Here is a 143,848-nt window from a genome sequence, read left to right on the forward strand (position 1 = left end):
TGGTTGTAGGTGTGGATTTGGGTGGTACAGATGGTCCTGAGTAATCCTGAGAAGAGACTGTGATTCTAGTAACCCTACCCATTCATCACACATGGGATAAAGGACCATTCTACAATTTCTGCATACTCTTCACCCAGATTCTCCACATTTTTACCATGTGCCAGTTATCCATTGCTGAAAAACAGATCACTAAATTGCTAAACAGATTTAGCAGTTTAAAACAACAACCGTTTCGTTATCTCTGTGTGGGGTGGGAATTCAGGAAGGGCTCAGCTGGGTGGTTCTGGCTCAGGGTTTCTCATGTGGTTACAGTCCAGATGGCAGCTGGAACTTAAACAACAGGGGACTGGCTAGACAACCGTCTCAGTACTGTCTTGGAGCTAGCTTTCTCGCTACATATTTGGTAGCTATAGATTTCGTGGGTGAATATTATAGTGAGAGAAAAGCTGCATCCCTTTTTATAACCTAGCCTCAGACATCATTTCTACCGTATCTATCTAATAATAAAGAAAGGGAACATAAACCCTACCTCTCAATGGAAGCAATGTTCAAGGCACATGATAAAAGCATGTGGATGAGAGATATTGTTGAATCATCTTTGGAAAATGCAATCTGCCACACCCTACCATCTGATGACAAGAATTAACACCCCGCTCAATGCAAAATACACTCATCGCTTGCCTCGTCTCATTCCATGACAGCACCAACTTGAAGTCCAGGATCTCATCATCTAACTCAGGGCTCAGTGTGGGTATGGCTCTTCAGGTCCAGTTCTTGGTATCACTCCTTGAGTACCAGTCCCCTTGATTTGAAAACCTGTGAGGTAAAGAGAAACATCATCTACCTTAACGTCCCCAGCATACACTAGTGGCACAGACATAGGATAATTGCTATGGACATTATCATTTCAAAAAGGAGAAAAACAGACTGCACACACAGCAGTTACTCGTTCCTAGCGATTCTGAAATCCAGTGGACACACGTTGCCAGTTTCTGGTTTAGGGCTCAGACCCACTCCCATTTATTTATTTATATCAGTGTTGACAGGGACTTTTTTCCCCTGGTGGATTACAATCCTTTCTTCTTATGTGTTTTGATGTTGAATTTGTCACAGATTTGTCTAATGGAAGAAACTGCAAGTTGGCTCCTGTATCTTTTGGATTTGTCCCCAGCATTCTTTGAACATTCCCTTGCTTTCGGGCACAAGATGTTCCAGGCTCATCTTGTACTTTCCCTCCCTCAGCCCTGGAATTGGCCATTCACCAGGGCGTCATGAGTCCTCTTGACTTTTTGACATTTCTTTTCTTTTTCCATTCTTCTTGCTCCCTAAATCTTCCCTTAACCATCCTTGGAATTCCCATCTCATTTCCTTTTCTCCTTCCTCTATACATACTTCCTGAGTGGCTTCAGCTATTCCCATGACTTCTGAATTTGGATCTCCATCCCCATCAGCCCTCCCTGCTGTGAGAACTGTATATGTAATTGCCTTCTAGACACCTCCAACCCTGTGTCCCACAGGCATCTCAAACTCAGTGGGCTTAAGTTACATTTATTTACCCTTCCTCCCTCAAAAACCCAACTTTTGTATATTCCCTATTATTGTTAATGATATCACTACCCAAGAAAAACCTCAGGGTAGTCTTAACCCACATCTTCTCCCTGACTCCCTACACCAGGACCATTTTCCAATACTATTAATTATATTACATATATGTATATATCAGTTCAGTTTAGTCACTCAGTTGTGTCTGACTCTTGCCACCTCATGAACCACAGCACGCCAGGCCTCCCTGTCCATCACCAACTCCCGGAGTTTACCCAAACTCATGTCCATTGAGTTGGTGATGCCATCCAACCATCTCATCCTCTGTCATCCCCTTCTCCTCCTGCCCTCAATCTTTCCCAGCAGCAGGGTCTTTTCAAATGAGTCAGCTCTTCCCATCAGGTGGCCAAAGGATTGGAGTTTCAGCTTCAACATCAGTCCTTCCAATGAATAACCAGGATGGACTAGTTGGATCTCCTTGCAGTCCAAGGAACTCTCAAGAGTCTTCTCCAACACCACAGTTCAAAAGCATCCATTCTTCAGCGCTCAGCTTTCTTTATAGTCCAACTCTCACATCCATACATGACTACTGGAAAAACCATAGCCTTGATTAGAGAGACCTTTGTTGGCCAAGTAATGTCTCTGGTTTTTAATATGCTGTCTAGGTTAGTAATAACTTTCCTTCCAAGGAGTAAGCGTCTTTTAATTTCATGGCTGCAGTCACCATCTGCAGTGATTTTGGAGCCCAGAAAAATAAAGTCTGACACTGTGTCCACTGTTTCACCATCTACTTGCCATGATGTGATGAGACCAGATGCCGTGATCTTAGTTTTCTGAATGTTGAGTTTTAAGCCAACTTTTTCACTCTCCTCTTTCACTTTCATCAAGAGGCTTTTTAGTTCTTCACTTTCTGCCATAAGGGTGGTGTCATCTGAATATCTGAGGTTATTGATATTTCTCCCAGCAATCTTGATTCCAGCTTGTGTTTCTTCCAGCCCAGTGTTTCTCATGATGTACTCTGCATATAAGTTAAATAAGCAGGGTGACAATATACAGCCCTGACGTACTCCTTTTCCTATTTGGAACCAGTCTGTTGTTCCATGTCCAATTCTAACTGTTGCTTCCTGACCTGCATGTAGGTTTTTCAAGAGGCAGGTCAGGTGGCCTGGTATTCCCATCTCTTTTAGAATTTTCCACAGTTTATTGTGGTCCACACAGTGAAAGGCTTTGGCATAGTCGATAAAGCAGAAATAGATGTTTTTCTGGAACTCTCTTGCTTTTTTGATGATCCAGCAGATGTTGGCAATTTGATCTCTGGTTCCTCTGCCTTTTCTAAAACCAGCTTGAACACCTGGAAGTTCACAGTTCACATACTGTTGAAGCCTGGCTTGGAGAATTTTGAGCATTACTTTACTAGTGTGTGAGATGAGTGCAATTGTGTGGTACTTTGAGCATTCTTTGGCATTGCCTTTCTTTGGGATTGGAATGAAAACTGACCTTTTCCAATCCTGTGGCCACGGCTGAGTTTTCTAAGTTTGCTGGCATATTGAGTGCAGCACTTTCACAGGTACATATATGTGTGTGTGTGTGTGTGTGTGTGTGTATTCTTTTTTAGCTGCACTGCACTGCATGTGGGATCTTAGCTTCTGACCAGGTATTGAACCTGCACCCCTGCAATGGAAGTATGAAGTCTTAACTTATGAACCACAAGGGCAGCCCTGATTTCATTTAAAAATGACTCATTTCTGTTCCCCTTATTAATCTCCATCACCTTTACCATCTCTTGCTTGGGTTACTGCAGAGCCTCCACCTGGTCTTTATGCCTCTAGTGTCTCCCACTTTGATCCATCCTCAACACCACTGCTAGAAGTCTCTTTCTAGAAGAGAAATCTTATCAACATAACTCCTCTGCTTAAATCCCTATGGCTGCCCTTCTCAAACTGGCTGAAGCAATTCCTGGGCATGGGGGAGTCTTGTAAAGAAACAGAATGAGGAGCTGTAGAATAGTTATGTCTTCCTCAAGCTTAAATTTTATTTACAGATTTGGGACAACATTTTAAAATATTTTAAGACATACAATGAAGTAGAATGCAAGAACCACATACTTTTAAAGATAAGACGTTTAAAGAGAGTTTGAACTCAAGACACCTCTAAGCCTGAACTCTCCAATCTGCCTTATGGGGTGGTACGTTAGTGGAAAGTTTGAGAAACACTGGCTTGAAGGATAAAAGTTCAGACTTTTTCACATGGTAGAGAAGCTCTATTATAATCTGGCCCCTACTTAACCATTTCCACTTCATTTTCCACACCTCTGGTGCCCTCAACCTCATTACTTCCCACCATATATGTCAGCCCCAAAGATCAAGGACTTGTAGTTGTTCAAGAAAGCAGTTCTGTTTCACAGCCAAGCCAGTGTTATGGGGGCCATCCTACTTGGAATCTCCCTTGCCCTTCTGTGAGGTCCCACTCATTCTCCAAGACCAGCTGTAGTGTCATCTCCTCTGTGACACTGTCAGGGACCTCATCCAGACAAATGATATGTTCTTTTTGCTACTAGGTACTTTCTTTGTCATGGCCCCTCATCACCTTATGTTATCAGGCTCATTCACAAATCTCCTTGCTGGAGGTCCTCACTCTCAGAGACCATATCTTATTTACTTTTGTATTCTCAACACTTCACATGGGGCTGAAAACAGCCAAGCAAGTGAAAAACAACTTGACCTTTTGTACTTTGACCGGGGTGACTGGGGAAGCCAGGTGGTAGAGGGAGTCTGAGAGAGTGGGTTGACTCTGGCTGGCGGGAGAGCTAGATTTTAGATTGGCACTTGCGGGCCTGCCCTGGTTGTGAAGTAGGGGCAGAGAGGAGCAGTGATGCTGGTCATGGTTACCAACAGTGTTCATTATTCTTCTGATACTTCCCAGGTATACTATACAGTCCATGGGGGTCACAAAGAGTATGACATGACTAAACCACTTTCACTTTCACTCCCCAGGCCGCTCTCGTGGTAAAGAGCCCACCTGCCAATGCAGGAGATGTTAAGAGATGTGGTTCTGATCTCTGGGTCAGGAAGATCCCCTGGAGAAGGAAATGGCAACCCACTCCAGCATTCTTGCCTGGAGAATCCCAGGGACAGAGGAGCCTGGTGGGCTACAGTCCATGGGGTCGCAAAGAGTCAGACATAACTGAAGCGACTTAGCACACAAAAGAGGAATAGGGCATTCAAATAGGACTGATGGCCAGATATAGGAAACCCTTGACATGCTTTAAAATGTACAAGGTGCTCATGGAAGCAATGTGTAATTTTGTTAAGGAATGCATTTTAATCTCGAGACTTGAAGCAGGTGACCTTGTGACCTTATCTAGAGAGCAAATCTAACCCTTCTCCCTGCTGGAGCTGCACAAGCCTTGGGTACAATAATTCCTTTTTGATGTGACCTTGGGCCGTGGTTTTTCTCATTTGTAGTTGTGTTGGTTAAATGAGATAACATATGAAAAATGCCCGGCAGTACTCAAAACATAGTAAATACCCAATAAACGGTAACTATCAATAGTAACCAAACTCTTATTCTGTTCAAGAGGTCATTTGATTCTCCCCCTCAATTATATCCTGTTACATCATATAAGGCCAAATATACAAATTTAGAATTTGCAAAGGTCTTAAGACAAACCTCTTGTGAACATTAATGACCCACTGTATCCAGAATAAACACCACCTTTAGACCAGTGGCTTAGATTGTAAGATGTCACCCTGCTTTGTGGAAAATGCCACCATGATGATCAGGTGGGTGATAAAGGCTTGGATTAACTCAGATGAGTTTGAGGTGGCCTCCAGGCCCCAACAGTTTTTTTTTCTTAATTTTTTTTATTGGAGTGTAGTTGATTCACGATGTTGTGTTATTTTCAAGTATACAGCAAAGTGAATCAGTTATACATATACGTATATCCACTCTTTTCCCATATAGACCATTCTTTTCCCATATAGACCATTACAGAATATTGAGTAGAGTACCCTAGGCTATACAGTAGATCCTTATTAGTTATCCGTTTTGTATATAGTAGTGTGTATATGTCAATCCCAATCTCCCAGTTTATCCCTTCCCTCACTTACCCCCGGTTACAATAAGTTTGTTGTCTATATCTGTAACTCTATTTCTGTGTTGTAGATAAGTTCATTTGTGTCATATTTTAGATTCCACGTATAACCAATATCATATGATATTTCTCTTTCTCTGTCCGACTTACTTCACTCAGTACGATAATCTCTAGGTCCATCCATGTTGCTGCAAATGGCATTACTTCATTCTTTTCTATGGCTGAGTAATATATTGTGTGTGTGTGTGTGTGTGCACGCGCAGTCAGTTGTGTCTGACTCTTTGCAATCCCTTGGACTATAACCCGCCAGTGTTCTCTGTCCGTGGAATTGTCCAGGCAAGAATAGTGGGGTGAATTGCCATTTCCTATTCAATATGTGTGTGTATATATATATATATATATATCAACAGAGGAATGGAAAAAGATGTAACACATATGTGTGTGTATATTGTAACACATATGTGTGTGTATATACACACACATATGTGTTACATCTTCTTTATCCATTCCTCTGTTGATGGACATTTATTAGTAGGTTGCTTCCATGTCCTGGCTATTATAAACAGTGCTGCAATGAACATAGAACTGCATGTGTCTCCCAGGACTCACTCTTTTGTCTGCCCCAGCATTTGTATCTGCATCCCCTGTTTCTGCAGCTCGATGGATACAAATCGGGCTTCTCCTTGTAGAGATCCCCTCCTCAAATGTCAAAGGCCCAGTTGTGGAAAGGAAGCATTAGACAGAGATTAGGGCACGCTTTGGAAGCTACAAGAACTTGAGTTGATGAAATACTAAATCTATTACTAACTCTACGGCAAGCTATTTAACTCAGTTTCTTCATCTGTAAAGTAGGGATAATAACAGTAAACACCTCAGAGACTTAACATAAGGATTAGATGGGATCTTGTTTATCAGGTGCTTGGTACAGTGCTTGCCATGTTGTGGGCATTCAATAAACAGTATCTGTTATTATTTTTATATAAAAAGTGAAGTGTGGACTTCCCTGGTAGTCCAGTGGTTGAAAATCTGCTTGCCAATACAGGGGACACCAGTTTGATCCCTGGTCTGGCAAGATTCCACATGCCTCTGAGCAACTAAGCCCGTGTGCCACATCTACTGAAGCCCGCACACCCTAGGCCTTGATCTGCAACAAAAGAAGCCACCGCAATGAGAAGTCCGTGCACCGTAACTAGAGAGTAGCCCCTGTTCACCGCAGCTAGAGAAAGCCTGCACGCAGCAACGAAGACTCAGTGCAGCCAAAAAAAAAAAGAAGTGTTATATTCTTTGTAAGTTCAGTTCAGTTCAGTTCAGTCGCTCAGTCATGTCCGACTCTTTGCGACCCCATGAATTGCAGCACGCCAGGCCTCCCTGTCCATCACCAACTCCTGGAGTTCACTCAAACTCACGTCCATCGAGTCGGTGATGCCACCCAGCCATCTCATCCTCTGTCATCCCCTTCTCCTCCTGCCCCCAATCCCCCCCAGCATCAGAGTCTTTTCCAGTGAGTTAACTCTTCACATGAGGTGGCCAAAGTACTGGAGTTTCAGCTTTAGCATCATTCTTTCCAAAGAACACACAGGACTGATCTCCTTTAGAATGGACTGGTTGGATCTCCTTGAAGTCCATGGGACTCTCAAGAGTCTTCTCCAACACCACAGTTCAAAAGCATCAATTCTTCAGCACTCAGCTTTCTTCACAGTCCAACTCTCACATCCATACATGACCACTGGAAAAACCATAGCCTTGACTAGACGGACCTTTGTTGGCAAAGTAATGTCTTTGTAAAGACCTTCCCAAAACAAGTAAAGCTCTTTGCTGGTACTTTTATTTGTCTCTCTCTCTCACACACAGCATTTATTTTTTATAAAGGGGAAATTAACATTTATTTAGCTGCTACTATAGCCAGGCATGAGATGTGTACCGTTTCCTATAACTGCCCTGGTCATCCCCTGAGGTTGGTATCATTTCCATTTTTACAATAAACAATAGAGACCCAGAGAAGTTATCTAACTTGCCTAAGATCACACAGCTAGTGAACATCAGAAGCAGAGCTTGAACTAAAGCCTGCACTAAAACCCAAATGTCTATTATCCCATGGTTCCTAAGCCTACTGTACTATAATTATTTATCAATATATATTTTCCTCAAATTAATCTCTAAATGCAGGAGCTGCACTTGATTCATTTTTGTATCTAACACATGCCTGGCAGATACCCCATAAGCCTGCATTACATAAAAAAATCTAAAACACATGAACGTAAACCTAGACTGGCCAGATGAATATAAGATGCCTAGTTAAATTGGAATTTCAGACAAACAAATAATTTTTCAGTATGCCACAGACACTATATGAGACATATCTGTATGAAAATTTTCTAAAAATGATTTGCTATCTGAAATTCAGATTTAACTGAGCATCCTGTATTTTTGTTTGTTAAAACTTGCAACTTTAACCTAAACCTTGAGATTGGTTTTGAAAGGGACAGCTTCCCCAGTGGTTCTCCTGATAGCAGAAGGGCTTCTGTGGCCCCTCACTCACACTCAAGGTTGACCTAGTCCTGGGCTGCTCTGGGGGCTGCGGTTGAGGCCACAGTGATGTGGACATATTGGCCTTTCTTAGGTCTCTTGTTCAGTTGCTAAGTCTTGTTCAACCCTTTGAGACCCCATAGACTGCAGCAATCCAGGCTCCCCTGTCTTTCATTATCTCCCAGAGCTCAAATTCATGTCCATTGAATTGGTAATGCTATCTAACCGTCTCATCCTCTTCTGCTCCTTTCTCCTTTCTCCTTCTGTCTTTCCCAACATCAGGGTCTTTTCCAATAAGTTGGCTCTTCGCATCAGGCGGCTTAAGTACTGGAGCTTCGGCTTCAGCATCAGTCCTTTCAATGAATATTCAGGGTTCATTTCCTTTAGGAATGATTGTCTTTTTTTTTTCTCCCTGCAGTCCAAGGGACTCTCAAGAGTCTTCTCCAGCACCACAATTCAAAAGCATCAATTCTTCAGTGTTCAGCCTTCTTTATAATCCAACTCTCACACCCATACTTGACTACTGGAAAAACCACAGCTTTGACTATACAGACCTTTGTCAGCAAAACGATATCTCTGTTTTTAAGACAGGGTCTAGTTTGTCATAGCTTTCCTTCCAAGGAGCAAACGTCTTTCAATTTCATAGCTGTCACCATCTGCAGTGATTTTGGAGCCCAAGAAAATAAAATCTGTCACTGCTTGTACTTTTCCCCCTTCTATTTGCCGTGAAGTGATGGGACGAAATGCCAGGATCTTAGCTTTTTTAATGTTGAGTTTTAAGCCAGCTTTTTCACTCTCCTCTTTCCCCCTCATCAAGAGTCTCTTTAGCTCCTCTTCACTTTCTGCCATTAGAGTGGTATCATCTGCATATCTGAGGTTGTTGATATTTTTCCTGGCAATCTTGATTCCAGTTTGTGATTCATCTAGCCCAGCATTTTGCATGATGTACAGACACTCTCTGCATATTAAGTTAGGTCAACCTTGGCACCGTAAACCAACGAAGCAGGCACTGATAAGCTTAAAGCACCACCTGGAGGCCTTTATGGGTAGTACTGTGGCCAGGGGCCATCTCTTGGATCCAGAACCTTGGGAAGCAAGGCAGAGACAGCGCAGAGGAGGAGGCTAGTACAGCAGGAAGGGGCAGGGTAAGGTGCAGGGTAAGAAATATCTTCCTGGCATTTTCAGTGGATGGCTGCTGCTCTGGCCCCCCAGGAACTGAAGGCACTCACTCTCCAAAGGAGATGACTTCTTAGGGCTGTACTTCTCCAGGGCCCTCTGCCTCCCAGGTTGTTCCTTGTAGTCACCAGGGAGTCTTTGTCTTATAAGACAAATTCTTTGTCCCCACAGCAGATCTACTGAGTCAGAAGCTGTGGGAGTGGGGTCCAGTGGCCTGCATTTAAAGAAGTCCTTCAGGTGATTCTTTCTTTTTTAAAAATTTTATTAGTTTTAAAAAAGTATTTATCTGTCTGTGGTGGGTCTTAATTGTGGCACATGGGATCTTAGACCTTTGTTTCAGCATGCGAACTCTTAGGTGCAGCATGAGGGATCTAATTTCCCCACCAAGAATCAAACCTGGGCCTCCTGCTTTGGAAACATGGAGTCTTAGCCTCTGAACCTCCAGGAAGTCCCCATTTAGGTGACTTTGATACAAAGCTGAAGTTGGAGAACTATTGGCTTAGAGGAAACATGAGTGGGTGAGCAGGGTGGAGCCCATGTTGAAGTGCACACAGAGAAAGAGCTGGTACATGAATGAGGTGGCTATTCGTTCTTTGTGACTCCAGAGTCAAGAGCTGGGATAAAAGGTGTGAGTTGCCAAGAGACAGAATTCAGTTTCAATTAAGGAAGTCATACTGAACAAACAGAGCTCTGGGGGACTAGGAGAGAATGCCTGGGGAAGGTAGGTCTCTGTCCCTGGACTAAATGTCCTGGTTCCTGGGCTAGACGATCTGTCATGGATGTGGTAGAAATTTCTGCAGAGGTTAAATTAGATGTGTGTAAAGAATCCCTAAACTCAGAGAATCCATAATTCATTCATTTTTGCAAATCATCTTTTCTTCTTCACTTCTCTTTTATCAAGAGTAAGGCAATATTTCTGGTTGTTTTGAGAACCTCTTTCAGCTAAGTATTTATAGCATATTATTACAAAAGAGCAAATAAAGGACTAACTGGCTTTTCTTTTTAAAAAAATATTTATTTTGTTGGGCTGCACTGGATCTTGGTTGTGGCATGTCAGATATAGTTCCCTGGCCAGTCATCAAACCCTGGGCTTCCTGCCCTGGAAGCATGTAGCCTTAGCCACTGGACCACCAGGGAAGTCTCCCCAATGGCTTTTCTAGCTTCCTGGTCAGGATTTATTCAGGACTGCATCCTCAGGTCCAACTGTCCTCCAGGCTGCTGCCCAGCTGTCTTCCAGAGGTTTCCCTCTACACCATTCCTGATCCTCTTATGCTGAATCTCCTATCCCCTTTATCCCATGTCTTTCTGTTTTTTTTTTTTTTAACTGCAATTTAGTATGTTGGGACGCACCCTCAAATAGATTCCCGAAAAAGGGGTACAAAGAAGGTCAAAATTTTCAATCTTGCATGTCTGAAAATGCCTAAGAAAGGCAATGCCAAAGAATGCTCAAACTACTGCACAATTGCGCTCATCTCACACACTAGCAAAGTAATGCTCAAAATTCTCCAAGCCAGGCTTCAGCAATACGTGAACCATGAACTTCCAGATGTTCAAGCTGGTTTTAGAAAAGGCAGAGGAACCAGAGATCAAATTGCCAACATCTGCTGGATCATCAAAAAAGCAAGAGAGTTCCAGAAAAACATCTATTTCTGCTTTATCAACTATGCCAAAGCCTTTGACTGTGTGGATCACAATAAACTGTGGAAAATTCTGAAAGAGATGGGAATACCAGACCACCTGACCTGCCTCTTGAGAAATCTGTATGCAGGTCAGGAAGCAACAGTTAGAACTGGAACAACAGATGGTTCCAAATAGGAAAAGGAGTACATCAAGGCTGTATATCGTCACCATCCTTATTTAACTTACATGCAGAGTACATCATGAGAAACGCTGGGCTGGATGAAGCACAATCTGGAATCAAGATTGCTGGGAGAAATATCAATAATCTCAGATATGAAGATGACACCACCCTTATGGCAGAAGGTGAAGAACTAAAGAGCCTCATGATGAAAGTGAAAGAGGAGAGTGAAAAAGTTGGCCTAAAGCTCAACATTCAGAAAACTAAGATCACGGCATCTGGTCCCATCACTTCATGGCAAATAGATGGAGAAACAGTGGAAACAGTGGCAGACTTTATTTTTCGGGGCTCCAAAATCACTGCAGATGGTGATTGCAGCCATGAAATAAGATGCTTATTCCTTGGAAGGAAGGTTATGACCAACCTAGACAGCATATTAAAAAGCAGAGACATTACTTTGCCAACAAAGGTCCATCTACTCAAGGCTATGGTTTTTCCAGTAGTCATGTATGGATGTGAGGGTTGGACTATAAAGAAAGCTGAGCGCCAAAGAATTGATGCTTTTGAACTGTGGTATTGAAGACTCCTGAGAGTCCCTTGGACTGCAAGGAGATTCAACCAGTCCATCCTAAAGGAGATCAGTCCTGAGTGTTCATTGGAAGGACTGATGTTGAAGCTGAAACTTCAATATTTTGGCCACCTGATGTGAAGAGCTGACTCATTTGAACAGACCCTGATGCTGGGAAAGATTGAAGGCAGGAGGAGAAGGGGATGACAGAGGATGAGATGGTTGGATGGTATCACCAACTCAATGGACATGAGTTTGAGTAAACTCCGGGAGTTGGTGATGGACAGGGAGGCCTGGCGTGCTACAATCCATGGGGTTGCAAAGAGTCAGACATGACTGAGCAACTGAACTGAAAATGACTTTTCACAGATACTTGGTTGACAGATTGACTGTGTGCAGAATTCTAGGTTGGAAATTATTTTCCCTCAAAAGTTAGAAAACATACTCCATGATTGTCCATCTTCTAGCATTTTGTTGACAAACAAGGTGACAGACATTTGATGTCCAATTCTTTGTGTGCAGCTAGTGCCTTTCTCCTGCTAGCTCCTCAAGCATTAGTTCCATTCATTAGAAATGTCTTGATGAGATCTGGACACTCACACATCACTGTGCTGTGCACCTGAAACTTAAACAGCATTGTAAATCAACTATACTTCAATTAAAATAAAAGAGGGGATCTGCACATATTTGGTAGTTTATGTACTTGTAAGAGAAATTTTGGCTTATTAGAGTGAGCGCCCCAGAACTAACTTGAAATGTGTAACTTAAGACTTAGGAGTTATGTTGAAATCTTACTATGTTTATGCTTGGCAGAGAAATATCTAATAAACCTCTAAGCTCACTATATTTATCAGTATATTAAATTGGTAATAATCATTTAATACTTGGGAAAGGTACTTAGAAAGGAAGTAGAATTTTAAATGTAGTTTGAAATATTGTAAAGTATTTAAGTTTATGAATTGAATCAAAGTCCCCTTAAAAGTAAATGATAAAATTTGGTAGGCTTACAGCCTTTAATAGAATAATAAAGTCTATAAGCTAAACTGAAAAGCTTAGGAAGTGCCCCCAAGGCTTCACCCTCTGCTATAGCCACAGCCACTGAGGTCTCATGAGGTCTCCAAGGCTGTGTGGAGCCTCAGGGCTTGTCATAGGAAACCCTGGTCCTCACTCATGAAAAAGGACCCATTTTCCTTGCCCTATCCCCCATCTTTCAGTGATGGAAAAACATTTGACTCATGACAAGCATTTTAATAGCCTAATGTATAGGTATATGTAAGGTGACCATACAATTTATTGTCCAAACCAAGACATATTTGAAAGTGAAAGAGGGCGCTGTTAAGAATTATTCTGGGGGCAACAGACTTAAAACAGGATTGTTTGGGCAAACCTGGACAAGATCCCTCTAGGTATAAATGTGTGATTTGTAAATATATGAAGGCAAGAAAGTGAAGAACTCAGCTTCCATCTTTGTAAGATGTATCAAGTATCAACACATGTTAGATCCTTTAATGTTTTACTGGAAAAACACTAAGAACCCTTTCAAACGTGTTATTAGCAGCTATCAAATAACCTTTTATTAACTTAGGACAATGAGGTCTACACTCCTGGTGTATTGTGAGATTTCTTCTTTGCCTCAGGTGTCATGAGACTTCCTCCTTCGCTAACTGCAAGGCAATTCTTAGTGTTAGGTTGTACCTGTATCTAAAAGTCAACCTGTAATTGGAGTTGAGAATTTGAGGGTGACTGTTGCTTGACTGCTGGCTGGCTCAGGTTTCAAGTGCAGATTCTTATAAAGGATCAAGCCTTATTTTAGTCTGAATCTGTGGTCTTTTGTTTTTCCACAACTGCATACAAAGGAGACCAGTGTCTTCCTGGTATCTTGTTTTATTTTTTTCCTCTATGAGCTACCTGATACATGCACATGGTCTGCCAAATGTGCGGCCATGCCATTTTTCATTCAGTTACACAAGGGATTTTTGGCATTTAATCACCTTCTGGTGTGCTCCCATGTTATGAGGAAACAGACGCTTTGGCTTAGTACCATCCCAGCAACTCAGCTTCCTTCACAAATCAGACAATGGTGTTTCCATCTGGCTCAGAAGCCCCAGTAGAACTTTTACACACAGATCACTTCATAATTAACTGTAGTGCTCTGGGTGTTTCTTTAGGTCATGGGCTACCTTATTTGCAGGAAAGCTGTGAAAGTTCCCCTGCAGACAACTGTTTCCCCATTCTACCTAAAATTCCCTCATTAAGGCTTTATTTTGGAGGCTAAGAAATAAGTACAAGCAACCCCATAGTGGGCTTCCCAGGTGGTGCTAGTGGTAAAGAACCCACCTGCCAATGCAGGAGATTAGAGACATGGGTTTGATCCCTGGGTTGGGAAGATCCCCTGGAGGAGGGTATGGCAACCCACTCCAGTATTCTTGCCTGGAGACTCCCATGGACAGAGGAGCCTGGAGGGCTACAGCCCATAGGGTCGCAATGAGTCAGGCATGACTGAAGAAGTGACTTAGCATGCACCCATGACCCCACGGTACTGGTAGCAATAATTTCACTCACTCTTTAGTGTGAAAGTGTTTGATCAGATAACCCCCCAATCTCTGCCCAAGTTAGCCTTGATGCAGATGGAAGGGTTTGAAGGCACAGTGGGCTCTCAGTGGAGCCAGAAAGCAGCCTGAGAACTCCTCAAAGATACATTGGCCTTGAATAGTCCTTTGAAATGTGATTTTGTGAGTCCATGGTTCCAACAGCCAAGGGTTCCAATGTGGAGAGTAGGCTATGGTGTTCCAAAATGGTAGCCAAGAAAATAAGCGACCAATGGTGGGTGGGGAAAGCCTAGTCCAACCCCCTCTCCCGCCCTCCTTTTGTATCTAATGTCTTCCTCTAACTATTTCTGTTTCAGATAACTCACCCCAACCTTGTCTTAGAAATTTGGCACCAAAAAACTTGGTTTTGTTCCCACCAGGAGAAAGGACTGACTATTAGCTGTTGGGTCACTGAGGCTCCTGTCTCTCAACACTTTTTTTTTTTGACCAGACCACAAGGCATGTGGAACTTCCCTGACCAGGGATCAAACCTGTAACTCTTGCAGTGGACGTGCACAGTCTTAACCACTGGACCACCAGGGAAGCATTCAGCAGTTTTTTAATCTTCAAACTCTGTTCAGGCCTCCCAGTGAACTGCCATCTGCCACGCAACACAAGTGAAGAACCAAAGCTGAGTTTTTTGGCCTTTTTTTTAGTGGCTAAAGCCTCACCCCAGCCACTATGGAAGAAAAGGTCCCCCCACCAAACTCCCTCTTCTTTGAAGAAACACAACTGAGACCAAGCGAGAAGTAGCTATAGTTTAATACAAACCTGCACCAGAACACAATGAGTCGGGCTGTTTTGTGTTTGCCTCAATCGGGTGGCCAAAGCACAAGACCATGTGCCGTCGGGGTTGACACAATCTTAGCACCATGACGTTTACAGAGGAGTGAGGAAGTCACTTGGGTGCTGGGGTGTTCGAGGCTCCATCCCGACCCCAGGCTGTGCCCGCCGCCTGGGTAGCTGGAAGGGGTTTGGGTTTCCGAGTGGTTTCTGTGGCTTCTGGGTCGGTATTGGAAAAGCCCTCATCTCGGCATTGGCTTGACCGAGACCTACTGTGGACTCCTAGCACTACACACACGCACACATACACACGCACACACGGTAGCACAATTTTCTGGTAACTTAACCCCACAAACCTAGAGAGCAGCTAAGGCAAGAACAACAGTATTTATTCAGCAAGTACAAGACCAAGTTTGAGAGCTGCATTCAGTGCAACCAGAGACCCTTTTCATTCCAACCAGGAGCCGCTGGGGCTGGTGATGGGGCTGGCTGGAGCTCAGCACAGGGGCAGGGAATGGGTGACAGGGCTGACCTTTCATTCAGTTCCTTGAACCTCCTTCTGATTCTCATCTAGATGCTCCTGGGCAAGGGTGGGTCTATGTAAGGGTCGGGGGTGAATGAAGTGGAAGGCCTTCGACGGACCACACCAACAGGTGGTCTCCCAGAGCCATCTCTCGGGCGGAGGCACTCAGAGAAGGTAAAGCTTTCCTGGCCCAAGCAGAGATGCTCTGCCCGCTGGCTACCACCACTGCTTGGCTCTTTGGCATCTGCCCAAGGCCCATGACCCAGCAAGGGCTGAAAGGGATAAAGATGATGTGCATTGTACCAAGGGATCAGTGTCACGGTTTCCCAGGCTTAGATCCCTACTGACTGTCCCCATAGCTACCACTCTCCATGAGTGCCTTTGCTGCCTCTGCTTCCTGGGTTACCGTCTGCATCCTCTCAGCCCCTAAGTGAGGAAGGGGAGCATGAAGGGAGGGGTGAGGATGAGGAGGCAGCTCAAACCACATGGCAAGCCTCCAGCATGTAACTAGTTCTGGCTCAAATAGTGAATATGCATTAGTTTGTTTACAAGAAAAATCTATCTACCTGTGCAAAACAAAGCAGAATGCCTACTGGGGAATAAGTCATCTAGCTGGTTAAACTCTCAGGGGGGGATCTGCAAGAGATGTCACTCCACTCCTTCCGTCCACAGCTGGGGTAGACAACCAAGTTCTAAAAAGGGCAGTCTGGACCTTTCTGGAGTCAGAGGGCCTGAGCTTTCTGGGCCACATCTGAGAAATGAGGAGAATAATTCACGCTTTGTGGTTGTGAGGAGCAATTGAGAGCTCATACGTGAAAGGGCTTTGAAAACATGAAAAGCACTGCAAAAATGTGCAGGGTATGACCACTGGCCCAAGAGTCCAGGAGCCGCGTGTCAGCCCAGGTGCGATGTGACGTCACTCCCCAAGGGGGAACAAGGCTTAGCAAGGGCAGCCTCTAGTGTTTCCATGGAAACCTCCTGGAGTTTTGGAGGCAGGGGAGGCCCAGCTGAGAGGAGATGGAGACCACAAGCAGGTGAGGGCGAGGTGCTGACCACAGGAGACTGCAGACCCTGTGTAGCACTGTTGGCTATAGCCAGGTTCTACTGGCCTGGCCTCCTACCTGGCATACAGCCAGCCTGCTCCCCCTATAATGCCCCCCCACCTCTTCCCCAGCAGGCATGAGGCCTCTTGCCAATCACACAGGAGGAGCAACTGGGCCTCTGTCCAGCAGGGAGATACCTACAGGCAATTGGGTGTGTGTGGGGGGGGGTGGTGGCTAGTGCTGGGAGTGACCAGGACCACACATGGGAAAGGCCACCTTGCTTCCTGAAGGTCTCTAGGGCCAGCATTCCGGGCACCCTCTCAGGATGCAGGAAATCAAGAGGGGAGGGGGCACCGGAAGACTCCAGATAGGGAGAAGAAGGGCCCCGAGAGTCCAGTATGCCCCTCTGGCCCCTGTTCTCAGTGCCCTAGGCTGTCTGGTTGGTGTCGATGCAGCATCTCTTAAGGTCCACATCTATTCCTGTTTCTATGCTATGCTAGTGACACAAAGCACCGTCAGTTTTCACAGGATGCACAAACAAGTCAAACCAAACCACTGCGCAAACCAAACGTGCAAAACGAAATCATATACACGCGCCTGGCACCAGCCTCATGCCCGCCCGGCCAGCCCTTCTGGGCCTGGGACTGCCAGGATTAGGGGACGAGGCAGCCAGCAAAGGGTGCAGCGTGTCCCAGCCACTCCCAAACAGGGGCAGGAGTTGAATTGGGAGAAACGGGAGGTCCTGGGGCACGGCTGGGATACGGACACCAGTCTGACTTCGGGAAAAAGACCACGGGGCGGAAGGGGATCAGGGAGGGGGTCCTTTTCTTTTAAAACACATCTGCTAAAGTGCTCTGGACAACTGGCGGGTTAGCCAGGGGCAGGGCACTAAGGGCGGGGGTTGCCCAAGGCCAGCAGGGGGCGGGTGCGAGGGAGGGGCAGGGCCAGGCTCTATGCAAGTGGGCTCTGTGCATAGTATGGGCTTCCTGGGCCCCAGGGAAGCCCGCTGGGGGCCGAGGCAGGAAAGGACTGCAGCAGGAGGAACACATCTCAAAGTGCCTGTTAGGGTTGGCTCGAAGCACAGTGAATCACGTGTCAGACATGGGGAGGGCCCCTGGGTCCCGGGGCCCCTCAGGTGGTGAGCTGCCCAGCGCGGCCTCTCCCGCCCCACCCCTGCAACTGCGGCCGGAGGGCGTGGGGCTGGTGGCGTCGGAGCATCTTCACTTGGGGGGCTGGGCAGTGTCTTTACCAAATGCCGCTTGACCTGCCTCCGGGGGGAGCGAGGATCCGAGCCGAGGCTCGCTTTGGAACATGGTCATCGATCTGAGAACCTGGAAGGAAGGAAGCAGAGGGTAAGTTCCCCTGGGTAATAAAACCGGGTCCTCCTGTGCTTAGATGTAATTTAATCCTCAACACAACACCATCCCATTTTACAGGTGGGAAGACTGAGGCTCAGGGAAGTTAATTTGCCCCCGTTCCATAGTCTATGAGTATGTAAAGCCTGGACTTGAACCCCGGTCTTCCTGATTCAGAGCCTCCACGGTTAACTAACTGCCTTGCTACACCTGCCTTCACCACTCCCAGCCCTGTAGGTACCCTCTCTTGTCAAGCACACAGACCATGGAGCCGCCTGTTAGCAAGTGGGCCTTTGTACATATGACTCAGCAAGAGAGGGAGGAGGGGGCGCCATTGTCTTGGAAAAACAGAACAGCACCCTCAAAGGCCCCCACGTCTTGAAATCTCGAGGCTTAGAAAAGAAGTCCTGGTGCTCCAGGGAGTGCCATGAAGCATTCTTCCGCCTGTCGCACAGCAGACAGGGTTTGAGGCGAGGGAAGGTAAGAGGCTGCCTGGTGTCTGCTGCACCTGAGAGCGGTTCTGTCCAGTCTTGGCTCTACCCAAACTTGGATGGGAGCAGAAGCCAGGGGCCCAAGGGGACTGGCACCTCTCGGGCCTGGACGCTTCTCCTGGGGCTGACCCCGGCGGAAGGGGCCAGGCCCAGGCAGCCGTGGGGAGCGACACCTCCTGGATTGGCCAGGCGGGGGCGCCCACGGACACCCGACACGGCGGACCTCTATCTGACTGCACTCGGTCCCCTCACTGGTGGGAGTTTTAACAGTGGCCCTCAGGGCGGGGGAGAAGTTATCTCTGTAGTGAGATTGGCTCTGAGATGATGGGGGAGGGGTGTGGAGAGGACCTCTCCCCACAAAGGCCAGTCAGCAACTCAGACAGGAGCCACTTGAGCTGCTCTCAGCGCACGGTTGGGCACAAAGGAAGCCCAGCAGCCAGCTGTGCCCCTTGGCAGCCCTGGGTATAGCTCTTTGCCTCTCAGATTAGGCTGGTTTGCAGCGGCGTCTCCCTGTCCCCAGGAGAATCCATGCTCTGTGTGGAGACATGTGGATCTAGGTCCTCTCACCCTCTGGCCCCAGCACAGAGCCTGCAGAGCAGAGGCTCAGTCTGCACCCGGGCTAGTCCTGGAGGCAGTTCAGCAAGACCCAGCCCTGACCCCTTTCACGTGGGGCTCACACTTTCCAGCAAAGCTGCTTGCAGGTCCAGGGCACCTTATGGGCCTCTACCTGTTCTCCAGGGAAGCTTGCGGTTTATGCCCGCAATGACCCCCACCTTTAACTACCACTGAGCACCTGGCAGGCATGCAGCTATCAACAGTAAAGTCTCTAAGCATAGACACACCCATATATTTCTGTTTTGTATATTCTATACAGTACAACTCCTGGCAAGAAAAGAAGGTGGCAGAGGAGCAAACAGGCTAAAGATGAGGGAGGAAAGGGTATAAGGGAAACACCATGTCTTTCAGAGAGGCTGGTGAGGACTGGGTGGGAAATGCGGGTGCAGACCCATGTGGCACAGAGTTAACCCTTCTGAGGTCTGATCATCTCTAGGGGCACCCTACGTGCCCGGCCCTCAAGATGTTTCAAGGGATGAAAACATTTGAACTTAGTAACCGTGGGGCAAGCCCCAGAACAGGCGTGGCCGGGTGGAGTGGCAGGGCCTGTGGACTGGGAGAGCCCTCCTTTCCCATCCCCAGTATTTGTGTCTCTAACAGGGGACCCCGGAGAAGGCAATGGCACCCCACTCCAGTACTCTTGCCTGGAAAATCCCATGGACAGTGGAGCCTGGTGGGCTGCAGTCCATGGGGTCACTAAGAGTCGGACATGACTGAGAGACTTCCCTTTCACTTTTCACTTTCATGCATTGGAGAAAGAAATGGCAACCCACTCCAGTATTCTTGCCTGGAGAATCCCAGGGACGGGGGAGCCTGGTGGGCTTCCGTCTATGGGGTCGCACAGAGTTGGACACGACTGAAGCCACTTAGCAGCAGCAGCAGCAATAGGGGGACCCAGGACTCATTACCGGGCAGGGGATGGGAGACGGAGGGAGGAGGTGGAGTAAGCCCCACTGCCTGAGTGGGACTCCTGACCCCTCTGCCTGTCTCCCTACACCCCACTGAGGTGGAGACACAAGTGCCAGGCCAAGTGGCCCTTGCTCTTACCAGAAAGGCTGAAACTGGATTCATGAAGGTCCCTCATGCCCCCGTGTCGGGTGACAGGCCGGGTTGGAGTGTCTGCCAGTGGCGTTCCCATCTCTTTTTTCCCAGGATGCACAATGACAGCTACATCCCCCAGGTAGGGCGTGCGGTCCACTCCCCTCACCTTTAAGGTCTAGTGATGGCAGAGAAAGAGAAAAAGGGAAAAGATGATACCATCAGAGCACGGACACCCTCAACCATCAGGGCCAAGACACCACCACTACCACCAGAGCTTCCCCGATGGCTGGTGAGAGTCTGCCATCTCTGTTCAGAACCCAAATTATTGCACGTGACAAAGCCTTCCTACATCTTGAGCCCAAGGGTAAAGAATCCTCTTGTACTTCCTAAACAGGGCATATGTGTGAGCATGTGCAGGTATGTGCATAAAGGAGATATCCACTGGCTCCCCCTTGACACTGGTGGAATGCTTTCCAAGGCAGCAGGTAGGCTTCGGAAATATTCAGCTTTAGAGAGCATCCCTCACGTGGAGCAGTGATCCCTTCACTGGCCAGGCTCTCAAGCTGTTGTTGTTTAATCACTAAATCATGTCTGACTATTTGCAACTCCATAGACTGCAGCACACCAGGCTTTCCTGTCCTCTGCTCTCTCCTGGAGTTTGCTCAGATTCATTTCCATTGAGTTGGTGGTGCTGTCTAACCATCTCATCCTCTGTCTCCCCCTTCTCCTTTTGCCTTCAGTCTTTCCCAGCATCAGGGTCTTTTCCAATGAGTCGGCTCTTCGCATCAGGTGGACAAAATACTGGAGCTTTTACTGGGATTGATCTGACAACTTTGTGGGAATAGAGGCTAAATACAGTTGATTTGAAGATTAGAATCCCTCACTAGCAATAGTAGTTAATTTTTTACTCACAAAGGCAGTGGAATTAAGAACCTATATTCTGCAACCAGACTGCCTATGTTTCACTCCCAGTTCTGTTACTTGGAAGCTGTGTGACCTTATGCAAGTTACATAAACTCTCTGTGCCTGTTTTCTCACTTGTAAGACTACAGAGTTGTTATGAGATCAAATGAAATAGAACACGTAAAGCTCTGGCACATGGTGAGGGACACAAAAGTACCAGCAGTTGTTATTATTGCAGAGGTCATTAATGGGGCTTTATCATTTTAAAGGGTGGTATTGTGAGAGGAAGTGTGTTGGGGTGTGTGCATAAGGTCTGAATGAGCAGCATATATAATCTACACCCCAGGCACTCATCAGAGACAGAACCTCAATCTCCTTGCTGCTCAATGCTTTTTGAAAACCTTGTTGAGAGAAACAATAGATATGGGTGATTTCCGGAATGCTCCTCAGCTTTTACATATTCCTTTGTATTCTCCAACAGATCTGTAGTTGAGCTCAGCCCTCAGAATGTCAAAGCTGGTCTAGAGTGTTTTAGCCTTTACCAGGCTGCACTTTGGGGTCCGGGTGGTATAGGTGGGAGTATGGACCTCGTGAACCCTGGGTGAGTGACTTTGGCAGGTCTTGGAAGCCCCTGGCTTCCTGGCTTTAGATACTAGTCCCAACCCCAGGGCTGGTTTCTCCCCAAGGACCCTGCTCTGTATGGACTGCTTATTTATAATTTGGGGGAATTTAGGTTTTCTGCATACCTATATTCTATTGTGTGGTCAGTCACTCACTTGTGTCTGACTCTTTGCGACCCCATAGACTGTAGCCTGCCAGCCTCCTCTGTCCATGAGGTTTCCCAGGCAAGAATACTGAAGTGGGTTGTCATTTCCTCCTCCAGGGGATCTTCTCCACCCAGAGATCGAACACGTGTCTCTTGTATCTCCTGCATTTTGGTGGATTCTTTACTGCTGAGCCATTGGGGAAGCCCTGCGTTCTGTTATGTAAGGGCTATACTGGAGAATAGGAAATAGAGATGGCTTTTTCTTGAGGACCTTACTTTGTCATTACAATAAGTGCTTTGGATAAAGGGATTCTGGGTTAAATTTATGTCAGCCCTAGAAGCTGGGCTCTTTCACTGTGGCTGGCCCTCAGAGCAGCACAAACTGGTATCTGTCTGACATTTTTGTGAGGTTGGCTTTTAGAAGGGCTTCGAACACTTTCTCTGCCCTCTTTTGACCCTATTTCCTGACTAAAATGTTCTTTTTTGGGAAAGTCCCAGAACTGTTGACAGATATTTTTTTTTGAATTGAGATATAATTCACATACCATAAAACTCACCATTTAAAAGTATAGTTGTGTTTAGTGTAATTCACAAGGTTGTGCCACCATCACCGCTGTGTAAATTCAAAATATCTTCATCACCCCTCAAAAATCCCCATACTCATGAGCAATCACTCCCATTCTCTCTGACCAACCCTAAGCAACCACTAGTCTATTTTCTGTCTGCGGATTTGCTTCTTTTGGACATTTCCAACAAATGGAATCATATAATATGTGGTCTTTTGTGACTGGATTCTTTCACTTAGCATAAGGTTTTTAAGGTTCGTGCATGTTGTATATAGCATATATTAGCATTCCATTCCATTTCATGGCCGAATAACATTCCATTGTATGGCTATATTAACACCACATTTTGTTTATTCAATAGTTGATAGGCATTTGAGTTGTTCTCACTTTTTGGCTATAAGGAAAAAATCCTGCTATCAACATTCATGGATAAGATTTTTTGCAGACATGTGTTTTCATTTCTCTTGAGTATGTCCATACCAAGAAAGGAATTGCTGAGTCATTTTGGCAACTCTATAACTTTTTGGGAATTGCCAAACTGTTTTCCAAAGTGGCTGCACCATTTTACATTGATTTTACAGTGAATGAGTGTCCCGATTTCTCTACATCATCACTGATATTTTTTTCCATTTTCTTATTTTAAATCATTGACACCCTCTGTCAGATAATCTTGTGTGTGAATGGATCGCTTTTCCATCTCTTTCTGGCATGTCTTCCAGAGGTGGGGCTGAGGCCTCCTGCCATTGTCCCTATCTGAGAAGCATAGTGGAGATGGGACCCTTCACCTACCTGAGAGATCCTGAGTCTGTTTTCAGATTGAATACTGGGATAACTACAGTCATGCTTTGTTTACGTAGTCCAAGTCTGCTCCCCAACAGAAGACCTGATTGGGGCTAGGGCTCCTAGGCCATTGGTCATGGTGTTTCTAAGAACACCCACCATTTCTGGACAGAATCTGGAAATAGTTAGGCAGCAGCATTTTGAATCATGATGATAGTACTTTCTGCCAGAGGGGAAACCGCATGATGCTTCCACCTCTCAGTTTGTCAGACTTGTTATTTTCTGGTGATTTGGGTCCTCCACCACGAGGCTGGGGCTGCTACTGGTTCCCAGCACCTGGAGTTGTCAGGAAGGTCAGTCAGTCAGTCAGTCAGTCAGTTCAGTCTCAGTCGTGTCTGACTTGTTGTGAGCCCATGAACTGTAGCACGCCATGCCTCCCTGTCCATCACCAACTCCTGTCCACCCAAACCCATGTCCATCCAGTCGGTGATGCCATCCAACCATCTCATCCTCTGTCGTCCCCTTCTCCTCCTGCCTTCAATCTTTCCCAGCATCAGGGTCTTTCCCAGTGAGTCAGCTCTCTGCATCAGGTGGCCAAAGGATTGGAATTTCAGCTTCAACATCAGTCCTTCCAATGAACACCCAGGACTGATCTCCTTTAGGATGGACTGGTTGGATCTCCTTGCAGTCCACGGGACTCTCAAGAGTCTTCTCCAGCACCACAGTTCAAAAGCATCCATTCTTCTGTGCTCAGCTTTCTTTATAGTCCAACTCTCACATCCATACATGACTACTGGAAAAACCATAGCCTTGAGTAGATGGACCTTTGTTGACAAAGTATTGTCTCTGCTTTTTAATATGCTGTCTAGGTTGGTCATAACTTTCCTTCCAAGGAGTAAGCATCTTTTAATTTCATGGCTGCAATCACCATCTGCAGTGATTTTGGAGCCCAGAAAAATAAAGTCAGCCACTGTTTCCCCATCTATTTGCCATGAAGTGATGGGACCGGATGCCATAATCTTAGTTTTCTGAATGTTGAGCTTTAAGCCAACTTTTTCACTCTCCTCTTCCACTTTCATCAAGAGGCTCTTTAGTTCTTCCCTTTCTGCCACGCCGCACGAGCGCAGCAGCTGCGATGGCACACAGGAAGGCCAGGGCAGTCCTCAAAGGTAAGTCTGGACAGTCAATCCCAGAGCAGTGAGGGAAGAGCCAGTTCCTTTGGGTGAAACTCTCCCGAGCGTTCGGTATCCCTGGAGATGAGGAAGGAGCCTCAAGCTTCACTGAACACCTAGAGTGCTAATGGAATCCAAGGACTGGGTGAAATTCTCAAAATAAGACCTCAGGCTACCCCCACACGGCAGTGAACTATTTCATACCTGCCCTGATCCCTTCAGTGTTGGAGACTCAGCAAAGCCCACCCACTCCACAGCAGGCACAGGGCAATTGTGGGGAGTTTTGGGAAAGAGGATCTCCAGTGCAAATATGATAACCCTGACTAAGCCAGGAGCCCCCTGCCCTGAGGGACCACAAGAAACCTGGGTGTCAGGAGTAGCTGTGAGCACCTCATAGTGTCCCTAGCTCCAAGGGACTTGGGGACCCCTCCCAGTAAATTTTACTCTGTTACAGGTGCTCCTTTTCTACTATTTTGATTGTTCCCAAAGTGACTATTCAGGCAATAGGATTCTGGTGGAAAAAACAGTGAGAACATCTTTGAGATTTACAATAGTCATATAAGAAGTCCCCAGCAGGGGTCTTCAACCCCTTCCCACATATATTCTCCCCTCTCCCTCACCATACCTTTTCTCTCTGGACCAGTTTCTTGTAGACAGTGTCTGGGAAGGATCGCAGGGGACAGAACTTGCCGGTGCCCTCAGCACACATGAAGACGCCGTTCTCGTACACGACCCGGCCTCGGCTGATGGTGACCAGCGGGACGCCGTGGCAACGCATGTTCTCGTACAGGTTGAAGTCTCCTCCCTGCACCTGGGTGCTGGCGGAGATGGTCCTGGTGGGAACGCAGTGGCGGGAGAGAACGCTATGAGAGGAGGTAAAACTGTCACAGCTCAAAGGAAGGGAAGGTGCTCAGGGGAAGAGGTGATGACGCTCAGTGGAAAGGAAGGACTCCCAAAGGCTAGAATGAATTACGTCACCACAAAGTTATCTGTTGAAGTCCCAGTCCCCAGTACCTCAGAACGTGACTATATTCGGAGATAAGGCCTTTAAAGAACTAATTAAAGTAAAATGAGGTCATACAGGTGGGCCCTAATTCAATTAAATGGGTGTCTTTATAAGAGGAAATCGAGACGCCAGAAGTGCACACACAGAGGCAATGCCATGTAGAGACACAGGGAAGAGATGACCTCTACAAACCAAGGGTCTCAGAATGAAATCAGCCCTGCTGACACCTTGATCTTGGACTTCTAGCCTCCAGGACTGTGAGAAAATGAATTTCTATTGTTCAAGCGTCCTCCTCTTTTGTTAGGGGAGCACCCTAGCTGACTAACATACTGGCCCCCACTCTGGGGGGCTTTCTGCCAATGCAATCACTAACAGCCACACCCACAGGAGCAACAGGGACCAGCCCCAGGCTGGATGCAGAATCTGACTTCTCAAGTGCCCTAATGGAGAAGCAGGCAGGGATCTGGGCAAGGGGCTGTGCGGTGGTGCACAGGGAGAACTTTTTCTGCAGTTCAACTTTTTACCTTCAAAATCCCAGCACATTTTTGTCTTGTTCACTGTTAGCTTGTGCGTCTAGAAAAGTGCTTGGCAAATGGTAGCACTTAACAGATATTTGTTGAGTGACTGAATGAAGTTTAGTATTAGAAAACAATTCCCATCGCCCCTGGTCAAACCTCTGAGTAAAGATTATGCCCTGTATCCTGCAGCTTGATAATTCCTGATGCATTTCATTTATTCACTCAAGTTGTATTCATAAATGCTGTGGGTGTCAAGTGCTGCGTGCTCGAGAGAATGCACACTCTCAACGAGGGAAGCAGAGGCGTGATGGAAGAGTCTGGAACTGAGTGTCAGGACATCTGTCTGGTTCAGCCTCTTATTAGCTATGTGATATGGGGAGTCCCTCTACTCTCTGCTCTTAGTTTCTTCAGTGATACTCAATTGTGTCTGACTCTTTGTGATCCCATGGACTGTCGCCCACCAGGCTCCTCTGTTTATGGAATTCTCCAGGTGAGAATACTAGAGTGGGTTGCCATTTCCTTTTCCAAGTTTTTTCAATAGTAAAATGGAAGTAAGAACTCCAGCCTTGAGTGCTTCTCAGGGCTGTGAGATAAGCACATGAGATCACTGATGTGATGCAGCTGTGAAAAACTGTAAAGTGCTGTGCACATGGAGCTTGCCCTGCGGCAAGTCTTCAGACCTCGTTCACTGTTGCATCCCTAGTGCTTGGACCATGGCAAACCCTCAAGTATTTGTTGAACTGAACACATCTCAGGGACATCCTGCTCTATGCTAGAAGTAGGGCAAAGATGATGCTTTGGAGTTCTGTAACCCAAGGTCCTTAAAAACCCCATCCCCCAGCCCTGGAGACACCCAGCAGGCTTTACTTGGTGGCTTCGGGGTCCCACACCACCACGTCGGCATCAGCTCCAGGGATGATGCGGCCCTTTCGGGGATACAGGTTGAGAATCTTGGCTGCGTTGGAACTGGTAACGGCCACAAAACGGTTCTCATCCATCTTTCCTCCAACCTGAAACATGGCCAAAGGCTCAGGTCAACCAAGGTCCTGTGTGTGTGCCTCACACCCCATCACTGTTGTGAGCTTTTAGTTGGTCCGAATAATGGTGCTGAGAAGGACAATGCCATGGGCATCATCTCAGATGAGACAATCTGCATGGCTTGGTTCCCATGTGCTCATTTCCTCCTCTCTCCTTCTAGTAACAGTGGTGGGTGGGCCCTTCTTCCAAATGGTGGCTTTCTTGGGGCAAATCTACCTCCTGTTTGTAAAACCAGGTCTACTCATGTGCTCACTATGGATAAATTGGGAGCTTTCCTAGATCCATGAAAGGACATATATTCTGTGCTGGAAAGGCATCTTATAGCCCCACCCATGAGTGCATCATGGACATTCTTCAAAGGGGATTCCTAGAACTTCCCTGGTGGTCTAGGTGTTAAGAATCGCCTTCCAATGCACAGGACATGAGTTTGATCCTTGGTTGGAGAACTAAGATCCCACATGCTGCTGAGCAAATAAGACTGTCCACCCCAACTAAAGAGAAACCTGTGAGCCACAATGAAAGATCCCACGTGCTGCAACGAAGACTCGGCAAAGCCAAATAAATAAATTTAAAAAGGGATTCCTGAGCTGCCTCAGGGTCTTCCCTGAGCTGGTGGCTTAGCCTTGTGTATTTCAAATTTCTTCAGGCTCATCCCCTAAAACTGCATCTAATCTTGATAGGTCAAGACCAAACTACTTATTTTTCAGGGGCAGAACAGGTGGTATTCAAATGAAGTCCTAGTCTCTGTCTTTACTATTGGATGAAAGATACCAAGATCCTTAAAGAAAGTTCACATGCCCTGGCCCAGAAATCCATTTCTAGAAATCTGTCCTCAGGAAACAATTAGAAATGCTGACATACACTCATGAACAAAGAAATTCTGTGCAGTGTTATTGCTAAGTGCAAAAATTTGAAGCAGTTGAAAGTTCCAAACACCAGGGAAGCCGTAACTGAATATGGTGCTTCCATGGGAGGAAATCTTGTTTAGTTATTAACAAAGATGTTTTTAAAGAACTTTTACTGATATAGGAAGGTACTCAAAATACTGTTATATGAAAAAAAAGATAAACCCAGTAATTAAAATAATGTATGCTGCATGCATAGAGCTTGGGAAGAAATATACCAAAATATTAATAATTTCTCAGTATGGAATTATGTTTTTTCTAGTACTTTTCTGTATTTTCCAAATTGTCATGCTAGGACTTCTTACTTTTCTGATCAGGAAAATAAAAAAGACCTTTTCTGTTTTGTTTTTGAGTGAAACAGGAGCAGTAGTTGACCCAGCCCTCCTAAGTGTGAAAATTCTGTGGCCCAGCACCGGGTGAGGTCCTGGGAACATACCACGCCTCTCTCCCAGATGACGCTCATGCGGTCCTGAACCCCGGTCACACCGTGGGGGATCTTAGTGAAGTCCTCCTTGCCCATAGCTTTCTGCTTCGTGGTGAAAGGCCGGTGATCTGACGCCACAATGTTCAAAGTATCACTGGGTAAAGAGAAGGACATGACTAGTAAGGGGAGGGGAGGCCAGGGTCCCAGAGGGTGAGGACAGGGGAAAAGCCTTTGCTTGGGAACCTGGCAAAGCTGGTTTCAGTCTCCACTCTGATATTTCAGAGCTGTATGATCTCTAATGAGTTAATCTGTGAGAACCTCAGTTTACACATCTGCAGAATGGGGATATGTGCTGACCATGGCACAGAATGCCAGGGTCATAGAAGACATCGAGAGTAGTCTTTGGGATGTTGACTTTAAGAGTTAAGAGAACAAACAGAGAAAAATTGAACTTAAAAGAGTTTAAAGTGAGAGGGTGGAGGTAGTTTTACTTCCCCCAAAACATATATAAACTCCCTCTCATGTCCCTGCTCAACCCCCACCTGGCCCTGCTGGCAACAAGCACGTGCTTGGTGAAATACTCAAGTTCTGTGTTAAGCTTTGTGGGACGAGGATGGACAAGATAGAAGAGCAGCCTGGCTTGATGAGCCAGCAATGACAGTGGGTCATCGCCGCTGCCACCCGTGACCATGGTCCTCAGATGGTTGCTGAGGCTGTGGTGGGTGAGGCATGCCGGGCTCTTGAGGGGCTCCTGGGCCAGCTCAGAACTTGGGGTGGAGACTTATGTCGGTGAGAGTTCACATGGTGGCAGACCCTCTGCCTGAGGAGACAGGCAGATGGCTGGCCCGCGTTCAGAGATCTCTGTAGGCCTCAGAGGTGGTGAGGGGGAGCAGGAAGGGATTGCCTCCATTGCCCAGGCCAGGACAGCCTGAAGAGGAAACACCCTAAGAGGGCAGGGAGGGGCCTGGTGGGAGAGGGGATGGCACAGCAGGGGCCCTGGAGTCTAGTTTAACTTGGAGGAGTTACCAAGCCTTGTGTGTGCATGTGGGCCAACCACAATGTCATCCTCAGAGGGGAATCTTTGCACAGAAGGCATTATTTGGCTTGGTGAGGAGGCATATTCTTAAGGCTCTCAGATGTTCAGGGTTAGGCTGCACATGGGGCTGCCTCCACTGGGGGCCTGGCAGGGCTTTCCCCAAATGACTACTATTCTTGGCAAAATCCACAGGGACATGACTTAGCTCCTCCATGGCAGGGATGGCAGCTTCTGGTGCCAAAGATGCTGCTGTGGCCCCCCGAGAGACTGCAGGAGGGGGTCCTCCACTGAGCAGAGGGTTTGTTTTAGTGTTCCCAGAGAACCCCCACCTCCCCCAGACCCAGAGAACCTGCCAGCGATGAACAGAATCTTCAGTTTTCACTCTTTCTCAGGCGTTCTCCAGACCCCTGGGTGGGGTTCAGATCAGAAAATGCTCATTAGAGTCAGGGGCTGAGGACCTATGGACCCCATGCTTTAACTGACAAGTCTAACTGAGCCCTCGACTTTCTTAAAAGGCCCACATACAAGTAAGTGTTCGCTAGGCAGGAGTGAATGAGGAGGGCACATTCCAGAAGGGCTTTTGGGGACCCCCAGTGCTGCCAGGAATCTGGGAGATATGACACACCCATCCCTACTCTTTAAAACATCACTAACTTTTGTTAAGTACTTTAAAAATGTGCTGTCCTGTGCTTAGTCGCTTTGACTCTTTGAGTTGTATCCGACTCTTTGTGACCCGATGGACTGAAGCCCGCCAGGCTCCTCTGCCCATGGGAATTCTCCAGGCAAGAATACTGGAGTGGGTTGCCATGCCTTCCTCCAGGGGATCTTCCAACCCAGGGATCGAACCCAGGTCTCCCACATTGCAGGTAGATTCTTTACCATCTGAGCCACCAGGGAAACCCGCTTTAAAAATATATAAGTTCAAATGAAAGAGTTTCTGGTCTCTTTAAGAAGTCAGATTTTAAATAAAGGACAAATCCTGACATCTACAGATTGTACTTTTTACCCTGATATACCCGAAGAGATCATATCCTAAAATAGATCATTATAAAGCAGCTCATATTTTCTTATAGAAATACGTTAATTAGTGCGTGGGTTTTCTATCAAGTACTTTGCATAACACCAATTATCACTAAAATGTCATAAAAGCAAAATTACAGTAATCATGAATTCCTAAAAATGTTAAAAATATGCTCCAAATTCTATAAAATTATACAAGTTTACAATATGCACTGATTAAAAAAGGGATTCAAACTATTCTCATAATTATTCACATGAAATTATAATTCTATTTAAATGAATAGAATTTAGTTGAATAATTTAAATAAATTTGAAAAAATAAGCTAGAAATAAAAACTTGAAATTATTCAATTAATAATACTTTTCTTCTTCTGCTTGTTTAAATTTGTGTGGGTTTGGGCACTGTAATTTGGGTGGGTTGGGGAATTCATTACCTTTTTGTTCTTTCTGTAAATTTGCTTGTGAGGTATTTCGAAAGATTCTTTGACCTTGGAACGGAGCCAAAACTATTATCATGGGTTCTTGATACTGGTTTGTTTTTGTTGTGTTGATAATAGTGAAAGGAAGCTGGTTTTTCCCCCAAACAAGCATTTTTAAAAGTAAGAGCTGATCTACCATTTCTCCCTTTACTCTCTCAAATTGGTTAAAACTCTCAGAGCTGTCACTGCTCAGAATCTTAGCAATTTATGGGACAGATTTTAATTACTGCCACTGTGCCACAGCATATCCTACCCCTCCAGGGGCCACCGTGGCCCCAGGACCCTACCACTTACACTCCACTCATATTTGGAAAACCCCATAGTGCTCTTTCAGAGAAGGCAATGGCACCCCACTCCAGTACTGTTGCCTGGAAAATCACATGGACAGAGGAGCCTGGTGGGCTGCAGTCCATGGGGTTGCAAAGAGTCAGACATGACTGAACGACTTCACTTTCACTTTTCACTTTCATGCATTGGAGAAGGAAATGGCAACCCACTCCAGTGTTCTTGCCTGGAGAATCCCAGGGACGGGGGAGCCTGGTGGGCTGCCATCTATGGGGTCGCACAGAGTCAGACACGACTGAAGTGACTTAGCAGCAGCACAGTGCTCTTTAGGTTGTTAAGAGAGCAAGATGTTGAGTGGAAATTTTCCAGATGTTAGTCAACCAACCAAGACTGAAAACTAAGGACATGGATGAGATAAATGCCCCATTATCTAATGACAGCCACCTCCAACTGGGGCTGGTCACTTCCCTCAACACTCCCCACCATCATCCTAGCAGAAGTGTATCACCATCCCCACATCTATAAAAGAAGAAAACAGGGAGGGTGACTGAGGTGTTTGGTAAAATGGAGGGTCCTGTGGTCTTGCCCTTCTTCCTGTTTTCATGAGTTGAATGGTACTTTCCCTCTCCCCCAACTAGTCTACCTCAGAGTCAAGAGGAGACATTTGAAGAAGTTCACCTATGGAGATCAGAGGTGACAGGAGCAGGCACCTGCTTGGAAGATGGGTGGCTGGGCCTGCCTGAGCCTCTGAATGAGGAGAGTCAGGTCATGGGGGTGGGGCAGCCTGTAATCCCATCAGAAGGAGCGACAAAGCTGCGTGAGTTTCCTCTGGGCCCAGACTCTGCAAAAGGTGATGGGGCTTAAGCTGCAGGCCCAGGTTCTTGTTCACAGGTAAGCTGGGAAGGGGCAGGTTAGAGGAGGTAAAGATGGGGACTCCCCTGATGGTCCAGTGACTAAAACGTTGCATTTCCACAGCAGGGGGCCTGGGTTTGATCCCTGGTCAGGATCCCAGGTCCCACTAAAGATACCACATGCTGCAAGGAAGATCAAAGATCCCGAGTGCTGCAACTAAGACTCAGCAGAGCCAAAGAAATAATTTTTGTTTTAAAAGGAGAAGTCAAGCTGGACTCCATCTCCTGTGTCAGAGGACGGCATGAGAGTGGCTCAAGAGAGCCCTTATCTGGGCACATACCCTGCACAAGGAGGGCCCCAGAAGCCAGTCACTTTCTTCCAGAGAAGAAGCAGCATCAGTTAGTACAGGGGTACAGGCTGTGCTTGGGTATGGACCAGTGTCCCCACCCCTTTAATCCTAATCCCCACCAAATTCCCCAAGCTTAGAGTTGGGAGGAGAGGAGACTGACTTTTAAACTGAACTGGACTTTAATAACCAAAAGGGAAGAAAAAGCAATGGGTTTTACCATTACCTAAACCCTGATGCTGGGAGGGACTGGGGGCAGGAGGAGAAGGGGACGACAGAGGATGAGATGGCTGGATGGCATCACTGACTCAATGGACTTGAGTTTGAGTGAACTCTGGGAGTTGGTGATGGACAGGGAGGCCTGGCGTGCTGCAGTTCACGGGGTCGCAAAGAGTCTGAGCAACTGAACTGAACTGAAGGGTTACTAGAGGCAAGAATTTGCAAGCCAGTACTGGAGAAGGAAATGGCAACCCACTCCAGTACTCTTGCCTGGAAAATTCCACGGACTGAGAGGCTCCTCAGAGCCTGGTAGGCCACAGTCCATGGGGTCGCAAAGAGTCGGACACAACCGTGCAACTTCACTTCACTCACTGGAACCAAACAAAATCTTTCCATGTTTGTGTCCCACCAAAATCAGACTATCCATTGAAGCATATTATCTAGATTCAGATTGAATGGGAAAAGCAGTTTTGGAAAAACAGGAACTGGAGAAAAGAAGGTCTGGAGGAAGAGGTTAAGGAGAAAGAGGGAGAAGGTGTGGAAGAAAAAGGAAAAGAGGAAAGAAAGGAGGGAGCAACACAGAAGGGAGGGACACACAATGAGAGTAAATCAGTAGGAAACAATGAGAGGGGGAGGTGAGGAAAAAAGAAAAAGATCCACAAATATTCTCAGATAAGTCAGAGTCTACATCCTACAGCTCCCCAGTGGTCTTCAGTGTATGACAGCAAGGTCCTTTGAAATTCTGAATAGCTACTGTTCACAGTTTTATATCGGAGAAGGCAATGGCACCCCACTCCAGTACTCTTGCCTGGAAAATCCCATGGACGGAGGAGCCTGGTAGGCTGCAGTCCATGGGGTCGCTGGAAGTCGGACACCATTGAGTGACTTCCGTTTCACTTTTCACTTTCATGCATTGGAGAAGGAAATGGCAACCCACTCCAGTGTTCTTGCCTGGAGAATCCCAGGGACGGGGGAGCCTGGTGGGCTGCTGTCCATGGGGTCGCACAGAGTTGGACACTAAAGCAACTTAGCGGCACAGTTTTATATACGCTCTTTACTTGTCTCCTCAGAAGCTCTCACTCCCAATCAACTGGTCATAGGAGCACCATGGCACGGCAGGAGCTTTGGAGAAGGCAACACAAGCAAAACTCATCCTTTGGACACAAGGAAACCGAACTTAGGTCAGATTGGGGGCCTCTACGATATCACCTTAAAGGTCTACAAATGCCCAGCATGGCCCGAATTGTGACACAAGGCTGCATCGTGGTCCAGCTGAGGTGCCTTACTTGGCCAGCAGGCTCATGAGGTAGGTTGATGTGTTGGTGTCCAGTCTCAGGGGAGGCACTGTGACGTAGGCGGCTGCGTGGGACCAGTCCTGGTGGTAGTAGTGTAAGCCCGTGAGCGTGGCGTGTGCAGTGGTGGTCTCAGCCAGCACGACCTTCCCTGCAAGAAGAGGGGAGTCCGACCATCACCAGGAGGCCAGTGAACCTGGGGGAGCATCGGTCGGAGTCTCTCACTGGGCAGGGGAAGGAGCTGAAGTCAGAAAGGAAGGGACTAGCCTGAGTTCGGCTGGGCGTTGGAGACCCCAGCTGCGGTCAAGGCCAGAGTGCTCCCACGTCCCAAGAGACAGAGGCAGAAGGCTGGGTCCACAGCGCAGGTGAGACCCTGGAGGAGATCTAGCTAGAGGAGAGGTAGGAGGCGGGATGCAGAAGGCAGTGTGGCGGGAGGGCTGGAAGGCCCTAATTTATATCCCCAGGTTCGTGACTGTGATCTTTTACACTTGTTATCAGGCCCTCACTGGCACCCCAAGCCAGGCCGGGAGTACAAGCATGGACAAAGCCTTCAGGCGTGACAAGGTGCTCAGACACACAGGTGTCCCAGGGCTGGTACACTGGGTTCCTGAAGGGAATGTCCAGTTCCGACACTGTCATTTCTCCAAGGACTTCATAGGTATTTCCCCCTGAAATGTCCGCTGGAACTCATCCAGGATTTTATGTTGGTTACCAAGGCAACCACTAGGAAAACTCAAGAGACCAAAAAAAATAAAACCAAACCAATTCATGAGTTGATTAAAAAACTTGGAAAATTTTTATCAATCTGAGGAGAGGTGACAGACACTTCTGTAAAGCTGTTATGCATACAAATGTGCAGAGGAAAACCCTGATTCTAAGGGGCCGACCCCAGGCCTGGGCAGGAAGACAGCAGGAAAGAGAAGGGCAGGGCAGTCTCAGGGCCTGGCCTCAGGAGCCAGGAGGGAAAGTGCATGAAGCTGCTGGGCACCCCTCACACAAGAGCTAACTCACCTTGCATCTTAGCAGCTGCAATAACATCACCGGCTGAGATGCTGGACACGTTGACCAGATAGATGGGACAGTGAGTCTAAACACAAGAAACATGGTGGGAAGGAGAGAGCATCAACCCCGTAACAAGCATCAAGATGACCAGACAGGATTAGTCCTGGCGCCAGCACTTCCCCCTGTATCGCTCTGTACCCTCCTTAGGCTGACAGTCTTCTGCACAGAATGCAGGCCTGGCAGCTGCAGGCTAGGGGAACCCCACAAAACAAGGAGGGGACAGGTGGTGCCCGGCACCAGAGCCCACAGGGGGAGCATCTGGGTAAGATATCAAGTGCTGAACCTCACATTTTCTAATATACAACTTAAAATGAGGGATTTTTTCCTGTTCATGAATGTGAAGACCTAGATACAGTTGTGTATTATGTCCCATATCTAAAATCATGATGCCTGCCATGTGAAGGCTGCTCTATCAGCAGACAGAATGTACCCTACCCCAGAGAAGAAGCGTTACATAAGAGGTTCAGGGTTCAGTCTACATCAGACAGGACCAGTCTTGCAAATGGACACCTGGATTATAACACTGATTAACTTTTCCTCTACTCAACTGTGCAACCATGGTCCATGGTTTCACTTCTCTGGGAATATGTTTGAGCTAAAAAAAGGAGGAATTGCCCTTTTGTTGTTCAGATCTTCCCTTACTCTGGGTAAGTCTCCATCAGGAAGTAATTGCTAGCATAATTATTGTTATAACAATAAAATGATGCCCTTGTCCAGCTTCTAGACTTATAAAGGGCTAATGGAAAACTTTTCCCATATGTTATTCTAGTGCCTTCTTTTCTTATCAAATTAGGAGGATAGAGAATTTAGGAACTGGCCTGACATTTGATGTGCTTGGTACAAGTTTCCTGACTAATTCTGAGACCAACTGGACCTCTGGCCTCTGTGTTCCCCTGGTGTCCCTAACACCACACCCTTCACCCTCTGCTCACAGCCTTCAAGGTAGCCCAAGTCTTTCCAGAGGAGAAGTTCTCAAGTGTTAGTGCCTATCAAAATCATTGGTGGGCTTGTTAAAACACAGATTGCTGGGCGTCACCCCCAGTTTCTGATTCAGTGGGTCTGGACCAGCCTGAGCATTTGTGTTTCTGAGTTCCTATTTCTAACAAACAATGTGGATGCAGCTAGTCCAGAGACTGCACTTAGAAAACTAGTGTTTTAGAGAAGGTAGTTTGGATTATCTGAGCAAAGGGAACCCTCTAGTGACAGTTCAGGAGGGGAAATGACCTTGATACAGAGTTCTACTGTGTATAAAGTGCTTTTCCTTCCACCATTTGTTTGATGCTCACAACCATCCTGTAAGGAGTGGGTGATAACCTCACTCCAGTTTTAAATAATTAAACAGTCTGTTGGAATGGTTGGTTGACTGGCATGTGACCAGAAGCTTGTCTTTGATCAAGCTTGTCACGCCTCTTGCTTGTTCCCACCACAACACTGCATCAGTGCCCCCTTACCCTGAACTGTACCAAGAAAAAAATCACGAATGGCCCAGAGCTAGAGGTCTGAATTGTGATTATCTAAGTAAAAATTTTTGTTCCTCTAGAAGAAACAGATTCCAGTTGCCATGAGGCTCTGTGGTCCCCACTTTGCCTCGCCTTCCTTGGGAGTTGTTTCCACTTGAGCAATGAACCAGATGTCAGTAAGTTCAGTGGGGTGGAACAGACAGCCAGTGGCAAGGAGCGCTCCTATCATGGCTGTGAGAATAACAATGTTCATTTAGCAAACGATGTCCATTTGGGGTCCTGTGAACCAGACCTGGTGCTAGCACCCAGAGCAGATTGGGACTCCACCATCCAGGCTGGTTTCTGACCCCAGAGTTGAAAATGGGCTGACAGTGAGCTGGGGTCTACTTACTCTGTTTGCAATGGTGATAACTCGGTGAGTGGCTTCTGCTTCCAGCTGTTAGGAACAGAGGACAGGAAGAAAACAAACTTCATCATCTCCCCAAGCAAGCTTACCTCTGCCTGATACCCCACCCTGTAGAAAGTGCTGGAATGTCTGACTCAGAGCCGGAGGGGCCAACTGCACCCACAGACACTGGCCTGGGAAGAAACCCTGAGCAGGGGCACCAAGTTCCAGCCACCTCTGTTCACCTCGAGAACATCCCAGGACTTAGTGTTCCAGACGTGTCTTCCCTGGACGCTACTCAGGGCTTAATTCAAAGGCAACAAAACAAGAGCAAACAAAAACACCTCCCCTGGTTTCTGGTGCCTTCTCTCCACAGCCATCTCAGAACTGTAGCAAAGGAGCAACACTGACTGATTTCAAGCTGGAAATTAGCCTAGATCAGGATTTCTGAACCTTGACACTATTGACATTTTGCGTGAGGTAATTCTTTGGGGTGGAGGCTGAATGGACATTGTGGGCTCTTTAGCAGCAGCCCCTTCCTCTACCTACTAGATGCCAGTAACATCCTCCCCCTGAGTTGGGATAACCCCAAATATCTGAAGCTCCAGTACTTTGGCCATCTGATGCAAAGAGCCGACTCACTGGAAAAGACCATGATGCTGGGAAAGAGTGAAGGCAGGAGGAGAAGGGAATGACAGAGGTCGAGATGGTTGGATGGCATCACCGACTCAATGGACATGGGTTTGAACAAGCTCTGGGAGATGGTGTAGGACAGGGAAGCATGGCATGCTGAAGCCCATGGGGTCGCAAAGAGTCGGACATGACTGAGTGACTAACAAAATATCTCTAGACATCACCAAATGTCCCTGGGGAGCAAAATCTCCCCAGATGCTCCCCTTTAATCAGTAGATGATGGTGGTGGTAATTCTTGCTTTTACTAGGCGCTACAGTCAGTGCCTTGCTCCTCTCCTGGTAGAACTCCACAAAGTGCAGTCCTGCGCCCATCACCCACGCACCCCTGTTCTCACGGGCACTCTCAGTGCATTGTCTTTATTGAAGTTGGTGTGTCTTTCTCTACCAACTCTGAGGTGCCCAGACTGGAGCTGCATTCAAGGGCTCTGACAGACAGGGACAGACCCAGGGCAGGAGTAAGGCTTACACAGGGCTGACCCAGTATAAGCAGGCTTAGTTTCTGTCAGATGGTAGAACCATCACATCCTGTCTCCAGCTCTTCATCCCTCAAGGCTTCCCCATCAATTCTTCATGGGCATCCAACCACCACTCTGCATCTAAGGCTTTGAAGAAACAGAAAATAGCTTTCTCCTCACCAGTGGTGGGGGATATCTGAACAGGGCCATAGGGCAAGAATGCATTATTTATCTAATGTGATCCTCCAGAGTCAAATTCTTCAGAAAATGGGAATTGGAGGGCATTTGTGTCAACATCCTGCAAAACCACGCAAGGGTAAAATCAGAGGGCAGAGGAGGGGCAGGCCTTGGTTACCATTCTCTGCGATGAATAGGAAAAGAGGGAGAGAGCACACACATGTGCCTCTTGTTTCTAGTGGGAACAGTCCCGAGTTTTCCTCAGACACTCAAAGGGATCTCAGCCCCCAAATGCGGATTCACTGGCTTACAGCCTGGAGTTTCTTCTAGCATCTGAAGGCTCTTTCAGTCTGTCTTTTCTCTCCCAGTTTAATTTTGGCCACTGCAACCCCTCACATCCTCACATGGCCTCCCTCAGATCCTTGAAATCAGAACCCAACCCAGGTGGGTCTGTTTCTCCAAAGTGGTCTTCCCCACGGACGTTCAAGGCCTGGTCAGCTGAAGCATAGTAGCAGTGTAGTAGGGTAGTAGTATTAGCTGCACACTCCTGTCCGACTCTTGGCGACCCCATGGACTGTAGCCTGGTAGGCTCCTCTGTCCATGGAATTCTCCAGGCAAGAATACTGGAGTGAGTTGCCATTCCCTTCTCCAGGGGAATCTTCCCGACCCAGGGATCAAACCCAGGTCTCCCACATTGCAGGCAGATTATTTACCATCTGAGCCACCAGTGAAGTCCCAGCTGTAGTATGGAGGAGGCTGCTCCTTGGGAAGCTTCCAGATGGGAATTTCACCCATGGAGAAAGCAACACCAGACAACCTGTATTCACAGATGTCTCATGCATCCTAAAGATTCTGTGAATCTATAGGAAGGACGTTGACAAAGAATGCAGACGTCTTTCTCACCTCCTCTGGACGGCTGATCTCAATGCCTTCTGGGCCTGTGATACCCAAGTCTAGTGCTTCCTTTGCTCCCTGAATAATAGCAAAAGAAAGAAAATCGAGAGAATGAGAGAGATACAAAAAACATAACCCAAGGGACTATAAAGTATGCTCAGCCCAGCCCATGCCAATAGGCTTGCTGCTTTTCTCACTTCTGTAATCCTCATCTTCTAAAAAGGGCAGGATTAATACAGGGCTCCCCTGAGACTCACTTCAGAATGATTGAAAATATTTTTTTCCTCTTAGAAATACAGTTCAGTCACCAGCCAACAGGCCTGGGACACTAAAGACATGCACTCTTTATTGATCTGAAAAATCAGAATTTCCTCACTGGAAATCTAGTTAAATCTCCAGCTTCTAGAAATGCCTAGATTAGCCTTTACCCCAAGTGTCCTTCTTAAGATCCAGGAGTAAAAAGGGGCTTGTCTGTCTTGGTCCCAGTGAGAAGATCTCTCTAATACCTCTGCTCCTTTGAGGAGGTCCAGGAAAGTGGAAGGCTGACTCTTATTTATTCTTATTTTAATGTCACATCTCATTTCTTAGAGATGCTCTGCATTCCTTGTGGTAATGGAATTTAAATATCATATTAGAATGAAGATATCATCATTCAAGACTTAGAAACCCTTTTGAACTACAAAGGAAGATTTGTTTTTTTACAGACGCTAGAAAAGTTTGGATTTGGGGGCAAAGATCCATCATCTGGGGTGTTAACATCTCACACTTTCTTTTAGAATTTCTTTTAGAATTTGTCTTATCTGCACCCTGTAGGATGGGTCACAGGTGGTCAAGAATCCCTCTGAGAATTGGTGCCCGCCCCCTCTCGCCCAATATTCTCTACTGCCTTGCCTCAGCCACGAGCTCCCCATTTTCAGCATGGACTCGGGCGATAGCTCCAATATCCTTGCAAGCGTGAAACACTTGGTACAGCTCGCTGTCCCGAAGCATATACAAGTCCTTGTAGGTCATGAACATTTGAAATGAGTTGACTCCCTTCTCCCTCACCAGGGTCTCCATTTCCACTTTCACCTGCAGGGCAAAACATAAAGGCAGTGTCACCTGGTACAGACCTGGTACAGATTATCCAGAGGCTGGCCGGCCGATGCTGGCCCAGCATGGAGGAGAGAGGTAGCTCAGTGGATGGAGTTGCCACGTGACCACCCGTAACCTCATAGTATGTCACTCTCCTCCCACTCCCCAGGCTGCTGTGAGGTCAGATGAGCAAATGGACACAGAAGTGCTTTGAAAATGGTCCAGCATGCTACAAATATAGAAACACTATCTGGGCATGTTTCTCGAATCACATAAGCCTGTCTATATTTCTGTCTCCAAATCAGCCTTGTTGGTAAATGCACTAATGACTTTCATAGCTTGGTCAGTTCCCTCCATCCCCATAATGGAAGGGGTGTTACAGAAAAGGCATACTAATACTAAAAATCCAGAGACCTAGGGAAAAATCTAATTTAGGGACAAAACCAAACATGAAATAAAGCTATGTGAATATGGAGATTGATCCCAATACTATTTATACTAGGGAAAAAAATGGAAGAAACACTGGTCTGACAATAGGTAAATAAATTGTGATTCATCTACTTGACAGAACACTGAGTGGCCAGGGCATTGATGGTCATGAAGACCATGCGGCCAAATGGAAAATGCTCACACTTAAAGCAAAAGAGTTACTATGTAAAAAGCAGGTATGAAAAAGACCAGAAAGAAATGAGCTAGAATAGCAATGGTCATTGTATTGGGGGCGACTGGATTATGGGCTTCCTTTCTTTTCTATTTTTAAAATCTGTAATTAGAAAAAAATTTTGATTACCATAGAAAAGAATTTAAAATTCTAGATACATGAAAGTCCCCACAATCTCTGGGGAGTTAGGGATGACTGGCTTGGCCACAATGTTGAGGATCTGAGTGGATCCTCGATTCCAGTCCCTTGATGGGGGAGGGAAGGGAGAGAGGCTCCGGGTAGGAGGGGGTCACCTACCCAGGAGGGTGTCTGAATTGGACAAAACCTCCATCTAAGATAAGGGATGGCTGGCATTAGGAATAAATGGCATCTTCTGCCCGGTACCAGGAGGGGAGTCTTCATGTGGGAGCTGGGTGGCTCTGCGGCCTTTTATGAGCACCCTTTTAGAAGTAATGAGTGAGACTGGGTGAATCTCACAATCAAGGCTTGTACTCAAGGGCAGAAGTGCAGTCAGGCTTTTAGTTACCCCCTCAGAAGGGAGTTAGGCTCTTTAGGTCAGGGTCCCCAGCTGGAGAACTTTGTAAAATCTCTCAATGCTTGTTTATTTTTAAGATCCCAGGGCACCCACTCAAGTACTGGCACGTGGTGATTAATGAACACTTGATGAAAGAATGAATATTCGGGCTGCTTCCCGGGGGCAATAAGCAGTAAAAACTCCAGAAGTGAAGCAAAATCTAAATGCCTGTGAATCTGTTTTCAGGAAGAACAAGGAAGTGGGAAGCCAGGGAGCAGGGCTTGGACTCTTGCCCTGGAGCCTGGGCAATGGGAGGCCAGGATAGCCAGGGGCACAGAGGCTGAACAGAGACAGGGCCTAGTCGGAGGTAGCCTCAGGGCGCTTAGAGCAGGAGCTGGGGCCCAGCAGGAAAGAAGCACCCATTCTTTCTGGGTAAGATGGTAAGATCCATTCTTACCAGGCGGCACTGAGCCAGGACAGGACCCTCTGTTCTGAGACCTCAGTGCTGTTACTTCCAGCACAAAATGATTTGACCCTGGGGGCTGACCTCGCTACTCAGCCACAGTGTCAGCTGGTCACCCACAGCGTCACCCACTAAATGGCCCCTCCGCCAACAAGAGCACTGGTTCTCCTTTCAGGGTTCCACCCAGCACTGTTACCTTGGGAGCCCACCAGGTGATCCCCACGTGGAGGGCATAGTCACAGCAAACCTTGGGGTCGGCCAGACCCCGGCACTTCTCGTAGGCTTCCACAAGGGAGGTCTCCTTGTCAGGCAGGACATGGCCGATGATCATGGTGGTGCCTCCAACGAGTGCTGCCTGAGGGAGACGGGAAAAGCCATCCGGTTACATTTCTACCCATATGTGGGTCGCTGCATGGAGAGACACTGGGTCCTCAGGTGGATATTCAGGACAACCACTGACTCTCCCACATAGGAGGCGGGGGGTCCAAGTGCAGCAGTGTTCGGGAAACTGCGAGGGGCTGGAGTTCCTGGGTTACACATAGGAGCCAGCGTATAACCTTCATCATTACTGTGGATCCAACACACAAAGCTGCTTCTTCCTCATCTGGGGTTGTGGCTCGGTGCTTTGGAAAAACCACTCAGTGTGTTTCCTCAGCCTCTATTTCCCAATGAGACCATTCCCCCCAAATGATTTCTGACCAACTTGAATATATGAGTGAAGTGAAGTGAAAGTTGCTCATTCGTGTCCGACTCTTTGCGACCCCATGGACTATACTGGCCATGGAATTCTCCAGGGCAGAATACTGGAGTGGGTAGCCTTTCCCTTCTCTAGGGGATCTTCCCAACTCAGGGATTGAACCCGGGTCTCCTGCATTGTGGGTGGATTCTTTACCAGGTGAGCCACAAACGAAGCCCTGAATATATAGATGAGGTATTTTTATAATATTATTTGTAATATTTTATATATATAAAATATTACATGTATATCTGTATATAGTTACACATATACATGTAAACCATAATGAAGTTATAATATTATTTTAGTTACAGATATATATGTAAACCATAATGAATAAAATATTAATTTGAATATATTGTTTTGTTTTATTCTCTCACATTTCATTAAGCAATTCTGGTCAAAGTTTTTATAGACATTTTCAAATTGTTATCTTTGTTTTTAGTTTTTCCAAGAACATTATTTCCATTTGACTTGTTTGAGATTGCATTTTAGGGCCCTGTCTGATTTATCAGTGAAAAATTACCCAGGGTTTGATCCCTGGGTCGGGAAGATCCCCTGGAGAAGGGAATGTAATCCACTCCAGTATTCTTGCCTTGAGAATCCCATGGACAGAGGAGCCTGGCGGGCTACAGTCCATGGGGCTGCAAAGAGTTGGACACGACTGAGTGACTAACATTATCCCTATCATTTAAAAAATATTTTGATGCAGCATCTTTACATCGTTGGATGGCTGTGAAAGTCAAGAGAAGTATCACTTTGTAAAGTTTTGTCCTAATATGTGTGAGTAATTATTCAGAATTTAGTTGTTTATCTCTGTTTTCTGTATGGGAGGAAATCAGCACAATGAAACTGTCTTGATGATTTCATGCTTCTCTATTCAGTTAAATCCTTCATCACAAATCAGAAATATTGCTGGATAATAAGGAACTGAAAAAAAATTAGTTCAGTGGCCAACAAACAATTAAAATGAAAACTCTTGCAACACTGATTTTCCATGCTGACCCTGGCTGGGTGGGTGAGACTTGTCGCCCTGTTGTCCTGGCCTGACTTCTTTCATAACTTGAAATAACCAACAGAGGGTGCTAGTTCTTCGGTTCACACGTAGGACCCATGATGTGGGAGGCAGAGAGACGTAGGAAGGGGAAGAGCACCAGATTGTAGCTTTACTAGCTGGCTTCTATTTCAGATTTGGCTGGATGGTGCCAGGCTGATTCACCCTTGTAGCAGGTGGTTGTAGTCTATTTTGTCCTGAAATGCATTTCTTGCTTTTATGTGTGGACACGGGGGTGTCTGGTATATTGGGATTTTACACACTAAATTGTTTTACTTCTTCTGGGGTTCTAGATTGTTTTCCTTTGCACTCCCTCGTCCATCTGTGGCCTTGCGTCAAGAAGAAGGGAACCTGGAAACAGCACAGTGGAATAAGAGAGCCAAGACAGTTCTTAGTATCTGTGGGTTTCTGAGAGTGGAAAAGATCTACCTGCTGAATCTCCAGGTTGGCTCAGATCAAGCTAACAAACTGTTATATAGAATATATTCTAGGCACCTACTGTAACAGATACAACTTCATAATGACTGAGAAGGCTAGGCCTGAGTTCGCAATTCTCAGAGTCCTTGCAGTTCTGAGATACACTGCAGGAGATGTTGGCCTCCAGCCTCTGCGTCTGCCTCCAGCTCACACCCCCCAACCCTGGATCCGTCCTGCAGCTGCAGATCTAAGCTCTGCTCACCCCTGCAAGATGGTGCCCTGGGGCTTGGTGTGCACACAGTGGGGGTCTGGCCCCCAAGCAGACAGATACAGGCTAATATAGGCCCTGGCCGTGCTGAGACCCTTTGTCAGTGGATTCCAGGGCCCCAGAGTATAGTCCAGGATTTTGGGACAGTGGGCTCTGGGCCTGGAGGTCACCTGGAGTCCAGAACTCATGGCAGAGACTCCTCTTGCCTGGGTCCAAGGATAGTAACTGAAAAGTGTTCTGGAAGGAGTCAGAAGCATCCAACAGTGGTCCTGACTATCACATTTACTGGCTGTAATCCTGTGTGTCTACTCTGCTCTGTGCCTTACCTCTGGGGGCTCAGAGAAGGTCAGGTGGCAATGGATGTGAGAGCAACTATCAGCTGCAAAGGACACATAAATAGCTGGAATAGTCATTACTGCTGTTACCCCAGGCCTCAAAGTGAGCTTAACAGGAGTAAACATTCCTCCAGCTGCAGGTTTGGAGCCCAGAGCAGATGCTGGATGCACAAGCGCTGGTTTCCTCCCAGGCAAGATACACACAGAGCTGGCTTCTAAAATATGCACAGCTCCCACCCACGGAATGAATGCCGACAAGCTCAGTCTTCACGGGAATGTGGTATCACAGATGTGACAGACCTTTCTACTGTCATCCTACACAAAACGGCCTTACAGAAATCAACAGCAGAGCGTGACCCAATCCTGTTCCGGAGGCTTTCAGAAGGATGATGTTTACGATAATCAAAAGGCAATGTGACTGTGTGACTGCTGAATGTTCAGAACTGTGTTTATGCAAGAAAAGGAAGCTGTGAAAGATCTTTAGAAATCGGTAGAAATGATGTTCATGGAGGCTAAGTCTCAACAGGGAACAGGGGTGATGCTATAACGAGTGAAAAGGCAGCATTCAATATGTGTACCCAAGATGCTTTAGAAGTGTGTTTGAATACACACACACCCACACAAAGAAACAAAATGGAAGGAAATATACCAACACATTAACAATGACTGTTTTTGGATGATGAGATTCTGAGTAATTTATTTTTTTTCTAATTTTCTGAAATTTCTCTCAGACTTTATTACTTTCATAATATACATAAAAATAAATTTGAGGGAAACTAAAGCTATTTGAAATTTAGTCAGCCATGTTTATGTGCTTAAAATACTTTCTTTTAAAGGTATGAAACATTTCAACCATACAGTAAAAGTACAGAACATAATACAACACATACCCATAAACCCATTACTCAGATTTAACAGACATTAACTTTTTACCATATTTACCTTACATATTTTTTAATTAAAAAATGAAGGAAAATATTTTCAATATAATAAGAGCTCTTCATCTTAAAATTTCCATCCCTCAACCCTGAGGTTGATATAAACTTCTCCCATCCGTTTTGCACTTTCACTGTATTTGCTTTGCAAATTAAAAAAAGGTACACAAATGGTTTTATAACTTCCATGTTCTTTCGCAATTTGCTTTTTAAATTTGACATCTTTAAGATTCATTTAAGTACAGATATTTCATTTACTTTAATTAATTCACTGTATGAACACTCCTCCAGGCATGTATTCATTTCTGAGTTCAGGGACATTGCTATGCACAGTCCTGGCACATCCTCACCCACACCAGGGCAGTCCCCGCATTCAGGGTATATGCTGCCAGGAAGTAGAACTGCTGCTTCCCAACACATGAGCATCTCCAATCATGCCAGACTCGACCATGGAACAGCTAACTCAGCAGGGCCTCCTGGAACCTGGTGGCTGACCAGAATGGCCCACTTATCAACCCAAGCCCTTTTTTTTTTTTTTTTGACATAAACTACTTTCCAGCCAAGCATTCCCCACTGTGCATGTGGCATTCCTTTCTATTGTGAATGTAGACCTGACATCTCTCACTACTGAGTTAATATGGACTTTAGGACCATTTGTTTAACCAGCAGACACAGCATCATTACATCCATTTGCCAGGATATGAAACAGAATTTTATTACTTCAAAGGGTTGCCATTATTTTATTTTTGATATTGATGACATACTGCTGGGTAAATCTGGATTGATTTGATGCCCAGTCATGTCACTTCCACTTGCCCCCTAAGGAAAACCAGTCTACGTAATAGTGATCCATTTTATGACACAGTTCCCAGGCATACACTTGGCAAGAACTCATACTGAACTCAACCTAAACCTGTTGTTATAAATGTCATCTTTACGCTTCAGAAGTTACAGACCACTGTGGGCAGACCACTGTGGGCACTCGGGGGTCTTTGTACTGACTGTGGACCTGCTCAGCAAGTTGAAAAGAAATTTCATATGTAATTTATTTGCTGATATCACAGAGTTGGAAAGAATAGTGCCTTGGCCTTTCCTGACTTTGTCAGGACAAATCTGGAGGGTCTGTAGCATTTCCTACCTTGCTGCAGGTGTAGCCACATATTGCTGAGTTCCCACTAACAATGTTTTTCTTTTTTTCCTCTACCCCTCCACTCTGCACCTCAAAGGAAAAAGTTTGATTCTCTAACTCCAAGGCCAAGAACCAACAGGTCAAGACACAAACTTGGTGCCATGATGTTGAGAAGGCACTTGGGTCTGAGCTTATCTGTGGGGTTTTTCATTAGGAATGAGGGAAGGACTTCCTGGATCATATTTTCATACTGATGCTCAGAAAAGGGGGAGTGTTTGGGGGAGGTTATTGGAATCAGAAGAGCTAGATCTGCTACTATCTAGATGTACAGATTAAGGGCAACTCAAATTTCACAGAGGGAACAATCCTGCACTGAGAATCAAATAACAATTTTTTTTTTTGGCTGCATGGTCTTACTTGCCCTAAGATATGTGGGATCTTAGCTTCCTGACCAGGGATCAAACCTGTATCCCCTGCATTGCTAGGTGGATTCTCAACCACTGGACCACTGGGAAAGTCCCCCAAATAACAAGTGTTTGTATATGCTTTGTAAACTAAGTCCAATGCAAACATTTTAACATTTCTTAACATGACTGAGAAAGTCATCACTTGTTCAAATGGATCTGCTTCTCTTGGAATTGCTGAACTGTTTCCTTTTCTTTTCACATTGAAATTATCTTCCATCTTTTACTCATATTTGCTTGAAGTACAGAGAAAAGAAATAACCAGCTCAGTGGTTTCTCCCTTGTGCTGAATAACTTCCTTCATCTTCAGATATCTGTTGACTGCTTACAGGCCCTCTGGAAAGCCAGCTCTTAAGCAGCAGCACTCCTTGGGATTCGAGAGACGCTCAAAAGAAGGACCTGAGCGTTTTGTCAAATGAGATGATGTATGATGGTACTTAGAACCATGCCTGGCACTCAGTAAACACCTTTCTCAACCTGAAACATACACCTACCAGCCAAAGCCAGCTCCATGGGTATATGGCTTGTGCAGCCCCACAGTGCCCTGCATTTAGAAGGGCTCTGTCCTGGTTTAATCCCTGCTGTCGTCTTGAAATTCTTAATGATTTTTGAATGAGGAGTCCCACATTTTTATCAGTTACACTGACCTGATCTAGGGAGATCATGCTTTTAACAAGTTTATGTTGGCTTTACTGTCAATTCATCCAGCTCACGTTGAGGGCTCAGGACCATGACTCTTTCTGCCATAACTCCCTGCCAGGCCACTGGAATGCTGACCACTGCCTCCACCCTCTTTTTTTTTTTTTTAATTTATTTTTATCTTTTTTGGTCGCACCCTATTCCCCAACCAGAGATCAAACCCGTGTGCTTTACAGCGGAAGTGCAGAGTCTTAGCTGCTGGACCACTGGGGAAGTCCCCTTCTGTTTTCTTTTAGAGTCTCCCCAACACTTTTTATCAAATGCTCTTTTTCTCTGAAAAACAAACAAGACAACACAAACCCTCCCCTGAAACTCCTTTTCTCCCAGATACCAAGGAATGCATGATTGTTCCTCCGGCTGCACACAGCTCCCAGGCCTTTTATTGACCTGTTGAGTTCATTCTGCAGCTGACTGTTTTCTCTAAATTGCACATTTATAATGAATTGCACTTCTAAGCTTCCTTTTACTGTTTACTCCTACCTTCTGGGTCCCAGCCTCTATTGCTTCATCCAGGGCAGGGTCCCACCTCCTGACCTTGCTGTGCTCTCACAGCATTACCATATCTAAAACTCACCCTTCATTCTTTGAATTTTCAGCAGAGGAGACAGGCAACATTCAACCTGCAATATACTTTGGGAAAAGAACATTTTCCCACACTTAATCTGCCTGCCATTTAAAAGCACATTATTGCTATATTAAGAGGCAAAATGGTAGAGTGACAAGAACCAGACAGATCTAGGTTTATATCTTAGCTACATCACTTATAGTTATAAAATCTTGGGCAAGTTATTTAATCTCTTTGAGCTTCATTTTCCTCATTGGTAAAATGGAGTAATAATATACCGCTTGTGGGGTTACTATGAGAATTAAATGAGATAATGTGTGTAAAGCACCAAGGACGGTACCCACACATAGTAGGAGCCCAGTAAATATGAGTGAACACTAAGCATAATTTCTGGGTAACACAAATGTGCACACCATGTTAAGTGTATCAGATGCTCCAGAAGAAGTGAGAAATATAAGTACCTTAAGATGCTTATGTGAGAAATACAAGTACAGTTAGCAAACCAGACAAAAAGGTTCATTTCTAATAGAAATGACTTCAAAATAACGAGAGTACAAAGCAGCACAAGATAACTTTCCTCAATGGTGACAGCATCATCAAGTTGAACAAAAGACAAGGGGAGGGGAAGGACACAGCAGGATGGGAAGGCTTAAGGCGGGAAGTGGACAGGATGTGACCCTCTGGGGCAGGAAATGATGTGGGCAGAGCCGGGGACACCGCTGGAGGACAGAGAAAAGACCTGGCTGGTTTGGTTGAGGCAGGACTGATTATGACCAAAGTGGGTGGGCCTTGGTGACCTTGATTCCATAGGTCAGCAAAGTGTGTTGTGGAGGTGGTGGTGATGAGGGGCTTCGGGAGTGTGGGGGTTTAGGAGCACATTTACAGAGAGGACTCTGGTCACCCCCATCCTTGGACATGTCTGTAGTCACGACAGGCTTCTGGGCAGAGAAAGAACGTGAAAAAGACTCCATAACATGACTCTGACTATGCAGTGCAAACTCAACTGCAGTGCTTAGATGATGAATCTCAACTTGGGGACTGGGATGAAGGTCATATGTGAAACCCATTTCTAGGAAGAAGCAGCAACTAGGTTTAATGACAAAAGAAGATGTGATGTAAATAACAGGGGAGGTTTTATGACTGTATGACTGAAAAAAACAGTATCAGGAGAGGAGCCACCAAATTTAGGACAGAGGAGAGTTTTTAGACATCTTAAGGTAGAGCTGACTGAGACCCTGGAGCAGAGGTGAAAATCGCTAATTATAACCAATATCCACTGAGCACACACTCTGTGCTTGTTTTTCACAACAGTCCTGTGAAATACATGTATTATACCCATTGTTCAAGTGAAGAAACTGAGGGTTGCACTTCTATTAGACTGGGAAACACGTCTCTCCCCATCCGTTCCAGAGGGAGGTAGATAGAGGAAGAGGTGACCCGAGGTGACATGGAGGGGAGCTGAGGGTGCCCAGGCCCTTGGTCCCAGACTTAGCAAAACAGAGGGAAAGTTCTGGGAAAATGAAAAGTGTTGGTCTGAGCCAAGATGGAGGTAAAGAAAAGCATATGGAAAATGTACTACAGAATCAACAAGAGAGGGCTGAACTGAACATGCCATGTTCAGGGGCCAGTTCTTTGAAGTCAGGAGCAGGGACAGAGAAATCAGGCTGAGATTGCCAAGGGAGTGGGCACCCAGGGGCCAGGGACAGCCGACAAAGGGGTCCAGGCGAGGTCCAGCACAGCCAAAACCAGGGAGGGGTCCCAGAGCAGAGTCAGGTTGGGGCTGAGAGTGACATTTGAATTTTTGCATTTGTTCAAGATATGTTTCTATTCGCTGATAGTGTATGGAGGTGGGAGGCTCTGGTGGGAGAGGCCTGAACTCTGGAGCCTGGCAGACCTGGGTCTGAGGAGTCCTGTGGTCTTGAGCAAGTGCTCTCTGGCTTGGGACGATGGGGGTGCCATTCCCGGGAGGGGTCCCCAGTAGAGAAGTGGGGTTGTGGTGGATGTGCTGAGTTTCAGGCAGGTGCGCAGAGGTGCCTAAGATGTAGCTGCAGACGTGGGAGTCATCAGTAACAGATCACCTGGGGAGAGAAGGTGGGGAAGAGGACAAGGCAATCTGGGATAGGATCCCGAGAGGCGACCACAGAGGAGAGGAGTTAGACAAAGACAAGATGACGGGGAGGACAGCCAAGAGGGAGGAGGAAGGGCAGGCTGGCATGGGGTTATGGAAGCCAAGAAAACCCTGTCACCAAAGCAAGCATCTTCCTGGCTCACTGGCTTCAAGAGGAGGTGAGCTGCCCTAGAAGTTAAGACACTCTCGCAGGAAACTCAGGCCCCCCTCCCAGGGCGAGCAGAGCAGGGTAACTTGCAGGTCTCAAGGACAGTGGGCGTATCCACTCGGGAAGCCCGATTTAAGCTGGCCTGGCTCCTGCTGCACAGGTAGGCCCTGGGCGCACAAAACACAACCAGCTGCAAGCAAGAACAGGCCTGCTGAGAGAAAGTTCCAAGATTCAGTGTGAAATCCCACATCCCCTCCCCCCTTCAGCCCCATCAATAAAGAGCAGACCTGATCGCTGCGCTGCGGGGAGCAGCTGGGTCAGGCACCGGTCAGGAGGCTGTGCATTGCTCCCCTTTCCCTTCTGTTGCAAATTCCTTTCCTAAGACAAAGAGGTGCTGGCCCTCTCCAGGGCTGGCGGCAGAAGCTCCGGCTGAGTCTGGAAAGGCTAATTTCAGAGGACCTGGTAGAGAAAGATGCTTCCTCGGCTCTGGGATTCTCATCCCTGGAGGGGCCCCAGGCAGCAAGAGAGTAATCCCCATCATGGAAACTTTTGGAAGAAACTAGACCCAGAGAAACTCTCATGGAGGGATGCAGACCAAGATTGCAATGTTGCCCCCAAGAAGTGCACGAGGAGTCACCTGCACAGCAAAGGCTGCCCTCACCTAATCTTCACAAACACTGGGTTGGACAGATGTTTCCACCATCTCAGTGTTTGAGAGATGAAACAAGACTGGGATCTAGGTATTTTTACTCCAAATCTCATACTCTTGGGTAACATGGAGAATAGATCTAATACCAACCAATAGCAACTAAGGGCAGAGCCTCATAGCCTGGAGCAATCCCACCACAGATTCAGGGTCTCCCAGAGGCTATACTTAAAATAGACCAGAAATAGGGAATTATATACATCAGCCATAACATTTTCTTACTTTGTAATTGGGAATACATGAATACCAAATGGTGAGAGAAATGTAAAAACATGCATGGTTTTCATCATGAAACGACACACATTTCCATAGGTAAGACAGGCCCTTTAAACCCTGAAATGAATTGTGTTAATTCCCCAGGCTCAACAGATTCACATGTCCCAGGCACACAGAAGCAGCCCAATAGCACAAGGTGACCCCCCCTCCTACAGAAGCCATCGGACCCTTGTGGCAGGTAGCACCTGGGCTGAACTCACTTTCAGGAGTGAAATGAACATTTACTGACAGCCTGCTCTGTGCAATGTTCTTAATATTTATTATCTTATTTGGTCCTCAAAATGACTCTATAATTGAAAGCAAGGACTCAGATATCTGTATACCCATGTTCATAGCAGTATTTTTCATAATAGCCAAAATGCGGAAGCAACCACGTGTCAATCGACAGATGAATGGATAAACAAAATGTGGTATGTACATAAAGTGGAAGTGAATGTTATCCAGCCTCAAAAAAGAAGGAAATCATGACACATGCTACAACATGGTTCAATCTTGAGGACATTATGCTCTGTGAAATAAGCCATTCACAAATGGACAAAAACTGTATGATCTCACTTTTATTAAGTTGGAGTAATCAACTTCATAGAGATAGAAAGTAAAATGGTGTTTTCCAGGGGCTGAGAGGAGTGGGGAGAATGGAAATTAGTATTTACTGAGGACAGAGTTTCAGTTGGGAACGATGGAAAAGTTCTGGAGATGGATTATTGTGGTGACGACATTGTGAATGTACTTAATGTCATTGAAATGTACACTTAAAATGGTTAAAATGAGAAATCTCATGTTATATGTATCTTGTGTGTGTGCTTAGCCGAGACCGACTCTTTGTGGCCTCATGAACTGTGACCTGCCAGGCTCCTCTGTCCATGGAATTCTCCAGGCAGGAAGATTCTGACCCAGGGATCAAACCGAAGTCTTCTGTGTCTCCTGCACTGCAAGCAGATTCTTCATCACTACTGCCACCAGGGAAGCCACATATATATATATATATCTTATCACAATAAAAATTTAAAAAAATATATGATTCTGTAGGGTAGAGCTTACTCTTCTCATTTTATAGGTAAGAAAAATGGGGCTCAGAGGAAATCACGCAGCGAGACGGAATGAGTGTCCATCTGTCTCTGGAGTTCCATGTCTCTTTCACACGATACCGCCCCTTCCAGAGCTCAGGATAGCCCTGGCATAACTGCGGGGCTCCCGGGCTCCAAGATTCCTCTGTCAAAGGATGGAGGAAAGCCCAAGTGAAATTGGATCTAACTGCAGTTTAGAAACAGAGGGGTAGGTGGGGCTTGGGCTTGAATTACAAGGACGAAAGCTGAGAATTGTGCCAACATCTAAAATTATGAAACGAGGAGCTCCAGCCGTCTCTCTAATCCAGAATGATTATCTTCACTGCCGAGCACCCGATTTAAATTCATTGTGTTTAATACAAAGCCACAGAACAGAGCAGGCTGTCTCCCGACATGCAGTTACCATGGAGATGGGAGAGGATTCTCAGAGGGAGTTATGTGGCAGAGAGAAAGTGGCTGCCAGCTTCTGAGAAGGCAAGGGGCCTCAGAAAACAGTTCTAAAATAGAGCCCAGAGACGCCTTTTGTCATCCTCCTCCTTAGCAAAGCCCCTTCCGAACCCAAAGGTGGAAAGTTTACAGGCAAGCAGGGCATGACCATCTTTACTAAAAGCCCAGGTTGCCCACAGACGCTGGAGAGGAGGGGTTTATCATCAGTTAAACCACATGTAACCCCACTTGCTCTTCTTCCCTCATCCACTCCAATGTTGGCGAGTCTTCATTTTGGTCCCAAATTTCAGTGATAACAGTGTCAAACTGCTGAGGGAGGCTGCCCAGTGGCCACCCTGGTCACTGATGTTGGGGAATGTGGGCCGGAGTCAAGGCTGGGGAGGTACCAAGGCCCATGCCTGTTAAAAACTTGGCATGGTATTTCACTCCCTGAGACTCAGCTTCCCTACCTGGAAAGGAAGGAAAAGAAGGCCTGCCTGTGGGAGACTTTAAAAGATCATGAAAAGGGTGTAAGGAATACAGAAGTGCTGAACTGACAGCTCAGACCAGCCCTACTGGAGGGGACAGGGCTGGAAGCTAGCTGCAGGTCCCATGGAGAGCCAGGCACTGCCAGGTGCCAGCTGGGGGTCTGGGAGCCCTGAACCCACCAGAGGCTCCACGGGCTCCATTTTGAACATTGTGTTTTCCACACAGCAGGAAAAATAGACTCTTTGACAGGCCTCTAAGTCTGGGACTTAGAGATTCAGAGCTTGACTGCTTGCCCCAATATGTGCTCTAGTTATCTTAAGCCTGGCAGAAGACTTCCCTGGTGGTCCAGTGGTTAAGACTCTGTGCTTCCAGTGCAAGGGGTGTGGGTTCTAACCTTGGTTGGGAAACAAAGATCCCACGGGCTGCACAGTGCAGCCAAAAAATAATAAAAAATAAAATAAAATGCAGCTTCTTAAGACTGGCAAAGTGAGAGTTAGGGCAGCACACCAGGAAAGAGCTACAGCCTAGGCCTGGTGATAATAAGGGTACCAAACAGAATGGAAACCTGACAGACGGAAAGCTTGAGAGTGGCAACAGCTAAATGGATGGAATTTCAGCTCATGGAAGTTTTCCCCTAATCTATTCTGTGTCTCTTCTCTTCTGACTCTAAATGCACAAAGAGGGAGCAAGAAGGAGCAGAGCAAACTCTTCCCTGTGACATCATCACAATTTATTGTACAAAAAGATCTGGATCTTGTGAAGATAATATATCAAGATCAATACGTAGCCAAGTACCACAGAAGACAAAATCCTTATGAATCTCATCTGAACCCCCAGCACCCAATTAAGTTTCTTTCAGCACACACACACACACATACACACACATCACAGATTTTTTTCTCTCCAAATAACTAGAAAAATTTAGAGAAAATTCTTTACTTTTGGCTAACAGAAAGGGACCATGCTAAGGGCTGAAAATGTTTTATCAAGTGCTTGGTTAATGCAGTCAGTTTACAGTTCTCTTAAATTTTTAGTTTACAGCCAGCACTAAAAAAGTTTGCTTCCAAGGAGATAGAATAGCCAAAACAACTTTGAAAAAGAAGGACAGGGACTTCCCTGGTGGTCCAATGGCTAAGACTCTGCATTCTCGATGCAGAAGACCTGAGGGTTTGGTTGCTGGTTGGGGAAATAGATCCTACATGCCCCAACTAACAGTTCAACTGCTGCAACTAAAAAGATTCCACATGCCACAGGAAGTTTGAGGAACCTGTGTGCTGCAGTGAAGACTGGACACAGCCAAATAAATAAATATATAAATAAAAATTTTCAGTTCAGTTCAGTTCAGTCGCTCAGTCATGTCCGACTTTAAATATTAGTAATAATAATAATTATAAAGGGCAATAAAGTAATAAAGCAATAATAATAATAAATGGCAAGTTGGAAAACGTACTACTGGCTTTCAAGACTTATAAAACTATAATATGTCATATTGGTACAAAGCTAGATTAATAGTTCGGAAGAATAGAAAAAAAGAGTGCTAAAATAGACCCACACATATATGGTCAACTGATTTTTGACATGGGATGATCTTTTCAACAAATGATGCTGGAAAAATTGGATAGCCATATGTGACAAACTGAATATCATATTTAAAAACTAACTTAAAATGAATCACAGACCTAAATGTAAAAGCTAGTATTATATAACTTCCAAAAGAAAACATAGAAGAAAATCTTAATGACCTTGGATTTTGCAAAAAATTTCTCAATTACAACACAAAAATCAAACTATGAAAGAAAGAATCTATAAACTGACTTCAAAATGAAAAACCTTTGCTCTTCCAATGGCAGTGTTAAGAAAATCAAGAGGAAAGCCTGAGAGAAGGTATTTGGAAAAAATATACCCAACAAACGACTTGTAGCTAGAATGTTTAAACAACTCTGACAACCCAATAAAAAGAAGACAAATATGAGGTGGGAGGTGGGGTGGTGGTGGTTCAAGAGGGAGGGGTCATATGTATACCTATGGCTGATTCATGTTAATGTATGGCAGAAACGATCTGTAAAACAACTATCCTCTAATTAAAGACAAACAAAAAAAGAAGACACAGTGCTCACTTCAGCAACAGTATGGAGATTAGTGTGGTCCCCACACAAGGACGGCACACGGACTTGTGAAGCATTCCATATTTTTTAGTTATAAGGTAAATAAGTACTAGGGTTGTTATGTTGTGCAAATATTTGTGCTCAGTCGCTCAGCGGTGTCCGACTCTTTGCAACCCCATGAAATGTAGCCCTCCATGCTCCTCTGTCCATGGGATTTCCCAGGCAAGAATACTGAAGTGGGTTGCCATTTCCTCCTCCAGGGGATCTTCCTGACCCAGGGATCCAACTCACATCTCTTGCATCTCCTGCATTGGCAGGTGGATTCTTTACCACTGCATCACCTGGGAAGCCCAGCGATGTAATATACAACATGATCAATATAATTAACACTGCTGAATATTATAAGTGAAAGCTGTTAAGAGAGTAAATCCTGAGAATTCTCATCACAAGGAAAAAAAACTTCTTTTTCTTTTATTTTGTATTTATTAACATATGGGATGATGGATATTTACTAAACTTATTGGGGGTAATCATTTCATGCCATATATAAATCAAATCATTATTCTATACATCTTAAACTCATACAGTGCTTATATAAACCAAGTATGTTTCAATAAAACTAGAAAGAAAAAAATATTTGGGCTTCCCTGGTAGCTCAGACAGTAAAGAATCCACCTGCAATGTGGGAGACCTGGGTTCAGCCCCTGAATTGGGAAGATCTCCTGGAGGAGGAAATGGCAACTCAAGTATTCTTCCCTGGAGAATCCCTCATGGACAGAAGAGCCTGGTGGGTTAGTGTCCATGGGGTCATAAAGAGTACGACATGACTGAGCAACTAAGCTCAGAAAGAAAAAAAATATTTACCTATTCTTTACATTTCATTAAAAAAAGACCCAGTGACTCAAAACATAGGGAAAAGACGCAAATGCTTCACCAAAGACAGAGGGTAAACAAGCACGTGTAGAGACATCCAACACTAGGGAAATGCAGTTTAAAACTACAGTGAACTATGACTGATACATCTATTAGAATGGCTAAAACAAGAAAGACTGATTGTAACTAAGCGATGACAAAATGTGGAAGGAGCAGAAAATGTCACAAGCCCTTTGGAAACCAGTTTGGCAATTCTTAAAAAGCTAAATGTATACTGACCGTATATTCTAGGCATCCCACTTCTAGGTAATTACACAAGGAATAGTAAGCATATGTCAACACAAACATATGGATACGGATATTCACAGTAGCTTTACCTGTAATAGCCAAAAACTTAATAATGCTGAGTCAAAGAAGCCAAAGCAAAAAAGAAATACATACTGTAGTATTCCATTTATATATAAATATTAAAAACACAAATGAATCTATAGTGACAAAAAACAGATCAATAGTTAACTTGGAGCAGGAAAGGATTATGAGACACAAACTTTTGGGGGGGCGATGGATATGTTTATTATATTAATAGTGATGGCTTTCGGAGAAGGCAATGGCACCCCACTCCAGTACTCTTGCCTGGAAAATCCCATGGATGGAAGCGCCTGGTGGGCTGCAGTCCATGGGGTCGCTAAGAGTCGGACATGACCGAGTAACTTCACTTTCACTTTTCTCTTTCCTGCATTGGAGAAGGAAATGGCAACTCACTCCAGTGTTCTTGCCTGGAGAATCCCAGGGACGGGGGAGCCTGGTGGGCTGCTGTCTATGGGGTCACACAGAGTCAGACACAGCTGAAGTGACTTAGCAGCAGTGATAGCTTTACAGTATATACATATGTCAAAACATATCAAAGTATACATTTTAAAAATGTGTGGGGACTTCCCTGGTGGTCCAGTGGTTAAGACTTTGAGCTTCCAATGCAGGGGGAATGGGTTCTGTCCCTGGTTGGGGAAATAAGATCCCACATGCCAAAAACACAAATGAGACTTACTATATGTCAGCTATACCTTAATCAAATTGTTGGAGAAAAAAGTGTTAAACACTTAAAAAAAAATTTTTTTTTTAAATTTTTAAAAAGAATTTGTCTATCAGATATTTTTTTAAGTGGGAAAGGAATCAAGGTATATTCTCCATTAGTTCTCTTTTTACAAATTTTATTTATTTATTTATGGCTGTGCTGGGTATTCGTTGCTGGGCGGGCTTTTCTCTAGTTGCAGTGAGCAGGGGCTTTGTATAGTTGCAGTGCGAGGGCTTCTCATTGTGGTGGCTTCTCTTGTTGCGGAGCACGGGCTCTAGGGCACACGGGTTTCAGTAGTTGCGGCACGTGGGCTTGGCAGTTATGGCTTCCAGGCCCTAGAGCACAGGCTCAATAGTTGTGGCCAGTAAGCTTAGTTGCCCTGCGGCACATGGGATCTTCTTGGATAGAGAATCGAATCTGTGTCTCCTTTTTTTTTCTTTAAAGTGGCTTCCTGGGTTATCCAAACATGATCTTCTTCATTCTATACATACTCTTCCCAAGAACAAAGTTCACCAATGTATATCAAGTTTAATTTTATTTTTAAATATTGAGACCACTGTAGAGAGTTTAAATCTAAAGCAGAAAGTTATTTATAGATTAGAGGATGAATTCACTAATCTGCAATGGCACTTCCAACTCTAAAAGTGTGTCCGAGTGAGTTCATATGTGTGTATGTGAGAGTGAGTGTGTGAGTGTGATACTGTGTGAGAGTATGTGAGAGTGTCTAAGTGTGTGAGTGTGTGTACAGTGTGAGATAAACATTGGTAAGTGAGAAAGTTCTTAACTATAGTTGGCCTACAGCTTTATCCTCATATAGTCACTAATTAGGGATCTTATAGCTCCTGATTTTTAATTAACAAGAAATAAAAAAAGGATCTGAAGGAGAGAAAAATGTATTGGTGGTAGGGATAGGGTTAGGGAAAAATGAGGCAGAAACAACCAAGGGGAAAAATGTGGTGTCTACACACATTTCTACCTGCCAATGGACCTTTCTAAGACATGCACCTGACCTTCAACATAGACATATGGCAACTTCAGATTGGAGGCAACCTCAGTGAGGGTTGGGAGAAGAGATATTTCCCACTGAGATTTTTGAACCATTCTATAAGACCATATTCAAATATTTCTTAAAATATTAAAAAATATGCAAGCTTTAAGAAAAAAGGAAGAATAAAAAGACAGCATTCATGTACTATAGCATCACCAAAGTATATGTACAATACATGATATATTTTTCTTGATCTTTTTTTAAACCCCAGAGGATGAGAGTATAAAAGCAGAACCTGTATGAGGTATGAAAGGTTTCCAAGATACATGGGTTTAATCACAATGGATACATTTATCTCTATTCTTGAACCAAAGGCTTTAAAAAGCAACAATCTCTCTGTATAGATCAATTCTTTGCAAACACTCTTATTCTAGGAATTGAGGAGCTGCTTGGTCACCATAGGAGATTTCTTCCCCAACTAGATGTAAAAATGTGTAAGAAACAACAGATCTCCTCTCCCACATTTGTTCTAAGGGTCACCTGGCCTACGTGTTGGCCTGCCGGTTAATGTAGATGTTAGAATGAAAGTCGTCAGCTAATTTTCCTAACAGGAGATACCTGATTGGAAGCAGGACATCTTTAAATAGTGTCTGCTGCCTATTGAGTTTATGACTAGCTGTCTCTGTTTCTAAGAGAAAGGAGAGAGAAAATGATCTGAAGTCATCACCAGTACTATATAGGCTGCATTTGAAATCTGCAACAGAGTCAACCCTGACTATAGAGATGTAAACCAGTTTTTCTTAGGTTCCTAGTTGATGTCTAACAGCTCCTGAGGAGACTGTACAAATGGATTTTCCAGGGGTTGGTCCTCAATCGGCAGAATCTATTTAACAAACAGTCATATAGTGCTTAGTAAGCACCAAGTACTATCTTTTAAATATATATTTTTAGGGACTTCCCTGTTGGTCCAGTGGCTAAGACTTCACACTCCCAATGCAGGGAAACCAAGTTCGAACCCTGGTTGGGGAACTAGATCCCATATGCCATAACTAAGGATTCAGCATGCTGCAACTAAGACCCAGCACAGCCAAATGAATAAATAAAATAAAAATATAAAATAAATTAAAAAATATATATATATTTTATTCTGTTCATTTTTTATTTTTGGTGAGGCAGCTTGTGGGATCTCAGTTCCCCAACCAAGGACTGAATCCAGGCCATGGCAGTGAAAGCACTGAGTCCTAAACACTGGACCACCAGGGAACTATGAAGTACTATTTTAAATTTTTTACCAGTAGTAACACCCATAAAGTATTGTCATAATCTCCACTTTCCAGGAAACAGAGACACAGAGAGATTAACTTGTCCAAATCACACAGCCAGTAAATATGGAGCTGAAATTCAAACTCAGGCTCCGGTGTGTCTATCTGATTCTGTGCTCACGACTGCCACTCTATGCTGACATTCATCTATTTCTTGAACATCTACTCCATGTTTAAAGCTCAATGAGTCTATGGTGAGTCACGAGTTAGATATAAATTGTGGTCTTTGCCCCTCAAAGTTTTCAAGTCAGTTAAGAGACAAACATGACATGGGAAGCAATTAGAAAGCCCCAGAATAACCCATTATTTCAGCTGGGGAGAAAAAAGTGGATTCCTGGAGCTGAATTAGCTGGAGGAAAGATGTGACATGAGCTTGGTAGGTGGTGAAGGTCTTCTGTGCATGGGCGGGAAGGGGTGGCAGCAGGGAGCATGGGATGTCCATAGGGGAGGGGGCTGAGAAAACCCCTTTCCTGGTGAATGGGCACATGTTGGGAATGAGTACTGAATGGAGAGAAAGGTCAGATGGGGAAGCCGTCCAGGGTGAAGATCCAGGATTCCAGACCAGATAGCAGGGAGCCACTGCAAGCTCTCGAGCAGGACATGACACTGTTGGTTAAACCGGGGACACAGGCAGCATGGGCACTACACGGACAGTAGAACAGTCTAACTGCAAAGCCCAAGTGGCTGGATCAACTAACCCAAGAGACCAGAGAGAGCCAAGGCCAGGCCTAGGGCAGAAGCAGGCAGTCACAGCCTGGGGACTGACACTGATCATGCATGTCCTCTGTGCCAGAGACTGGGTGAGGTGTTTTTCATGCATCATCTTGTTTAATCCTCACAACGACTGTTTGCAGATGGTAAAAACAGTCAGCTCTAAGGCATTGGCATCAATGTTACTCCTCTAGGGACAGTGGCGTGTTAATAAAGCCACCATCTCAGAGAGGCAGAAATCTCACTCCACCGTCTGCCTGATGCGTCAGTTCTGTGATGCCTTTATCTGGTCCAGGCAAGTTTGGAGCCATACACTGTCAAGTTAACTATTTGCATGCAGCCCACAGAGAGGTCCTAGGCTGTCTGAAAGGGGTGACTGACTAGATCTGGGGTTTGGGGAGCCCATGATTGATAGTGTAAAAAGGGCCTCAGACTAAGAAACTTATATTCTGGTCCAACTACATCTGGGACTTGGGGCAACTCCTTCACTCTCTCTCCCTACAATAGCAGGGTGGGAGACTTCTAAGATTTCTAAGGTCTCTCCAGTTTTTTAGAGGAATGAAGTGAACTTGGGAACATCAGTTAATAAGCAAGACCTTATGAGTCTGGATCTCAATAAGCAGGAAGTATTACCGCAAAGCTAAAAGACTGGAAAGACATTTTAGCTAGAATTAAACAGAAATGGACAGAATACTGAAGTCAAGAAGAAAGGAAGTGAGCAGCATTTAAAGGTTTAATTCCAAAGGAGCAAGCTTCAATGGCATAATAGTAAAAACAGTCTGCCCAGTGGATAAATGGGCTGCTTGGTAAGAATGTTGGCAGCCTGGACGCCAAAGGGAATTTATTTATGTCCTAGTGTGTCGTATCTCAGGACTCTGACAGGTTTAGTCCTCTGCAGTGGGAGAAGGGGAGAGGGTCAGGACCCTCCAATGCGGGCGGGACGAGAGAGGCCATTCTAGCCTGTGCCACTGAACATCCGCTAGGCTGAGTCCATGCTGGCCAAGCACTCATCCAGTTAGGACTTGGCTCCCCTTGTGGTTTGACTACAAGAATAGATATCCTGCTGCTGCAGGTTTTGAGTTCGTGGGAGGCACTCTCTGTAACCAGATGGCTCTGGCACAGACAAGAGGGAGATTCTGGGTCCTCAAAGAGAAGGGACAGGCCCAGCTGGACTTCCAGTGACAATACTTGACCATGGCCAGCTCCCAGCTCACCGATGCTGCCTCCTGGGGTACAGACAGGAGGACAGAACACAGCACAAGTGACACTTAGCAAGTACAGGGGTTCTAGGCCCCAGGCTAGGGTTTGGGAGCCTAATCATAGGACCCTATAATGTAACTAGAAGGAGAGAAACAAATAAATAATACTGGGAAGGGTGAGGCGAGGCAGGCCCAAGCTTTCCATGGTGATTCAGGTATCAGCCTGACACATAAGGTGAGGGTTAGATGGGAAACAGGGCTAATAGCCAGGACAACATGCCATTCAAAACAGCTGAGAAAGTTCCTTAATAATCCACACGCTAGTGTTAGAATCATCAAGAATGCTTCAAAAAACATACTGATGGGGGACAGGCAGACCCAAAGATGTTGATTTCATTAGTCTGGGGTGGAGGATGGGGGGCAGCAGAGGGGAGGGGCCTGGACATATATTTTTTAAAAATTCCCTGAGTAGTTTTACTGTAATTTGCTTCCAAAGGTTGAAAACCATTGGCCTGGACAGTGGTTCTTAATATATCTTTGGAGGAGTGGGAGGCAGAAAAGGCATCCAGGAAGCTTTTTCCCATTGTCCATGGCTGCCCCCTTTATCACCGTCTCAGTGAAGGGGCTGTGCTTGTAGTTGAAAAAGCCTGATTCTGATACTCCCACTGGACCATGGAGAGCCATTGGTGGGGTGGAGCCCAACGGCCTGCATTAACACACTTCTTATGTAATATTAGATTCACACAAAAGAGTAAATATAATGTATAAGTAGGCTAAGCAGAATAATAATAAAAGACCCCCATGACCCAAGTGAAATCCTACACCTTTGTTAACACAATTGGTGTCACTGGCTCTCCTCCCTCCCCTCCTGTCCCGGGTTCCCCAAGGAGATAACCTCCTTCTTCAATGGGGGCATTTTTAACAAGCAGGGGGTCCTGGGCCTCTGAGATGGCGGGGCCTGCAGGTTGGGAGGGTGTGGAGGAGGCGGACAGGAGGATCAAGAGGATCAAGTGACCGGCTGTGAGCAAGGGGGGGCAGAGGCCGGGGAGCCAGGCAGAGCCTGCCACAGCCTCTAACAGAAGCAGAGGCGGGCAAAGCATTTGTTAAAGAAGTGCTAGAGAAATCCCTTTAGACCCAGTACAATGGAGTCCCAGATGCTCGCAGAAAAGCCAGCCTTTCAACTGTTTTGTTTTCCCAGCCCTGGCTGCTGCCACCAAATTGACAAGCATGCAATAGCTCAGGGGGTGCAGAGTTCAAGGCCCTGCAGATCTGTCCAACAAGAACAAAAAGGTGCAACTTGATCTCTCTTTCTCTATAGGCTAATCACACAGGAGAGCTTTTCCTTGGGGTTATTATTCTGTTATAAACCCAGCTGCTTACAGCGAAACAACTGCTACCTCTCTTAGAAGGTACGAAGTAGGTCAGCGACGATCTACCTGGGTGCACAGGCTTGGCTTGAGTGCCACAGGCTGTATGAATAATTAAACCCACACATCCCGGAGATCAGCATTGCCTCTGAGAGCATTTCTTGCCCTAGGAGACTGTCAGGAATTAGAGGTAAGAGGAAGCCAAAAAATCTAGCTGCAGGTGTACCAAAAGGAAGGAGCAATCCAAGAGTGGAGGGGAGTGAGGACCATGGCAGGAAGCCAGTCTTAGGAGGCTGGGATGTCTAAGGAAGGACTCTGGGCAGAGTCTCCTGGAGGGGTCTGGGGAAGATTGGGACAGGGGCTGTGTTTATGAAACAGACACTTAAATACGAGCTGGGGCACGAGAAGAAACATGCAAAAATTCCGACCTTGCTTAGGGGGTGGTTATAACAAAGGCCCAGTTTAGGTGACACAAGCAGTCAGACTGGCTGGGGGTCTACGGGCCTTACATTTCCTATAACTAGCACCTGGCATGGACTGGGGGTGCCTGAACCTGCAGGAACTGGGAGAAGCAGGACCTTTAAATCACACAGGGGCTTTTACATGTTTTTCCAGAGGCAGCTGCTTCCATGGATGAGAAGCTTGGAAAAGATCAAAAGTTACCCACCGCCTTGTGCAAAGATGCACGTGCAAAGGTCTTCGCCGGCCATAAAGAGCTGCAGGCTCTCAGAGGAAAACTCGTCACTCCTGGCTAATGAGGCCCTGGCAGATGACAATGAGGAAAAGAAGACAAAGAAGGCCAGCCTGCCCTCCCAGAGGCTGGTAGGCAGCACAGTGACAGCATGGCATCTGACTCTGGAATAAAGATTTCTCAAGGGGGGGAGGGGGGACAGGACCAGCAAGCTACAGTTTTGGAGCAAGGCAGCACCCTGCACACAATTTTTGGTAGACACTGCAGTATAGACCCTAGCATGGATTGGTGTGGTAATCAGAGTTATAGTGATGATAAGTACTGGGGCCTCTCTTAGAATCCTGCTGGGAGTATCAGTTGTTACAACCAGATTGGAAAGTGATTTGGCAGCACGTTCTAAAGCTAAACATGTGTGTCTTCTACGACCCGGCACTCTCAACCCCCAGGAACATGCCCAGCAGAAATGTACACACGTTTGCTAAATGGCATGTACACAACATTCACAGCCACAGCATTTGTAATAGCCCCAAACTAATGACCTTGTTGATGGTGGAATGGCTGGGTACTACATGGGCTTTTGTACAGTGGAACACTAGTAAGCAATGAAAGTGGAGTAAGTATGATGTGCAACAACATGGGTGAATTTCACAAAAATAATACTGAGCAAAGGAAGCCAGCACAAGGGGACAGATGGCCTGAGTTCATTTACATAAAGCACAGTCAAAAGCAACCTATGGTGAATATACAGAAAACCACTGACATCTGCACTTTAAATAGGTGAATTGTGCGGCTTGTGTATCTCAATTAAGCCGTTATTTACAAGACAAAAAGACTATGGTATTAGAAGTCAGGATAGTGGTTCTCCTTGGTGAGGAGTAGTCACTGGGGAGGGGACACAAGGGGGAATTCTGGGTGCTGGCAATGTTTGGTTTCTTGATTTGGGTGCTGGTCACAAGGGTGTGTTCAGTTGTGACAATTCTTTGTACTTAGAATCTGTGCACTTCTCTATATGTCTGCTATACTTCAATAAAAATAACCAGAGGGCTTTCTGGTGGTCCAGTGGTTAAGAACCTGCCTGCCAATGCAGGGGATATGAGTTCGATCCCTGGTCCAGGAGGATTCCACACGCTGCAGGGCAACTAAGCCCATGCGCCACAACTACTGAGCCCATGCGCCGTAACTGCTGAAGGCTGTACACCTGGAGCCCGTGCTCCACCGCAAGAGAAGCCACCGCAATGAGAAGCCTGGGCACCACACTAGAGAGTAGCCCCCACTCGCTGAAACAGAGAGCCTGCACACAGCAACAAAGACTCAGTGCAGGAAAAAAAAAACTTAAAAAAAATTTAAAAATTAACCACAAACAAAGCAGGCCTGGCCTGGCAGGGCTCAAGTGCATCGACATGGTGAGCTGAAAGTGCTCACTCACTTCAGAAAGGCCCTGTCTGCCACCTGGGTCCCCTTAAGAGGACCCTGCTAGTTTGTATGAGGATGGGGCTCCCCATTTCATGACTGAGGCATCACCTGCATGGCCCCAGAGTTATTCTCAGAGGAGAAACTAGGGAGGGTTCACAAAACACTTCTCTTCCCTGGGTTTGGCTCCAGTGGGCAGCTGTGGCCTGGGATATCATCCTCGCCTCAGCACAGGCTGGGCTATGGCCACTGTGACTCCTCACAGCTCAGCCTTCAGGGGTCTGATCTGCTGCTCCAGGACTGGGAACGAGGCATATCCTCAGGGAGATCTTCAGGGCCACTTGCCTGAGGCAGGCTAGCCTGTAATGTTGCAACTCCAAGGCCACTCCAAGGCCTGCCCCAACCTGGCTCTTCAGGGTGGGTTTGGGGAGCACCAGCAGGAGGAGCACTGAAGCCCCCAGGAATATGGATCCCAGAGAGAGCACCGAGCATAGGAGAGGGGCTCCCTGAGGACCCCAGAGAGAACAAAGGTGAGATTTTAGGGTACAGGGCCATGGGGATTTGCAGCAGTGGGCCAAAGTAGGACATAAGACTGTAGCCACTGGGTCAGTGGCCAGTGGACTCCTTTTATCCAGGGAACATTAGAGGCTAAGTCCTTTATAGATCAGATTGTACAAAGGGCTGCTGCTGAGGCGAGGGACTTCTCGCCCTTGAGATTCTGATTCAATTCTGCATTTGAAAAAAATCTTCATAGATGAATCTGATGCACAGTTGGATGTAGAGACCCACATGGATAAATATCAATCACTTATTCATTCAACAAACATTTACTGGTCAGCTACTCTAATTGTAGGTCAGGGTCAGGCTCTAGAAACAGAAGAATACGGTCAGGCCTTGCCCTTAAGGAGCCCATAGTCTGAGCTTCAGAAAGAAGCCTGCATGTGACAGATAATTACAATGCAGAGATGACAGCAATGACAGGATTTTGGAGCACAGACAAATGGTGAAAAAAACCTATTTGTGATGCTTTTGAGAAAATGTAATTTCGTCCTGATTCATTTGTTTCACAGGTCTGAATTTTTGTATTTTGCATGGAAGCAGCTCAAGCCCAGCTCAGTAATTCTTAAATATTGTCCATGATAATTCACTCTGGAAAGAGGGCCCACCACCAGTGGTTTTCAAGCTGTTTTTAAAAAATAACAAGCTAGGAAAGTAATCGAAGATAGCTAACTATGTCTGTTTCATAATTTCTACCATTAAAATCATCTAGAAGAAGCATATCTATTTTTCACAACTTGGGGGAAATTAATTTAGCTTATCATACATAAAGGAGTCCATTAGACCAACCCCCTCCACCCCCCTCACCATGCACAATGACAAACACCAGCTAATCCTCCTCTTCTTCTAGATTGGCACTACGTGACATAAGAACATAAAAATAAGATCAGTTCCTGGCCTCGGTACCTCACTTAAGTGATGTGATTGGCAAAATGGGCCTAAATGCCTCCTTTTTCCATAATCATGGAAATCTATGACATTTAGCCCAAAATTTCCTGTTTTAGTTGCACAGTGGCCCTTTTCAAGGCCAAATTTCTTCTTTGAGCAATACAGTGGGAGCACCCTGTTCATCAGGGTCCAGCCTAGAGCAGGCCGAGAAACAGAGGAAGTCACTGAGGAAGCACCTTCAGCACCCAGAAGCATTATTACCTTGGTCCCATGGTAGAAGTCGTCCACGCACGTGGCATTCATGAAAGTCTGGTGGAAGTGGGTGCTGGTGTCGATGCCTCCAGGGATCACCAGCTTCCCCGTGGCATCAATCACTTTGGCCCCTCCAGGGATCATGAGTTCACGGCCCACTTGCTGGATGATGCCATTCTCAATGTAGACATCAGCCTCATGGGTGCAGTCATCGTTCACAACCTTGCCTCCCTTGATGAGAATCCGCACGCTGGCTGAATTGGCAAGCATGTTCCTGTGAAAGGTGAGAGGGGGGCATTGGTCAAAGTCAAAGTCCCTTTTCATGGTCACCAAGGTCCCACCCCTTCCTGTGAGAGCCCAAAATAAATGGGCAGAGTTGAGGGAGCAGGGATGGGGAAGCAGTTTCTCCATAGCCTGAGGACACAGGTCCTACAGCCAGCTGGGGTCACAGGCCTCCTGCTAACCTCACAGCAGGACTACTTGGGAATCATGACACTGCAGCAATTAAGGTGAAGCTAGAACCCAGAGAAACATTGGTTTTCAGCTTCTCAAGATGTTGTGGGGATTGTAAAGAATTTTCATATCTCTTGTCTCATTTTGGGCTTCCCTGGTGGCTCAGACTGTAAAGAATCCACCTGCAATGTGGGAGACCTGGGTTCTCATTTTATTACTACAACAGTCCAAGAAGTGGCATTTCACAGATGAGAAAACTGAAATTGCTATTAAGGAATTTATGGCTACTAACTAGCCAAGTCAAACCCAGAGGTCTTACATGAGGAATGTCCCCACTAAACCATATATGGTCCTGGAGATATTGGAGGCTCCTGGGGCGTGTCTCAGAGGGCCAAATTCTCCAAGTCTCACAGCTGTTTGATTCATGCCATTCTTCAGATGGATTCTGCTGCAGTTCACCCTCCTGTGTTTGCGTCAAGAAGTCCACTACCACACTGAAGCTCCCTAGCTGACTGCATATTGATAAACTCATCCAAGGAGCTTTTGAAAGCATCCATGCTCAAGCTCCACCACTGAAGACTCAGCTTTATTTGGTTCAGGCTGTGCCCCCAGAATCCGTTTTTCAAAAGCCACAAACCTCTACCATATACTTAAAGAATTAACACCAATCCCTTCCAGAAAATAGAGAAGGAAACCTTCCCAAGTCATTTTATGAAGTCAGTATTACCCTGATACCAAAGATAGACAAAGACAGTACCAAAAAAAAAACCAAAAAACCTCTAAAGTGATACCCCTCATGAATGTAGATACAAAAATTTCTAACATACCTCAGCAAACAGAATTTAGCAATATGTAAAAGAATTCAAAAATCCTACCCATGTAATGGGATTACCTCCAGGGATACAAAGCTTGCTCAATTTTTGAAAATCAATCAGTGTAATCCACCATATTAACAGGCTAAAGAAGAAAAATCACACAATCATATCAGTTGATACAGAAAAAGCACTTGACAAAATACAACACCCATTCATGATGAAGACTTTCAGGAAAGTAGGAATAGACATTAACTTCCTCAAGTTGATAAAGAACATCAACAAAAAACCTGTAGCTAAAATCAGAATTAATGACAAAAGACTGAACATTTTCCCTGCTAAACTGGGAATAAGCCAAGGATGTCTACTCTTACCACTATTATTCAATAGAGAAAGTCCTAGCTAGCAATATGACAAAAGAAAATGAGATGAAAGACACAGCAATTGAAAAATTAAAAAGTTGTTCTTATTTGCAGGTGATATGATAGGGGCTATGCAGAAAATCCCAAAGAATCTACAAAAAAATCTACTAGAACAAATAAGTGAATTCAGCAAGGTCACAAGGTATAAGATCAACATAGAAATAGCTATTGTTTTTCTATATACTAGCAATGAACACATAGATGCTCAAGAAAATTGAAATACTTAGGCACAAATCTAAGAATGCATATAGGATTTGTATGCTGAAAAGTACAAAATGCTGGTGAAAGAAATCAAAGATCCAAATAAGTGGAGAGACATTCTATGTTCATGGATCGGAAGACTTAACATAGAAAAGATGTCAGTTCTCCCCTAACTGATACACATGTTTAATGCAGGTTGATTTCGGCAACTCTCTTGACCATTCGGTATCTGAATAGAAATTATTTTCATTTAGATTTAGAAAATATAAATCTGACCAAGAAGAGGGAGATATACCTCCCTCCCACAATGACACTGCAATGTCATTGTGGGCTCAAAGAAAGCCGACATTTTTACTCAGTAAACTTATTCTTAAGGATCCAATCAATTGTCCCCTCTTCTAAGAAGCTTTCCCTGACTCCCTCAGTACCTTCACTGACTTCATGGCACTGGAATCTGTCTCCACCTCTGCACTAAGTCCTCAAAGTCAAAGGCATAGCAGTGAGCACTGTATCTGCCCAATCCTCACCCCCAGCATCCAGTACAGGAAATTCAAACTGCGGGAAAAAAAAAGAAAAGAATGAATGGCCGCCTCTATTGATACTTGTGCACCCAACAATCAAATGGTTTAAAGCAGTAGGCCAATTCCACGTTTGTTGTCTGGGACATTTGGCAACTCTGTATATAGAATAATGCTCAACTTTGATCCCTCTTCCAATGCAGCACATCACTGTGAACAGAGCAAAGAAAGCGACACACTATCTCTCATCCTCATCATTTTATTTTGCCTGCCACCAGCCAAGGTACAGGAAGCCTGCGTCCCAGGATGAAAAGGTCTTACAATCTGCTGAAGGAATAACTCTTGCAAGGGAATAAGTCAGCTAGTTGGAGAGCTTAGCCTGCTCTCCTGAACTCACTTGGCTAGGCAGTTGTTTTTTGTTTTGTTTTGTTTTTTTTTGTCAAATTGACCAGGCTGGAGTGCATGGAATCTCCACACCAAGAAAGTTTACAGTCTGAATTCAGCTTAGACTGTCAGGTCCTCCTGCTGTTAGGAGAGGCTGGTCCACTGGGGTCTGCTGCTGGGAGATGCTGGGAAATAAGACAGGTGGCTGGGAGTAAGCCTCCTTTCCTTACATTGTCTCCCACGAACATCTGGCCCCTGCCAGGCATCCTTCTGACCTTTGGGGAGAAGGGATCCCTCCCCTAGTGTGGAAGGAACTGGGTAGAGAGAGTGGGGAGGAATCGGGGAGGCCAGAGGGGCCAGAGGGGAGACCGGGACTGTCACAAGCCTGTCGTCTGAAGCTGGAATAAAGCTGACATACGTCAGGAGAACTTTTGTCCTAAAATCTGGAATTTTAATACATAATAATCAGGAAATGAATTTGGTTCTTAGGTGATGGACAAAACCTTTCTGGCCAAAGGAAGCCCAGAAACCCTTCAGAGATGCAATCTCTTTCTTCCAAGGCCAAAAGTGACCCCAAAAGGAGAGATGCAAGTTCTCAGCAAGAAATAATGGTGATAAGACACACACAATCTTCTGTGCAAATATATAATCCTCACCTTTAAAAAGAACTTTAAGTAAGTTATGAAATTTAAGAAATTTATGCTGGGAAATTGCTGCCCAGTCATTATGTCAGCATGGTAAATGAGAATATTGATTTGCTTATTAATCCACAGCACATACTCATGGCACACACCTGGAGGGTGGAGACCCTGGAAGAGTGATGTGATAATGATTTACCGGGGTTTCTTGTCTGAGCCGTGATGCTGGAATCATCGTAAGCCAAGGGCGTCTTCTTCAATAGTAACAGTAGTAACAAGGCTCTTAGTAAGCTAACACCCTGTGCCTGGAATTTAATTCACACAGCAGCCCCAAGAAGTAAGAACAAGGCGGGAGGTATTAGCCCTATTTTAAGAGAAGGAAATAGACGTTTTGAAATAACAGGTAACCCATCAGAGGTCATATAACTCCAGGGTCTGGGACTTACAGGGAAGGTTATCAGAGTTACTCTGGGTAGAAGAGTTCCAGATGATTTTTACGTTCTTGACAGTTTTTTATATTTTTCAAATTTTATACATTAAACTTGTATTACCTTTTAAAATCTAAAAAGTTCTGTTAAGAAGGTTTTTTTAAGCTACAAAGAAGCCAGAAAGAATCCAACTTGACCCTTCACTAATGTCCAGTGGGCTCAGTCCCTCCCTCTGCCATCCTCTATGTGAGGAAATGAAAAAAAGACCTGCTCCTGATAGCTGTACCTGAATCCTTCTCTAGAACACTTGGGCTGCCACCATGACTCACCTTATCGTTTTCCACTTCTTTGTTGGAAATCCCTGAAGGCTAACCAGGCTCTGAAGAGGCTGGGTTCCTGCAAATCTGGGGAGTCCTGCAGCCTCTCTGGTTGGGGGATCCCATTCACAGAAGCCTGCTTTAGTCCTGGAACTCTGGACTGGACTGGACTCCTAGGACTACCTTAGAGGAAACTCATTCTCAGAATTTAGAGGATTCTAATAATGATCTTAACAATTAGCAAACATCTACTATATACTGGACCCTTCCCAATGCCCACCATATACATTATCTTATTTGCTTCTTACAATGCCCTGAGATAGATACTATTATTGCCCCGTTTTACCATAAAGAAACTGATGCTTAGAAAAGTTAAAGGAGCTTCTTCAAAGTCACACAGCTAGGTTATAACAGAGTAGGGTTTGAAAGCCAGTCAATCATTTTAGAGCAGTTATGAACTGAATGCTTGTGTCCTCCCAAAATTCACGTGCTGAAGTTCTAACTTCCAGAGTGGCTATATTAGAAGATGAGGCCTTTAAGGAAGTTTTTAAGGATAAATGAAGCCATAAGGGTGGAGCCCTGATCAAATAGGATTAGTGTCCTCATAAGATGAAACATCAGAGAGCTCTCCCTCTCTCCCCTACCCACTCTTACCCCCATAAACTGTGCTTATGCCCAGAAGAGAGGTCATGTGAGGACACAGCTAGAAGGCAGCCAGCTACCAGCCAGAAAGAGTCCTCACCAGAAACCAAGCCTGTAAATAATGGCTTCAGTGTAAATACTGGCCTGACTGATGGGTCTGATTGGCACAGAACTGTCAGCTCCCTCCAAGCCTCTGGCAGACTTACAGCTTCAGATTGGGGGGTGTAGTCATCACAACTACCTGAAAATCTTCAGTGTTTTGGGGGTTACCAAGGCCTTGGAACACTCCAGTCCTAGACTGGTGTGTTTGGATAATAATATAGCACGGTTGCTTAAAGTTCCCTGCCCAAGGTGTTTTGGGGAGAATATCTTTTTAAAATGAATATTTGTGTGCATGAAAATATTCTATAACTTCATTCCTCCCCAGTGTCAAGCACTGGAGACAACTCTGAAAGGACACAGGCCTTGTTCTCAAGAAACCCAGTCTTAGGACCTCCCTGGTGGTCCGGTGGCAAACACTTCATGCTCTTGAGTTCTGTCCCTGGTCAGGGAACTAGATCCCACATGCTACAACTAAAACCCAGCACAGCCAAATAAGTAAATAGTAAGTATTTAAAAAAAAAAAAAAAAGAAAGAAACTCAGTCTAGTGAGTGAGAGAGACACATATAATTGCATTACCAAGTGCTAAAGTGTCAAGGGGACATTTCTTGCCTAAAGACCTTAAATCTAACTTGATTTAGACTAGGTATCTCTCACCAGGTACCAGATGCCAGAGCTGTGACTGGGTGAGACCAGCAGGTTGGTGATGGGAGGAATGTCTTTTGTTACACCAGTGTCCTCCCACACATTTCCACATTTCCAAATGGTCTGCATCACCAAGATGTCTCATTCCTCCTGATCCCCCCTTGTTGTTGACTTGTGTGATGGTTGACATTCATTATGCTTCTCACCTCCTCCAGTAACCTCATTAGCACCTCATTCCTAGAGTTTTCCCTGCTAGTCTTTGCTAAAAGAAAGACATACTGGCATCTTTTCCCACAGTGTCCCTGCTGTCTGTGTGTGTACTACGTGTATATGTACATAACAAAGTGAGGATGTGTGTGAATGGGGAGATACCTCGGACCTCCTAGGAGAGTCCCCCTAAAGAGAAAGGATTTGAACACAGTTGTTGAAACTCATGCTTTTAAACAGTGCAAATACTAAAGGCCATGATGGTTTTCCCTCTTCTCTAGTAGGGCAGCATATTCAGAGAACATCCTTATCAATGGTCATGGTCAAAAAGGTCAGGATTGGTTTTACTCATTTATGATGCTTTGAGTCACTGATTTTATTCCAAAACCTGACTCTTTGCAACCCTATGGACTGTAGCCTGCCAGGCTCCTCTATCCATGGGATTCTCCAGGTAAGAATACTGGAGTGAGTTGCCATACCCTCCTCCAGGGGATCTTCCTGACCCAGGGATTGAACCCTCTTATGTCTTGTGCATTGGCAGGTGGGTTCTTTACCACTAGCACCAACCTGGGAAGCCCCATAACTGTATATATAGAACCAGTCTGGCCCACTGGCTTATTACACGCTATGGACTGAATGTTTAGGCTCACCTCTCCCACATTCATATGTTGAAGCCTTAATCCCAACGTAATGGTATTTGGAGCTGGGGTCTTTGGGAGCTACTTAGGTCATGACGATCTTGTAGTTTCCTAATAAGAAGACACACAAGAGATCTCTCTTTCTGCCATATGAAGACACAGACAGAAGACTGTCCACAAGCAAGAAACTCTCTCACCAGGAACTGAACTGGCTGGCACATTGATCTATCTTGGACTTCTCGGCCTTCAGAGCTATGAGGAAGGAGTTTCCGTTGCTCAAGGCACCCAGTCTCTGGTATTCTTATTATAGCAGCTCAAGCTGACTAAGATACCACATTAGATAGCAATAAACATTATAGTCAAATCATCATTAAGTAACAACTGGGCCTTAAAATACACCTCCTTTAAAGATTTCTGGTTATATCCTACACTCCCATGGGTTTAACCAAAAACTGATCATCCAGCTCTTCTGTCTATTCAAACAAAAACATTCAAATCACATCTTTGTCCTCCCAGGAAGAAATGGGGAAAAACACCAGATAGTTAAATACTATTAGAACAAATAATTCATGGGTATGAAATTCTAGAGCTGCACAGATTCATCAAGTGGACCCTGACTTTCTCTCCAGTGCTGGACTTTACCAACAGGGACCTTGAATCGAAGGGAACCAGTCCAGGACTAAAGGGGTGGTGTTTTGCTACAAATATCAGAGATCTTAAGAATCTTACAGTATATTCAGGGAAGCAATGATGCCTTCCTCAGAAAGACGGTGGATATCTCCAACATGCAAAGATTTATCCAAGTGTACACAGCTCATATCTCCCCAGTTTCCTGGTCCTTATGTTCTTGAACCAGTAGTGGGTCAGAGTTAAGGTGATGTGCTGGCTGGGGAAAGAGGGACTTCCGGGTGGGGAGGGAAAACGCTATGAGCTGGGAGCCAAGTCTTTCTTAAGAAAGCTTCTTCGTGTTTAAAATAGTAACAATTATTGCTATCTGCTCTCCCACAACCGTCTTGCGGGATGACAGTAAATTTCCTGCACTGCCCACCTTCCTGCCATTTTTACTGTCATTGAGCAGCTCCAGCAAAGAAATGCATGGTTGGGTGAGGGGGTGCGAGGGCACTTTGCCGAGTGGACAGTCAAGGTTACAGCAGCTCTGCTTCTCATTCATGAAATGCACACACCCTACACTCCTAGAAGGTGCACAGTGTAAGTCCTGCCAAGGAAATGCCAACCCCAACGCTGCGTTTGAAATTGCCTGCTTCTGTCAACACCTTCCACAGTTCCCCGAGCCTGCAGGGAGGTGTGAGACGAGGAGAGCGGCAGTCTGTCCAGCACAGCTGCCTCCTGCCAGCCGCTCAGCCGGCGGAAGCTGAGCGGCTCAAGCTCTCAGCACAAACATCTGAGCCAAAAGACACTGCAAAGGGACACTTCTTACAGGAAGACCTTGAAACTAACCCAACAGGTATTGGTTTAAGATGTATATTCCCTCTTAACAGGCATTGGTTGAAGACTCACATTTCCCCTTTGGGTAGAATCCACAGGAAACCACGTGATCTTTAGAGACAATTGGTCACTGTGATAGCCCGTAATATACAAGAGCTACACAACTGCCCTGTGACATGAAGGTCCTGTGCATTTAAGCCGACCCTAAGAACAACCTGGGGTGGAAGCTGGAAGGGCGGTGAAGCCACTCAGGTCATGGGGGACATGCTGAACAGCAATGGCTGGTCCCTTGCTCCAAGCTGATAACATTTGTTATAGGATCAAAAGGTAATATAAGTTAGGGGTTTGGGAAAGAAAAGAAAACCATGCAGCTATTTTTCTTCTTCTCATCAGCACATGGGGAAGAGAAACAGAGTAATGAGAGAGCCATCCCTGGAGGGGTGTTTGTGCTCAGTGCATCCTGGGATGATTCCGAAAGGGGATTCTCTTGGTGTTGAAAAATGAGAACAAATTAATGGTTCAACACAGCCTGAAAACCAAAAAGGGAAGTTTGAGGTGAGTGGGAAACAGCTAAGTGTTTACATTAATAAATTTGATTTTTAAAAAAAGTAAATTGCTTTCTACATAGTAAAGCACCAAACAATTCTTAACTAATATTAAAGTGCAGTGTAATTTTATAACTAATTCTTAACTGGCTTTATAAACTCTTGAGTAGATTTTAAACAATTTTATAACCTATGTGTAAGGTATTAATATAAATAATAATGACACAAACACCAGTGAACTCAGCATCATCATTACCATTCATCCTGCTACCTCCTTCATCCCAGCTCACATCCCCCTCCTCAGAGGTAACTACTCCTCTAGTCGATTTGTATGAACTAATGACTAATAACAATTAAGTGACAAGTAACAAAAAAAGGACAAGATCACAGATGTTCCCACCCCATGACTACCTCTCCCCATATCCCGCAGTCATGCTTCACCTACTTCTGACTGCTTCCTTTACCACCTAGTTCTCTGCTTGACGCAGAAATCGGAGAACCTCCACTATGCTAATAACAAAGGAGTGAGGCATTTTAGGGCTTCCCAGGTGGCTCAGTGGGTAAAGAATCTGTCTGTAATGCAGGAGATTCAGGAGAAGTGGGTCCAATTCCTGGGTCAGGAAGAATCCCAGAGGGTATGGCAACCCACTTGAGTATTCCTGCCTAGAAAATTTCATGGACAGAGGAGCCTGCCAGGCTCCAGTCCACGGGGTCACAAAGAGTTGGACATGACTGAAGTGACTGAGCATGCACACATGTGGCATTTTAACATCATCTAAAGGTCCACTGGACCATTCCACTGGTTGTCGCAAGGCAGCATCAATCAGTTCAAAACCAACTGCACTGTCCCCATCACCCATCCAGAAATCTGGGACTTCTCCTGGATTCCTCTCCAACCTAGGCCAGTATCAGAAGGGCTGGTGTGTACCTCGGAGCTTTGTGAGAAATATTTTGCGGGATTCTGGAAGTAGAAGCCAACCATGGGGAGAAGAACTGGGAAAGGTAAAAGGGCAGGTCCTCCATCTCTCATCTGGGGCTCATCAAAGACTAGTGGGGACCTGGAGGCTGGGTCCTCCAGGCCTGGACAGGAAGAAGAGCTAGTGAGGCTGAGGGGTAGCCAGGGAGGGCAGAGGCTAGAGTGGTTGTGGCCGATGATACTCCCCTCCCTTCAGCTGAGACACAGTGGATCCTGCATCCAATAGCAACACACTCTTTCTGCATCTAACTGGCCAGGCAGGAAGTTGCTAACACCCCAGGGGCTCTATAACCCAAGGGCTGAGCAGGATCTAGGTTCTGGGTGGCAGGTGCCAGCTGGCCCAGGATGTTTGTAACTGGGGACCATGAAGCATCTACATCTGGAATACTGCCACCACCTTGGCCACCATGTGGTAGAGAAGGTAGCACGGGACAGGTAGGACAGGACAGGGCAAGACTACAGGTGAGAGCCCAGCACCAGGGCAGCCTCTTCAGTAAGCAGTCTGTCAAGTGATGGATGTGAATGTGGTGACCGAGGAAGGGCTTGCTCCTGAGAAAGTGTGAATTACGAGCTTAGACCAGGAAGGTGCCATGAGTGGAGCCCAAGGGTGAGCCTGGCTTCTGGGAAGGCATATATGAATCCAACAGGGGTGAGTCCTTAACAAGCTAAGATCAAGTAAGTGCTTTTAATCCCATAGGTTCATCAGCCTAGCCTGGCCCTGCGGGGTGGGCTTACTGATCAAGCACCATGAGGGCAAAAGTGAAATTCCAAAGGATTAGCCATGAGAGGGTGGTAAGAAATGGAGCTGCAGGCCACTTGTTCAACGAGATTAGCTCCGAGAATTGAGCAGTTGTTAGAAGGCAAAGCCGAGTGCGCATGTGAGTGTGTGTATTGCTGATCCAGGATGGGCTTCTCTGTGTGCCTGCTGTGGGCATCCTGGCCTGGCATGACCAGTCTGCATTTGGGCAACAACCCAGCTCCTTTTAGGCACCCACTGACTCACTGAGGTCAGGCGGCTCATGTGAGATCCTGGGAGGCTGAACACCAGCAAACACCAGTAAGTATATGTAAAATCTCCCTTCCGTGAGCCCAGCTGCTCCAGGGCCCTGGAAGAAGGGCAGGGGAAGGGGCGCACACACTGGAGACATGACTTCCTGCCTCCTGATGGAGGCTTTAGCCAGAGAACACCTGGTTCTTCACGATCAGCAGAGTCACCACCGCCACTGCCACCCTCCGGCTCTGGTCGCCCCTCTCCAGCAGATTCCTCAGCCCTGCTGTGCTGTCCATGCTCTCTCCAGCTGTCTCCAGTCCCCAGGAATAATTCCATCAGCTCCCGTGGAAGGACAGCAGCTGCAGCTTAAGGGTGTCCAGTGGCCCACAGAGTGGCTGCTGCCTAGAACGCCAGCCAAATGGCAGAGAGGGCCAGGTCCGTGGCCAGAAGAAGGGGGCAGTGCGTTTCTCACTGAGACCAAGATTCTCAGATGGCGGATGGGAAAGACAAACAGAGCAAAGGAATGAGTTTTCCCAACTGTAAAAGCATCACAGACCTGGGCTACCCGATAAAGTCTGGATTTTGCAAAGAAATAGAGCAAGAAAATAAAAATGCTTTTTTCTCTTTTAAATTGAAAATGAGTATGAACTAACCACAGCCACATACAATGTCTTGAAAACAATATAATTGAAGAAAAGAAGGAAAGAAGCAAGACACATAGAGTAAGGTCACTTAATATCCAAAAACAGGCAAAAATGATTTATAGGCATATAGTAGTAGAATCCTTCCCAAGTGGTGCTAGTGATGAAGAATCCACCTGCCAATGCAGGAGATGCAAGAGATGCTGGTTCTATCCCTGGGTGGGGAAGAACTCCTGGAGAAGGGGCTATATGTGGGGACAACCACAAGCTTTCTTGAGAGCTATAAATACTCTAGTCTTTTACTAGGGTGGGAACTAAGACAATTTAAATTATTCTTTAAACTGTCCATGTATTTTCTGTGCTCTTCTGGATGTATCTCACAAAATATTTAAAAATTAAAAAAAAAAACAACTGAACTGCATGCTAGTACACAAAAATGATATATCAAGCGTTATTACAACTGGGCGAAAATATACATACAAAAAATAGACCAGATGAAAATAAACAACAAGGTTTGTTATGGGATTATAGGTGATTTTCCCCTTCTAATTTTTCAAATTTTCTATATAATATCATATTAATTTATAATGAAAAATAAATATGATAATTTAAAACAACATCCTTCTATATTGTTTGAAAAAAAATTGACATAAGGTGAAAAAGTTCCTCTTTTTAGGAAGTCTTGCCATCAACCTTCCACCTTCTGCCACCTAAAGCCTAAAATGACCAGGCTTTAGGACAAACCAATCTCCTCCTTTATTTTGACTCTTAAGTAGATTCAGAAGGACATACACTTATTTTCTCTAATTCCTTTAAAGAGGAGTCAGATATTCCATCTTGAGCTTAAAATGTGCTTCCAGCCCTCTCTCCCAAACGCGATGCTTTTACCAGCCACTGAATTACACCATTAGTGCTTCCGCTCAATCAATGAGCTCGCCTGTCCCATGCCTGCTTCTGCCAGCTGCCTTCAAATGGACCCAACTCATCAGCATCATGAGGCAAATGGATATTTCTACCTCGATCCAGAATTCCTGGAGCCTGGGAAGAAAATCTCATCAGTGTTTGTGAACATGAGTGACTAATGGAACCCAACTTTGCAGAGATGGGCACAGTAGGGTGGGTGAGCCCCCGCAAGCTTACCAACTGCCGGAGACTAGCTCACATGGGTGAAACAGCTGGGCACTTGCAGGAAGCACCGTGCACTAGGAGTGTTGGGCCAAGTGGGCATACTTAGGGGGCTAAAAGAAAGGACTACGGGTGAACATGACCAACTTCCCCTTGACGGGGGCAGTGATCCCCTTGATTGTGTCCTCATTTCAGAGACCTGTTTAAGGGACCAGCAACTGAGAGTGAGTGAGACACAAACGAGGCCGGGAGGGTATGAAGAAGAGATGGAGTGGGGAATGGGTAGAGCAGTGCCACAAGTACCAAACTTGGGTTTGTCCCTCTAGCTGTGTGACTGTGGGCACATCCTTCACTGCGCCGAGCCCCTCTTCCCAGCTATAAAGTGGCCATCAGCACCACCCACACACCAGCGCTATTAAGCTCTTTTTGTGTCAGGCTCACACACAATTTCATATAAATCTTACAACAACCCTATGAGGTCATTAAACATTATCATCCCCATTTTATGGCGCAGGAAATTGGGTTGGAATTCAAATGGACTAGACTGGAGTGCCTTGAAACCAAAGCCTATACCTTATTTTATCCTTCCCAGGGCTTGGGATGCAGAGCAGGCTCATTAAACGTCAGTTGAAGGAAAGCAGGAGGACTGGTCATACGAGATAGTGGTGGGAAAGCATTTTACAAGTACGAAGGGTTAGCCACAGGAACCAGCTGCTGGCGATGGCAAGGAAGGGTCTCAAAAGAGAGTTCTGTGATGGTTGTGAGGGTGTTTGGTGCAAGCCTAGGGGCAGAAGAACAAAGCAGGCATTCTTTGGGATGAAAAAAATGACAAGAGGCAGAAGCAAGCAAGGATGGGCTGGGAATGGCACTTGGGGAACTGCCTTGGGGCCAAGAGGTTAGGTGGGGATGAGGAAGCGGCTTGGAGAGCCAGGGTGTGAAGTCATGGAGTGTAGAGCAAGAGGCTCTGGCTTCTGAACGAGACCTGGGGGGCCTGGGGGGCCCTGGAGCCTTCAGAGAAGGATGCCAAATACAGTTGGGGGATAGAACCATGATGTAGGGGCTGGTCTTCCTGCTTCTTACCTGTCACAGGCTAAATGGAGGCTAGAACAGCGGCAGTGGTGGTGACTTTGGCATGCGGATGCAGTAGGTTAATTACAAGATGTTCACAGAATAGAAAAGGAGGGACCAGAGCTCCGAAAGGACCAAATGCTGGGTCTCTGGAGGAAAAGGCAAACACAGTGGGGACGACAGTAAGAATGGCAGCCTGGGCAGACAGAGCGAGCAGAGAGCTGTGGACAGATGGAGCCCAGCTGTCAGGGCACGCCCGTGCTTTGTGGAAACACACTAATAAACAGTGATTTATGCCTCTCTCTCCAGGAATCTCTTAGATCAGTCAGAAGATGGCCGCTGACCCAACCACCCAAGGTAAAGGGGTGGAGGAGCCCAGAGTGTGAGTTTATATTTACTGAGTCCTGATGCTGGTAAAGACTGAAGGCAGAAGGAGAGGAGGGTGACAGAGGATGAGACGGTTGGATGGAATCACCGATTCAGTGGACATGAACTTGGGCAAATTCCGGGAGATGGCGACAGGGAAGCCTGGCATGCAGCAGTCCATGGGGTTGCAAAGGGTCAGACATGACTTGGTGACTGAACAGCAACAATAGTACTATGTGTCAGGGGCTGTGAAGGCTCTTAACACGGGGCATTTAATTAAAACAATGTCACACTTGTCCTTGGAGGTGATAGGCTACCTCCCTAGATAGACTGGAGGGGATGATTAGCCTAGGTGACACAGCTTCATGGAAAGGAATTGGAGTAGGGGTAAATCTACACCGAAAAATACTAGAATCAAAAGGTGTGGGCCATGCTAATGGGCTAACAGTTTTATTCACTTGTGTGCTGAACTTTTAGGAGACACGGCAAACAAAACACTCTACTCAAACAGTGTTCATTCTACCCATTAAGTCTGTTTTTTATCCTCTTTTCTCCAAACCCACCCCCTGAGTCCAGGCCATTGTCAGCTACCTGGATAGGACATCACTGTTACCAGGATACTTCTAATTGGTCCCCCAGCCTTCACACTGTTGGTGCACTGAGCTTGCTAAGATGCCAATCACGTCACAGGGGCAGGCTTAGCACCTGCTAAATAGTACTGTATTAAAGTGCCAGATGCTGAACCCCACCCCCCAATCCCAGAGCTCACAAGTCGGTAGTGAAAAGAAATTCATAAATGGATAATTTCAATATGAGTTAAGAGGATAGCTGTGTCAGTGCCGGGAGGGGCAGGAAGCACTTAACACTGACTGGGATAAAGGACTGCTTCTCAGAGGACGTGCCCTTGAGGGGAGTCTTGATAGTTAATTAGGAGCTCACCAGCAAGGTCAGGGAGAAGACAAGCATGCGTATTCCAAACAGCAGCAGAGAGGTGCATTTGGGATGGTTTATATATGTGATGTATGAGGATGAAGAAGAGGCAAAGCCCGGATCGTCCACCGTCTGGTGGGCTATGCCAAGAGGGTGGACTAGATGCTGAGGGCAGCAGGAAGGCTTGCTGATATGGCAAGCAAGGAAGTGACATCCTTATATTTGCATTTTATATAAAAAATAAAAGTATAAAATAGAAATACAGAAAGATACTTTTATAAATTTTTTGATAGGTTAAGCTTTTCTTAGCATAATTCAAAGCCAGAGACTATAAAACATAAGATTGATATGGATATGCTGCTGCTGCTGCTGCTGCTAAGTCGCTTCAGTCGTGTCCGACTCTGTGCGACCCCATAGACGGCAGCCCATCAGGCTCCCCCATCCCTGGGATTCTCCAGGCAAGAATACTGGAGTGGGCTGCCATTTCCTTCTCCAGATATGGATATGACTAAAATAATAAAAAAAACTGTGTTGCAGCAAAAGATATCATGATAAAGACAAATAAAAGCTGGTTATGCCATGTTTGCAACATATAGCCAAGGATACCTATAATACATAAGAGCACTTATAAATCTTAAGAGAAAGATAAGTATTCCAGTATAAAAAAATAGGCAAAGGATATGAATAGGTAACCCAAAGGAGTGGGGGGAGGATACAGACAGCTAAAAAGCAGATGATGCTCATTTTTATTAATAATCACAGAAATGTGAATTAAAACAATGAAATCACATTTTTCACTTACTATAATTGCACAAATAAGAGAGAACAATGCCCAGAACAAATGAGAAAAGCATGCACTCAGACAGCAGTTCAAATTGGTACAATTTTACCAGAAGGAAATCTGAACATCTATATGAAAACTTGAAATGTGCATTCCACATCCAAAAACTTCTTCTAAGAAAACAATTGGACCATCACACAAAAATGTATTATATGGGTATTTCGTTGCATTGTTTTTATAATAGCAAATATTTTAAGAACAAGCTGAAGGTCTGTCAATATGAGGACTGTTTAAATAAATAATGGCATATTCACACAACAGAAGGCTATGTAGCCATTGTAAAGGACTGTGTAGATCTCTAAACACTGACAGGGGAGGTTGTCTATGATCCAGCATTAAGTGAAGAAAAGTAGGTTATAGAACAGGACCATGGTTACTTGTGTATTTACATATAAGTGAAATTTCATATATATATATATGAAATCTCATGTATAAATATTCATATATATGTACATAAACTCACACATAATGAGTTTTTTGCATAAAACACTATTAACTGCTGCAGTCTTGGAGAAAGAGAATTGTATCAGGACTCAATCTCTCTGTACTATGTGATTATAAATTTTTTAAAATAAAAAATTAGCTGTGGAATCGATGAAAGCCCTGGTCAATGGGGCAGTAGCACTGGAGGAAGTCTGTGCCAGGGCAGGCAATCTGTGAGCAAGTCAACATCTCTTGTACATTTATTCAACTACCATTCATCAGTACAGTATCTCGTGGCTTATGGGTTTGCTCTGCTCAGATGTCTCACTGGCCCTTCAAATTCATCGCATCTAAAGCTCATCACACTCTTGTCGGCACCTGGCTCCTCTCCCACTGTCCCCCATCTCAGTGAAAGACACCCCATCTCCCACCCTGGGACCAAGCCAGCATTCGGGGGCAGCATCTTCAGGGAGGTGAGCAGATGGGGGCACCTCCACAGGCAATAGTGAATGGCCCCCTTCTTTCACTCTTTTCACCTGGGCCCCAGACAAGACAGCATCTTTTCAAATGGCTGCAAAATAGGAGCTGAACACCCTCTCTAACCCAGCCCATCTGGCTGCTGCCTTTCTTGAATGAACAGTTGGAGAGAGGGAGTGATGGATTGTTTGGGGTTCAAAAGCTTTTCCTGGTGGCTGAGTCTGAAAAAGTAGAGATACCTTCATTCACTTAAACAAAAAAAGGTAATGAGCTTTTCCTTCAGTCCTTGCTGGGCTGCAGAGCACCTGCTGAGTAACTGCCAACAAAAGGGATGAATAAGTCTATATCTCTGAAAGCAAATAAATGGGAGTAATGGAAGTCTGGTTGTCTGCCCATCTAATTCACCCTGAATGCCAGCATTTCCTCTTTTTCTTGTTCACCTGCTCCTACTAGAAAAGAGGAGGGATTGGAATGGATGATAGAGGCCCAATTACCTTTATAAATACAATTTATCCCCCCCTCTCCCTCCCAGAAGGCTTGGCCAGATTCCCTAGGTTCCCAGTCCCTGGCTACCTCTGGGGACTAAAGACTGGAGCTGAACATGCTAAGGCACCCAGTTAGGATACCTGGCTCGGGACAAGCCCTGACTGTGTGCTCTACCTCTTCTGCTGCTGGAGGTCAGAACCCCAGATTCCACATTAGGTACTCAATGCTCTGTGCCCAAGTCTGGCTTGGTCAAGGGCCCACTATCTCATTCCCAGTAGGTTGGCACATTCATCCTTCTTGTTGCCTATCACCTTCTCTGGGAGTTGGAGCCTGCTCATCTGCATCTGAGGCCCCTACACCAGTTGGTACACTCCTGCCACCAACTGCCTCCTCTCACCACCTATGCCCACACTCCAGTCACTGTGCTCTACCTGCTGTTTTCTGCCATGTGCCTGGGTTCCCTGCCAGCGGTGGCAACTAAGCCGGAGGTAACTAGTGCTCTTGTGCTCCAGAGCGCATGAGCCCCAACTAGAGTCTGTGTCCCACAACAAAGATCTCGTGCGCTGCAACTAAGACCTGATGTGGCCAAATAAATAAATAATTTTTTTTAATGAGCAAAAGATTTGAAAAGACACATCACAAAGAAGGTACAGATGGCAAATAAGCACATGAAAAGATGTCAACATCATTGATTATCAGGGAAATGCAAATTAAAACCACAATGAAATATCATTGCCCATTAAAAAGACCAATAATATGAAGGTTTTTATATCATTTGCAACTCTTTGTGATCCCATGGACTATACAATTCATGAAATTCTCCAGGTCAGAATACCGGAGTGGATAGCCTTTCCCTTCTCCAGGGGATCTTCCCAACCCAGGGATCGAACCCAGGTCTCCCACGTTGCAGGTGGATTCTTTGCCAGCTGAGCCACCAAGGAAGCCCAAGAATACTGGAGTGGGTAGCCTATCCCTTTTCCAGTGGATCTTTCTGACCCAGGAATTGAACCGGGGTCTCCTGCATTGCAGGCAGATTCTTTACCAGCTGAGCTATCAGGGAAGCCCATGATGAAATATCATTGCCCACTATAAAGACCAATAAGTATGAAGGTTAGAATGGATGTGGAACAACTGGAACTCTTGTACCTTGCTGGTGGAAATTTAAAATGGTGCAGCTCTTTTGGAAAATATTTTGGCAATTTCTTATAAAGTTAACATAGTACTCAGCAAGCCCACTTTGTAGGTAGTTGCCCAAGAGATATAAAGATATGTGCACACAAAGACTTATCCTTGTAGTAACTTTTTTCATTGTAGCCCCAAACTGGAAACAACCGTAGTGTCTACTAGGAGGTGAGTGGACAAACAAATTGTAAATACACTGCTAGTTCCAAATAAAACTAACAATAATAAAGAGACTAACGCCCAGAGAATGGAAGAAAACTCTGAATATAAAGAATTGCTACAACTCTGTAATAAAAAGACACAACCCAGTTTAAAAATGGGGAAAGGATGTGAATCAATATCTTTCCAAAGAAGATACATGAATGGCTAATAAACGCGTGAACAGACGATCATTTAGCCATCAGGCTATGCAAACCAACACAACAGTGCAATACCACTTCACACCCACTAGAATGATTGTAATAAAAAAGACGGATAATAAGAAGTGCTGGCAAGGATGTGGAGAGCAATTGGAACCCTCATACACAGCAGTAGAAATGTAAAGTGATGCACTGCTTTAGAAAACAATCTGGCGATTCTTCAAAAAGTTAAAGAATCACCCCACAACCCAGAAACTCCACTCTAAGTTTATACCCAAGAGAAACAAAAAGATACGTCCACACAAAACCTTACACACAAGAATGTATATAGCAGCAGTATGTTTACAAATCCATGCACTGGGACATTATTTAGCAATAAAAAGAGGAGAAATATTGATTCATGATACAACACGGGTGAACCTTGAAAACACCATGCTTAGTGAAAGCAGCACTCATACTGGAGTACATACAGAAACCACTCGTAATTTATGGGCTGTATGAGCACAGCCCATGAGACTGGATTTGAGCCGTGGGCTATCATTTGTGTGCCCAATCTATAGATTCAGTAGGGTTTCTCAGTCTTGGCACAACTGAAATTTCGGGCTGGTTAATTGTTTGTTGTAGGGACTACCGTGTGCATTGTAGGATATTCAGCAGTACTCTTGGCCTCTACCCACTAATGCCAGTGGTACCTGCACAGTTGTGACAACTAAAAATGTCTCCAGACATTGCCATATGGCCCCTAAAGGGGCAAACTCTCCCATGGTAATGAGCGAGTGTGTGAGTGAGTCACTCAGTCATGTCCGACTCTTTGTGACCCCATGGACCGCCCCCTGCTTGGCTCCTCTGTCCGTGTTCTCCAGGAAAGAATACTGGAGTGGGTTGCCATTTCCTTCTCCACTCCCATGGTAGAGAAACACAGATCTGCAATGATAGCACATCACTGGTTGGGGAGGAGAGGGGAAGGGGATTCAATAGAAAGAGGCACAAGGGGGGACTTGCCTGGCAGACCAGTGATTAGACTCCTTGCTTCCAACGCAGAGGGCATGGGTTTAATCCCTGGCGCGGAACTACATGAGCCCACATGCCAGGCAGTGTGGCTAAAAAAGTATATATATATATATATATATACTTATATATATATATATATACTATACTTATATATATACTATATATATATATACTATATGTATATATATATATATATATGGCATAAGGAAACTTTGGGTGGTAATAGAAATATTTCATATTTCAATTTAATAGTAATTACTCAGGTACATAAATATGTCTTAAACGAACGTTAAAAATGGTTGTGTCCATTGCATGTAAATTACACCTCAGCAAAGTTAACCTAAAAGCAACAAAACACATTAAAAAAGAGGACTGCTAACCCTAACTCAGAAAAAGAAGAGATGTAATTTAGTAGGAATTATATTTAATGCCAAGCTTCCTGGCAGTTCAAGTAACTGGGGAAATGGTTTGGGAGGGAAGGTGAAAACTCTTCTTATTATTGAATAAAAGGGCAGCTCTGATTCACCCACCAGGAAAGGCACTTTGAATCCCCAATAATTTCTTGCTCCCCTCTATCTAATGGAACAGTCAAAAGAAGGCTTCAGTCAGAATGTTTTAGAGAAAGCAGTTCTGTTCTCTATGTAGATAATTCTAGAAGGAATTTATTGGATTACTCTGAGGAAAATAAGCATAGATGTATTTGACTGCAGTTTTGCAGAAGGTGCAGAAATATTTTCCCAATGGCCATTTTTAATATAGAGCAAACATCAATAAAAGGCTGGGGAAATACTATTAAATTTTAACTTAGCAATGACATTTCTTTGGAGGTTAAAGTGATATAGTCCAATTATAAATTTACATCTGGTGCTCTAACCTACACTAAAAAGAGAATACAAATATATATTGGACATCCTCCAACTGGTAATGGTAAGGAAGATGTCTAAATATTGCTCCTCTAGTTAGGTCATTCCATCCCTAGCCATCCCTAAGCCAAGGTCATGCTCGCCACCTCCCTCCCCTCAGCTTATTGTTGCAAAATTAAAGAACACTACCCTCCTGGCTTAAATGGTAAAGAATCTGCCTGCAATGTGGGAGACCTGGGTTCAATCCCTGGGTTGGGAAGATGCCCTGGAGGAGGAGATGGAAACCTACTTCATTATTCATGCCTGAAGAATCCCATGGACAGAGGAGCCTGGTGGTCTACAATCCATAGAGTTGAAAAGAGTCGGGGATTACTGAGTGACTAACACACACATATACTGCTGCTGCTGCTAAGTCGCTTCAGTCGTGTCCGACTCTGTGCGACTCCATAGACGGCAGCCCAACAGGCTCCCTGGTCCCCGGGATTCTCCAGGCAAGAACACTGGAGTGGGTTGCCATTTCCTTCTCCAATGTGTGAAAGTGAAAAGTGAAAGTGAAGTCGCTCAGTCGTATCTGACGCTCAGCGACCCCATGGACTGCAGCCTTCCAGGCTCCTCCGTCCATGGGATTTTCCAGGCAAGAGTACTGGAGTGGGGTGCCATTGCCTTCTCCAACACATAGACTACAATCAGGGAAAAAGCAGGCATGCCTTCTCTGACCACAATTATTGAACGATGTTTGCGATTTCCTAAAAAATGCAAATAAGATAATTAAATCCTCAAGATAAACATGAGAAAAGAGGTAAGCTATGTTATGATTGTCTAACTAGAATCATACAATCTATGTGGTACCCAGGTGGCGCTAGTGGTAAAGAATCTGCCTGCCAATGCACAGGATTTAAGAGATGCAGGTTCAGTCCCTGGGTTGGGAAGATCCCCTGGAGAAGGAAATGGCAACCCACTCCAGTATTCTTGTCTGGAGAATCTCATGGACAGAGGAGCTTGGAGAGTTATAGTCCATGGGGTCACAGAGAGACACAACTGATGTGACTTCACACACATACTATGATTGTATACCTAGAATGTCTAAGAAAATTGGTAAGATAACCAATTATAAGGCAAATATAATAAAAGTAAAATATTATTTCCTGTGCTAGTAGCCAGCCAGCTAGAAATAGAAATAAGAAAAAATGTTGTGTTCACAGTAGTGAAAAACACTGGAAAACACTTAAACATAAAAAAAAAAGACTAAGAACAGTTGAGAAAAGGCAAATCTAAATATAAAGTATTTTACTTGTTTGTATCTATTTGTTTAGCGGCTGCCCAGTGTTGAGGGTGGGAATGAGAGTAAATACAGATGGGCATGAATTTTTGGGGGGTGATAGAAATTTTCTAAAATTAAACTGTCTGATGGTGGTGTAACTCTTTAAATACACTAATAACCAGTGAATTGTACACTTAAAATGTGTGAATTTTATTATATGCAAGTTATATCTCAATATAAATTCACACAAAAAGAGACCAAGAATAAAAAAACTAAGGCACAGATTCCTATAGAACTTCTCAAAGTACATAAAATAGGATCTAAACAAAATGAAACAAATACATTCTCAGACAGGAAAAGCTAATATTATAAAATGTCAATTCTCCACAAAATGATAGATAAATGTAACAACATTCCTATTAGAATTCCCAAAGGGTTTATTTTGAAATGGATAATGGAATTGAGAAGAGTCAAAAAATTGTGAAAAGAAACACTAAGGGGTAGATAAAGGACTTCACTGGAATAATAAAAGATACTATATGAAATTACTGTAATTAAAGCTGTATGGTATCAGCATATGATGAGACAGATAAGTGGAACAGAGTAAGGTGCTTGGTAGCAGGTTTCAATTAAGTCCAACAAAAGAGATATTTCACTTCAGCAGGGGGAAAATGATTTACTTGATAATAGATGGGGCTGGCATCATTGGCTATTTGTCTGGAAGAAAATTAAGCAGGCTCCCTACCTTACAGCATATATCCAAATCTGTAATCCATCTGGTTTTAATTTAAATGTAAAATATTAAGCAATTAAAAATATTAAAAGGAAGGCCAGGAAAATACATGTACAACCTAGTGGCAGGGGAGAGCTTTTACATCAATCTAGAAATCAAGAAGCCATGAAAGTCACATTTCTGATTTTATAAAAATTTTTAAACGTGATATTACAGAAAATGATATAATTTGATATAGAAATGATATAGAAATAAAGTCAATAAGCAGTAAGTAGCCTGAGAAAACATGTGGAATGCATATGACAGCTATAACTCTTACAAATTGATAAGCAAAATACAACCAAGAGAAAAATAGACACAGGACATGGATAAGTGACATAGAAGAGCAAATCTAAATGACCAACAACATAAAATAAGACGTTCAACCTCGCCAGTAATCAAGGAGATGTAAATAAAAGCCACAATAAGGCATCATTTCACATTCATTAGAACTGGCAAAAAATCCAGGGTGATACCTGATGTTGGCAGGACTTGGGGGCAGAGGGTGCAGGTTGGGAGAGCTTGGACAGACATTGTTGATAGAAATGTAAATTATTACATGCTTTTGGGAAACAGTCTGAAAGCCTCTATTAAAATTTTAAAAAGATCTCTGACTCAGCAACTTCACTCACAGGGTTCCATCCATAGAAATAAAAGCACAAGAATGCAAGGAGACATGTACAGAAAGTCCACTGCAGCATGGCTGGTAGGGTGAAACTAGAAAACTGGAAACAAATTGAATACCCATCAGTGCGGAATGGAGGAAAAACCTGTGGTACGCTCCCAAGGAAAACTGTGTCTCTACTTACAATGCGTCTGACACTAACCACCAGAAGTTAGTGCAGGCTCCCCAGGTTAAGGGCTCAGTCCCATCAGATTGTCCCCAACTGCAGACGCCAGTCCCCTGTCCTGGGTTGTCACCTGTACTTCCAACCATCCAAATATAAATCTGGGATTCCCACAATGCCCTCCTCGAGCTTGTTAATTCACTAGAACAGCTCACAAACCTCAGAGAAACACTTAACTTACAACTAAGTATTCTTGCCTGGAGAATCCCCATGGACAAAGGAGCCTTTAGGGCTGCAAGCCCGTGAGGTCACAAAGAATCGGACACGACTGAGGGACTAACCACAGCACAGCAAAGCACTGGATATAACTTCAGTTCCATTCAGTTAGGTTCAGTCGCTCAGTCGTGTCCGACTCTTTGCGACCCCATGAATTGCAGCACTCCAGGCCTCCCTGACCATCATCATCTCCCGGAGTTCACTCAAGCTCACATCCATGTGCCATGGATGTGATGCCATCCAGCCATCTCATCCTCTGTTGTCCCCTTCTCCTCCTGCCCCCAATCCCTCCCAGCATCAGAGTCTTTTCCAATGAGTCAACTCTTCGCATCAGGTGGCCAAAGTACTGGAGTTTCAGCTTTACCATCATTCCTTCCAAAGAACACCCAGGGCTGATCTCCTTTAGAATGGACTGGTTGGATATAACTTAAGAACAGCCAAATGGAAGACACGCACAGGGCCAGGTCTGGGGAAGGGACTTGGAGCTCGCATACCCTCTCTGGTGTACCACCCTCCCAGCACCTCAATGCATTCAGCAATATGGAAGTTCTCTAAACTCCTCTGGGTTTTTATGGAGGTTCCATTACAAAGGCATGAGTGAATAAATCATTGGGCATTGGTGATTAACTCAGTCTCCAGCTCCTTTTCCTCTCTCTTGAAGTGGGGTGAGGGCTGAGGGGTGGGACTGAAAGTTCCAGCTATCAATCACCTAGTTGGTTCCCTTGACAACCAGCTCCCAGCCTCAGAGTTACCTTATTAGCATAAACTCAGGTAAGGCTGAAAGGGGCTTATTACGAATAACAAGACACTCCTCTCACCCCAATCACTCAGAAAATTAAGAGTTTTATGAACTCTGTGCCAACTAAGAATGACAACCAAATATTTTATTATATCACAATATCATATTATCCATGCCATAGAATATCACACAGTTTTTAAAGTTAGACCTATACCAATCGGCTTAAAGGGTCTTCCAAGATGTAATAAGACAAGCTGTACAGATGATATATTTTACCAATAAAAATTATGTATCCATGATATCTACACATATACATAAACATAAAAGGATCCTCTTGTAAAATGAACAAAGGTGAAAAATACCTAGATATATATATTAATATGGACTTCCCAGGTGGCAGTAGTGGTAAAGAACTTGCCTGCCAATGCAGAAGACCTAAGTCAGGGTTTGATCCCTGGGTTGGGAAGATCCCTTGGAGAAGGAAATGGCAACCTGCTCCAGTATTCTTTCCCGGAGAATCCCACGGACAGAGGACCCTGGTGGGCTACAGTCCATAGGGTCACAAAGATTGGACATGACTGAAATGACTTAGCACACAGGCACATATATGTTTATACACAGTAATGTATAAGGAATGAAATATGAGTGAAAACACTCGAGTTACCTGAGGGTGAGGAGGTGGTATTTAATTGGAGAAGAGGAAGAGAGAGGAAATGGGGGAGGGGAGAGTCTAATTTTTAATTAAGAAAGGAAAAAATGTCAACAATGAAAACTGAAAAGGGACTTCCCTGGTGGCCCAGTGGTTAAGAACCCGCCTTCCAATGCAGGGGACGTGGGTTCAATCCTTGGTCTAGGAACTAAGATTCCACATGTGGTGGGGGAGGGAGGCGTGGGGCAGTGGGGCAGTGAGGAGCTAAGACTCAGAAAGATAATGATTAAAGAGCAGTGGGTTCATGGCGGGTAAAATGGGTGAAGAAAACATGGACTAGAAACAGGGATACAGGAAAGCTGTGAATTACTTTTCCACGCTGTTTAAAAATTACCATTAACATAGTGGCTTAAAACAATGCCTATTTATTACCTCACTTTCTATGGGTCAGGAGTCCTAAGTTCTTGGCTTAGAGCCTCACAGGCTACAGTCAAGGTGTTGGACAGGCTGGGCTCTCATCTGGAGGCCTGCTGGGGAAGAACGCAATTGCAAGCTCACTCAGGTTGACACAATTCATTTCCTTATGGTCACAGGTTTCTAGCTAGAGGCCACTCAGCTCCCAGAGGCTACATAATTTTTTGCCAAGTGGGCCTTCCTGGCACAGCCACTTACGCATCAAGTCATGTCTCTAGAGCAAGTCTGCTTGCAAGATGGGGTCTTAAATCATGTAACAGTCATGGAATGATATCCCCATCATGTTGACTGTGTTCTCTTGGTTAAAAGCAAGTCACAGGAAGAGACCACACCAAGGTGTGAACTCAGGAGTCTGCCTTTATGGTCCTTACAGAGAAAACATGCCCACAGGTAACCAGAATGCAAAGCAGAATGGAATGAACCGTCTACACAAGGGAACGAATTCTGTAGGCGGATGCAGTGGTCTCTTAGCCTGTCACTGGAGGCCAAAGAATATCAGAAACTGCACTGACACAGCTCACTGGACTTAAATTGCCCTGGAGGTTTTCCTCTGTGAAATGATTAAGTGTTGTCTATGGTTCTTTTTAGCCCTAATATCCTATGCTGACACCTGGCCCACTGCGGTGGTGGTGTTTTTTAGTCACTAAGTTGTGCCCGACTTTTTCACAACCCCAAGGACTGTAGCCCACCAGGTTCTTTCTGTTCCATGGGATTTTCCAGGCAAGAATACTGGAGTGGGTTGCCACACCTTTCTCCAGGGAATCTTCCCCACCCAGGGATCGAACCTATGACTCCTGCATTGGCAGGCACGTTCTTTACCGCTGAGCCACCAGGGAAGCCCATATGTATATATCTGACATGTGTGTTAGTTGCTCAGTCGTGTCCGACTCTTTGCGACCCCACGGACTGTAGCCCACCAGGCTTCTCTGTCTATGGAATTCTCCAGGCAAGAATACTGGAATGGATTGCCATTCCCTTCTCCAGAAGAACTTCCCAGCCCAGGGATCAAACCCTGGTCTCCTGCATTGTAGGCAGGTTCTTTACCATTTGAGCTACAGGGAAGTCCATATATTTATATACACATACATTTTACATAGATGGCAACATGCATTTAATATTGGTCTACCTGCTTTCTTCCTATTCAGTGATATATACTAGAGGTTGTTCTTTATCAGATCAGAAATTATCTGCCTTGGGACTTTCCTGGTAGTTCAGTGGTTCAGATTCTGCCTTTCCAATACAGGGGATATGGATCTGATCCCTGGTCAGGGAACGAAGATCCCACATATGGAGGGACAAAAAATTTCTTTGTAAGGATGGATCATGATGTATTTAACTAGCTCTCCAATTTTGAGAATATAGGTTGGGTCTAAGTTTTTTTTCTTTTTTGCTAGTACTAATAATGCTGCAACAATATCCTTTCCTATATTTCATTGTGCACATACACTTGCACATCTTTAGGATAAATTCTCAGAAGCGGTATTGCTAGGTTAAAGGGTGTAAGCAGTTTTCATTTTGATAGATGGTGCTGCAAGTCTGCTAGTTTGAGTTGGGAAGGAATCACGATGGTCTCAGCAGCAGCACAGTATGGCTGGCACAGAACATCTGAGCTGCCAGATAGAATCTCGTCTCCACCTCCTCACCGAACAGAGGAGGGAACTGAGCCTTTGTGGCTGAACTTCTCGGGTGCTCTCTACTCCCTCTGCACCAGCCATCATGCTGTCCAGCCTATTCACTTGACAAGCATGTACTTTGACAAGATTGTTATATATCTTTATGTATCTAAAAGCGCCTAACTTGAGCATCCAGAGAATACATTAGCTCCACTTACTGAGTACTTACAACGTGACCCCCAGGCTCCCTGTATATTTTCCCCTGAGTCCTCCTCATAAACCTATGATCTTTAAATCATACGGTAACCGAGGCTTGGGAAGATCAAGTGACTTTGTCTAAGGTCTCTCGTGTCTAGAAAGTAGCAGTCAGAATTCAAATTCCATCTCTCTCCCATGTGCAAGCTCCTTCCTGGAAATTGCACTGTTCCTTGCAGGCACTCAGAAAATACGTGAGAGGAAGTTTGAGCCCACCTCCAATAACAGCTCAGTGCAATTTAAGTCCAGTTATTGGGTTTTGAGTAAACCTCTCACTTGCCAGGCTATTCCAACAGTCATTTCTGGGTCCTGGCTATTTGCACTCTACTGGCAGATATTTAGAATTTAACAAAGTATTGGATGCCTATAACAACTGTTTCATCTCTTCGCAACTTGGTGACCATTTGATTTCTTCCACAATGGCCAATTTTTGGTGCTATCTGCTATTTAAAAGATAATACAATTTTATAAAATTCATTAGTAAAATTGGCTTTACTTGGAGTCCTTTGTCTTCCAAATTATTATACAGGTATTGTTTGTAAAATGATTGATTACCTCTACATTGACACAAATTCTTACATTATTCCTACCTTTACACAAATTCTTTGATAAACAACTTGCCAGCTAAGACTAATTAGAAAGTATTCTCTGATCAGGGAATTCTGTGACATGTATTATCCATTTCAAGGAATTAAATGCATTTATGCATTTCTTCCAGAGAAGGCAATGGCAACCCTCTCCAGTACTCTTTCCTGGAAAATCCCATGGACAGAGGAGCCTGGTGGGCTGCAGTCCATGGGGTCGCTACGAGTCGGACACTACTGAGCGACTTCACTTTCACTTTTCACTTTCCTGCATTGGAGAAGGAAATGGCAACTCACTCCAGTGTTCTTGCCTGGAGAATCCCATGGACAGAGGAGCCTGGTGGGCTGCATTCCATGGGGTCATTAAGAGTCGGACACGACTGAGCGACTTCACTTTCACTTTTCACTTTCATGCACTGGAGAAGGAAATGGCAACCCACTCCAGTGTTCTTGCCTGGAGAATCCCAGGGACGGGGGAGCCTGGTGGGCTGCAGTCCATGGGGTCATTAAGAGTCGGACACGACTGAGCGACTTCACTTTCACTTTTCACTTTCATGCCTTGGAGAAGGAAATGGCAACCCACTCCAGTGTTCTTGCCTGGAGAATCCCAGGGACGGGGGAGCCTGGTGGGCTGCCGTCTCTGGGGTCGCACAGAGTCGGACACGACTGAAGCGACTTAGCAGCAGCAGCAGCAGCATGCATTTCTCCTCATGTGAAAACTATCCGGTATTATGACTAAAATTGCATCTCCCACACCACTCCCTTTTTTTTTTAAAGGGAATCTTGATTCTCAAAAACATATTATCAGTTGGGTAATAAAAAATCATGTGTGTGATGTTCACAATGATGTAAACACTACTTAAAAATTTAAAAATTGACCATAATCTAAATATTCATAAGTAAACACTCAAATATAGCACATTTCAATGAAACAACAGGCAGTCATTGAAAGTTTACATTCTAAATTAGGCAGAGACACAGAAAAGTTTTTTTCTCATGTCAAATGAAAGAACAAAATACAGTATCCACAATAGTGGATCCATGTTGTGGTTACAACTCTGTAAAAATTATGTTGAGTATATGGATGAGAGTTGGATGAAACAAGCAAACATTTCACTAGCTGTACCAGCAAAATGATCTATAAGTGGTTTTATAACTGATTAAATATTGGAGGAGTATACATTTTAAAGTGTGAAACTAAGTCCTATATTAAAAGAGATGTGAAAATATCCAAGTGCTTAAGGGACTCAGAGATTAAGCAGTAAATTTATATTTTAAAGCAGTGGATAAATCTGATCTCACTTGCTTGTATGAGGACCAATCAAACATGGCAGGCTACATGGCAAGAGAAAATTCTTTTTTAGGAACAACTTGGGCTGTGAATGAGTGTCATAAGAAAAAACCGGGCAAGCTAGCAGTGCATGACCACCTTGTCACACTCCTTTGGCGGCAAAGGTTTCTTACCACCATCCTCTAATTGTACCTAAACTGCTGCCCTTGATCTGCATTGGCCACATTTATCATTGCCATCTCTCCTGGGCCAACAGTGAAGACTGGCTATGGAGAAGAGATGGATTTGCCTATACCCACAATCTGGAGCCTACTGTTCATGTCTTTATGCCTCATCTGTATTGTTTTTCAGTAGTTGCAGAGGTTTTTTTCCATTATAATCCTATTGTAAAAATAATGTGCATTGGGAACTATATTCAATATTTTGTAATAACCCTTAAAGGAAAAGAATCTAAAAAAGAATATATATGTATATTATATATATATATATTTTTTTTTTTTCAGATAGAGATCTATCTGAATCACTTTACTGTATACCTGAACTAACACAGCATTGTAAATGAACTATACTTGAATTAAAAAGAGAGAGAAAGTAAATAAATAAGATTAGTGAAAAGTGAAAGTGTTAGTTGCTTAGCTGTATCCGACTCTATGTAGCCCCATGGACTATAGCCTGCCAGCTCCTCTGTCCATGAAATTCTCTAGGCAGGAACACTGGAATGGATAGCCATTCCCTTCTCCAGAGGATCTTCCCAACTCAGGAATCGAATCCAGGTCTCCTGCACTGCAGAAAGATTCTTTACCACCTGAGTCACCAGAGAAACCTATTAAATAAGATTAACATCCCCCCCAAATTGTTCAGCTTAAGTCTTTTTAAAAAACCCACAAAAACAGGATATATGCTATAATTCTTATTCCCAAATAAGAAATCTGAACTTTCTCCCTGCATACCTAGAGCCTGTGCTCTGCAACGAGAAGCCACCACAATGAGAAGCCTGAGCACAGCACATAGAGAGTAGCCCCCTCTAGCTTGCCACAACTAGAGAAATGAAGACTCAGCACAGCCAAATAAATAAGATAAATAAATAAATAAAATTAAAATAAAAACAGAAAAATACAAAAAAATAGTTATAATTAAAAAAAAAACACATCTGAATGTTCTGATTTCAAGTTGGTACTTTTTGAAGCATTTTTTTAAGTCACCAAAATCACACAATTCAAAATTGCAATTTGACCCAATATAAGAATAGTTAACAGAATAAAAATCGCTTGTTAATCTTATTCAAATCTGACTGGTCATCTCCCAAATGATCTTTGGACCCACACTGCAACTATAACCTGATTCTCAGCTTTTCCTTAAGAAACAGAAGGAAGTAGCTGTAGCAAGCCCAAGCACAGCCATTAGTTTTAAAATGTTCATTTCAGCTACCTTGGAGTCAGACACAGCCAGAGTTCTATTTTTTACTGAAGAGTAAGAGTTTAAAACCAATCTCTGATCAAGCCACAAAATTATGCCAACATTTAGGGCTTCTAAAAATAGTTTAATCACAGCATTGCATGCCTTGGGATTGACTTTTTAAAAAAATTTCACCATTAGTCTTACTATTTGGCATGGTCTACTAAAACATATGCATATCCTTGACCCGAATTCTACTCCTAAATATATAACCAAGAGAAACACATGTTTGTTCACCAAAAGATGTGCGCTAGAATCGTCACAATAAAGTATTCACAGTAGTATCAAACGAAAACTAGCCGAATACCCACTAACAACATAATGGATAGTAAATTGTGGTACATTTACACAATGGAATGCTATATGGCAATGAAAATGAGCATATGAAATGCAGCAAATGTAATACTGAGCAAAAGAAGCCACTTTTTTAAAGAGTACCCAGTATATGATTCCATCTGTAAAAAGTTCAAAAATAGGCAAAGCTGATCTATGCTGATAGTGGTTAGAGACCCTGGAGGAAGAGTAGTGACTAGGAGGCAACTGAAGGGGGGCTTTGGGGTATGTGCTAGTAGCCTGTTTCTTGATCAGGTGCGGTTTCATGGCCATGTTCCGTTTGTGAAAATTCAGTAAGCTATACACTTATGACTTGTATATTTTTCTCTATATCTGTTCGGTTCAGTTCAGTTGCTCAGTCGTGTCTGACTCTTTGTGACCCCATGGACTGCAGGTATATATATCTGTTACACTTTACTAAAAAGTTTAAAAAATGAAAATACTTTAAAAATGCATGCTCACCCCCTCAAACTACTATTTTATGTATGTGTGTGGCTCATATATTCGGCAACATGTCAAACTTAAAACATCCTGAGTAACTTCCTTAAAGTTAAGTTTCACATCTGTTGAAAAAGAGCAGTAAAGGAACAAAAAAGCAGTAAAGGAAAAAATCGGAGACTACATGTGAATTTCATAACAGAATGAATGTATTGATCCACAAAGACATAAATCTGGTTAAAGTGCTAAAAATGAGAAAGGAGGCGACTTCTCCATCAATAGTGGGTCACGCTCTGGGGGATAACAAAGGGAAGGAGAGGACCAGACAAAGGCAGGGAGAATAAAGCCCAAAGGCCTGAGAAACTGGAGGGAGCCCCTGGTGAATCTGAAATCCACAAAGGGAATGCCTGTCAGGGGACACTGAACGGACACAGAGGTGGTGTGACTGAGTCCTGGGCACTGCTACTGTGTACAAGGCACTTTCACGAGGAGTGGAGACAGTGACAGACCCCAGAATCTTTGCTGAACCAATGACAATGGACAGCTGTTGGGAGTTGAAGAGTGACACAATACCTAATTCAGAATGCAGATATTCTCTTGTTGTTTGGTTCTGTTTTTTGGCTGGTCCTGAATGCAGGATCTTAGTTCCCCAACTGAGGATTGAACCTGCGCCTACTGCTGGTGCCTTCTGCTGGGGAAGTGATTCTTATCCCCTGGACTACCAGGGAAGTACCACTCTTGCCTTGATTCAAGAGAATCTAGAATCTAGTCATTTGTAAAATCTCAAACTCACGAGTCAAATGAAATATTATCTATTAAATGCTTGCTGTGAGCAACAATTTGTGCTAGAAGCTACATGGATGAAAAAGAGAGATCCAAATTGTATTTTCAACACAGTAAGGAGCAGCATTTTGTAGTGGGATACATAGGCCATTGCTAATTCTTTAGTATTGCAAATAAGGCTCTTAGCTTGGGGTAGTGTTTAAAAAAGCATGGACCCTGTGATAGTTTTTTTATGTGTGTGTCACCTTGACTAGGCTACAGTAGTCATTCAGTCAAACAAACATCTATATGTGTTGCTGGGAAGGTATTTTATAGGTATGGTTATGCCAGTTGACTTTAAGATTTTCCCCAATAATGTAGGTGAGCCTCATACAATGTAGTCGAATGTAGCTGAAGGACCTTAAGAGAAAAATCAAGGTTTCCCAAGAAGAGGAAGCAATTTTGCTTTAAGACTAACCAGTATGGGGTCCTTGCAACATCAGCTCCCACCTGAAAGCTTCCAGCCCACTGGCCTGCCCTACATACATCAGACTTGCCATCCCCCACAGTCTCATAAGCCAATCCTTATTGGTTCTGTTTCTCTGGAGAACCCTGACTCATATAGGCTCTGAGCAGAGTCCTTGGGTGCAAAGCTTTTCTCTGTCTCTTCTCATTTGCTTCCTCTGTAAAATGGGGATAACAACAGTATTGTACTCAACTCATAGGAACTAGAACAACCCCTAGCACAGAGCAAGTACTTTGAAAGTTTTTGTTAAACAGGTAATTCTGTGCTGCTTTTATTTCTTAGCCAGGAAACTTGAGATATTTTTATTCTCAACAATTTGCCATCAACCAAACATGATCACTCTTTCCCACACCAACAACAGAACAGTCTCAGAACAGCCGTCTCAACCAGTTATGGATGCCTGATGTTCTTTAGATGATGTAGGAGCAGGAGCAGTTGCCAAGCCAACTCTATACACAGGGAAGTTTTGGCAAAGCTGGGTCAGAGCAGTTCTGGAACATTCTTAACTCTGCAAGTCCTCAGCTGCTCAAAACAGCTGTGTTTAAGGAGGCTGACAGTCAACACAGAGCTATTCCTACTATTTACAGAGTGGGACCTTCAGAACAGAGTCCTAATCTTTCTTTCTATTCCCACTATTGATAACCCTATAGCAGCTTACCCTGACCTCTGGGGATGAAAGATTAAACAGGGAATAGAAATGTTTTTAGGGGCACACATTCTGGGGTTAGAGTATGATGATGGTGCTGATGGTGATAACTGACATTTATTGAGCACTTACTAGGGGCCAGACTCTGTTCTCAGGCTATACATATGTTAACTCATATAAACTGAACAAATGAAGAAACTGAGTTCTTAAGAGAAAAATTAGTCGTTGAAGGATGGACAGACAGACAGCAAGTGTCGGTTGGGGCTGGGATTCAACTTCCAGCTTTCTGGCTCAGAGCCAGGCTCTCCTTCCTGTGTACATTGCTTCTGAGTCTGGATTGTAAGGAGGGAGTCCATGTGGAGGAGGCAAAGGAACAGCATAGAACTGGGCTGTGATTGATGGGAGGGTGTGAGAGGGTCAGGGGATGCTATGGTTAAGTCCATTTATTTTAGATGGAAGAAATTTCCAAGACTGAAATAGAACAAACCATATACAATATTGTTTCATGCAACTCTTTTAAGTATATAATGTGTCTGCTTTAAAGAGTCATACCATAGTATTTGCACCTTTCATTTTCATATAAAAAATTTAAGACAAAGTGATCTTGAAATTATTTCTTATTTGTTCACTAGCAGTACAAGAAAATCAATTACCTTCTTACTTGTTTACTGTCATTTGATTTCATTTTATACCAACTTCTCCTTACAGGTTTTCACATCGACAAAGGTTTCCTGTATTATTGTTCTTCTCTAGGTGACTGTCAACTAAGTCTTTAGAAACCTTTTCTGAAATATTTTCTTATAGCTCTGAAATCAAAAATGTGTGAACAGGATTATATTCTATCAGAATTTGGTTAGTTTTGACACGAGAAAGATAGACTGGATCTTACGTACTCTTTTCTAATAGTACCAACTTCCCTGGCTCTCAATATTAAACTAAATTCTGATTTACTCTAGAAATTTATCCACAATTGTGATGGCCTTTGGCTTACAGTTCCATTCCCTGAAGCTGAATTTTTGTCAAGGGAGCTATTATCAAAGAGGAGAATTCTTAGCTATCCATGGCAGAAAGACAGTTAGGCAGATGAAGCCTAACCAAGTCCTCAAACCGATTTTGGCCCATTGTACACACTTGCCTTGCTGGGTAACTGCTTCCCGTGGTGGAAACATGCAATGTATTTCAAATACTATTACCCTGACTTAAATCTGAAGAGGCTATGTTGAAAACGGCCAAGTGTTCATGTCCCACAAACATCTTTTGTATACCTAGCTGAGGTTTCCAAAGTCAGGGAGATGGGAGTTAAGAATGGCACTCTGTGGACTTCTCTGGTGGTCCAGTGGTTAAGACTCCATGCTTCCGCTGCAGGAGGTGCTGGTTCGGCCCCTGGTCAGGATACTAAGATCTCACATGCTGCCCATGTGGGCACTCTAGAATTCTAGGGACATAAAGTCCTTTTCTACGGCCACCTGCCTCTCCTGTCTGTCTCCCAGGCATTTTCACAGGGCAGGTAGGAGGATACTGCTTTCTATCTTCCCTGCAGAAATGGGCTGGTCATACTAATATTCCTTATCTATGAACTGACTCCCCATGAGGAAAAAATTGGATTGGATGTTCACACAGTGCTCTAAAATAATAGGATTACACCCTTAAGTCCATAAAATTCTTTCAAGAAGAATAAACCAACAAAATATGTCTCATTGGGAGTTTTTTTAATAAGAAAAAAACCTTTAGTACCAGATTCTGGGTGTTCTAATATAGAGATTCTTGGTTTTCACCTACTCTGGGCTCCTCTGTCCATGGAATTCTCTTGGCAAGAATAATGGAGTGAGTAGCCATTCTCTTCTCCAGGGGATGTTCCCGACCCAGGAATTGAACCCTGGTCTCCCACTTGCAGACAGATTCTTTACTGTTTGAGCCACCAGGGATCCAATATAGAGATTCCTGGTTTTCACTTACTCTGGAGATAGATAGGTCTATTATTTTAGTTAAACACATCCAATGAACAACATTCCAGCTAGTCCTTTGTAAATACCGAGAGGCACCTCTGCAAAGCATCGTCATTTAAAAAAAGTATCAGGACATAGCCTACTTTTGCTACTGCTGGGTATAGCCCAGGTAGGAAGAATTCACATTGGCAGCTACCATATGTGCTGGGCAATAGGTAGGTGACAGTCACATCACAGTCCCTCACCTTATACATCAATCTGAGTAAAATCTTGAGGTTTCAAAGCCAGGTTATGAGAGCCCAAAGGCTCATCAGTCAACTCCAGGCCAAATATGTCACAGCGATTTTTCTTATGATGGTCTGCTTGTCATTGAGCCAAGCTTCTTCCTTCACTTTTGGAATAAAAATGCTTCTGTCTTGTTTTTTGTTTGTTTTGTCTTTTTAAAATGAATGACCATTTAAAAGTATAAGTCTATGCTAAAGAGTCAGCTTTAATATCAACTAAACAATCATCAAAGAAAATTTGTAAAACTGAATGTTGGTTTCTGGCTGTCATCTCACATGTTAAGACACTGCTAGCCTGGTGTGAAAGATGCTTAGACAGCAAGCAAGACTGAATGCAAGGAAAGCTCTGTTGAGCTCCTTTTTGTGTTTCCATTTCTGTCCATCTGCTTTCCCATGGGCAAGGAGACGCCTCCTATCACAGAGTCGTCCCTCTCTTAGGTCAGCAGACACTACAAGTGAAATCTGCAAAGGTTGGATACACTGGCTTGGGTGTGGTCACCGGCAAAGGGGAAGCACTGGTCCCCTAGCTGCCGGCTTTAAGGCCAGGAGCTGCACCCGTAGCGGGTAATTTCCACGACTGCTTCTCTTCCATTTTATCACAAACCGCACCAGCCCTGATTGCTCCCTCTAAGAACGCACAGCACACGCGTCCGCCTCGTCAGACAAAGCCGGCTACTCAGGGAGCCCGCTCAGCACCGAGGCGACCTCCACAGGTCTTCCCCGACCCCGACCGTCTCGGTGGTTGGTCAGCAGCAAGGGGCAGGGGGCGGCGCCGCAGCCAGAAGGTACCAAAGCCAGGGGCGGCGTCTGTCTGCGGGTCCCACAGTCTGGGGGGCGGAGATGCGCGACTCACATCAGAGAATTACCAGTGGGGTTTGTTGCCCTAACACAAACCCCAAGAAAAGAGCACGTGCCCTTTGATTTCTCCGGGAGTGTTTTCTGCACCAGAAAACTGCACACTCGAGTTCTAGGGGTGCCCTAGCTCCTGGTGCGGAGGACACCAGTGCCGGCTATTGTTCTCCGGGTCTTCCGGGCGGGAGGCGGCCCCCATTTCGCCTCCCTGGCATCACCTGCCGCTGGACCAAGCCTTTCAGCTCTGCGAAGAAAAGGGTGTGCCTGTGGCGCTGCGGATTATCACAAAACCCTAAACGAGTCCCTAAGAGCTGGTGTCAAGCCGGGAGACAAAGCTCCTCGCAGGGACATCCGGCTCGGTCCCCGATCCGCCATCCCGTGTCCGTCGCCCGGTCCAAGAGCCACGCCCAGCCAGCCACAGGACCGCCGGGTCCCTCGCCGGGGCTGAGGGTCTTCTGGCCCGAGACCCGCCTCCCCCCACCCCCCAGCTGCCTGCCCCTCCCTTCCCAGGAGACCTCCCTCACCAGGGAGAGCCCTCCCTCTCTTCGCGTGGGTCTCCTCCTCCCCAGCGTCTACTCTTCTCTAACCCAGGCAGTCTCCACCCTCCCACATCCCTCCTCCCCTCCACATTCTTCATCAGCCCCAGCCTCGCCTCGCGCCACCTGCTCCGAGCTCCGACCCTCCCTGCTCAGACCCTTCTCTTTCCTCAAACCTGTCTCCAGTTCCCCCTCCTCCCACCCATCCCTATGTTCCATCCTTTCGCATCTTTGCTCAAACGGAGGCCTTGCCTTCGCCTCTCTCCATCTCAGCTCCTCTCCAACTCTGACTCCTGCCTCCTCCCCCGGCCTGGGGCGTCGCCCGCCAAGATCGATGCCCCCGGGAGGGCTCCCGCGCTGGGCTCGGGCGAAGGGACTCAGCTTGGCGCCCGTTCTGGGCTGGGCAGCGAAGGGCGGCCTTTGTGGTTCAGACAGGTGCCTCCAGAGGCGGCCGGCGAATAGTCCACCCGTTAGCCGGACGTGGACGGGCCGCTGGGTCCGGTCCAGGCTGGGCAAACTCCAACCCGGAGGCGAGAGGGACAGAGGGTGTGTGTGTATGCTGGGGGCGTAGCGGGGAGGCGGGGGGGGGGGGGCGGGCGGTGATCCGTGCGGGCAGAGGACGGCGCCGATTTAAGGTACCGGGCAGGACGGGCCCACGGCCAGAGAAGCCCCCGCCCAGCCCTCCAGCCATTCACTGCACCTCGACGAGGCTGGCTGTCTACTGTGTCCTAGGAGCGAACCCCTTCCACCGAGCCAGCCTCCTCACCCCAGTTCTTTGCAATCCCACGAGCATCTATTAAACACCTACTATGAATAAGGTACCGGTCGGCGCTCCTGGAGCTCTGTGGGCTTACAAAGAGGAACCGATTCGGGTCCCTGTTTAGCCCGAAAAGGCTGCCCCGAATTCCAAACCACACCTCCCGCCGCGTTCCCACCAGCCGGTTCCCTAGGCGCACTCCGACCCCGGCCCTATTGTGCTCCTCCCAGAGAAACAGACTGTGTGAGACGGACGTCCCAGCCCGGGGAGAATAAGCCCACCGCCCGCCCTGCCATCACCCACTCCTCCGGGATGCCGCGGCTGCGGGGTTCTGTCTGTGGGTGGGTTCTCCTCCTGTCTCGCCGCGGCGCCGGCGCTGCGGGTGCTCAGGGCGGCGCGGCTGCACGCGCGCTCGCTCGATCGCCGCCTTGGCGCGCAGGGGCTCCGAAGTCCGAAGCCGCGAGCGGGGGAGGGGACTTGGGTGGGGGCTGGAGGAGGCCTCCGCCAATCAAGGGAGCGACAGCTCCTCCCCAGCGCTCCCCACCTCGCGCTAGCAGGTTAGGGGGAGGCGGGGACCGGCGGCGCCCTGCATCCTCGGCGGCGCGCGCGGCCACCGCCTGGGGACTACAACTCCCGACAGGCCCTGCCGAGGGGCCAGGGTCCGAGAGGGGACGAAGGGCGCGGCCCGAGAACCAGCCGACCCCTGGGCGCCCTTCTCCGCGTTCCTTCGGATTTCCATGGTGACTCAAGACACTTCACAAAGCTCGGGCTCTTGGACGCGCTGATGCACAGGTCCCCTGGGACGGCTACCGCGTCCCCTCCCCCCGCAGGACCCCACCCGAGAGGCTGGAACAATGTCCTCGTCGCCTCTCCCCGGCTGCTGGCTGCTGCCGGGCCTGCCCTTCTCTGCAGGCCAGGCTAAGGCCGCCTGATTACCGCCAAGATCCAGTCCTACCCTGGGCGCCTGGCGGAATTGTAGGATAGCGAGGGCGGGATGTAGTTATAGGAAAATGTTCCCATGTACAACGTGATCTGCCACGCGGGGCCACCTCAGTTCTCATCTGTCCCTTCTGGGGCCTCGAACCCAGAGTTCATGCTCTCGGCTACCGCTTCTCCATCCAGGGCTCTCAGGTCCAAGCTGCCCGTCCAGTTTCTGAAACCTCCTATCAGGGCATGGTGAAGCCTTTGGAAATGTTTTGTAACTCAATTTACCTTCGCTTCACCCTTTTTCTTCAACTTTTGCATACACACATAATCTAACAAAATCACAAGTCTAAAAAGGGGAGGATCACCAGGCCTTTACCTCCTTCCAAATAGCCTCTCAACTCTTTACCAGTTATCTGTTCTTTCCTGTAGTTGTAATAATAGCTTAGATACAGTTCAGTAATTTGCCTGTTTTCACTTCATGCGTTACTGTTGATAAGTGTTAAAATGCAGCATTGAGTCCTCATTCCAACCCCGGGGAACCCCAAGGGGCTGCTGCAGAATCACCTCCCCAGCAGGGCCCCTGGGAAGTGGTGAAGATGGAGTTCCCTGACTGTAGCAACCATGGCCCCAAGAGAGGTTTCTCCCGGCAGGATATTTTCAAACAAAACTGTACTTCATTACACCAGAAGGCCTTCCCACCGACCACCACACCCCGACCCCCTCTCAGCAAAATCTGAGGGTGCCTGGCCTCCAGAGAGCCCATTGAAGTGAGGTCTCCTTGGGTCACTTGCTCTGTACTCCTTTGCTGTAGGCTCAGAGCTTGCAGCCCACCAGGCTGGCAGTTGGAACTCACTTCTGGATTACCACCACAGAGCCTCCACTTCTCCTCGGAGGAAGGTTTTCTTTTCCACTCCCTCTCACATCCTGAGCTTATTTATGCAGGGAGACCAACTTCCATCCCCCACCCCCGGCCCCCACTAAGCATTGTTAGTTGTTCAGTCTCCAAGTCATGTCCAGCCATTTGCGACTCCATGGACTGCAGCACATCAGGCTTCCTGGACTATCACTATCTCCTGGGGTTTCCAAAATCTCATGTTCATTGTGTAGGTGATACCATCCAACCATCTCATCCTCTGTCACCCCCCTTCTCCTCTTGCCCTTAATCTTTCCCAGCATCAGGGTATTTTCCAATGAGTCGGCTCTTCACATCAGGTGGCCAAAGTATTGGAACTTCAACTGACGACCTCAAAGCATTTCTAACCCAGACGAGGAGGATGGAATGTGCTTGTGAAAACATGGGGCAAATGGCTCCTCCTTCCGCCACTGCTCCAGCTTGTGGAAGTACCAAGGGATTCCTCTAGGCTGGCCAACTTCTGCTGCTGTCCCAGGGATTTGGGTAAAATGGGTTGAACTTGAGGGAGGTGGAGTGGAGCCGGCTCAGGGCAGCGGGGTCCGCTTGGACGGTCCACTTGCACGGTCCAGGCTGCACTTTTTGCCTAAGGAGGAGGGAGCCCTCTAGTGGCAGTAAACTTTCTCTGCAGCATTTAATAGACCTCACATTTGGACTGCTGCTTCTTGGCTGTCTTGGGTGGGCCTGCCTCCCCAGGTCAGAAAAGAGCTGCCTAGAGGTTATTTGTTGGCCTGGGGCATTGCTGAAAGTCACATCCAAACATGAGGTTGTAAATGGTCCCAGTAGTTAATTCTATGTATTTTTAACTTAGGCTCTATCTCTTGGAAAGTAGAAGGAAAACAGGACTTGGGGTTCACACATTTCTAGGTTGGAATCTTTGCTCTCCTTTCTGGATACTTGACTTTGAGAGGGTTACTTGGTCCATCTGAACCTTAGCTCCCCAGAGTGTGGGGACCATGTGTGTGTGCTAAATCGCTTCAGTCGCGTCTGACTCTGTGCAACCCTATAGACTGCAGCCCGCCAGGTTCCTCTGTCCATGGGATTCTCCAGGCAAGAAAACTGGAGTGGGTTGCCATGTCCTTTTCCAGGGCATCTTCCGGACGCAGGGGTAGAACCCGCATCTTTTAACGTCTCTGCTTTGTCAGGGGGGTTCTTAACTGATCAGCCACCTGGGAAGCCGAGTGTGGGGACCATAATATATTTTTTTAACCTTGCTGTGATAATTACATGAGGAAATGCATATAAAAGGCATAGTACACTACCTAACATATAGCATACACTCAACAAATGTAGCTTTTATTGTTCATTTATTTAACAATAAGTGGTTATTGAACACTGTGCTACCGTTATAACAGTCATGAAAGGAAGTATGTTGTGACTTGTATTGTAAAGCTCCCATGACCAGCTTAGGTGAAGTGGAATGGCAATTCAGGCAAGAGAAAAATCAGTTCTGAACAGATCATCAGCTGGGTTTGGATTTCACCTGGATATTGACTTGCTGAATTCTTCTAAGCAGAGGTCTGAGATTCCAGGATGAAGGAGTAAAAGTTTGTGGGTAGTGAAGCTGAGGGGGAAGACAGCTGAGGATTCCATCATGGCTTAAAAGTCAAGTTTGTGGATGGAGGTAGGAAGAGGGGGGAATGGTAAGGTAGGCTGGAGTCAGTGCCTTCACAAAACTCAGGACCACTGGCTTTTATGAGAAAATGTGTTAGGGGTTCCAAATTGCCTTAACAGCAAGTTTTTTCTTTTTCTAAGAGTTTTTTGTTTATTTTTCTAAGTTTTTTTTTTTTTTAATGTCAACCTTTTCTAAAGTCTTTATTGAATTTGTTGCAATGTTGTTTCTGTTTTATGTCCTGGTTTTTTGGCCTTGAGGCATGTGGGATCTTAGCTTCCCAATCAGGGATAGAACCAACACACCACCCCCACCCCTCCCCCACCACGTGGCACCAGAAGGCAAAGTCTTAACCACTGAACCACCAGGGAAGTCTCCTATAGCGATATTCTGAATAATTGGCATGCAAAGGACTAAAAAGGGAGGGAGGAAAGACTAGTAGGTGTTATTTGTTTGGTTTTTACATGTTTATTTGTTTGGCTGCACTGGGTCTTAGTTGCCACATTTGGGATCTTTAGTTGCAGCAGGTGAATGCTCAGTTGCTGTATATGAGGTCTGTTTCCCTGACCAGGGATTAAACCCGGGCCCCCTGCATTGGGAGCTCAGAGTCTTAGCCACTGGATCACCAGGGAAGTCTCTAGGTAGGTGTTTTTAGAACACATGTGAGCCTTTCCACCACCCCACATATGGCAGCAGCACTGCTCATTTCTTGCAGACGAGGAGATCTGCATCCCGAGACTCAGAGCAGCACAACCATGTTATTCCGGGCCCCATCTGCCTGATGCAAAGCTGAGCTCTTCCTGCTCCAGCCTGCCCTCCTCTACAGAAGGTGACAGACTGTAGTGACTATGAATGAGTGACTCTCAAGGGAAGCCAAGACAAGTCACTGGCACCCAGAGATTCCTCCTACAGTTTCACCTGTTCCTCCTCAAGGTACCCTCTGAGAAGGGTGTTCTCTAACATCCCTGAGGACCTTCGTGCTAAATTTCTTCCTCTGCTTTCTCTTTCCACCTCTTCCCTCGGCTCATACTCCACGATAACCTACTCTGGAGAACTCATTAGCCGTAAAAAAAAAGAATTGTGAGCCAGCAGTCAAAGTTCTATATTCAGGTCAGCGTCACTGGGCAGGGGCCAAAAAGGCATCAGAAAGATGGACAAATGGACATTGCGAGAAAACAGAGGAAGCATGAAGAAGATCAGATAAACAAACAGGAACAGAGGAGAGTGAGACTGGAAGTTTCAGGCCCCAGAGCTGTGGCCACCCAGCCTGACACAGAGTCAGGGGAGAGGAGACCTGGGGAGGCTGGGGGTGGCGGTGCTTGAGCTGAAAACAGCAAAGTAAATTCCTGTGGCTTATCACTGCCCTTGAAATGCTGATGAGCTCTTCAAAAATTTAAATCTTTCCTTCTGACCTTGGAAACCTTTTTTTTTCTTTTATTTTTTAATAATTAATTTTTAATTGGAGGATGATTGCTTTATAATATCGTGTTGATTTCTGCCATATATCAACATGAATCACCATGGGTATATGTATGTCCCTTCCCTCTTGAACCTCCTTCCCACCTCCCACCCCCTCCCACTCCTCTCCCTTTATTTTTAAATTTCAAAGTTTAGTTTTGAAATAAAAGCTTGTCTTCTCTTGGAAACCGAATGATCATAAACCACCCTAAAGAAGGGATCATTGGATGCTTCCAAATGCCCTGACCCCATTGTGGAAATCTACAGTTTTAAATTTGTATTTGTTTCACACTCATATGAAGATTCTTCAAGCCAGAAGGAACCTAGAAATTTCATAGTCTCACAATACCAACATTATACCGATAAGGATAAAGGGGCTTTGTTTTAAGCCATTTTCTCCCTTAAATAAAATTCAATCTAACTATTAGCAAGATTAATGGGACAAGAAACACAACTTAAATATATACAAACACCTTCAGAGAACAAAAGCGTTACTCTGAGAGTCAGATCTTTAATCATCTTTTTGTTCCCCACCTGTCACCCTCCACAACGCAATACATTATTAACCCTTGACCAGAGCTGAGGAGCTGAGAATATTGGAAAGAATCCCCTCACTCTAGCCACCAAGCTGGACTTGGATTTTCATTTGTCAAATGAGTCCAAAGAAATATCAATACAACAGTTAAAACAAACCAACCACCCATTACTGCCTTCATCTGATTTTTTTCTGGTACTCCTTTATGAAACCAGCCCTTCTGTTGAGCTATTTTCCCCTCTACAGTTGCATTAATCAAAACCTTTCTCAATAGGAATTAAAGCAAATATTTATCTAGCCTTTCCTGCATATTTTATGTAAATATTTTAATCCTTTAAGAGAAAGATATTGATACCCACTTTATGGAAGAGGGAAGAAAGTGAAAGTCACTCAGTCAACTCTTTGGGACCCCATGGACTATACAGTTCATGGAATTTTCCAGGCCAGAATACTGGAGTGGGTAGCCTTTCCCTTCTCCAGGGTATCTTCCCAACCCAGGGATCAAACCAGGTCTCCTGCATTGCGGGCGGATTCTTTGCCCACTTGTGGAAGTGGGAAGGGAAGTGGAAGTGGGAAGCGCATTTGTGGAAGGGAAGAGGGAAACAGGATCTCAAAGGCGAGGAACTCACCCAGAGTCCAACAGCTCAAAGGGGCGGAGCTGAGATCAAGATCTAGGTCTGACTACAGGATCCCGCACTGCTTTGTTATTGAACGTTATTCTGTTCACTCTTGCCCTTTTCTCAAACCTACAATGGTGATTTGGATTCACATTGTAATATTCAGAGTGGCAGTCATCCCACCCAGCTTGGAGATTTTGTTGAATTTGATTAGTTTGCCTCTCCACTTTCAGAAGAGCCCCAGTGGAGGCTCTGTAAGGTACTAGAGCCGCTGTTCAATCTTACAGTGTCCTGGAGCATGTAGAAGGACTTGGTCTGTGTGGCCAGTAGGTCAAATGCCTGGGTGACCCAGAATGAGCCTCTTCCCTCAGCTGAAACTCTGCTTTCCAACTGTTCAATTCAGTTCAGTCGCTCAGTCGTGTCCAACTCTTTGCGACCCCATGGACTACAGCATGCTAGGCCTCCCTGTCCATCACCAATTCCCGGATTTTACTCAAACTCATGTCCCTTGAGTTGGTGATGCCATTCAACCATCTCATCCTCTGTTGTTCCCTTCTCCTCCCGCCTTCAATTTCATTAACTGTAGGGCAGTGATTATCCACTCTGTTATTGTGAGGGTCAAAAGAGGCAGAATGAAGGCCCAGACTTTGGAAGGGAGGGGCACTTTTTGCACACCTGCCTGAATCATTCACTTAGCCGTGAGATCAAGTGATGCTGCATCTCCAAGTCTCAGTATCCTTTGCTACACGAGGAGGACAGTTCAGGGCCTAGCCATAGGGTGCTTGTGGGGAGCGAGTGCAATAATGTACAAGGTGTCATGGATTATGCATTGTGTTTAGTGTTCATTCGATGGCTTGTAATTAACAGGTGAAAAATTAAATGTGTAATCAGATCAGATCAGATCAGTCGCTCAGTCATGTCCGACTCTTTGCAACCCCATGAATCGCAGCACGCCAGGCCTCCCTGGCCATCACCAACTCCTGGAGTTCACTGAGACTCATGTCCATCGAGTCAGCGATGCCATCCAGCCATCTCATCCTCTGTCGTCCCCTTCTCCTCCTGCCCCCAATCCCTCCCAGCATCAGTCTTTTCCAATGAGTCAACTCTTCACATCAGGTGGCCAAAGTACTGGAGTTTCAGCTTTAGCATCATTCCTTCCAAAGAAATCCCAGGGCTGATCTCCTTCAGAATGGACTGGTTGGATCTCCTTGCAGTCCAAGGGACTCTCAAGAGTCTTCTCCAACACCACAGTTCAAAAGCATCAATTCTTCAGCACTCAGCTTTCTTCACAGTCCAACTCTCACATCCATACATGACCATAGGAAAAGCCATAGCCTTGACTAGACGAACCTTTGTTGGCAAAGTAATGTCTGTGCTTTTGAATATGCTATCTAGGTTGGTCATAACTTTCCTTCCAAGGAGTAAGTGTCTTTTAATTTCATGGCTGCAGTCACCATCTGTAGTGATTTTGGAGCCCAGAAAAATAAAGTCTGACACTGTTTCCACTGTTTCCCCATCTATTTCCCATGAAGTGATGGGACCAGATGCCATAATCTTCGTTTTCTGAATGTTGAGCTTTAAGCCAACTTTTTCACTCTCCACTTTCACTTTCATCAAGAGGCTTTTGAGTTCCTCTTCACTTTCTGCCATAAGGGTGGTGTCATCTGCATATCTGAGGTTATTGATATTTCTCCCGGCAATCTTGATTCCAGCTTTTGTTTCTTCCAGTCCAGCATTTCTCATGATGTACTCTGCATATAAGTTAAATAAACAGGGTGACAATATACAGCCTTGACGAACTCCTATTCCTATTTGGAACCAGTCTGTTGTTCCATGTCCAGTTCTAACTGTTGCTTCCTGACCTGCATACAAATTTCTCAAGAGGCAGATCAGGTGGTCTGGTATTCCCATCTCTTTCAGAATTTTCCACAGTTTATTGTGATCCACACAGTCAAAGGCTTTGGCATAGTCAATAAAGCAGAAATAGATGTTTTTCTGGAACTCTCTTGCTTTTTCCATGATCCAGTGGATGTTGGCCATTTGATCTCTGGTTCCTCTGCCTTTTTTAAAACCAGCTTGAACATCAGGAAGTTCACGGTTCACATATTGCTGAAGCCTGGCTTGGAGAATTTTGAGCATTACTTTACTAGCGTGTGAGATGAGTGCAATTGTGCGGCAGTTTGAGCATTCTTTGTCATTGCCTTTCTTTGGGATTGGAATGAAAACTGACCTTTTCCAGTCCTGTGGCCACTGCTGAGTTTTCCAAATTTGCTGTCATATTGAGTGCAGCACTTTCACAGCATCATTTTTCAGGATTTGGAATAGCTCAACTGGAATTCCATCACCCCCACTAGCTTTGTTCGTAGTGATGCTTTCTAAGGCCCCCTTGACTTCACATTCCAGGATGTCTGGCTCTAGGTCAGTGATCACACCATTTTGATTAAGCACCGTACAATTGAAATGTACTGTTATAGCAGATTACCTACTTTTGTAGGGGTTATGAGGAGTTAATAAATCAGATCTGCTCTATTAATTGCTCACAGATTATTAGTAATTATTCTCATTATTATCCAAGCACAGACCACCACCTGCCTCCCTCTCCTGTCCTTTTCTGGCAAGGACACCGTGTACCAAGACTTCTGGGCTTAACATTCAGTGCCCTCCTCCCTTCAGAGAGCCAGGGGACCACCGCCAGGGACTCCCCAAAGAGGAGGATTAGAACAGTGGCCATCAGCCCACCAGTGGGTGCTTTACATCTTGGGTACCAGAACCAGAAGGTGGACAAACACACGATTTTCCCTTTGACTCACTCCAGCTTTTTTCTCTTAGGGAGGAGCCTGTGCTCAGGCTGGCTACAATTTAAGAATTCTTTGAGACATGTCAGCAGAGCTTTGTTCTGGGAATGGGGCCCATTTGAATCCAGGCAAAGCGCCCAGGGACCAGACAATACCTTAGGGCACTAATTAAGTGAGAACATTTATGAAATTACTGAACTTTTTGTTGAATATAAAGCACTATATCAACACTAGTTATTATCATTATGATTTGACCTGGGGTCCAAAGAATCCTCTGGTTTTGCTCTCTTTTTGGCGTGTGTGTGGGGGAGTTGGTCAGCAGCCCTTACATATCACCTGAATTGATAGAAATTATGACAGGTATAATTTGTAAAATCTGTCATTCCACTAGACTCCATGTACAGATGAATTAAAGAATTAAGAAGTTTATCAAAGAAAATTCTTCCAGACAAATGCACCACTTTTTCTGAAAATGGAAATTTAAATTTCAAACTGACTTAAGATGGAGAAGGAGGTTCGTTTACTTGTTTGAGGATCCTTCATATTGAGTATGTAAGGGAGAAAATCAAATCAGAATTTGCCATGCTATGGAAAGGAAAAAACCCTAAGGACTAGGCCTAATCTTGTATGTGGAATGCTTTATCCACCCAACAAGTTTCGTGTGCTTATTCAAATCTAGGTAGGTCCCTGAAGAGGAGTAGGGTCCCTGCCCAGCAGCCAGCACAGACAGGTGGTATTAACAACATAAGTGCCTTCAGGTGCTTGATCTCATGAGGAAATACATTCACAATAGGCTCTGCAGATGCAACCTGGAAGAGCCACATGCTCTGTACAAGTCTCCCAGCCTGGTTCCTGGACCAGCATGGTCAGAGGTTTACCCTCTGAGCAATGTGAGCACCAAAGGGTACCTTCAAAGGTCTTCAAGGTAAATTGTGTACTTCTTTTTCCTTGGTTCTGTTGTGTTAAGGTCTCCAGCCCATCTCTATCTATCTCAATGTGTCTAAAATAAGAGTTTCTCATTATATATATATATTTTTTTTTTTTTTTCTTAATCATTCTGTAAATTTTTTCCCCAGAAAGTATAGATTTGATCTGGAGAAGATTCTTTTCTATTACATTGTGGATCACAATAAACTGTGGAAAATTCTGAAAGAGATGGAAATACCAGACCACCTGACCTGCCTCTTGAGAAATTTGTATGCAGGTCAGGAAGCAACAGTTAGAACTGGACATGGAACAACAGACTGGTTCCAAATAGGAAAAGGAGTATGTCAGGGCTGTATATTGTCACCCTGATTATTTAACTTATATGCAGAGTACATCATGAGAAATGCTGGGCTGGAGGAAGCACAAGCTGGAATCAAGATTGCTGGGAGAAATATCAATAACCTCAGATATACAGATGACACCACCCTTATGGCAGAAAGTGAGGAAGAACTAAAGAGCCTCTTGATGAAAGTGAAAGTGGAGAGTGAAAAAGTTGGCTTAAAGCTCAACATTCAGAAAACTAAGATCATGGCATCCAGTCCCATCACTTCATGGCAAACAGATGGGAAAACAGTGGACACAGTGGCTGACTTTATTTTTCTGGGCTCCAAAATCACTGCAGATGGTGATTGCAGCCATGAAATTAAAAGACGCTTACTCCTTGAAAGGAAAGTCATGACCAACCTAGAAAGCATATTCAAAAGCAGAGACATTACTTTGCCAACAAAGGTCCGTATAGTCAAGGCTATGGTTTTTCCAATGGTCATGTATGGATGTGAAAGTTGGACTATAAAGAAGGCTGAGCGCTGAAGAATTGATGCTTTTGAACTGTGGTGTTGGAGAAGACTCTTGAGAGTCCCTTGGACTGCAAGGAGATCCAACCAGTCCATCCTAAAGGAGATCGGTCCTGGGTGTTCATTGTAAGGACTGATGTTGAAGCTGAAACTCCAGTACTTTGGCCACCTGTTGTGAAGAGCTGACTCATTTGAAAAGACCCTGCTGCTGGGAAAGATTGAGGGCAGGAGGAGAAGGGGACGACAGAGGATGAGATGGTTGGATGGCATCACCGACTGGATGGACATGGGTTTGGGTAGACTCCGGGAGTTGGTGATGGACAGGGAGGCCTGGCATGCTGCAGTTCATGGGGTTGCAAAGAGTCGGACATGACTGAGCAACTGAACTGAACTGAACTGAATAAAAACTTGTTGAAGTCCTACTATGTTCCAGATTTTATAGCAAGAACCATGTGAAATATGAAAATTAAGTTGTGGTTCTTACCCTTGGAGAACTTAAGACCTTGTGGAAGAGACAGACAGCTATAATAGAAGACAGACGAAGGTACAGGGTATAATATAGATATAAAGAAATTTCTATTAGTAAAAGATTACACAAAGAAGTCTGGTAGCTCTTTATCAAATGGTCAATATCAGTTGTCTTTGGATGATAAAGTTTTCAGAATTTTAGTTTTCTATTTTTCCAATTCTTCCGAGTTAAAAAAATCAACATATATTACCTTTTAAAAATTAGTAAACTTTGTTTTTTACAGCAGTTTTAGAGGTACAGAAAAATTAAGCAGATAGAACAGTTTCCATATATCTTCCAAGACATGTAACACATAAACACACACCACAGAATTTTCCTTATTATTAAAATTTTACATTAGTGTAGTGTATTTGTTACAATTATTTGTCATATCTTGTTACATTAAAAAAAAAACTTGACCCCTTTATCAGTATGTAATGAATCTCTTTATCTCTGATAATTTTTCTGTTCAGAAGTCTGTCTAAGATTAACATGGTCACTTCAATTTTACTTTGATTAGTGTTACCATGGTGTATCTTTTTCTATCTTTTTACTTTTAATCTGTCTATGTCTTTATACTTAAAGTGAGTTTCTTGTAGACAGCACGTGGTCGGGTCTTTTTTTTTTTTTTTGGCTCACTTTGACAATTTTTGTCTTTTAATTGGTATCCTTAGAACATTCACACTTAAAGTGACTCTTGATATATTTGGATTAATATCTACCATATTTGTTGAAAGCCAGACACGATGCATTGACAGGAGAAACTGAGGTAGGGCTTCCTTGGTGGCTCAGTGGTAAGGAAACTGTCTGCCAATGCAGGAGATACGGGTTCAACCCCTGGCTCGGGAAGATCCCATATGTCGTGGGACAACTAAACCCATACACCATGACTACTGAAGTAGCCAGTGCTCTAGAGCCTGTGATCCACGACTACTGAGCCCATGCACCAAAAATACTGATGTCCACATGCCTAGAACCCGTGCTCCACAAGAGAAACCACTACAATGAGAAGCCTGTGCGCTGCTATGAGTAGCCCCTGCTTACCACAACTGGAGAAAGCCCACATGCAGCAATGAAGACCCTGCACAGTCATAAATAAATAAATCTTTTAAAAAAGAGAAAGAGAAAAACTGAGGTAGTTAAGCTTTCAGTACAAGGCTTTGTGTTCATCTGTGTAGAAGCTGGGCTGTGTTGAATAATCATTACGGGCGCCAAAGATTGTTTCCTCTAATTTCTTTGTTTATTGTCCTCCCCTGTTATCTTTGGATTTCCCTAGGAACACTTTCTTAAATAGATTTTGTGACTTGCAGCTTTTTCAGTTGTGATCTGCTATTATTGTCCCGGGGCCCGTTGATGTGGTGGAAAGGTGTTGGTAAGTGTTCTGTCATCCTATGATTAAATCTCATTCACTTTTTTTCTTTTTTTAGCAGGACTGAGTTCCTGGGTTATGACTTGCAGAAACAATTCTCAAGCTTTTTTTCTCTCTTTCCTTACATGAGACAGGAAGTCTACAGGGGACCAGAGCTAGATATTTGCCCTTTTCTCAAGTAAGATAAGGCTCTGGTGGAGTTTCCCCTGGAAGGCCCTTATTATGAATAACCCTCTAGGCTTATTTCAACGTAGTTACTTTTCCCATCCCCTGCCGGAAACACAAGGGGAATTTTCTCCGGTTTTCACCATGAGAACTTTAGTGGGGGTCCTGAAAGTAAAACCTATAGAAGTATGGGGGCTGCTCTGAATGTCTACTCTGCTATAGGCTGAATGTTTGCATTACCAAGTCAGTAGCCTGGGCTAACATTATCCGTCTCTCAAGGTCATTTAAGGATAGATGACACAGTGCCTGCAGCAGTAGGCCCCTCAGTGTTTGGTGGCTATTATGACTCAGGAGACTGAGAATGGTGCCTGTGAGCAGCTGCAATGCAAAGAGTGAAGTGAAAGTTTGCCTGTGGGCTCAAGAGTATGGGGTGAAAAGACAGAAGCAACCACTGTCCACAGTCCAGGGGAAACTTGTCAGGGAGAGGAAGGGCCAGCAGGGCTAAGAGGAGCGGCAGCAGGGTTTGGGGAAAGGTTTTTCCAGCTTCAAAGACACAGCCATGTGAAGAGCAAGAAGCTGAATGCAAAAGCGAGGCAGAGGTGCAGAGGATCGAAGAAGGTGAGTCCTGGGACAAAGAGAGAGGAGAATACAGGAAGAATTTAGGGGAGTCCCTGGAAGGAGAAACTGGCAAACATGACAGTGTGTGGAGGTTCCAGTGTGCAGCAGTGCACGATGGGAAAGTCCTCACTTAGGAAAGGCAGTTTAGGCTCCCTGGGCCCCCACTTACCCATCTGTAAAATGGGGTCAGCCTCGCCTGTTTACTGCTCAGAATGCCACTGAGGAGGTGAGCAAAAGTCTCTTGTTAGAACATATAGAATTATGAAGTCTCAGAGATTGATGTCAAACAGAACTCATAGGTGAAACGTTTCTTTCCCCCACTGGCTTCTTTCTCTGAAAAGTTTAGAGGAAATTATTTTCAAGTGCTTTGATCTTCTTGGCAGAAAGACACCAAATAAATTCGAGATGTTATGGTACATTAGTGTCTCTGCTTGGGAACTGAGGGTGACCAATTTTATTCAATAGCTAGTGACAACCTTTCAGAGTTGCTTAAACCACTTAAGCCCCACCCAAGTCCTAGCCCCCAAGGCCACTACCCTCTGAGCCTTTCTCACGTAACCATCCTGAAATAGGGCTGTGAAGGTGATTTTTAAGGCCGACACCTTGTTTATGTGGCCAAGACTCCTTGGTGGGTACCAGGGTGTCCAAGTCTGTGACTTGAGTGTAAGACGCCACACGGCCACTCAGCCTCCCTGAACGCATTGCTATGGAACCGTGATGACACTAGCCACTGCTGCCATTCATGGGGTGGTGGACGCTGCCAGAGCCTGCAGTGGGGCTAACGGGGGATGAGTAGCTTGCCTGGGTCACAGAGTCACAGTCAGAGTCGGGCTTCAGACTGTTTGTGCCAGGCCTGGGTTCCTTCCTACTCTGGTGATCTCATTATCTCGTGTGCAACAACCCCCCTCCGAGTTGTCAGGAAGAACACGTGTGTCTCAGCCGTGTGAAAGGATAGGAAGGTTCTTAACCAATGTGTTTGGCCTCTCTTTTTACAGTCATTTTCTAATTTAAATGCCTGCACACTTGTCATGATCTAATTGGGTTGCTTTCCCTTTGGGTTTCTCCCTGGGCTGGAGGCCTGCTGTTCTTGCCTTCCAGGAGGTCAGAGGTGAGCCTGGGACTTACAGAGCTCTCTTCCAGCTGTGAGTTCTACGGTTTTCCTTCTGAATCAACATCCTCTGCCCCAGAGGTGCCAGTGGAAAAGTCCAAGGGTTTCTGGGACTCTCTCCCAAGCGCATCAGGGACTCCCAGGTGGCTCAGTGGTAAAGAACCCACCTGCCAATGCAGGAGACACAAGAGATGTGGGTTCGATCCCTGGGTTGGGAAGATCCCCTGGTGTAGGAAATGGCAACCTGCTCCAGTATTCTTGCCTGGAATATTCCATGGACGGAGGAGCCTGGTGCACATGGGGTCGCAAAGAGTCAGACATGATTGAGTGACTGAGCATGCACACACACACCCAAGCGCACAGGGACCCATTCCTTCTACTGCCCATTCACTTGCATGGACCCCAGCCTTGCTGCCTTGAACAGCCCACGCCCTGGGTCTGCTGTGATGTTTCACCTCCTCTCCCCACCATCCCCCCAACACACCCACTGTCTGTGATGGACCCCGTGCCCACTTCCACTGTTGAACCAGCCCGTCATGCTGTGGATGCCGGTGTAACAGTGAGACCCAGATGGTAGGTGAGGGCTGTATTCGTTTGCTGACACACAGGTACCACAGGCAGCGGCAGAGGGGTGGAGGGGGGTGATTAAACAACAACATACACTTATTTCCTCACATTTCTAGAGGCTGAAGGTCCAAGTTCAAGGTGCCAGTGGGGTTGTTTCTTCTGAGGTCTCTCTCCACGTCTTGCAGATGGCCATCTTCTCCCTGTTTCTCCACATGGTCTTCCTTCTATATACATCTGGGTCCAAACTTCCTCTTCTTATAAGAAGTCCAGCCACACTGGATTCAGGCCCACCCCGCTGACCCTGTTCTACCTTAATTACCTCCCCAAAGAACAGGCACACTACATTTGAGGTTAGGAGTTCAGCAAAGGAATTTGGGGGAATACAATTCAGCCCATAGAGGGCCAAGGGGATATTTTAGAGGGGTCTCCAAAGTCAGAATCCTGTACCAGTGAGGGCGGGGGTAGCAGGGAGGAAGGGGGACAGGAAGGGTCCCTGACATCCTGCCATGTCTGTCGTGCCTCACTCTGGTGGTCACTGGTGCTTCAGCTCTTTCTCTCCTCATAGAAAGGTGGGCCTGGAACACTCCCAAGGGCCCCAGAGGAGCTGGACTCTGCTTTTGGTAAGAATGTGTTTGGGGAGAGCAAAGATCCTAGGAGTCACTCAGCTGCCTGCTGTCACAATCTAATGCTGTGTCTCTCTTCTGTGTCCCTTCTGTCCCCACCGTGGTCTCCCTGGCTGGTCATTTGTCCCCATCTCTGTGGCAGGATTAAGAACCATCCCCCGCTTCATGCCTGCAAAGTCCCCTCAACTTGAGTCAGGGGAGTTTCTCCGCTTACCATCTCTGGGCTTCCGTTTCCTTGGCTGTGGAATGGGGAGGCTGGGAGGGACTCCAGGGAGAGAGCCCTGTGGGGCCCCAGGCCCATACGAGTCCTCAAAACAGGACTGTCCATCCTGTCCTGATCTGTCAGACTCCAAGAGGGAAAGAGAGGTGCTTGGTTACCACTAACCCCTTGGGTTAGTGGGTGCAAACCCGTCGTCAGTCCCTGTAGCTGCTCCACTTTCCTCCAACATTGGAGTTTGGTGTGCCATGATCTTGGTCCCAGGGACCATCTGTTAGCGTGTATGGCTTGCTGATCACCACATCTGTATACCAGACCATCTCCTCACTGTCATTCGTATATTAATGTGCCTGGTAAGTTTTAGTTGAATTGTGTTTTTCTATACTCAGTCTACCAGGTTTGTAGTTTACAGAGTATCTTTTTCTATTCAACTTTTAAAATTTTGTAAAAAATTACTGGTTCAGTTGCAGCACAGAAAGGAACCAGGGGTAGACTGATGGTGGGCAGAGCCTGGTGGTGCTCACATGGGAGGGCAAGCAAGGGGTGAAGGCGTCACCCCTCAGCTAGGCCACGCCTCTTCCTTCAGATTGTAAGCAGCCTGGCTTTAGATGTAGATTGTGAACAGATGGGTGCATGTAAGGCTCCTTAGAGAATTTGAAAGTCCAGGGTGGTCCTGGGAAGCCAGCCCCCTCTCCCCCACGATACCTCCATCCCACCTTCTCCCCCAGGAGCCCTAAGAGTGACTGACAATGGCCTGGGGTCAACAGGCTCCCCTGGGAGAGGAAGAGGTGCTCTGAGAGGGGCTTTGTCTGGAAATTCTCTTTCCTCCATGATTTACTAGCAAGACCAAATTTAAATAGCCTCCAAGCCAAGGAGCTGGAGTCTGATCTAATTGTCATGACGGTCAGTCCAGTGGTGACTTTGAACTGTCACAAGACTGCCGTCTTGCAGGAAAGCCTGTCACACTAGGGAGGAGTGAGGTACGACCTATATGGGCCCCAGGAGGGGGATTGGGAAATAGTAGGAGGAAATTACTGACTTTTCTGGAGTCAGAGGTATCAGGGTGTGGAATAAGCTGCCTAGGGAATTGATGAGCTCCTCGTCAGTAGAGAAGTCCAAAGAGACAACAGGGAGGTGAGGGGAGGTGGCTGTTGGAGAGGAGATTCAGGCATGGATATGTGTGTGTAAGTTCAGTTCAGTTCAGTCACTCAGTTGTGTCCAACTCTGAGACCCCATGGACTACAGCATGCCAGGCCTCCCTGTCCATCACCAACTCCCGGAGTCCACCCAAACTCATGTCCATCCAGTCGGTGATGCCATCCAACCATCTCATCCTCTGTCATCCCCTTCTCCTGCCTTCAATCTTTCCCAGCGTCAGGGCTTTTCCAGTGAGTCAGTTCTTCGCATCAGGTGGCCAAAGTATTGGAGTTTCAGCTTCAGCATCAGTCCTTCCAATGAATATTCAGGACTGATTTCCTTCAGAATGGACTGGTTGGATCTCCTTGCAGTCCAAGGGACTCTCAAGAGTCTTCTCCAACACCGCAGTTCAAAAGCATCAATTCTTCAGTGCTCAGCTTTCTTTATAGTCAAACTCTCACATCCATACATGACTACTGGGAAAAACCATAGCTTTGACTAGATGGACCTTTGTTGGCAAAGTAATGTCTCTGCTTTTCAATATGCTGTCTAGGTTGGTCATAACTTTTCTTCCAAGGAGCAAGTGTCTTTTAATTTCATGGCTGCAGTCACTTTTGATTTTGGAGCCCCCTAAAAATAAAGTCTGTGATTTTGGAGCCCCCAAAAACAAAGTCTGCCACTGTTTCTACTGTTTGCCCATCTATTTGCCATGAAGTGATGGGACCAGATGCCATGATCTTAGTTTTCTGAATGTTGAGTTTTAAGGCAACTTTTTCACTCTCCTCTTTCACTTTCAAAACTGGCTGGTTATTGCCATTACTCCCAAACCTGTAAGTCTTGATTCCATGAAAGGGCTTGAAAAAAACTCATTTTATCTCAAGTGTGCTAACTATGCTGTCTCTTAAGCCTTGGGGTGGCGTCTGGGTCCAATCTGATGGCTGTCTCCTGTTCTTTGCTGCTGTTTCTATCAAAAAGTTGCAGGTAAGTCATGCTATTATTAATAGCAGAGTTGGGGTTTCAATTCTCTAGGTGTATGAGTGAGATCTGATGAAAGGGAGGAGAGTGAGTTCTGACTCTGTGTGTGAACTGTAAACCGGGGAAACGTCAAAGTAACAAGGCTTGGAGAGACATGTGTTAGGCAAAGGGGTTTAGTATTATTTGGACTGAATGTCAATCCTTTCTCTCTACAGTCTTCATTGGCATCTGGTATCTGACCCTCTGCCTTCTACCCTGAGGACCCTGCTTCCATTGAAGTTGATAGACCAGAGAGGGTATCCAGAATGACTCACATGGCTGGGGTGGAGTGGGGACCGATCAGAACTTAGCAAATGCCCAGGGAGAGACACTCTGCCAATTCTCTACAGGTCACTCAGAGACTCTGAAATTCACATCTGTTTCTGTCCTGGATCAAGCTACATTTAATTTTCTCTGGGAGCCATTTCCTGGAATCTTCTACAGGTTGGGGATTTGGAACTGACTCTATATATTCATCAAACAGTTTAGCCAATAATGAAAAGAGCTATTATCAGCTGGGATATAAACATTGAGGATGAAGTCCAATTTTTTCCCCCACTGGGAAAACATATTACAAAATTTGAGAAAATATTTTATTGAGTATTTAGAATTACAAAACTAACATTCTTGTTGGAACATATTCCTCTATTCAAGTCCTTTTCTCATTTGTGAATCAAGTTTTTGTTGTTTAGTTCTCTATATATTCTGGTATTAATCTCTTTATCAGATATGATCTACAAATATTTTTCTCAATCTGTGTTGTCTCATTATCTCATATATATATATATATATATATATATATATATATATATATATATACCCAGTCCAGTATTCTTTCCTGGAGAATCTCATGGATAGGAGCCTGGTGAGCTATAGTCCATAGTCAAGGAGAGTCGGACACAACTGAAGAGACTTAGCATATATGTAACAAATACTTGCTCCTTCTGCCTTTTCACTATTGATTGCACAAAAATCCTTAATTTTCATAATCAAATATGTTCATTTTTTTCTTTTGCCTGTACCTTTGGTGTCATATCCAAGAAATTATTGCCAAATCCAATGTTGTGAAGTATTTGCCCTATTTTTTTTTCTTTCTTAATGTTTTTTGTCTTAAAAAAAACCTTTTTTCCCCTGTTTTCTTCTGAGAGTTTTGTAATTGACATTCTTATATTTAAGCTTTTGGCCCATTTTGAGTCAACTTTTCTGTATGGTGGTGGGTAAGGTTTCAACTTCATTCTTTGCATGGGGATATCCAGTTTTTCCAGAAACATTTGTTGGAAAACCTCTTTTCCCCATTTAATGGCCTTGGCACCCTTGTCAAAAATCATTTGACCATATATTCAAGGGTTTACTTATAGGCCCCCCATCCTATTCCGTTGGTCTATCTGGTCTTTATGCCAGTAGTCATTTTGGACCACTCTCCTACTGAAGACAAAGAAAAAGTTGGACAAATATATTTTTGCTCTTAAAAGCATTAAACTGCTAACAAGGTAGATTATTAGAAACTATTGATCCAAGATCGAAGAGAGGATGGAAATCTAGAGATGCGTTTAATAGCAGATTAGGCCTAACATTTTCCCGTGGGGATGTAGCTGAGGAATCAGCTATGCTTTTGGTAACCTTGTGGAGCTAGGGAGACAAGGCTGAAGTACAGGCCTGCTAAGGTAAGAGTGATAAATTGACTTTGGAGGGCTGCCTGTACCTTGGGAATAAAGTGAATGAGAAGCAATTTTTTTAAAATTAATTTCACTTGGCAGATAAATACTTTAATAGAGTATTGTAATGTTTTTTCATACATCAACATGAATCAGTCACAGGTATACATGTGTCCCCCCCATCCTGAATCCCACCTGCTACCACCCGAGAAGCGATTTCTACACAGCTCCTTGGCTTTGAATCATCTGGGTGGTTCAGTAAATCTTGGGCTCTAAATCTGAACTGAAGGTGGTTCTGAATGTTTACTGCCTCTAGGCACCTGTAGAAAAAAAAAATATCCAATCCTCTCTAGAGGAAGATACCATTCTAGGCCTCAAATTATTTCCCCATATAGATGTGTCAGGCATACAATCGTGTGTAATCAACACCAAAGAGAAAAAAAAATGAGCAAGAATCAACAGAAGCCATAAATAGAAACAGATTCATAGGGAGTCTATGAGAGTTACAGACATAGTCTGCAAAGCAACTTACTTTCTGTGTTAAAGGATATAAAAGCCAAGCTTGACATTTTCGACAAGGAGCTAGAAATTATAAAAAGGGACATGACAATTTTGAGAAGAATCAAAAATTCTAGAACTAGGATTTCCCTGGTGGTACAGTGGATAAGAATTCGCCTGCCAATGCAGGCGACATGGGTTCAGTCTCTCCTCTGGGGAGATCCCATCCCACATGCCACAGAGCAACTAAGCCTGTGCGTCACAATTACTGAAGCCCGTGGGCCTAAAGCCTGTGCTCTGCAACAAGAGAAGCCACCGAAATAAGCCTGAGCACGGCAATGAAGAGAGTTCTTGGATATTAAAAAATGTGAAAGCATAAATAAAAACCTCACTGGAAAGGTTAGAAAATGATGTTGGTGAAATCACCCAGAAAGTAGGGAAAACAAAAACAAAACTCCAACATCAGCTATGTAAGAGCTCAAAGTTGGTAGTAAATTGTAACATCAGATTCTCAGGTTATTGTATGGTTACTATACATGTTACTCTGTGGTGCTGAGCACATCCTGCCTGGCATTTGAATGCGACATGTGACCATGTGTTGCAGTGGGGTCCTGGTTAGTACAATTTTAGGAGAGCAGAGAAGTGTTAATTTTAAGAAAATTAGAGGAAGAGTATAATCCTGATGGAGAAGGAAATGGCAACCCACTCCAGTATTCTTGCCTAGAGAATCCTGTGGACAGCAGAGCCTGGTGGGCTGCTGTCTATGGGGTCGCACAGAGTTGGACATGACTGAAGTGACTTTGCATGCATGCATGCATAATCTTCTGATTAATAACACCCTGACAAGAACTTTAAATGTATTCATAGATAAGCTTTATTCCAATGTTTACATAAAAATGAGTTGATGTCGAACAGGAAAAGGTTTTTACAAAGGGTTAAAATTTATCAAACAACAGAACTTGGTCCTTCCCTTTAGTTTGAATTCAGTTGGCTGATGCATTGTTATTAGTATGCACCCTCACTAATCATTTTCATCACACACAGTATCTAAATGTCTTTGTCTTCGGATGGCACTTCCTATTTCCCTGGAAGTCTCTTAAACTGCTTTCAGTTACAAGAGAAGGGCAAGGATTTTATCGGCTCATACTCTACTCCACTGGAGGCAAAGATACATCCCTCAATTCTCTTGTTTAAATTGTGGTTGTTGGCAAAGTGTCCAAATGAAGAATTTAATGCTAACACACAAAGAACCTAGTATAATCTATGTATAACAGTAACTTTGCTTCAAATTTTTTTCATTAAGAATTATTTTTATTCTCTTTCCACAAAGAAGTTATAAAAATACCTGTAAAAACATTGAAAAGGCTCTTTAAAATCCTGGAATGAAAAATTCTGAAGTATAAATTATGATACATTGTCTATGATTTGCAAATAAAGAATAAAATAAATTCTACAAGTTGGAGTTTCTGAATGATTTTGGCAGGAATTTACCAGAAGGAGCCAGAACATCAAACCTTAACAATTTTCTATTTTCATCCCAATTGAGTTTTTGAAAAGCTATATAATCTGTTGACAGGTACAGTCCACATACAAACTTGCTTCCACCATTAATGATGAAGTCAATCTGAAGACAGAGATTTGTACGCTGGATGTACCAGGCTCTTCCATGCAACTGACTGGTTTTCTCTTATTTTTTTCCATCATGTTTTAAATAAAAGTAAATATATATATATGGTAAAAAAAATTTAAATGGTACAAGAAGATTTAAAATAATCAGTAAATATCCTTTTTGCCCATAACCTAGAAAATCTGATGTCTTCCAAATCATCAGTCACATGAATAATTTGCAAAGTGAAGTCAACCTTAGAGTCTCTTCATCTGAAAATTATTCTCAGGATTTCTGGAATGTGTTGATTCTCTCATATATTGCCTCTGTTACAGAGGAAAGCCATGCAGTCTTCTTCTAAAAAACAACTAACGACGAAAGCAACTCGCACGCTCTGCTTCAAGAGAGCAAGTCCAGGCAACACCTTGTACTCCGTGGATCTGGTCCTGGCTACAGGCAGAAGCTCTGGTAACAACCCTGAAATTTAGGAATCATATTAACTAACAAGGCATTTTCAAAAATAAGAACTTTCTTTCAATCAAAACAAGGTCATCATATATACACTATCATGTGTGAATGATAACTAGCTAGGGAGAAGCTGCTATATAACATTCGGAGTCCAGCCTGGCGCTCTCTGATGACCTAGAGGAGAGGAAGGCTCAAGAGGGAGGGGATACATATATATATATATATATATATATATATATATAATTATGGCTGATTCGTGTTGTTATACCAGAGAAACCAACACAACACTGTAAAGCCATTACTTTCCAATTAAAAAAATCAAACCCAAAAGAATCCCACAAGGTCATCTGGTCCTTGAAAAACAGAGAGGATGAACTCTGTCAGATTCAGTTTATCTGGTCATTATTTAATTCAAAAATAAGTGTGTGTTAGTTGCTCAGTCGTGTCTGACTCTTTGTGACCCAATGAATTGTAGACCTCCAGGCTTCTCTGTCTATGGAGTTCTCCAAGCAAGAATACTGGAGTGGATTGCCATTCCTTTCTCCAGAGGATCTTCCTGACCCAGGGATTGAACTCAGAACTCCTGTATGGCTGGCAGAGTCTTTGCCATTTGAGCTACAGGGAAGTCAAACTTAAAACTGAAAAATAAATTTGTACAAAAGGACACGAGCCGCATAATCCCAAACATTCAAGTTAAAACTAGGTCAAAGCTTTCCTAGAGAACAAAAGGGAGGCGAGGCAGCAAAGGAGTCAGGATGGAGAAGGAAGCTTCCTTCAGAGAAATTCCCGCCCCGGCGGTGGGAAGTTGAGTGCTCTCCCCACAAGGTCTGCTCACTCTCTGGTGAACAGGACACGCTTACAGAGACTTGGGCAGGTGGCCAGAGCTCAGCCAAGCCCTTCCTGAATGCCTCGGATCCTCCGGGCCAGCTGCACATCCTTCGGGAAGAGCGTGACGCGGCCGGCGTGTAAGGAGAGGAGATAGGCATCCTCAAAGAGATGAACTAGAAATGCTTCTGCCGCCTGCGGACACAAAGAGAAGCAGAAAGACTGACAATGACCAGGGGATGTGGGCTGCTTTTTGTTGAGAGACCTGCTAAAAACTCAGCCTCTAAGGGCTCAAAGGACTACAGGAAAGATTGTTTACAGCACAAGACTGAACTTTGCCAGGGAATTCCACTACTACCAGACCAGAATCCAGCCTCCAGACTTGGGGTGTTCCATCGCTCTTTTCAAGGAGGTGATATTCAGCCTCATCCTTCTCCCATTCTTACCCCTCACCCAACTGGCCCCCGCCCCTTTCTTACCTCTTGTAGGGCCAACAGGGCCTGGGCTTGCCAATTGAAGTCCACACCACGAGTGAACTGAACACATATTTCTCTTGCCTGTGAAAGAGCGGGGATGGGGAGCAAGGGGAAGAGTAGAGAGGAAAAGGAGACTCAAAGAAGACAGACTCTCTCTGTGAGCCTCCATGAATCTTCACTTCTGTTCTTCCTTCCTGGTGCTTAACCTTGGGACCTAACTAGTAGCTAACACCTAACTAGGTGTCAACTCCAGGGAGGTTAGAGATGGGCACATCTCTCCTGGTCATGGTTGGGGGGAGAGAAGAAGACAATCTATTAGGGCAGGAGAAGGGATGAGAGGGTGGTTGGATGAGAGAGTTCCTTTTACAAAATCAAAGAGCACAGTTTCAAAGGTGGTGGAGGTTAGAAATGAACTCTATAAAGAATGAGAAGTTGCCCTCGGCAGGCTCAAGTTTTCAGGAGCTGAAGTGTCCCTGACCAGATTATAGAAGAGGTCCCTTGCCATTTGGGCAAGAGATGACAGGGCCCCAACACCCGGGAAATTTAAAGAAAGGAGGCTGCACAGGGGTTGGCGGGAGGCTCCCTGGAGCTCACCAGGCGGCAGAAGGGGTTCTTCCTTAACAGCAGGTGTGTGGTCTTCTGAAGAGTTCGGATCTCCTTCAGGATTCCAGGTCTCCGGCGAGCAGGTGGACGGGAGGATGTGCCTGAGAAAAAGAGTAGAGTCATAGAGTAAAAGGCAGTGGAAAATAGGTGGTGTGCTGCAATCTGGCCATCAAACTGCCAAACGTGCATGCTCGGTCGTGTCTGACAGTGCAACCCCCTGGACTGTAGCCCATCAGGCTCCTCTGTCCATGGGATTCTCCAGGCAAGAATACAGCAGTGGGTTGCCACGCCCTCCTCCAGGGGGATTTTCCCAACCCAGGGATCGAACCCCTGTCTCTGGCGTCTCCTGCATTAGCAGGCAGATTCTTTACCACTAGCGCTACCCAGGAAGCCAAATAGTAGACTGTAGATAACAGGCTCTCCAAAGCAGGGATTTTTGTCTATTGTAGTCATTGCGGTAATCTTCAGCAACTGGAGAACAGTGGATCAGTGCTACATAAATACTTGTTAAATGAATGAATAAACGATCCTTTCAGGGTCCTACTGACCCTCAGTGATGATCCTTTGAGGGTCTTAATTTAAATGCTAACTCTTTCACGCATTACCTTAATCCTAACGTAATGGGAAGCCATGGAAGAGCTTTAAGCAGGACAGAGAGACGATACTTGTATTTAAAGATCACTCCTGCTCCTATGTAAGGAAAGTACTGAAAAGGGACAAGAGTGGAAGTGATGTCATAGCCGGCTTAGGGTGGGGGCTTCGATGAGGCTTGTGGGAGTAGAAAAGGCAACAAGTGGTATAATTAGGACACGATGTGGTGGTAGAAGTACCTGAACTTACATTTGGATTGGATGGACATGGGGCACAGGATGAAAAATCTCTTCCAGGTTTTTGGCTGTGGGAGGTTGTGCCATTTACTGAAGTGGGGGAAACTGAGGATGAAGAGGCAGGAGGAGAGTAACCAAAAGTTTGCTTTAAGATGTGTTTGGGGAAGAACTGACTCGTTGGAAAAAACCCTGATGCTGGGGAAGATTGAAGGCCAGAGGAGAAGGGGATGACAGAGGATGAGATGGTTGGATGGCATCACCAACTCTATAGACATGAGTTTAAGCAAGCTCCAGGAGTTGGTGATGGACAGGGAAGCCTGGTGTGCTGCAGTCCATGGGGTTGCAAAGCGTCGGACACAACTGAGCTACTGAACTGAACTAGTGTGACATACCCCAAAGTCACACTAGTTGGACATAGGTATGTGGAGTCAGAGGTGAGACCCAGGCTGGAGATAAACATGTGAGAGCTGTCAGAGTGGAGTCCTACTGGAGTCAAAAGGAGGGATGAGCCCCCTGGGGAAGGGAAAGAAAGAAAAAGGAGACTACGGAAGTCCAACATCAACTTGCTCAAGAGATGGCATAGGCACTAACCACTGAGCAGAAATTACAGAGTGTATGTACCACGGAGTCAGGGGGATGGAGGGTTTGAGGAAGAAATGGCCCACTGTGTCGAATGCTTCTGAAAGACAGGGTAAGAGAAGGACACAGGCATGTCTAATAAAGTTGGCAACACAAAAGTAGTTGGTGACCTTGACAGGAGTAGTTCAAAGGCACTAGACACAGGGGTAATGGTTTTGAGGAGTCGGATTGGAATGAGTTGAAGGGTCACTGGGAAGAGGGGAAAACACCCATGGCAACACTAGTCTCAGGGCCTCCGTAACAATAAAATAAGAAAGAAAATGTATAAAAATGAAAAAACGATTCAAAAGTCATTATTTGCACATAATATAATAGCTCACTTGAAAATTTCAATTAAAGCAACTGAAAGACTATTAGGATTCACAAGAGAATTCAGCAAGTTCACTAGCTGCAAAGGTTATTTATGTTTGCTGCTGCTAAGTCGCTTCAGTCGTGTCCGACTCTGTGCGACCCCATAGACGGCAGCCCACCAGGCTCCCCCATCCCTGGGATTCTCCAGGCAAGAATACTGGAGTGGGTTGCCATTTCCTTCTCCAATGTATGAAAGTGAAAAGGGAAAGGGAAGTCGCTCAGTTGTGTCCGACTCTTAGCGACCCCATGGACTGCAGCCTACCAGGCTCCTCCATCCATGGGATTTTCCAGGCAAGAGTACTGGAGTGGGGTGCCATTCATTGCCTTCTTAGGAAAGAAAAAAATTCTATGCACTATAGCAACATCTACAAAAAACCGATAATACTTTCTTCTCCCTGCTCTTAGCTATGGAGCAGGAGACAAGTAAAGAGGTTGCTGATGGTTAGGTCTCCCATCCACCAGACCACAGCACAGAAACTGAGGACCACAGACCAGTCTTCTTTCCAGACACATACCTCTGGAAGAGGACAAGGTGAGAGAACAGGTTGAGTTACAGCACTCTGGTTAAGGCCCAACACAGCCACTCACTGAAGGAAAAAAAAAAATCAAATTCCCCCCTCCCCCCCGGAATACCTCAACAGGCACCTTCTAAAAGTAGAACTCTTGTTGTCACAAAACTTTTGTGAAGTTGTCACCAAAAGTAGCCAATAATTTTTGCGACTGAAAAAAGCACAAACACCGATTTAAAAAAATCCCTGTGGGATTTTTCACCCAGTCCGTCCCGCAGACTGGGTGAACAGACTGGGTGACCTTGCTCAAGTTTGTAGGTCTGTCTGAGCCTCAGTTGTCCCATTTGTAAAATGGGCACAATATAAAGTTGAGTAACTTCGTATAAAGAGTTTAACATAATGCCTAGTTAATGGTAAGCAGTCAATTCACGCTGTTAGTATCATCAAGAATGTCTAAGCCAGTCCTTTCTCCTCCTCGAAACTGCTTTCCTCAGTTCCCTCCGGGTTTTGGACCTTGCTTCCGTACAGATGCTGGACAGAACTGCTTTGCCCCCTGTAGAGGAAGGCCAATGGACCGGGATTGGGAGAATGGGCTCGATCCCAGATCAGCAAGAAGCCTCAGGTTTTCGTCTGTGAAATGAGCACGCGGACTGGGTCCGTACCCACCTCACAGACAGGCTGCAGGCAGACCGGCTCGGAGGAAAAGGGATCGTGGCGGGTTACCTAAGGACGGGGCCGGCCGGCGGGCGGCGGGAACCGGGCTCGCGGGGCGCCTCCTTGGTGTTTCGGGCTTGCGTTTCCGGCGGCGGGGGCCCATGGCGGGCGCGCAGGGCTGGAGCCCTGCGGCTCCTTCTAGATCTTCTGGGTCCGGGGGCAGAGGCTGGGAGAGCCGGGCGGCTGGGTGCTATTGGAAATGCCCGCACCGCCGCCAATTCAGAGGCGGCGTTTTTTAAAAACCGAATCCAGCGACTCCCAGTGGCTGTCTCGGAACGCTCCTGGCATAGAGCGACTGCGGGGAGGACCAATGAGAGCACAGGCCCGAGGGGCTAACAGCGGCGGTGATAGGAGGAGACCGCAGGGACGAGGCAGATTGACGGTAGGAACCAGCCAATAGAGACTTGAAGAAGAAAAAGGAGGCGGGAACTACTCCGGCCCTCCACTCGCTTGGAGAGGCCCGCATGCTTGATGGATTAGACCCAGGTAGTCCCGTGGCTTTTGGTCGGAAAAAGAAAGCTCCATTCTGACCATGTAGACGGTTACCTGTGTGGAACGCGTTTCTCTAGACGAGTCACTTTGCGCAAATATTTTACGTTTTGCTCTATTAATCCTAAATTGGCTTTTAAAGATTCGGAGACAGGCCCAAGGAGAATGTGACTATTCTGTGCCTCGCCTGAGACTAGGATCACCCTGAACACCCCACGAACGCGACTCAGAAATGAGCGTTAAAAAAAAAAAAGAAGAAACAAAGAAATGAGCGTTAACTCAGTTCAGTTGCTCAGTCATGTCCGACTCTCTGCGACCCCATGGACTGCAGCACGCCAGTCTTCCCTGTCCATCACCAACTCCCGAACCTTGCTCAAACTCATGTCCATTAAGTCGGTGATGCCATCCAACTATCTCATCCTGAACGCTATTAATGATTAGGGTCGTGGGATAGCCAGGATGGGGACTCTGACAATGAGATCAAGCAGGGCAGGCCTCAGCTCTTTTCTTGGATCACATGCTCCAGCATTTCAATAGAATCATCCCAAGGGAAACGATCCGATCCCTTCCCTTTCTGTTGGGAGATAATATGCTTGAGGGCAAATGTAGAAGTAGATCTTTAGAATAAAGGGGGTTTTATGCTTTTTTTGTTTATTTTACATTTTCTAGATGTTCTATAGTAACCTGTACTGTAATCAGGAAGAATGTTACAAAATCAGTGATTTTAGAGAACCCTTATTCACTGCTGGTTGGTGGGGATGCACATTGGTGCCGTCACAGTTGAAAACAGTATGGCGGTGGATCAAAAAATTAAACATAGAATGACCATATGACCTGGCAATTCCACTTCTGCATATATATTCCAAAAAAGAGCAGAGGCTTGAACAGGTATTTGTACAATAAGGCTCATAGCAGTGTTATTCACAATAGCCAAAAATGTCTAAGTGAATGAATAAATAAAATGTGGTATACACATACAATGGAATATTATTCAGCCTTACCAAAGCAAGGAAATTTGTATACATATTACAACATGGATGAATCTTGAAGGCACTATGTTAAACGAAATAAACCAAACACAAAAGGACCAATATTGTATGATGCCACATATATGAGAAGCCTAGAATAGTCAAATTCATAGAGACAGAAAGGTAGGATGGTGGTTGCTAGGGGCTGGGGTAAGGGAGGAAAGGAGAATTATTGTTTAATGGGCACAGAGTTGTCGTTTGGTAAAATGAAAAAGTTCTGCAGATGAATGATGGGTGAGGGCTGCACAGCAAATGTAAGTGTACTTAATGCCACTGAACTCCACTCTTAACTAATGGCCAATGTGGTAAGTTTTATGTTGTGTATATTTTACCACAATAAGAAAGAAAGGAAGGAGAGAAAGAAAGGAAGGATATGGGAGGAGGGGAAGGAAAGGGTAGGGGAGGTGGGGAAGGAAAGGAATGTTTGCTTGAACCCACTGAGATATAGTCAAATGACAGAAGGCTGGTTGTTATTCAGTGACACAGAGGCAAGAAGTCCTACTATACTAGTCCTCAAGACCTGTTAGTCAGACAAAGCAAATCTTCACTCATTTTGCTTTAGACCTCGAGTGCCTTCTTTGCCTTATTAGAAGTAGAAAATAAGGTGGGTTTCCAGGTGGCTCAGTGGTAAAGAAACTGCCTGCCAATGCAGAAGATGCAGGAGACACGGATTTGATCTCTGGGTCTGGAAGATCTCCTGGAGTAGGAAATGTCAACCCCCTCCAGTATTCTTACCTGGAAAATACCATGGACTGAGGAGCTGAGCGGGCTGCTGTCCATAGGGTTGCAAAGAGTTGAATACAGTTGAGCGACTGAGCACAAATGTTAGCACAACATTGCATCCCTAGTAGTTACTGAGCGACTGAGTAACAACAGAAAATAAGGTAGAAAATAGGTAAGTAAGTAGTTAATCACACTAGGGGATTTTAAGTAGAATATGGGAGACCCCTGTAAGTTAATGATTACTCAAGAGAGCAGGTTAACTTAACCACAAGACCAAGCAGTGCTTTCTTAGCAACAAACCCCCAAACAATTAAGCAGGGGTGGCAGGAGACCCACATACTGGTCAGTGAGCTCAGCAAGTTAATGACCCCTAGGATATGCTCTCTGCACACATGAAAAACAATAATTTGTAAACTGCACTTGACCATAGAGAGACATGAAAAGTATGAAAGACAAACAAGTTACCTAATTGTGAAGGGACCCATCTAGCATCAAAGTCAGGATCAGAATGGACACCAGGACCATCATCCTCAGAGTAGGATTTGGCACTTCTGGGAGAATGGGAGGCTGGCCCAAGGACAAGAATTCTGATTTCTGGAGAGGTCAGGGCCAGTCCTTGTATATATGTGGGTCTGGGGCTGGCATCTGGCCAGGTATCACCCTTTTTGAATGGCAGTGGGTGACTGAATTATGAGTGAACTCCATGCCCAAATGGGCTCCTTTTCTTTGGGTATTAAGATAGACCATGAGCCCCAGGTAGTGGGTAAAGCCCCAAGTGGGTAAGGAACCCACCTGCCACTGTGGGTTAGACTCAAGAGACATGGGTTTGATCCCAGGGTCGGCAAGATCCCCTGAAGGAGGGCATGGCAATCTACTAAAGTATTCTTGCCTGGCAAAACCCATGGACAGAGGAGCTTGGTGGGCTACAGTCCATGGGGTCAGAGAGTCAGACATGACTGAAGCAACTTAGCATGTATGCATGAGCCCCAACCACAGGCCCTGGTGCCTCTTGCTGGTCAGCACGGAAGAATCTCTGGATCATCAGTAGGAACAAAGACCATAGATTCCTAGAGACGCCTGTGAATATATCTGGTTCACTTCCTTTATCTGTGGGACAAGGAGGCTGATGCCTGGAGAGGAAGGGGCTTCTCAGGCCACTAATTAGAGCCAGATCTGCAACTCTGGATTCACAGTCAAGAACTCTACTCACTGCATCAAGAGGCAATGGAACCCAAGTCTTTACCTTAGAATGAGGAACAGAACCTGAGAATAATATTCTGCATCGAATTTTGGTGGCCCTTTCCTCCTCTGACATTTATTTTGTAAATAAAAGCAGACCAACACTATTTTGTACTGATGACTTCTGATTTTGTGATGCCCATGGTGATGTCTCCCTTGGCTGTTCCAGAATTTGGGTGAGAGTTCCTGCCTACCTTGAAACAGTAACAACTAACTCTCAACAATAGGCAGACTAGGTTGATGTGGGTCTACGGACCTTTAAGGCAGTATCTCCTTGAGTTGGCTGGCTGGAGCTGTGCTTGGGGATGCTCAGTGGGTCCACTGGTGATGGGGGGTGGGCTGAAGCCTGGTCCAGGAGACCCAGTCTTTGGTGACAGCTTACACAATAGACCATCCAACAGCCAAGGGCTCGAAAATGTAAGTCTACTCTTTGAATGTCTCCGATCTTCATCCTCTCCACCATTCCTCTAGTTTGAAAGTGTTGCCACTCACTTGTGTCCTACTCTTTGAGATCCCATGGACTGTAGCCCGCCAGGCTCCTCTGTCTGTGGGATTCTCCAGGCAAGAATACTGGAGTGGGTCGCCATGCCCTCCTCCAGAGGATCTTCCTGATCCAGGTATCAAACTCAGGTCTCCTGCATTGCAGGCCGATTTTTCACTGAGTTACCAGGGAAGCCCTTCTATAGTTTAGACCCTAATTAACCAGTGTTTTTTGTTGTTGTTGTTTAATTTTTTGGCTGAACCACATGGCATGTGGGACACTTGTTCCCTGGTTAGGGATTGGATTCGATATCCCCTGCATTGGAAGCATGGCATCTGGACCACCAGGGAAGTCCCCAATGGGCGTTTTACCAGTCTCTGCCTTTAGTACCTCCTGATGCTAGTCAAACCTGTCTCCATATAACAACCAGGTGATCTTTCCAAACCCTTTCCAAAGGGTTTCATCACTCCTTTGGCACCCTGCTATCCTAGGATGGAGTTCTAGTGGCTCAGCAAAGCCTAAAGGTACAGCACTACCCAGGGGCCTGTGCCCCTCTCTGGCCTTGTCTCTTACCACTCTCTGTGTTGTACTCATGGCCGGCAAACCAAGCTACTCACCTGCAGCTCTTGAATTCATCATCTGGTTATACACTTAACACATTTCTGTGCTTTCACCAGCTGTTCCTTGCTCCTAGAATGACTTTCCTCTTCCTTTCCTCCCAGCCTGGGAGACACCTGCTCATTCTGCGACACGGGTTCCAAAGGAGCTGACAGCTCTGAGCGCTGAGCCGCTCTCCCTGGCCCCACCGCCCCCGCCCTCAAAGGCTTTTCACTAGGAAACATTGTGCTGGGCTCCAGCTCCTTCCTTACACACCTGACTCTCTGGTTTTCTCTGATGGATCCTGTTCTTGGAGCACATCAGTTCTCAATGAAAGTTTGAATCACGGGATAGAAATCCTATATATATATATATATATAGAGAGAGAGAGAGAGAGAGAGAGAGAGAGACAAGACAGATGTAGAAAACAAACTTATGGTTACTAGGGGGGATAGGGAAGGGAGGGATAAATTGGGAGGCTGGGATTGACATATACACACTACCATATATAAAACAGATAACTAATAAGGACCTACTGTACGGCACAGTGAACTCTACTCAATACTCTGTAGTGACCTATAAGAAAAGGCCATTACAGAGGCCTTTAACCTGTCTATCTAAACAGGAGTGGATATATGTATAGCTGATTCCCTTTGCTATACAGCAAAAACAAAACACTTTTTTATTTTTATTTTTTGTTGCACAATGTGCCATGCAGGATCTTAGTGTCCTGACCAGGGATTGAACCCATGCCTCCTGCAGTGCTGCAGTGGAAACATGAAGTCTTAACCACGGGACCACCAGAGAAGTCCCTAATACAACACTTTACATCAACTATACTCCAATAAAAATTCTTTAAAACATGAAAAAAAAATTTTTTTTTTGGACAGAGTTCTTACTGAAGAAGGGCAATCTATAAACTTTTATGGCTATAGGAGAAACCCCCTGATGACCTCAGATTTTCAAAGGATGTAGTCAACATAAGGCCAGGTGGGCTCTTAACCAAGGGAAACATGAAAGAACAAAATCAATCTGCAAGCACATAAGGGAGGTGAACACACTTAGGAAGCAAAGAACCTCCCTCTTGTAGGCAGCCAGAGTCTGGAGAGGTAACATCACTTGTCTAAAGCCACAGTCAAGGAGGGGTGGGCTGAGGGCACAGGTCTCTGACTCCCTTTCTGCTTCTTCCCTCCAACACCATGTGCCCATTCGGTCCAATCCTCCTACCATCCTCATCAGGGGACTCTGACCGCCTTGAGTGCCGTTCGATTGTTAAGAGACCTTTGGACGAGTGAAGGCAAATGCAACCGCCTGGCACGGTCCTAAGTCTCTCTTGTGGGCAGTGAGCCCAAGGGCTCCTCAAGGGCCTGGATGGCAGCCCTGGAGGATGCTCCAGCCCCAGGGTTTTCCAGGACCACTATGAATCGGGCAGGGACTGGTAAGTTCACAACAATGCAGATGGCCTGAATAACACTGTATCTTAACTGATTAGTCTGTTATCAGTCAATTCTAATTTTGGGGTCCAGGGCCCCCTTACCTTGCTCAGAGCAGTAGGCCACAGCTGCAGACATCCCCCACAACCCTCGAGGCTCAGTGGGAGAGTAGGGATGCTACCCTCTCCACCCCCATGACCAGAACCACACAGCACAGCCTCCCACACTCATCCTTTGAAGCCCCCCAGACACCAGGACAGAGAGGACATGCCTCCACGGTCCGGAGGGGTACTTAGGTTCAACATAAAAATTTCATGAGGCATCCTGTTTTATCTTATAATCGACATGAGGTTTACACTCTACTCCACCATAGTGTAACAAAAGATCTCCCCAACCCCAAGCAAAACCGATGCTCTGCGCCAGGGCTCTGCTGGGACCTAAGCACCTGACAGCCACCCTGGTGGGCAGAGCAGCCTAACAGGACACTGCACTGTAAGCATTTACAGGTACCTCCCATTTATTATCTTAGGTTAATGCCCACAGCCATCCTGTGAGACATGGCCTCCCCATTTTAGAGATGTGAAGACCTAAAGCAAGGTGCCTGCGTGGGTGGCAGGCCTGACTATGATTCCCCCTCCCCATGCTCTGCTGCCCCTCACTCCACAACCCTTTGATGCTAAAATCCACATGGTCCATGATTTGTTTACTTTAGCCAGTCCTGGACTCCCAGCCCTGCTCCGATGGGAGAACGGGACGGGAAAGGACTGAGAACCAGCAAATCTGGCTTTGCCAGTCCCTGGCTCTGTGCATTCTTGAGAAGCGTCTTCCTCTCTGGGCTTCAACTTCTTCACGTGAACAATGGGGGTTGGGACTGGATGATTCCTCTGGTGCATTAGAGTTTTTCCACTCTGACATTCTAGACATCACCTCCAGGAATGTCCTAACCCTTGTGTTTCTTCCTTCTCACTGAAGAGAAAAGTCTGTATTGCCAATTTCCCTTTGTTTTTTAAAAATAAAACCCCTGAAACACTGTAAGCCCCCCAAGCAGCTGTAGTCGCCACCTCCTCACTCTCCATCTCCTTCCTCCTGTGATACACACCATGGCCCAGAGGAGCTCAGGGCCCCCTGAAACTCAGAGCTGGGGGTACCGGATGGTAAGAACCTGCTGGATCCCCACAGCCTGAGGGCTTTGCTGGTCAGAGATTCCTTCCCCATGACCTATTTTAAGGAAGGCATTTGGTGTTTTGTTTTCATGATAGAGCTGCCCAGGGAGTGAACTGAGGCTCCAGAAACTACCACAGAGTGAGGACCACTGGAAAGAAGGGTTGCTCAGCTTCCTGGGGTCCCTGCTACCAGTTCCCTCTCTTCAGGGGTGGGTTACCTGGAGGACAAGAGCACAGGATGTACTCCCGCCCAAAGATCCCAGAGACACTCGTATCGTAGGTGGGGCCACAGGTTTGGAATCAGGCAATCCGCACTTGGAATACTGGCTCCATGAGGACATCACCTGACCTTCTCTGAGCCACAGTTTTCTCATCCACATCTGCCTGTGCAGGCTGTTATGCACTATCATGTTAGTTATCTAACTAACTAGAGAGCAGTGATAGCAGCATCACTCTGAATGGTAGACTCCTGGGAGACCCATCACCCTGGAGGGCTCTCCATGGAGTGGAGGTGCTGGGGGTGGAGCTGAGGCCCAAATGCCCTCGACACCCCAGCCTGCCACCCGATCATGTAGCTGCATGGCCAGAGCCCTGGGCAGGAGAGCCCTTTGGGCCAAACAGCTTAAAACTCTGGTACTCAGCTTCCTCAGCTTTAAAATGGAAGTTGAATCAGAGTTCATAAAAACTGTTATCAAGGGCTGCCTGGAAACTCCCTGTAATCTCTCCCAGGTGGGCAGGCCTGGGGGTGTGAGCGAGGAGGAGCACCGTGGGCAGGAGGCATTTCCAATAAACGGGCTGTTCCTCCTTCCCCAGGTTGGTCCTACACCGTGGACACCTTGTACAGAGCAGGAGCCAAGGCCCAGAAGAACCTGGCACAGGGCTGGGGAGCACACAGCGTCTGCATCAAGACCCCAGCTGAAACTTCAGTCTCCAGTTAGGCAATATCTTACAAGTTGTAGAAAACGGGGTACTTAGTTCTGTTAGAATTTGCTCACTGACCTCTCTTCCTGGGAGAACCACATTTAGCTTATGACTTAAGAGAAAGCCCTAGGGCTGCTTCAATTCTACCCCATGATTTAGCTCTAGTATTCCAGGGGGTCTGGGGGGCTGGGGAAGCCTGGCAGGGGTTGGGCACGGCACTCAGGCCTCAGAGGGGGCTGGGTAACACCTCTCTGCATGGGATGGTGACAAAGGAAGACCTGGATGTTGTGGCAGTGGCTGCCCTGGGTGGGGGTCAGTGGGGAGGGGGGCGGGGTGAGGCCTGGGGGACAGAGCACTTGAGGTTCACCAGCCCACGTGGCCTCAGCCTCAGGGAGAACAAGGAGCGTCCAGGTGGTGGCAGAGGCCCCACAGGAGGCTCAGCTGGCACTGTTGATGGCAGTCCGGGAGCCCCCTAGCAGCCTCTCATGCTCGCCTTCCTCGGCCGGCGGCCGGCCCCTGGACAGGCGGGCCAGCAGTGGGCGGTGCAGCCCATTGTAGAGGGCGGTGCCCGCCAGGAGGATGAGGAAGCCGAGGATCTGCAGCGGGTGGAAGGCCTCCCAGCCCAGCGCCAGGCTCAGTGCCCAGATAACAACGGTGCGCAGGCTGTCCAGCACCATGCGGGTGGTGGCACTCAGCTCCTTGGTGACGCTGATGCCCGCGAAGTTGAAGAAGGCGATGCTGCTGATATTGCCCAGCAGTGCCAGCGCAATGAGTGGCTGTTGGCCCACCTGGCAGAAGGCGTCCAGCGCGTCCTCCAGGGTACCGCGAGGGTTTCCACTAAAGGAGCCGGCGGGGATGTAGTACATGGGTACCAGCAGCAAGGAGAGGATCACGAAGCCAAAGAGGCCTGTGGGAGTGGAGGGAACACGTCAGGTTCTCTGCTGGAGCCCTGGTCCCGCCATGCCAGGGCTCCGCTGGCCTCTGGTGACCCCTGCCAAGCCGCCCTCAAACCAGCTTCTTCCTTTCAGGTCCTGGAGGTGTCCTGCTCGTTAGAAACTCAAAACTGCCTACTGAATGGGCTCTGGCTGCCCCTTCTCCACTTTTAACCTGTGTTTTCTGACTGGACCAAGAACAGGAAATACACTTTATATTGTGACCAGTGCACAGTCAGATACACACTGCCACAAAACAGCTATCCTTACAACATACAATGCCGTCTGACGTTTCTTAAAATTCGGTTCTATTCACTGACAGAAGGATTGGCTGGCTCCAAGCACTACATTGCTCTCCCAAGTGTGGAGAAACACAGCTCTCTAATTCAGTGCCGTTGGTCTGTGACAAGAAGCTGGACTGGAATGTAAATCAAGGCACTGCTTCACTCAGAAGTAGCTTCCCTGGTGACTCAGATGGTAAAGAATCCACTTGCAATGCAGGAGACCTGGGTTCAACACCGGGGTGGGGAAGATCCCCTGGAGGAGGAAATGGCTACCCACTCCAGTACTCTTGCCTGGAGAATCCTCATGGACAGAGGAGCCTGGCGGGCTACAGTCTGTGGGGTCGCAAAGAGTCTGACACGACTGAGTGACTGACGCTTTCAATTTCACTCTGAAAGTCATGCTAGAAAAAAAATAAGTGGAAGCGATCAGTGTGCTTCATGACATAGTCGATTTAGGTGGTTCATGTTCTATCATAAGCCCTCGGCTCAACCAAGTGCGCCAGGCACAGCCAGCTCCCTGAGGAGACCAAGGGTCACACCTTGATTGCATTGCTCTAATTCACCCTGTTAGTTTTGTATTTTTAAAGCACTGATTTTGATTTACTTTCCTGCTCAAAAACCTTTGGTAGTTTTTCCCTGCCTGTCATTTAAGATCTAAATCCGCTTGCCTGATGTACAAGGTTCTCTACAATGTGGCCCTGACATATTCAATTCCTGGTTATTTCCCCAACATCAAACGTGTACCCCTGCCCAAACTATTCCTCACTGGTTTCCAAACACATGTCCAGCTCCCCACATCTCCTCTGCGTCTGCAGTTCCCTCCTTCCCACTCTTGCCTGCTGAAACCTGCAGCTCGAATGCCACCTTCCCTGGGCCATGACACTCAGATATGCTTGGCAAGTAAACTCTCACTTGAGTAAAGGTGGACTGCCTGCTCCTTTCTTGAAGCAGCCCCACTGCTCTAGGAAGTGGTCGGCTTCCCTAAAGTGCGGCTTGCATCTTCTTCATCTTCGCCTCTGTCCTCCTTTAGCTCCTGGCTGGGTGCACGGCACGTGTCAGAGTATTTGTCAACATGTACGTGGTAAAGGGAAGGATGGGAGGCGGCAGGCTCAGCCCTCCCAGAGGTCCCCAGCACCCACCGGGCCCTCACCACGTTCTCTCCACGTGCCACCCTGCAGGGCTCACCCCACCCAGTGCCCTCCCGCCAGCCCGTGTTCACACGCACCCTCTGTGCCGACCGCCCGCAGTGGGTGCACGTTGTGCTTGTACACGAACTTCTCCTCCAGCACCATCTGGATGGAGACGATGATCTGGGCCATGATGATCAACAGGTCCCCTGTGGGAAAAAGGAGGGGCCCAGGGTGAGGCCAGGGATCAGGGAGACAGCTCCCTCAGGGACAGAACAGCCCCCCACGGCCCCTGACTCTGCAGGGCATCCCTGAGCCTGATCTCCTGGCCCCCGAGGGGTGGGGCAGGCACTGTCACCCCTCCCCTCTCGGGTGAGGCTCCAGAAGGCCCGGGGGTCTGAGGGCTGCACAACTGGGGTAAGTGGGTCTTTTGAGAAGCAATGGGGTTTGAGATGGACATTTCTGGCTTAATTCTGCCTCTGAGGGACCAGGGTGGCACTTCACAGTGAAACTGCTGCAGGCCTTCCTTTCCGGGACCGTAAGACTACAGTGATGACGAGCACAGTGCAGAGTGCCGGATGATCACTGGGTAAGTACTCAGTAAACGTTCATGCGTTTCCTCTCCTGGATCCTGTAGGTTGTGTGGCTGAAAGTAAATGTAGCCCTCTCCCTCTCCCTCTCCGACCTTCCCATTCCTTACCCACTCTTCTCTCATGCTGCTTGGCCCTGCTTGCTCCCATCACCTCGAGAGCAGGTGCAGGCCAACAGCTGGTACCCCACACACCCTCCCCCGAGGCTTGGCAGGCAGTAGAGCCTATCAGATGCTTTCTCCCCTGACTCTGTGTGGGGCAACCCCTGGATGCCTGTCCCCAGCCACACCTGTGATCACTTCGCTGAGCTTGTGCTGGCTGTCGTGCTTGCTCAGGAGGTCGGCCAGGCCCACCACCACCAGCCCGGCAATGGTCGCAAGGATGCCCAGCCACTGGCTCAGTGCCAGCCTCCGTCCCAGGAAGGCCACCGAGAACAGGCCTGTGAAGATGATCACGGCTCCCCGCAGCATCTGGAAGCTGGAGGCACTGGTCATGTTCAGGGCTGGGAGAGGACAGATGTGTGATGTGAGCTCCTGAGGGCCCGGTTGCTCTGTTCACTGAGGTGTCTTCAAAGCTGAAGGCAGGCCTGACACGTGCTAAGTACTCAGTGAATTCTGGTGGTATGTGTGTGTGTGTAAAGGGGGAACTGAAGATGAGCTCTCTGTGTGTGTGTGTGTGTGTGTGTGTGTGTGTGTGTGTAAAGGGGGTGCTGAAGATGAGTTGATGAGGATGAGACAGAGGATGAGATGGTTGGATGGCATCACTGACTCAATGGACATGAGTTTGAGAAAACTCCAGGAGTTGGTGATGGACAGGGAGGTCTGGCATGCTGCAGTCCATGCAAAGAGTCAGACACGACTGAGCTACTGAACTGAACTGAAGATGAGCTGGGGGTGGGGGAAGCTCTTTCACCAGCATCCCCCTGGGGCCACAGTTTGAGACCTTGGCAGCCTGGCCTGGCGACTCACCCACATACATGATGCTGGTCCCTGTCATGTCGCAGAGGGCTGGGGGCAGGAAAAGGAGAGGGTTGAAGGGCTGTTGGGGATCTGCGCTGGTGTCTGGGTGTCGTGCAGCTCTGCACCGGAGTAGGTAGAAGGCGGCCAGGCAGGAGAACTCTCCCAGGAACATGCCCACTGCCTGCAGGGATGGAACCAGGCCAGTTCACAGCTGGAAAGAGGTTCACCTGCAACTATTTTTTTTTTCTTTTGGCCATGCCACATGGTTTTGGGTTTCCCTGGTGGCTCAGATGGTAAAGAATCTGTCTGCAATGTGGGAGACCCAGGTTTGATCCCTGAGTTGGGAAGATCCCTTGAAGAATGGAATGGCTACCCACTCCAGTATTCTTGCCTGGAGAATCCCATGGACAGAGGAGCCTGGCGGGCTACAGTCCACAGGGTGGCAAAAAGTCAGACATGACTAAGCAACTAACAGTTTACATGGTTTTGGGATCTTAGTTCCCTGACCAGAGA

General features: G+C 45.7%; 3 protein-coding genes and 1 long non-coding RNA gene across 7 annotated transcripts in view; 1 reads left to right on the forward strand and 3 right to left on the reverse strand.

Moving 5' to 3' along the window:
* Nucleotides 1–17,717: 17,717 nt before the first annotated feature.
* On the reverse strand, nt 17,718–104,650 carry DPYSL5 (dihydropyrimidinase like 5). Its single transcript, XM_055540721.1, has 13 exons — nt 104,541–104,650; nt 66,875–67,139; nt 41,784–41,942; nt 39,767–39,946; nt 38,885–38,953; nt 36,663–36,707; nt 34,761–34,836; nt 33,744–33,900; nt 28,233–28,374; nt 26,721–26,863; nt 24,955–25,162; nt 20,149–20,317; nt 17,718–17,971 (listed from the first exon to the last, which is right to left on the reverse strand). The coding sequence occupies exons 2-13, from the start codon at nt 67,133–67,135 to the stop codon at nt 17,886–17,888; spliced, it is 1,695 nt and encodes a 564-aa protein (XP_055396696.1). The 5' UTR covers nt 67,136–67,139; nt 104,541–104,650; the 3' UTR covers nt 17,718–17,885.
* LOC129623371 (uncharacterized) lies at nt 28,249–45,134 on the forward strand. The gene is made up of 6 exons (XR_008700499.1): nt 28,249–28,378; nt 31,679–31,931; nt 32,019–32,319; nt 33,528–33,763; nt 43,671–43,821; nt 44,532–45,134. It is a non-coding gene; the product is annotated as an uncharacterized LOC129623371 (long non-coding RNA).
* Nucleotides 104,651–125,201: 20,551 nt separating the features above from the next.
* Nucleotides 125,202–136,119, reverse strand: CENPA (centromere protein A). 3 transcript variants are annotated; one of them, XM_055540725.1, is made up of 5 exons: nt 135,947–136,119; nt 128,321–128,430; nt 127,730–127,807; nt 127,286–127,445; nt 125,202–126,434 (listed from the first exon to the last, which is right to left on the reverse strand). In XM_055540725.1, exons 1-4 carry the CDS (start codon nt 135,966–135,968, stop codon nt 127,311–127,313), a joined length of 345 nt encoding a protein of 114 aa, XP_055396700.1. In that variant the 5' UTR covers nt 135,969–136,119; the 3' UTR covers nt 125,202–126,434; nt 127,286–127,310. The 3 variants fall into 3 exon arrangements, with proteins under 3 accessions (XP_055396700.1, XP_055396699.1, XP_055396701.1); XM_055540724.1 differs by lacking the exon at nt 135,947–136,119 and adding an exon at nt 131,379–131,633; XM_055540726.1 differs by lacking the exons at nt 127,730–127,807; nt 135,947–136,119 and adding an exon at nt 131,379–131,640.
* Nucleotides 136,120–137,681: 1,562 nt separating this feature from the next.
* Nucleotides 137,682–143,848, reverse strand: part of SLC35F6 (solute carrier family 35 member F6) — a 16,116-nt gene continuing 9,949 nt past the window's right edge. The window contains exons 3-6 of one of the 2 annotated variants that reach the window (XM_055540722.1): nt 143,345–143,516; nt 142,666–142,878; nt 141,885–141,995; nt 137,682–140,350 (exon numbers count right to left, since the gene is read on the reverse strand). In XM_055540722.1, the coding sequence (XP_055396697.1) occupies nt 139,881–140,350; nt 141,885–141,995; nt 142,666–142,878; nt 143,345–143,516 (966 nt within the window). In that variant the 3' untranslated portion in view covers nt 137,682–139,880. The remainder of the gene's footprint in view (nt 140,351–141,884; nt 141,996–142,665; nt 142,879–143,344; nt 143,517–143,848) is intronic. The other variant, XM_055540723.1, reaches the window with a different exon arrangement.

The sequence above is a fragment of the Bubalus kerabau genome, chromosome 11 (genome assembly GCF_029407905.1).
Source record: "Bubalus kerabau isolate K-KA32 ecotype Philippines breed swamp buffalo chromosome 11, PCC_UOA_SB_1v2, whole genome shotgun sequence".
NCBI classification, from domain to species: domain Eukaryota; kingdom Metazoa; phylum Chordata; class Mammalia; order Artiodactyla; family Bovidae; genus Bubalus; species Bubalus kerabau.

Bases quoted from the DNA above. Each gene is read 5' to 3' on its own strand.
- DPYSL5 (XM_055540721.1), bottom strand. From the start codon at position 67,135: ATGCTTGCCAATTCAGCCAGCGTGCGGATTCTCATCAAGGGAGGCAAG. The intron at 34,837-36,662 runs GTAAGTAGACCC...TCTTGTGTTTAG, and splicing joins TTATCACCATTGCAAACAGA to ACTCACTGTCCCATCTATCT. The intron at 28,375-33,743 runs GTAAGGCACCTC...CTCTTTACCCAG, and splicing joins CTCATGAGCCTGCTGGCCAA to TGATACTTTGAACATTGTGG.
- CENPA (XM_055540724.1), bottom strand. From the start codon at position 131,472: ATGGGCCCCCGCCGCCGGAAACGCAAGCCCGAAACACCAAGGAGGCGC. The intron at 128,431-131,378 runs GTAACCCGCCAC...TCTTTTTCTCAG, and splicing joins CCGGCCGGCCCCGTCCTTAG to GCACATCCTCCCGTCCACCT. The intron at 127,446-127,729 runs GTAAGAAAGGGG...TTGTGTCCGCAG, and splicing joins CCCTGTTGGCCCTACAAGAG to GCGGCAGAAGCATTTCTAGT.